The sequence below is a fragment of the Dendrobates tinctorius genome, unplaced genomic scaffold (assembly GCF_039654945.1).
Source record: "Dendrobates tinctorius isolate UK_male_01 unplaced genomic scaffold, ASM3965494v1 ptg000117l, whole genome shotgun sequence".
Lineage (NCBI taxonomy): Eukaryota > Metazoa > Chordata > Amphibia > Anura > Dendrobatidae > Dendrobates > Dendrobates tinctorius.
In genome coordinates this window covers 5,247,696-5,391,874 of record NW_027361785.1, presented here as the reverse complement: position 1 = coordinate 5,391,874, position 144,179 = coordinate 5,247,696, and positions in this window count along the sequence as shown.

Sequence of the window (144,179 nt, the reverse complement as noted above, 5' to 3'; positions counted from 1 at the left end):
CTTCCACGGGGAGTAAAGGGGGCACTCAGATTCTTCCCGAAAAGACATCTTTATGGGGGTGTGATCCGACCAAGTTATTATACCTATTTCTGATGAGTTGACAATATTAAGGAGAGACCTGCTAACCAAGAATTGGTCTATCCGGGAGTATGAGTGATGTACCTGTGAAAAGTAGGTGTGGTGCCCCTGAGGGTTCAGTCGCCACAGAGGTTCTGCACCTCCTCCTGAGGTGTGGTAACCCACCATCCAGGTAAGGTGGAGACACCTGACCACACTCTAACACCTACATCCCACACAACATAGTAGTGTAGCAAAGCACCCTTTCGAGGCTCCCTGCTTGGAACACGAATCGTGCTGGGAGGCAGGTGGAGTTTAGTTGGCACCAAAAGAGCGGGAAGAGTTTAGGATTTAGTCAGTCTGACAGAGTCAGAGGAGGATAGAAGATCCCCTGAGTGGGATGGATGAAGGAAGTGCTGCAGCTGACCTCAGTGACCTGGGTCCACTGGCACAGGAAAGAGACATCGATGGAAAGCCTGACTCTCTCCATAAGAAAGAAGGATTAGTACGGAACATAAGGAGAGGAGGACTAAGGATTAGGGTTAGAGCAGAACCGTTCACAAGTTCACAGCGCAAGGCCGGGGTCCGGTCCCCGAGGTTGTACGGATACTAATGGTCCTGCAGCAGACACCGGAGGAATAGAAGTCACCACTTTATTCCCACACACGACTTGGGGGAACAACAGCAACGAGAGTGAGCTGGGACTTAGTAGCAAGGAGTCTGTCTACTATACAAGTAGAGTTCTTAGGAACATCTGACAGGAGGAACTCCAGTATAACTCAGTACTGGGAGTACTTCACTATAGGCGCAAAAAACGAGACGTTCAGAAAAGGCATATGTTGGCGGAGTGTTGGAACGGAGTACTTCATCTTGCCTGGAAGTTGGCTGAGCTCCTGACCTGGAGGACACGGCAAGGATTCGGGCACCTGCACGCACAGCAGACTGTGAGTAAAGCTTTGGAACTACATGCCCTGGTGTCCTCCACTTATTCCTGCGCCAACACACTCAGCACTGCTACATCTTTGTGCCTAACACTGCACCATCCACGTCTCCCCTCACATCTCTTCATCTACACTGCCCTGGGACTACTGCCCTACCTGTGGAGGGCCACAACATCATTGCTGCACCACACCATCTGTCCCAGAGGATCTGTCTGCAGCGTCGGCTTAACATCTTCATTGCCGAACACCACAGGTGGCGTCACGAATCATTCACTCATAAACTTTAATCATCACCCACAAGCTCGACATTTCCCTTTTACAATGGACACCCAGGGCCATGGACCGGGTCACTGCCACTGTGACAACTCCCATTGAAACCAACGGGCCCGGCTCCGAGTACCCCACCAGCCCTGGCATGGGGTGCTCCAAACTTGGCGTCACGAACAGGATGACGAAGCCCGGTGTCACCGGGTTCTGTGTGCCTGAGATTTATTGGACTTGACCATTGCTGAGAATGTGCAGAATAACCAAATTAATAGACTGTAAAATGGACTCTCAAAATGGCCGCCGGCACGGTGAAGAAGGGCGTGACAACATGGGTGGTCCTAAGAAAAGACAGCGAACTGTCCTGGGCCTCCCCTGCCTGAACTTTAATGCAACTGCAACATGGCCCACCCCCTGAGGGGTTCGGATACTGGCTTGGTATGGAGGAGTAGGAAGAAGACGCTGCCCACAGAAGGAGGAGCGAGAGCCGGTGGCGGGAAAAGAGGCCAGGAAGGAGGAAGAACACCAGAACGCCATGATGGAAGAAGGAAGGAGGCCCGAAGAGCGCAAGGAGGCTGAGCTGAACCTCCCCGGCGCATTGGCTGAAGGCTCCGATCCGACTTCCAAAATGGACTGCCAGCAGCTGGAGGACGAGATTGTTCAGCTGACCCACCATTTACGGTTGAGACAGGAGGCGCTCTGGATGACGAACTGGCAGCACGCCCGGGAGGGGCCTACACCATCGTTACCTCCAGAACCGGTACCCTCGCCATTGGTACCCACCGCTGCTGCTATATCACCGGTACCTTCACCCGCGGTACCCGTCATTGCTGCACAAGATCTCCCCCAGGCAGCACCTGTGGAATCTACGGCCGCTGCCCTGTCACCGGCGGCACCTGTCTCCACCTCCACGCTGCAATCACTGCTGAGCGCGGCCTGTCATGAGGAGTTCCCTGGGGGCCTGGAGGCCGAAGCGGAGGAAGTTGAACTCCTGCCTGGACCTGACGCCGCTGCGCAGGTCCCACCGGAGACCCCTGCGGACCCAGAGCCGCCATCTGCTCCACCGCCACCTCCGACAGCTGACTGGACTATTCTGGTGGACGTTCCCGCTATTGACCACCGTCCCAAACCTGCACCGGAGCTGGAGCATCGCCAGAAGGCCCCAGGTTTGTCTGCTGCCTCTGCACCTGGGAAGGCCTCGGGGTATACAGCTGCTGTAGCGTCCGGACAGGTCATGTTAGACCTAGTCTGGGACCGGGATTCTAAACCCTGGGGGGAAACATCTGAGCCCCTAGCGGTTGTGCCCCTGTCCACGGTGGGTAGAGGTCGGCCCCAAGAGGTGGAGTTGGAAGAGGAGTCCTATTGCGAGCAGACCCTCCGCCAGCTTGCAGCCGAGCAGAGGGAACGGGAACAGTGGAGACTGGCAGTGCTAGGCCCTGATCTGGACCGGAAGGAAAAGGTCCCCGGGACTCAGCAGGATGGGGTCAGGTCCTGAATGTTAACCACGAGCGGGGGTTTGGCTTCTTCGCAGACCCCAAGTGGATCTCTGACCTCTTCTTTAGCAGGAGGGATGTTGAATCTCACCTCCGGAGGGGACACCCTGCCCGTGACTTGCACCCGGGAGATTATGCTACTTTCACCCAGAATGAGGGGCTACGTGGCTGGTATGCCATGAATGTGCGCCGCATACCAGAAGATTTTATTGCGGCCTACGAAAAGGAACATTCCTATGTTCCCCCGGCAGGAATACCTCCCACAGTAGTGATTACCTCTGCCAAGGCCAGGCAGACAACATCTACGCCAATCCCACACCCTATGGTACAAGTTGCTAGACCTGCTGTACCTCATGCAGCAATTCCACCAACTGCCACCACCTCTTATGTCAATCCACAAGCAGGAAGAAGATGTCCTTCAGTTCTCCCCTGGAAGCAGCCCAAGCAACCTGCTTCCACCACCCCAGGAGGGGACCATCACTAAGCAGTAATATTATTTTGGAATTAACTGTTACCCAGGAGGGTATAGGCACCGTTATGCCTTTTTAATTTTTCATTTTTGTTGTTCATCATGTTGTTTTTTCTTTTGATTCAAGTTTGCCCAGTTCATTTGGCAGCCCTTGATATTTGAACTGTGGAGATCATGGACAATGAATGATCCAGAACTGTCCTGTAAATAGTTGCACCTCTTAAGGTGCTTTCTATTGGTTTTACATAGACCTGCTTTAATAGGGACATTTCAAGACATCTTGGCTGGATCAGTGTCTACTAGTGTTGAGCATTCCGATACCGCAAGTATCGGGTATCGGCCGATATTAGCTGTATCGGAATTCCGATACTTAGTTCCGATACTTTTTTCATATCGAATACCGGAATCGGAAGTTCCCATAATGCTAGGAGCCCGCTCGATTTGATTCAGCCAATGGGGATCCTCAGAAGTGTGGGCATATCCTGTTAGGCATGTAGGCATGTTAACTACTGGCATGGCTGTGATTGGCTGCTGAAATGATGTCATGATGCACTATAAAAAGCGCTGAAGTCGCCATTTCTGGTCACTCTGCTGTGAATTCAGTTAGGGACAGGCTGCTGTTGAAGACTGTGAGGGACAGTTAGAAATAGCGATTCCACAAAACATATAGTGCTTAACCCAGGCTACATAAACCACCACTGTAGCTTGCTTTTCCCTAGCAGCGCTGTTTTCACAGCTGTCTGCAAGGGCTGTGTGAGTGCAGACCCACGCTGTGTAGTGTGTCCTGCAGGCACGTCTGCTTGTAGGCCGGCCAGCGTGTGTCTCTTCCTCATACACATTTTTCTTTTATTGCTGCTTTTTTTTCTCCTGTATAGTGTGCTTCCATACGTATCCATATACGTTGGTTGCAAACACTAAAGGAGTGGACAGCGGAGCCTTTCAGCAGCCTTTCAGTGCTATAGCCCATTTCTCTGCACTGTTTTTGACTGTCTGATAGGTCTCTTTGTGTGTGAGTGCAGCTCACGTTGCAGTGTGTTCTACAGCCACCGCTAGCTGTAGTCCGCTCAGCGTGCGTCACTGCCTCATACATAGTCCTTTTTTTGCAGCTAATTTAGCCAGATTTTTGCTCCTATATTAGTGTGCTTCCAACCGCATCCATTGTCATTGGTTGGTTGCAAACACTATATAGGATTAGATAGAGGAGCCATTTTGCTGGCTTGTGCCCTTCAGGGCCAGCCAGGCTAGTATCACCCTATTTTTTGGAGCCTCATCAATTGCATTGTAGGTTAGCTTCCTGCATTGTAATCGCTCCAAAAAGTTTGTGATACCATAGCTTTCAAACTTTGGTCACATCCTTTCCTTTCCCCCCACCCAAAAAAAAGGAAATAAAGTTCACCAAACACTCCACTTTACAGTTGTCTAGGACACATTAGATCATATTAAAGTGTAGTACACACACTCTTAGCCAAATTAGTGTTTCTTATACTGGTTAGCAGGTGTTCAGGAATAAGAACACTAAGCCACCCCTTTTTTACTTTTCTGCCTATCTTTATCAGTCTACCAAGATGAAGAAGGCAGGGAGTAAGGCACGTGGTCGTGGCCGTGGAGTTTCAGCAGGGAGAGGACGGGGGGATTCAGCAGGGAGAGGACGTGGGGATTCGGTGTCTGCTGCGGCCACCAGTGACCTGGCATCCCCCACTTTTACCAGGCAACAGTCCTTCATGCGCAGCTTTGTAGGACCTCGCCATACCCCACTGCTGCGTGACGAACAAATTGAAGCCGTTGTCGGATGGATGGCAGCTAACGCATCCACTTCAATGACTTTCGCATCCTCCCAAGGCCAGAGCACTGAAGAGCAACCATCTGTCTCTTCACCACCTGCCAAATTGCCCAGGCAGTCTGAGAGCCCTGGACAGGAGCCATCTCAATCTTTACTTCTGTTCTCAGAATCTGTTGGCTTGGAAAGAGGTGGCCAGCCAAGCAGCATTCTAGAGCGTGAAGAAGAGGGAGTATGCAGTGATGCACAACTGCTTTGTCCCTCTGAATCTGAAGAGGCGGGTGGGCCAGTGCCTATGGTCAGCACACCTCAGTATGCATCAGATGATGATGAGACTCAGTAGCCAATTTCTGGTGCGTACGGTGCTGGCGAGACAACCCAGGACCAGCCGGTGCTTGAAGAGGGGAGTGGAGATGATGAGGTCCTTGACCCATCATGGCGTCAGCCACAGGAAGGTGGTGGGAGCAGCTCTGAGGAAGAGATTCCCCGAACGGCCAAAAAAGGAGGGAGAGGGCGGGGGCAGACTTGGTTGCCTGTAGCCTCCACTTTGGAACCCGTGAGGAGCAATCCTCTTCCAAAACACAAAACGGGCGCTCCCAGGACTTGCAGTGAGTGGTCTTTTTTTGACACAGTTGCAGATGACATTTGCTTTGTCAAATGCAAGCTGTGTCATCAGAAAGTGAAACGAGGGAAAAATGTGACCAACCTCAATACCACAAATATGTGGAAACATGTGCGTACCAAGCACGAGGTGGAGTTACACAGACACACTGAAGATGTAGGCCAACCTTCAGCAGCACCTACCACCTCTTCAGCTAGTGTTGGGGCCTCTTCCTCCAGCTCACATACAGCTGGTTCGGCTTCCTCACTGGAACGCCATGGAAGAACCACTGCCACTGTTGTCCAGAGACCCAGTGAAATTCCACCCACTGAACCACGTTCGCAGTCATCAGCACACTCCCAGGCCACTCACCAGTGGTAGCACAGGCATGGGAGAAAAAGCGGCCATACTCGGCAAACCATCCCCGAGCACTGGCTCTGAATGCCGGCATTGCCAAACTACTGGCCCTTGAGATGCTGTCATTCAGGCTGGTGGAGACTGACACCTTCCGGAACTTTATGTCATTGGCAGTTCCAAAATACAATGTGCCCAGCCGCTTTTATTTCAGCAGGCAAGCTGTCCCTGCCCTGCAAAAGCATGTGGAGGGAAAAATTAAAAATGCGCTACTAAATGCCGTCAGTAGCAAGGTCCACCTGACCACCGATGCGTGGACCAGTAGCCATGGACAGGGGCGATACCTTTCCCTCACTGCCCATTGGGTCAATGTTGTGGAGCCAGGTACAGATCTGGAGAGTGGCTCTGTACGTATTCTGCCAACTCCAAGGATTGCAGGAATGCAGTCTGTACATATTGAGTCCTCCTCCTACTCTAGTTCCTCGGAATCAGCACTGCGTGAGCCTGTTAGGCCAGATATGAGCACAGGTGTGGCCAAACGTCAACAGGCCGTCCTTAAATTAATTTCTTTGGGGAATCGGAGCCACACAGCACAGGAGCTCTGGAATGCCATCAAGCAGGAGAGCGATGTGTGGTTTGTGCCAGCGAATCTCCAGCCAGGTTTGGTAGTGAGTGACAATGGCCGAAATCTAGTGGCAGCTCTGGGCCTAGGCAACCTCACTCACATACCATGTCTGGCACACGTGCTCAATTTGGTCGTGCAGAGCTTTCTGAGGGACTATCCGGATCTTGATGCACTGCTGCACAAGGTTCGCCTAGAGTGTGCTCACTTGCAGCATTCCAGCATGGCAAGATCGCGCATTGCATCTCTGCAACGCCGATTCCGCCTGCCAGAACATCGCATCATATGTGACCTCCCCACCAGGTGGAATTCAACGTTACATATGTTGGAGCGGTTGTGTGAGCAGCAGGCAGCAGTAATGGAGTACCAGCTGCATCAGGCGCAAACAAGTCGCACTGTGCGCCGGACACACTTCACCACCACTGAGTGGGCCACTATGAGGGACATCTGCCAAGTTTTGCGTGCCTTCGATGACTCCACGCGGATGGCCAGTGCAGATGATGCACTAATCAGCATGACTGTCCCCCTCATCTGTCTGCTTCAAAAAACCTTACAAGCACTAAGTGAGGAGGTTTTTGAAGAGGTCGAGGATGAGCAGTCAGAAATGCAATCTGCTTCTGGCAAGTCTGCGCAACGTGCTTCCACACAAAGGCCCAGGCAGGGGACACTTAGTGAGGAGGATGACGAGGAGTCAATGGAGGAGGAGGAACACATCTCTCCAGAGGAGGGAGGTACACAAGGCTCTAGTAGTCAGTGTGTACAGCGAGGGTGGGGTGATGCTGAGCAGGCAGAGATGCTGCCTCAAGCTGGGGACAGCGTTTCTGGTCCAGTTGGCAGTCTGCAGCACATGGTTGATTTCATGCTGCAGTGCTTGTTAAATGACCGCCGCATCGCCAACATTCTCCACACGGCTGATTATTGGGTGTACACCCTCCTAGATCCTCGCTACCGGGACAACTTACAAAGCCTCATACCACAGTTGAACCGGGAGCGAAAAATGCGGGAGTACCAAGAAACACTTGTGCAGGCCATCATGTTCTCCATTCCCCCCACAAGTGTTGCTGGTAGTGCTTTTCAAAGCAGCCACGTGGGTAGAGGCAGTGGAGGAAGCTCTGCACAAAGAGGTAGCAGAGGCAGTGCCGCAGGACAAGGCAAGGCCAGTATGGCCCAAATGTGGAAAAGTTTTGTGGGACCGCCACAAATGGCTACACCATCACAGACGGCTCCAGTCAGCAGGAGGCAACGTTTCCGTCAGATGGTGACAGACTACTTGTCGTGCCCTGTTAGTGTTCTCCCAGACGGCTCTTCCCCGTTCAAGTATTGGGTCTCTAAGCTGGATACATGGTCAGAGCTTAGCCAGTATGCATTGGAGGTGCTGGCTTGCCCTGCTGCCAGTGTATTATCGGAACGTGTCTTTAGTGCTGCAGGTGGTGTGGTAACAGACCGTCGCACGCGACTATCCGCCGATAATGTTGACCGGCTTACTTTTGTGAAAATGAACAAGGCCTGGATCTCACCTGAATTTGCCAGTCCTCTTCCAGAATAAATAATTGGCTTGCAACAGGATCCAGGTCTCCTGTTGTGTTCATGTTTCTATGACCTGAACTTTATTTCCTGGGCTACAGCAACGCCCGTTGTTGCTCAGAAGTGCTGTCCGCACAGACAAAACACTCGCTCATGTGTAAGTGGGGTTCGGTAATGTCAGCTGATCCCCTGCTGTGTGTACGGCAAACTCTCCTGCTGCCTACAACTTCTGACTACCTCTGATTTAATATGTTCTCTGATTTGCCCTCTGTCTCCACTCTGTTTTGAGTATTTCCTCTGGCCTACAACACCGCCTGTTTCTGCTCTCAAGTGCCGTCTGCACAATCCACACTTGTTCCTGTGGTACCTGGGTCCTGTAACATCTGCTCATCTCCAGAGTTGAGCATGGCAATGTCTCCTGCTTTGTCTACATTTCCACTACTTGTAGTGGAAATGTGGACAGAGCAGGAAACATTGCCTGACTCACCTCTAGGGAGAAGCTGCTGTTACAGAACCCCAGTAACACAGGAACAAGTGTGGGTTGTGCAGACGGCATTTCAGAGCAGCAACTGGCGTGGTTGGAAGCCAGAGGAAATACTCGAAACAGAGTGAAGACAGAGGCCTAATTGTAGTACGTTGACAGTTAGTAGTAGTCTAGAAACAATCGCAAACTGCCACCAAGTAGGCCTCGGCCTACTACCTGATTTTCCCTGGGCTCCGACACCGCCAGTTGGTGCTCAGAAGTGCTGTCCGCACAGACAAAACACTCGCTCATGTGTAAGTGGGGTTCGGTAACGTCAGCTGATCCCCTGCTGTGTGTATGGCAAAGTGTCCTGCTCCCTCCACAGTCAAACAACCTCAGATTTACACCTGGCTCCAAGTAGGCCTCGGCCTACTACCTCATTTTCCCTGGGCTCCGACAACGCCAGTTGGTGCTCAGAAGTGCTGTCCGCACAGACAAAACACTCGCTCATGTGTAAGTGGGGTTCGGTAATGTCAGCTGATCCCCTGCTGTGTGTACGGAAAACTCTCCTGCTGCCTACAACTTCTGACTACCTCTGATTTAATATGTTCTCTGATTTGCCCTCTGTCTCCACTCTGTTTTGAGTATTTCCTCCGGCCTACAACACCGCCTGTTTCTGCTCTCAAGTGTCGTCTGCACAATCCACAGTTGTTCCTGTGGTACCTGGGTCCTGTAACATCTGCTCATCTCCAGAGTTGAGCACGGCAATGTCTCCTGCTTTGTCTACATTCCCACTACTTGTAGTGGAAATGTGGACAGAGCAGGAGACATTGCCTGACTCACCTCTAGGGAGAAGCTGCTGTTACAGAACCCCAGTAACACAGGAACAAGTGTGGGTTGTGCAGACGACATTTCAGAGCAGCAACTGGCGTGGTTGGAAGCCAGAGGAAATACTCGAAACAGAGTGAAGACAGAGGCCTAATTGGAGTACGTTGACAGTTAGTAGTAGTCTAGAAACAATCGCAAACTGCCACCAAGTAGGCCTCGGCCTACTATCTGATTTTCCCTGGGCTCCGACACCGCCAGTTGGTGCTCAGAAGTGCTGTCCGCACAGACAAAACACTCGCTCATGTGTAAGTGGGGTTCGGTAACGTCAGCTGATCCCCTGCTGTGTGTATGGCAAAGTGTCCTGCTCCCTCCACAGTCAAACAACCTCAGATTTACACCTGGCTCCAAGTAGGCCTTGGCCTACTACCTCATTTTCCCTGGGCTCCGACAACGCCAGTTGGTGCTCGGAAGTGCTGTCCACACAGAAAAACACACTCGTTCATGTGAAAGTGGGGTTCGGTAACGTCAGCTGATCCCCTGCTGTGTGGAGGGCAAACTGCTGCTGCCTCCAAATTCAAACAGCGTCTTATCTTAAACTACCTCCAAGTAGGCCTCAGCCTACAAAATGACTATCCCTGGGCTCCAACATCGTCAGTTGTTGCTCGGAAGTGCCGTCCACACAGAAAAACACACTCGTTCATGTGAAAGTGGGGTTCGGTAACGTCGGCTGATCCCCTCCTGTGTGGAGGGCAAAGTGTCCTGCTCCCTCCAAAGTCAAAATACCTCAGCTTTACACCTGGCTCCTAGTAGGCCTCGGCCTGCACCATGATTGTCCCTGGGCTCCAACACCGCCAGTTGGTGCTCGGAAGTGCTGTCCACACAGAAAAACACACTCGTTCATGTGAAAGTGGGGTTCAGTAACGTCAGCTGATCCCCTGCTGTGTGGAGGGCAAACTGCTGCTGCCTCCAAATTGTAACTACTTCAGATTTAAACATTCTCTGATTTGACCTCTGTCTCCACTCTGTCTTTAGTATTTCCCCTGACCTCCAACACCGCCAGTTCCTGCTCACAGTTGCCGTCCACGCATTCCACACTTGTTCCTGTGTTCCTGGTGTTCTGTAACGTGAGCTGATCCCGCAATGTGTGTCCGGCACTGTCTCCCGCGCTGTCCACCTTCCCACTGCAAGTGGTGGGAATGTGGACAGAGCAGGAGACATTGGCAGGCAAACATCAGGGGATCTGCTGACATTACAGAACACCAGTAACACAGGAACACGTGAGGATTGGGCAGACGGCTACTGTACGCATAAACTGGCGGTGTTGGTAGTCACGTGAAATCCTGGAAACAGAGTGGAGACAGATGCCTAATTGGAGCACGTTGACAGTCTGTTGTAGCCTACAAACAATCTAAAACTGCCACCAAGTAGGCCTCGGCCTGCACCCTGGTTCTCCCTGGACTCCAACAATGCTAGTTGGTGCTCGGAAGTGCTGTCCACACAGAAAAACACACTTGTTCATGTGAAAGTGGGGGTCAGTAATGTCAGCTGATCCCCTGCTGTGTGGAGGGCAAACTGCTGCTGCCTCCAAATTCAAACAACGTCTTATCTTAAACTGCCTCCAAGTAGGCCTCAGCCTACAAAACGACTATCCCTGGGCTCCAACATCGTCAGTTGTTGCTCGGAAGTGACGTCCACACAGAAAAACACACTCGTTCATGTGAAAGTGGGGTTCGGTAACGTCGGCTGATCCCCTGCTGTGTGGAGGGCAAAGTGTCCTGCTCCCTCCAAAGTCAAAATACCTCAGCTTTACACCTGGCTCCTAGTAGGCCTCGGCCTGCACCATGATTGTCCCTGGGTTCCAACAACGCTAGTTGGTGCTCGGAAGTGCTGTCCACACAGAAAAACACACTCGTTCATGTGAAAGTGGGGTTCGGTAATGTCAGCTGATCCCCTGCTGTGTGGAGGGCAAAGTGTCCTGCTCCCTCCAAAGTCAAAATACCTCAGCTTTACACCTGGCTCCTAGTAGGCCTCGGCCTGCACCATGATTGTCCCTGGGCTCCAACACCGCCAGTTGGTGCTCAGAAGTGCTGTCCACACAGAAAAACACACTCGTTCATGTGAAAGTGGGGTTCAGTAACGTCAGCTGATCCCCTGCTGTGTGAAGGGCAAACTGCTGCTGCCTCCAAATTGTAACTACTTCAGATTTAAACATTCTCTGATTTGGCCTCTGTCTCCACTCTGTCTCTAGTATTTCCCCTGACCTCCAACACCGCCAGTTCCTGCTCACAGTTGCCGTCCACGCATTCCACACTTGTTCCTGTGTTGCTGGTGTTCTGTAACGTGAGCTGATCCCCCAATGTGTGTCCGGCACTGTCTCCTGCGCTGTCCACCTTCCCACTGCAAGTGGGGGGAATGTGGACAGAGCAGGAGACATTGGCAGACAAACATCAGGGGATCTGCTGACATTACAGAACACCAGTAACACAGGAACACGTGTGGATTAGGCAGACGGCTACTGTACGCATAAACTGGCGGTGTTGGTAGTCACGTGAAATCCTGGAAACAGAGTGGAGACAGATGCCTAATTGGAGCACGTTGACAGTCTGTTGTAGCCTACAAACAATCTAAAACTGCCACCAAGTAGGCCTCGGCCTGCACCCTGGTTCTCCCTGGGCTCCAACAACGCTAGTTGGTGCTCAGAAGTGCTGTCCACACAGAAAAACACACTCGTTCATGTGAAAGTGCGGGTCAGTAACGTCAGCTGATCCCCTGCTGTGTGGAGGGCAAAGTGTCCTGCTCCCTCCAAAGTCAAAATACCTCAGCTTTACACCTGGCTCCTAGTAGGCCTCGGCCTGCACCATGATTGTCCCTGGGTTCCAACAACGCTAGTTGGTGCTCGGAAGTGCTGTCCACACAGAAAAACACACTCGTTCATGTGAAAGTGGGGTTCGGTAACGTCAGCTGATCCCCTGCTGTGTGGAGGGCAAAGTGTCCTGCTCCCTCCAAAGTCAAAATACCTCAGCTTTACACCTGGCTCCTAGTAGGCCTCGGCCTGCACCATGATTGTCCCTGGGTTCCAACAACGCTAGTTGGTGCTCAGAAGTGCTGTCCACACAGAAAAACACACTCGTTCATGTGAAAGTGGGGGTCGGTAACGTCGGCTGATCCCCTGCTGTGTGGAGGGCAAAGTGTCCTGCTCCCTCCAAAGTCAAAATACCTCAGCTTTACACCTGGCTCCTAGTAGGCCTCGGCCTGCACCATGATTGTCCCTGGGTTCCAACAACGCTAGTTGGTGCTCGGAAGTGCTGTCCACACAGAAAAACACACTCGTTCATGTGAAAGTGGGGTTCGGTAACGTCAGCTGATCCCCTGCTGTGTGGAGGGCAAAGTGTCCTGCTCCCGCCAAAGTCAAAATACCTCAGCTTTACACCTGGCTCCTAGTAGGCCTCGGCCTGCACCATGATTGTCCCTGGGTTCCAACAACGCTAGTTGGTGCTCGGAAGTGCTGTCCACACAGAAAAACACACTCGTTCATGTGAAAGTGGGGGTCGGTAACGTCGGCTGATCCCCTGCTGTGTGGAGGGCAAAGTGTCCTGCTTCCTCCAAAGTCAAAATACCTCAGCTTTACACCTGGCTCCTAATGGGCCTCGGCCTGCACCATGATTGTCCCTGGGCTCCAACAACGCCAGTTGGTGCTCGGAAGTGCTGTCCACACAGAAAAACACACTCGTTCATGTGAAAGTGGGGTTCGGTAACGTCAGCTGATTCCCTGCTGTGTGGAGGGCAAACTGCTGCTGCCTCCAAATTGTAACTACTTCAGATTTAAACATTCTCTGATTTGGCCTCTGTCTCCACTCTGTCTCTAGTATTTCCCCTGACCTCCAACACCGCCAGTTCCTGCTCACAGTTGCCGTCCACGCATTCCACACGTGTTCCTGTGTTACTGGGGTTCTGTAACGTCAGCAGATCCCCCAATATGTGTCCACCACTGTCTCCTGCGCTGTCCACCTTCCCACTGCAAGCGGTGGGAATGTGGACAGAGCAGGAGACAGTGGCAGACACACATCAGGGGATCTGCTGACATTACAGAATCCCAGTAACACAGCAACACGTGTGGATTTGGCAGACGGCTGCTGTACGCATAAACTGGCGGTGTTGGTGGTCACGTGAAATCCTGGAAACAGAGTGGAGACCGATGCCTAATTGGAGCACGTTTACAGTCTGTTGTAGCCTACAAACAATCTAAAACTACCACCAAGTAGGCCTCGGCCTACACCATGATTGTCCCTGGGCTCCAACAACGCCAGTTGGTGCTCGGCAGTGTCTTTGGCACGGGGACTCCCTGTTGCCCAGCCTGGTTCCAGCACGCCTGCTGTTTCCGGGTAGTGTAAAGGTCACTATGCCACCAATCCGTTGTCCTGTCGTCTTGCGGCCGGGTTAGCCGACTCTACGGTGCCTGCAGTTTAGGTGACTCCTATGTGGGCTGCGGGAACTGGCACTGAAGGCTGGATCCGTAGTGCCAATGGGACATGGACCCCCTGTAGGACCGTGGGTTCCGGTAACTGCGGCCGGCTTGCGGCCTGGCTACTTTGCTTTCAATGGGTACCTTCTGCTACCCACCCGGGTTCCAGCACTGTCTGCTGATTCTCGCCAGAGCCTTTGGCCTAGGTGCCTCCATCTCGGTATCCGAGGTCCAGCACCGTCAGCTGGTCCTTGGTAGTGCTTTCTAGCACAGGTACCTCCTGCCTAGTAACCGTGGTCCAGCACCGTCAGCTGTGCCTCGGTAGTGCCATTGGCTCTTGTAGCTTTTGCTACCCATCTGGGTTCCAGCACCGTCACCTGGTTCTCGGCAGTGTCTTTGGCACGGGGACTCCCTGTTGCCCAGCCTGGTTCCAGCACGCCTGCTGTTTCCGGGTAGTGTCAAGGTCACTATGCCACCAATCCGTTGTCCTGTCGTCTTGCGGCCGGGTTAGCCGACTCTACGGTGCCTGCAGCTTAGGTGACTTAGGTGACTATGTGGGCTGCGGGAACTGGCACTGAAGGCTGGATCCGTAGTGCCAATGGGACATGGACCCCCTGTAGGACTGTGGGTTTCGGTAACTGCGGCCGGCTTGCGGCCTGGATACTTTGCTTTGAATGGGTACCTTCTGCTACCCACCCGGGTTCCAGCACTGTCTGCTGGTTCTCGCCAGAGCCTTTGGCCTAGGTGCCTCCATCTCGGTATCCGAAGTCCAGCACCGTCAGCTGGTCCTTGGTAGTGCTTTTTAGCACAGGTACCTTCTGCTTAGTAACCGTGGTCCAGCACCGTCAGTTGGTCCTTGGTAGTGCCATTGGCTCTTGTTCCTTCTGCTACCCATCCGGGTGCCAGCACTGTCTGCTGGTTCTCGCCACAGCCTTTGGCCTAGGTGCCTCCATCTCGGTATCCGAGGTCCAGCACGTCAGCTGGTCCTTGGTAGTGCTTTTTAGCACAGGTACCTTCTGCTTAGTAACCATGGTCCAGCACCGTCAGTTCGTCCTCGGTAGTGCCATTGGCTCTTGTTCCTTCTGCTACCCATCTGGGTGCCAGCACTGTCTGCTGGTTCTCGCCACAGCCTTTGGCCTAGGAGCCTCCATCTCGGTATCCGAAGTCCAGCACCGTCAGCTGGTCCTTGGTAGTGCTTTTTAGCACAGGTACCTTCTGCTTAGTAACCGTGGTCCAGCACCGTCAGTTGGTCCTCGATAGTGCCATTGGCTCTTGTTCCTTCTGCTACCCATCCGGGTGCCAGCACTGTCTGCTGGTTCTCGCCAGTTTCTCAGCCTTCTTGTACCTTCTGCTACATTTCCAAGATCAAGCTTTTTGAAATTGTCTTTGGTAATCCTTATTGATCTCCATGACGATGACCCTGATGATGACGACCCTGAAGACCACACCAAAGAAGACCAGAAATATGACCCTAAATAATAAGACCAAGAGGACAAAGAACATGAAGACAACCACCAAGATACAGAACAAAAGACAGAAGAACAAGAAGCAGAAGAAGCAAAAGCAGAAGAACAGAAAGCAGAAGAACATTAAGCATAAGACAAAAAATCAGCATAGAAGAAATCAAAATTATAAGCAGAAGAAGACTAAGCAGTAAATGGGGGTGAGTCCGTTCCTCCTCGTGGTGCCCCTGGAAAATGCCTGCTGCTGCAGGCCAAACTGAACGCGGACAAATCCTGTTGTAAATCTTTTGTGACAGGCAGAACGTAAGGTGTAATCTTATAACTTTTATAGATAAGTACTACAGGAATGCCTGTCACCATAAGAAAATGAAGAAAAAGAAGAATAGGAAGAAGATGAAGAAATAGCATATGAAAATTAATAATAGCTGAATAAGAAGAATATGAAGAATGGAAAAAAAAATTAATGGGAAGAAGGTGAAGAAGAAGAAGATGAATAAGGTGAAGAAAAAGTTGATGAAAAAAATGCTACTGCTGCGGATCATGAAGGAGAAAGTGTGGGAGAAGTACAAAAGAAGGTGAAGAGCATGGAAGTTGCGAAACATACATATCTGACTAAATATAAAAAAGTTAACATAGTCAATATCTTTTTAACTCCGAACGTCTTGAAAAAAAAATTGGAATTAATGCTATGCCATGTGATTTGAATAAACCACTATGCTTTTAATGTCTCCTCCACCTCCCACAATACATTCTACATGATTCTTATTTGTTTTCAATTATGTAGAATTAGCCAACAAGGAAATAAAGGCCTTTTTTTAATTCCGATACCGGAAGTCTCATTGACTTGAATGGGACTTCCGGTATCGGAATCGGCGATACCCGATATTTTTTTCGTATCGGGCGATACCATCCGATACGATATTTTTGGGTATCGAACGGTATCGCTCAACACTAGTGTCTACCTTACATAATTGCACTTAATAATAATGTTTAGCCTTTTCATAGAAAAAGTAAATAGTGATAGTGTTTAATAAAGACATTAATGGTAATAGAACAGATTTTATATAGGATATAGATAGTAGTCAGATCTAGGAATCGAACTAATAGTGAATGTTTTACAGAGCTTAGACTCATGCTAATGTTTGAATAAAGATGAAAAATTTGAATAAAGATTTGAAAATGCAGGTGACGAACCATGCATCGGTGGTTGTCACCTAGGGTCTAGAAGTAATAGTAAAAGGTGAAAGAAATGTGTCAATGATAATACTTCAACTGGTAGTGAGTTTACTGCCAATAGCACTTTAAATTAGGTACTATATCTCGACATAGATAGTTAATTAAATTGTTTGCAACGTTCAAGAGTGAGTGCCTCCCATATTGGGAAGCTTAGGTTAAGAATTGTTCATTAAGCATTCAAAATTTTTTTATGTTCCTTATGTCTTGTCTAACTTTGTTTCACTTGCAACCCACGAACGTGCTGTGTTTAATGGGGGGTATGTGGCGCCCCTGAGGGTTCAGTCGCCACAGAGGTACTGCACCTCCTCCTGAGGTTTGGTACCCCACCATCCAGGTAAGGTTGAGACACCTGACCACACTCCAACACCTGCATCCCACACAACATAGTAGTGTAGCAAAGCACCCTTTGGTGGCTCCCTGCTTGGAACACGAATCGTGCTGGGAGGCGGGTGGAGTTTAGTTGGCACCAAAAGAGCGGGAAGAGTTTAGGATTTAGTCAGTCTGACAGAGTCAGAGGAGGAGAGAAGATCCCCTGAGTGGGATGGATGAAGGAAGTGCTGCAGCCGACCTCAGTGACCTGGGTCCGCTGGCACAGGAAAGAGACATCGATGGAAAGCCTGACTCTCTCCATAAGAAAGAAAGATTAGTACGGAACATAAGGAGAGGAGGACTAAGGATTAGGGTTAGAGCAGAACCCTTCCCAAGTTCACAGTGCAAGGCCGGGGTCCGGTCCCCGAGGTTGTACGGATACTAATGGTCCTGCAGCAGACACCGGAGGAATAGAAGTTGTCACCACTTTAATCCCACACAAGACTTGGGGGCACAACAGCAACGAGAGTGAGCCGGGACATAGTAGCTAGGAGTCCCCGAAGCAGGCTACAGCTGTCTGCCGTACAAGTAGAGTTCTTAGGAACATCTGACAGGAGGAACTCCAGTGTAACTCAGTACTGGGAGTACTTCACTATAGGCACAAACAGGGAGACGTTCAGAAAAGGCATATGTTGGCGGAGTGTTGGAACGGAGTACTTCATCTTGCCTGGAAGTTGGCTGAGCTCCTGACCTGGAGGACTGACTGTGAGTAAAGCTTTGGAATTACATGCCCTGGTGTCCTCCACTTATTCCTGCGCCAACACACTCAGCATTGCTACATCTTTGTGCCTAACTCTGCACCATCCACGTCTCCCTTCACCGTCTCTTCATCTTCACTGCCCCGGGACTACTGCCCTACCTGTGGAGGGCCACAACATCATTGCTGCACCACACCATCTGTCCCAGAGGATCTGTCTGCAGCGTCGGCTTAACATCTTCATTGCTGAACACCACAGGTGGAGTCACGAATCATTCACTCATAAACTTTAATCATCACCCACAAGCTCGACATTTCCCTTTTACAATGGACGCCCAGGGCCACGGACCGGGTCACTGCCACTGTGACAACTCCCATTGAAACCAACGGGCCCGGCTCCGAGTACCCAACCAGCCCTGGCATGGGGCGCTCCATAGGTATAGCCCTTCTCACATGCATGAAGAACCCTCCATATGTCATATAGGTCCTCCCGAATGGCTAAGGGGGGAGAACAGGCGGCCCCCTGGAGGTTGGGGTGGAAGAGTCCAGAGAATTATCAAAAACACAATTAAAATCCCCACATATGATTACGTGGCACTGTTTAACCTTATTGATTCTAGTTAATAATTTTTTGTTAAATCTAGTCTGTGATTGGTTTGGAGCATAAATGACGGCTATAGTATATAAAACATTATTTATGGTGCCCACTTGTATGAGGTATCGACCTGCAGGGTCAAGTTCTAGATAAGTCAAGGAGAAAGCAACAGACCCCTTGATAGCTAACATCACCCCTCTTTTTTTTTTTGAGAAATTAGATTGGACCACATATCAAAAGAGCTGATGAGACAGTCTGTGGGAGTCTTTCTCCACTAAGTGCATCTCCTGGGCACAAAACACCTCACATTTAGCTGCGACCGCCTCTTTCCACATATAAGATCTTTTATGAGGGCTGTTTAGGCCTCTAACATTAAGTGAGGATATTGTAAACATACAGATGCTAGTATGACTAATGGGTTGCCCATTACACCTGTCAGAATTCCCTGCAAAGCGGGAAAATGCTGGACCCGAATAAACCACAGGTATGCAAAAGGATAGAAAAAAACAAAAAACAAACACAATGCAAGCTAATAAAATCAGAAGTAAAGTCATGAAAAAGACCGAGGACTGCACTTCGGTCCACAAAACACGGGAGTTGGAAATCCGCGGGGGGGGGGGGGGTATATCACTGTCCGCACCAACCAGTCAGGATGCCACCCTTGTTAAAAGATAGTAAAATATAGATATGATTATATCTTCAGCGCCTGTTTCTTTTTGGGAGGACTTTCTAACATGTCTCCTCTGCCCTTACAGGCGGCTCTCTTTGTTTCTGAGGTTGTTCCTGCACTTGTATATCCCAGGTACGAAGCAAATCTCTTCCTCTTTCATATGAAGAGACAGTATGCCACGATCCTTTGTTGTTAATGAGCAATTTCTTGGGGTACCCCCACCTGTACGCCACCTGAGATTCTCTGAGGGCTGCAGTGATGGGATTCATTAGTCTGCGGAAGCGCAATGTCTCTGCCGAGAGATCAGCATAAATTTTGATTTGGTGGCAAGGTGAAGGTAGAGATCCTTTCTTTCTGGAATAAGACAGAAGTTCCTCTTTAATATGATAGCAATTAATGCGTGCAACAATATCCCTCGGAACAGTGTCTGGCAAGTGGCTTGGGTGAGATACTCTGTGCGCTCGATCAATAATTAATTCATATGGTGAACAGGACGGGACCACCGCTTGGATTAAATCTTGCACATAACCCCTCAGCTCAGAGGGTGTGGTGGTTTCTGGTACACCCCTTAATTTCAGGTTGTTCCTGTGGTTACGATCCTCCAAGTCCACAAGTTTATTATATATGGCTTCTATGTCTTCTGCCATGTCATTGTGAGAGTCAATAAGATTGTTATGGGAAGATGCAAATTCTCCCATTTTGTCCTCCACATGGGACACTCTCTCCTCCACCTCCTGAATGTGAGATGTAACAGGTTTTAACATTAAAGAAAAGTCCTTTAGCATTGCGGTGCTAAAAGCCATCAGCAAATCTTTAATTAAAGTTCCTGAAGCAGGGAGATCTGTTGTAGGAAGTTGCTGTAATACTGCAAGAGATTTACAATTGTCCCCTCCAGAATCCCCTTTCTCTGCAACATCTCTCTTGTTATTCTGGGAGTGCAGGGGAGGTGTGCATTGCTGCATATCCATCCGCCGGCCTGCTGGAACTACATTTACCTCGTGTCCCTCCGCAAGTGGGGAAAATCTAGATCCTGGTGATGGACCCGGACCCCGGAGATAAGGTGAGGTGGGTGTTGCCTCATCCTGCACCGCAGCGGTGGTCTTTGCTGGGCTCAGGGGCAGTGGAGAGGGGGACTCTCCCGAGGAGCAGGAGACTCTGCTTACTGAGGGGCCATCTTGCCTGGTATCCCTGTTGAAGAAAATCTCCAGTTTGCTTTGGTTTTTGAGATTTCTCTTACCCCTTGTCATCTTGCCAGTGATCAGTGAGGATTCGGGTAGCCGGGTGGGTTGATTAATATGCAGGAAAGGTGCTGAAATTGTCGCTTTGTGGGGTCTCAGGGAAGGAGCATTCAGCTCATGCAACTGGCATCCTAGGCATCCAGGCCACACCCCCATCTGATTGTTTTTTAAAGACTCTGCCGATAACACCAAAAAAGCCATTTGCACCACCTGACAGGCCAGCATCAGCAGGGGTAGTAAAACTACCAGCCTGACCACCATCAGCATGATCAGGCACATGGCAGCAAAACACCCGACTTCGTGGGCTGAACCCAGGGTCCAGGAACAGTGTCTGTGGGTGACACCACTACATCTTCCGCTGTTGTGCATGCAAGCAAATTCCCTGTCCATAGTGCAAATCAAGATGCCTCCTGCCCTACACCTTTCATTGCACACACTCAACTAGCACCATCATCAAGCACGTCCACATCCTTATCCCAGAGCAGTGTTTAGTTAGCCATTCTCCAGTCCTTGGAACACAAGTGCAAATACGTAGCCAGTGTCCCAAAGGCCACACTACTAAATTCACACATTTCGCTTCTGCTTGCACTCAAAATGTTGCCTTTTAGGCTTGTGGTGACGGAAGCTTTCCGCAACCATATGGCAGCAGCTGTCCCAAGGTACTCGGTCCCCAGCCACCACTATTTCTCCCAGTGTGCCATCCCCACATTACACAAGCATGTGTCCCACAACATTAGCCGTGCCCTCAACATTTCAGTTACTGGGAAAGTCCACCTAACCATGGACACGTGGACAAGTGCTTGTGGGCAGGGATGGTACACCTCGCTGACGGCACACTAGATTAACATAGTGTAAGCCGAAACCCAGTCAGGCCTTGGGATGGAACATGTCCTCCTGACGACCAGAATTGCGGGCCCTACGTCAATCAGGGTTGCCCCCACAGTCTACAGCTCCTGCATCTCCTGCTCCTCCTCGTCAGCTTCTATCTCCAAAATAACCACATCAGCCACAAGCTGGAAGCACTGCAACACTGCCTCAGCCAAGCGGCAACAGGCTGTGCTGAAGCTAATATGCTTAGGTGACAAACCGCACAATGCTGAAGATTTGTGGACAGCTCTGAAAGAGCAGACAGATCTGTGGCTGACACCGCTGAACCTACAGCCAGGCATGGTCGTGTGTGACAATGGCTGGAACCTGGTGGTGGCTCTGAGGTGAGCTCACACACGTACCATCAGGGCTGCCACTAAGAATTTCGGGGCCCCATACTGGCAAAATTTATGGGGCCCCCCTTGAGATTCCGCCCAGGCTCCACGCCCAGTTCTGCCTCCACCCTAGCTCCCCCACCATGCGAACCTTCCAAAATCCCTCTGCCCTTTCTTGGAAAAACTTCACTTCTGCACCCTGCCCTCACCAATCACACATTAACACCATATCTCATACATAGCCATCAGCTTTTGTTTTGATCAAAAGCCCCTATATACATTGCTATTGGGGAGTCGAATTGGAGGGGGAAGGAATAATTATACAATCATTCTTTCCCTTTCCCCCAAGGCTGCCACTAAGAACTTTGGGGCCCCATACTGGCAAAATTTATGGGGCCCCCCTTGAGACTCTGCCCAGGCTCCACCCCCATTTCCGCCTCCACCACGTGAACCTTCCAAAATCCCTCCGCCCTTTCTTGGAAAAACTTCACTTCTGCACCACGCCCTCACCAATCACACATTAACACCATATCACATACATAGCCATCAGCTTTTGTTTTGACCAAAAACTTATATATACATCGCTATTGGGGATTCTAAGGGGGAAGGGGAAGGAATAATTATACTAATAATAATATGATAGTAAGGTGCGTTCGCAACCGGGGTTCCACCGTGCAGAGATGGTAACTGCTGCTCGGTAATGGCGGACGCTATATGGCGGTATAAAGGAAGAACACACACGGGTTAATGTCACCCGGTGTGTACAGGGCGAACTCTGTTAACTCACAGGGCCGGATTACCGCAGAACATAAATGCCGGAGCCTGTTTAGCTCACAGAGCTCGGCAACGGAGCGCACAGAATGCGGTCACAGAACTCTGCCCCAAGGACATGGGGCAGAGTCCCTCTAGACCTTCCGAGCACGTGGCGTCGCACCTGCAGACGCCACTATAGACGCTGACTATGGTGGAGTGTCGAGCACGTGCACCGTGGCGTGCAGAGCCACCGGTGGACACTGATGCCAGTCTCAGACTCTGCCTCTACCAACACCTAAGCCTGGGTGCTTAACAGACTAGGCTGCACAACACATGCATACCAAGGGTAGGGGTTTCTTAATGAGTCATTCACCAGAGACATTCATACATGCATACAACACTCACTCCTCATAGTCTGGTAATGCAGTCTATACTAGCGCATGGCCGGGCGGCAATGCGAACCTTTTATAGCCGAGTCCTTCCGGGACCTTCCTGACCTTCCAGATGGTCCAATCTGAGCTGGAGAAGGACCTGAGCATGTGACCTCCAATCTCCAATGAGAGATCGTCCCACAGGCATGCTCAGTGGACCGAAGGGACTTAGTCCCTGGATTAGCTCGCTGCTGACCAGCATGCATTGCTATAGCTGGACCAGAGGTGACAGCAGCAACCAAACCTCCAGAGCTGGTCTTAGCAGAGCACCTGGATCGATGAGTCTGCTGAGCAGCCTCCTCTGCGGCCAGAGAAGAATGGGAGACCGCTGAATGCAAGGCTCGGGATTCCTGCTGTGCAGCGACAGGAACCTTACGCCTAACACAAAGTGCTCACCACCCATCTAGATGAGTTCCTTGGGGGGTCTAGTTTCCAAAATGGGGTCACTTGTGGGGAGTTTCCACAGTTTAGGCACATAAGGGGGTCGTCAAATGCAACATGACACCTGCAGACCATTCCATCAAAGTCTGCATTCCAAAACGTCACTACTTCCCTTCCGAGCCCTGACGTGTGCCCATACAGTAGTTTTCTCCCACATATGGGATATCAGCGTACTCAGGACAAATTGGACAACAACTTTTGGGTCCAATTTCTCCTGTTACCCTTGAGAAAATAAAAAAATTGGGGACTGAAAGATCATGTTTGTGGAAAAAATATGATTTTTTTATTTTCATGCCCGGACGTTATAAACTTCTATGAAGCACCTGGGGGTTCAAAGTGCTCACCACACATCTAGATAAGTTCCTGGGGGGGTCTAGTTTCTAAAATGGTGTAATTTGTTGGGGGTTTCCACTGTTTAGGCACATCAGGGGCTTTCCAAACGTGACATGGCATCCGATCTCAATTCCAGCCAAAAAAGTCAAATGGTGCTGCTTCCCTTCTAAGCTCTTCCATGCACCCAAATAGTGGTTTACCCCCACATGTGGGGTATCAGCGTACTCAGGACAAATTGCACAATAACTTTTGGGGTCCTGTTACCCTTGGGAAAATAACAATTGGGGTGAAAAAATCATTTTTTGGAAAAAATATGATTTTTTAATTTTACGGCTGTACGTCATAAGCTTCTTTGAAACCCTTTGGGGTTCAAAGTTCTCACTACACATCTAGATAAGTTCCCTGGGGGGTCTAGTTTCCAAAATGGTGTCATCTGTGGGGGGTTTCCACTGTTTAGGCACATCAGGGGCTTTCCAAACGCAACATGGCGTCCGATCTCAATTTCAGCCAAAAAAGTCAAATGGCGCTGCTTCCCTTCTGAGTTCTGCCATGCGCCCAAATAGTTATTTACCCCCACATATGGGGATTCACCATACCCAGGAAAAATTGCACAATAACTTTTGGGGTCCTGTTACCCTTGGGAGAGTAAAAATTGGGGGTGAAAAGATAATTTTTGTGGAAAAAAATATGATTTTTTAATTGTACGGCTGTACATTTTAAACTTCTGTGAAGCCCTTGGGGGTTCAAAGTTCTCACTACATATCTAGACAAGTTCCTTGTGGGTCTAGTCACTTGTGGGGTGTTTCCACTGTTTAGGCACTTCAGGGGCTCGCCAAACATGACATGGTGTCCGATCTGAATTCCAGCCAATTTTGCATTGAAATAGTCAAACGGTGCTCCTTCCCTTCTGAGCTCTGCCATGTGTAGAAACAGTGGTTCCCCCCACATGTCAGGTATCAGCATACTCAGGACCAATTGCACAATAACTTTTGCAATCCAAAGTCTCCTGTTACCCTTGGTAAAATAAAAAAAATTGGACCTGAAGTAGTATTTTTGTGAAAATAGTTAAATGTTCGCCAAATTTCCATTTTTTTCACAAATAAACGCAAGTTATATGAATGAAATTTTACCACTAACATGAAGTACAATATGTCACGAGAAAACAATATCAGACTCATCGGGATCTATGGAAGCGTTCCAGAGTTATTACCTCATAAAGGGACAGTGGTCAGAATTGTAAAAATTGGCCCGGTCATGAACATGCAAACCACCCTTGGGGGTAAATGTAATATTTGCAACTATTTTTCATGATACGTTGGTTGTAAATTTTATATTATTTTCATACTCTCCTTTTATTTTTTGGCGATATTGACAGGACAGTAAAGGAAATGTGTATCTTTCACATTTTTCTAATATTTTTTTATAATAGTGGACCATTGAAATACATTTTAAAATTTGCTCCCCTTTCCATAACAATTATTTTATATATATGACATGATTATTTATTTTTACCCTACTTGTTATTTATTTATTTTCATTTATTTTACATAATGTACCTACCTTAAGATCATAGAAGACCTCTTGGGGGCTTTTCAATATTTAAATACTTTAATTTTCATCTGATTTCCCCTGTAACTAGGGCTGGTTTATTATCCCCAGTTGCCCGAATAATTCAGTCTCCTGAAATATTAGAGCTGACTGAGTCTCCTAAGACCCAGCAGCTCCTTCTCCCTCCATACACCCAGCAATCACATGACCAATGGGTCCAGGGGAGAAAGCAGAGTTAGCAATTCCTATTACTGTATACACAGCGCTTGTTTAGAATTTCAAGGATTCTGCTAAGGATTCTGCTGAGATTTGATCTATTTTGTTTTCTCCCATTAACATATTTAATAGACTGTATGCATATGCGGATATTTGTTTTTTATTTCTCAAGGGAAATAATCAGTTTCATCAATGTGTTTGTTTGGCTGGTTCTTCCAATGCATGGTACATTTTGAGGATTGCTGATTGAGTATATCTTTTAATGGGTATTCACGTGCGATATTTTATATATTTATGCTACATTTTGAAAAATTGTGGATAAATGTCATCTTGTCAATTTTGTTACATTTAAAATCACATGCTAATTTGAATTGATTGAAATGAGTTTGTTCTCTAGCATTAGATAAGCCAAACATTGATGTCACAGGACATCAATTTGTAATCAGTAGCGTAGCTAACGGGGTAGGCAGAGGGTGCAGTCATCATTGGCTGTTAAATATTATTAGTTATGGATTTATATATATTAGTTATGGAGTTGTATTCTTATTACACTGAGTTCTGTACTGGACATTGCCTTCCACTGACACTGCATGTGCTATTTTAGCAAGTGGTAAATGTCAGCTCCACTACATATTTAAGTTTAGCTCATGGTAAAAGTTCGACTCCATATATACACAGATCATGTGCTTTAAGAGATGTATATAATTCATGGCTAACTCTAGAGGGCACTTGCTCCCTCACCATCATGAGACACAGACACAAGGATGTCATCTCTGCATGGACATAGCTGAACAGCTGGTATGTAACTTTACTATGTAAGAAGCCTAAGAGAGACAGACGCCTTTTGCCATGTGAGATTCCAGAGAAAGAAGGATACAAACTTTGCTATGAACAAATGGACATCTCTTTATAATCATGCACCTATTTTTATGTTTTTCTGTAAGAATCTTTTCTTTGATGGAAGAATCCAAATAAACCACTACAATTTTATTTGGTAACTAGTCCTGAGTATTTTACAAGAATACGCATTATTTTACATTGGAGAGCCAGCCAGATCTGAATTTTTGTACTTTTTTGCGGATTTCCCATAACTTGCCCAAAAGGGGGATTGAACTTTGCTAATGTCAGTCATATGTGCAAGTTATCAGGAACTCCACTACTCACAAGAATCAGACAGAACCTAGAAGTGAGGACTAAGAATTGCCAGATGGATTGAGAAGTACTACAAGTGCCAGACATGCTGAAGCCAGACGTGTGAAGACAAGAGCCCAGCGTTGTCCATCAAAGGAACAAGCTGAGACATTTCAAGGTAAGAGAAATGGATGTCATTAATTGTTTTTCTAAGCAGAGTAAACTGAAATTTAAGTCTGTAGACGAGTCTAATTTAGAAGTATTATGGCTCAGTTTATATGCAGAATGTGAAATGGAAAATCAGAAGTTAGATTCTAAGCTTTTCAATAGAGAAAGAGATAAATTAAAAAATATTCTACAGATGGTGGATATATTCCATAGATCTGTGTCAGAGAAATCCAAAAATGATTGTAGTGATGTTCTCGAGATTGGCTGTAAAGTTAGAGAAATTGACTGTAATCAAGTGTCTGTAGCAGCCATTGAAGGTGACCTTGCAGACGTGGAACAAGATGGAGAAGTAGGAGGAGACTTCAGAACTGACGTAGATGCCATACAAGGGAAAGACGTACCACTAAAAATAGACGACTCACAGGCCCAAATCCGAAATAAAGTAAGAAAAAATTTGCTAAAAATCTGAAAAATCATTCCTGCATATGATAACAAAATCCATGTTTGTAGAAACTCTGAGGTTTTTGAAAGCTGTGTTGACAAATTTGATTTATCTAACGAGGAGAAGAATCAGCTGTTCAAAATGTGGATCCCTGTAAACTTTGCTAGGAGATTATCTTTAAAGATATCTGGTGAAACACATGAGAACTTAAATGATAAAGACAGATTAAAAATTCTGATTTTTTGTGCATCAAATGAAAATTATCCAGATATTGATATTCTTCAAAAATTAAGGATTGGTCGGAAGGAATGCACTTATACATTTATGTCCATATTTGACCGCTTGTACAGAATGCTCATTGAAAATGTCAAAACACAGTCCCTGATAAAGACTTTTGTAAGCAAATTTGGGTTTCTAAATCCTGCATCTCGTGTTATTGCGTCACAAAAAGATTCTTTATTTGAATGTGCGCAATCCCTTGATTTTGCCAAAAAACACGAGAATCGTGAATGGAAAGTAAATCGTGCTAATTTTGTGAAGACAGGCAGAGTAAAATCTTATCAGAAGCCTGTATTAGCAAAGCCTTCTAAAATGAGTTTTCCCCAAAATCAAATCTATAAAGAACAAAGAAAATCACATATTTGTTATAAGCCATATGGAATGATGCAAAGGACCACTGAAAAGACACAGATTGAGTTAAGGAAAATTCAGGGTTCTGATCTTCCTTCTGTAAAAAAGATGGCCGAATTTGACAGACAGAAGCAGGTGGTGAGTGACATCATGGCCTGTAAACTTAATACTCTGCTCCAAGAATCTATCAGCTTCAAAGTCGCAAGAACTTTTCAGGATATTTTTTGCAGAGAAATAAGTATGGGTTTAGGAATTGGCTAAAAAAGGAATTTTATGTAGTGTAAAAGTGTTATACTATGTATTAGTCAGTTATATGTAATTATTTTATAGAGTATAATTCTGTAGTTCTATAGTTTTGTAGATATACATATTCATACAGTATATATAGAGTGTTTGTAGAAGTAGAGATTGTAGAACTGTATTTTTTAATGAAAATTAAAATCTACTCCAGTAATAATATTTAGAATTATGAATATAATATTAACCTTCTCTTTTATTTTTCCTTAGAATTTTCATTTTAAAGCAGGACTTAATCGGGAAAAATTCTCTTACAAGGATTTATGCCTTTATTTACACAGGAAGTTGCAACAATTGTATGATTTTATATATTTAACACTTAAATAATATGCATATAGCTAACAATTTAAAATCTGTGTGGATGCCTTTACTGCATGGCATGAATGACAACCACAGCATGTAAAATTTGAACCTTGTTCTAATAATAAGTATGCCAGTATACTATGTCCCTGTTCTTTAGGAAAATAATTTTCAAGGAGTCTCAACTTTTGCAAATCAAAGGAATTTTTTCCAGGCCTAAAGTTTCAAGTATAGCTATACATATACATATATATATATATTTATGTCATGTGTATTTGGGGAATATTCAAAGAAATATTAAGATACTAAACTTAATAGTTTACAATGTGCATTGATTGATAATTGATAATTAGGATAATTTGGGTTAAAATAGGTGTATTCATCACACCTTCGTATGTGGGGTAATTTGGTTTAAACTTATATGTGACACAGTCTGAGTGACAGATGACAGATGTGTGTATGAGCAGCTGCTTAGGAGTAATGTGATACGTTTGTTGTATGTGAGGCCTCAGGATTCTGAATGCAAGAGAGGAAAAAAAAAAAAAACCCTTTATCTTTAGGAGAAATATGCAGATCAGCTAAATTATTAGAATATTAAGATATAATGAAATATCTACACAACATATATTTCTATATTTCTATAGTTCTTTAGTAATTTCTTGATTTAGTTAATTGTGGATAAGTGCAATCGCACATCAAAATGGTTTATGAAAAAAATCTACATTTAAATTAATTTTCCAAAGGATAATTTTATGATATTCAAATTAATGTTAATGGTCACACATCTTCAGACAAATAATGGTATAAGCAAGTATAATATTTATACAATTTATAAATTAATTATTTTTAATTTTGGTTTTGATAAATGAATTATTTCATGAAACAATATTTTTTGGTATTAAGGGGGAAAATATGTTTTTGATCCTGACTACATCATCACATTTGATTAATACCTCTTCTTTACACATTTTAATAAAGAAGAAATATTAATAAGGTACAATGGTATAAGTATTGGGTATAATAACATTAAGTATTATAAAGAGTCATTTCTTTACACTAAGAAGAATATTACATGCAAAGTTGCATAATTTGAAAGTTTTGGTAACACAAGTTTATGACAATTATGAAATAATTCAGATCATGTAAATATTAACACTAGGACTACTGGACTCGTGACCCCGCCTAGAACTACTGAAAGGAGTCATTTTGACTCCTTGCTTGTTTTTGTTTATTTTTAGAGTTTCATTTGTGGTTATTTATTAATAATTATATTTTTTGTAATGTATTATTATTGTGAGATCCAACAGTAATGCTTTTGATTGTTTTTTTTCTGCTTTTCTTATTTTTCTACAGAAAATAACAATAATTATAATAGACGTTTTTCAAACATTTTTTTTTATTCAAGTGCACACATATAAACAACAACTGAAGAACAAAAAGCAGAGAAAATGTAGGTGGAGGAGCATAAAAATGAAAATATGGCGCAGAATTCACCTTCTAAACATTTGGTGTTTCGCATTTTAGGCATTGCCTTTGATTTATGGCAGTACATTGCCCACACAAAGACTTACCACAAGTCTTACAATTGCCGACAGATCTATTTTTCTTGCACTTTTCTTTGATCTGGCAAAATTTTGTTTGAACCATCACTTCTGAGCATGTAGAAACTTGGGACGTGGAACCCTTTTCCCTATCTGTGACATAAGGACCACTCAACTCTCTCACAAGCGTTTGCAAAAATGCCTTGCGTGACATTTTTTGGTGGGTAATCTCCTTGAATATTATCCATGCATTTATACCCGCAAAGTCTAAGGCATTTTCAAATGCATGAACAGGCCATCTCCTTGTGCATGTTCGTGTGGTATATTTTCGTGCCATCTGATCCACTACATCTACTCCATATTTTATTTCATTGTAAAACTTTACCGTTTCTGGAGTTTTTTTTAGCGGAATCAGACGCAACAACAACATCTGGATGGACGGAACTCAAAATGACAACATTTTTGTTGGGCTTTCCTTGATATACTGTAAGTGTAAAATTGTCTTCATTTCTAAACACTTTAGTGTTGTACAATTCCTCTTTCATGGATTTTATTTCTTTAGGCACTTCTCGCCTTATCTTGTTCAGTGTTCCCACGATGGTTGTACCTTTGCTTTTTAGCTGTTTAGCTAATTTTACTGAAGTAAAATAATTATCGGTTGTAACATTGCGACCTTTTTTCAAAAACGGGTCCAATAACTTCATTACCACATGGTCAGCTAAACGGTCCTCAGCACGGCGTGTGTCATCTTTTGCCTAGATAAGGGAAGCCATTTGCCAGATATTTGCTCTCCTTATCAACAGCTAGCCAATATTTGTGGCCATATTTATCTGGTTTGGAAGGCATGTACTGCGTGAATGGACACCTAGTTTTGCTTGGGAAAAGTTGCTCATCCACCGTTATGTATGGGCCAGGTTTGTAACACGCAATACAATTTTCAATAAACCTGTCCCACACAGTAGAAAATAGAGCAAACTTGTCCGTTTGCAGTCTCTCCGATCGAGTAGATTTCTCATCAAATCTGATAAGATAAGAGCCTAGAGTAAACAAGCTATTTTGTTCAGTATTACACAGTAATACAAGCAGGTAAAACACAAGGAAAATGTGAAAAGTTGACATGTAAATTGAACTACATCTATATGAACATCAGGGTAAATAAGACAGAGTGAAAAAATTATGCACAAAACTTTATAGCAACATTTAGTGACAAAAGGACCTCAAAATATAGTAGGGAGTCAAAATGACTCCCTTCAGTAGTTCTTGGTAAATTTTGAAAAAAACACGCAAATTTTTCACCAAAATTATTTATTCTCACAAAATCTTTTTTCACATCATATTTGAGGAAAAGTCACTGAGTTTCAAGCCGGAATTCTGAAAAATGTAGTCACAGAAGAGAAATAAAAAATGAAAGGAGTCAAAATGACTCCATCAGTAGTTCTAGTGTTAAGGGTATATGTTACTGAAGACATAACTACTATGCATCAACATAAAAGCCTTATTTTTATTCTTAATTTTAATTTTCAATTCTTTAATCTATTTTTATTTTAATTCTTAAATTTTTATTTTTTCTGTCAATCAATATTTAATAAAGTAATATCTACTATAACTATAGAATATTGCTTCATTAAATATAGTGATGATATGGTTCTACTACAAAGGAAAATGTTTCACTTCTGAGTTATATGCAACAATTATTTTATTCATTCATTCGCTCACTCATATATTCTTATTTTGGTTCATGGCTATACATTCCTACATATTATTAGTATAATAAATATATTCCTTATTAATAAAGATGAAAACACTTGTTACATAAAACACATTGACACCTATGGGTTGAAAAAGGTAATTACACCTATGACATAAAAAATGTTCTATCACATGAAGAATATGGTTAATAATGTATTATCACTTATTATTGGTTTATTATTTCAAACATTGAAATCCATATATGGTACAAATTCTGATAATAATTATATGGATATTACTGATTGCTATGGTACGCTGTGATATAGGTTAGGAAAATTACCAGATTTGGTATAGAATAGGGAATGAAGACTTCAAGCAAGATACTGAAATCACGTTAATAAAGACTTTTTATATTTCTAAATTGATTCTTACCAGTTACAAGAAGAAGAATGCCGCTATCCAGAAGTCCCAGAAGGTAACAAAGCTATGATTACTGAGTAAGACTGTGTTACTTACAAATGCAGAATTCACCACTGTCAATTACAAGTGCAGTATCTACCACTGACAGTCACAATTAAAGTGTCTAACCTGACAACCAGAGGACGATGATCCTATGATACTGAGATGAACTGTGTTTTCACGTTCTTACCAAGTTCCAGAGATTTCCAATCACCTGAAAAGCTGGTGAACAATAAGGTAATTGTCAGGAAGCTACAACCCTGACATGTGTCCTGTGCATTAGGACTACAGACTGGTTATGGTGCCATAACCAGAAGAGCCATTTTAACCCTTGCTTTGCTGACCAAAGATGTCACACCTGTTCAAAGACCAGTACCGATGGAGGATTCCAGAATATCCAAGGCGAGCCAATGTAAGTCCAGGTTTTTAAAGGTGACACTGCACAGATATTAAAGCTGCATTTCATCTATAGACTTTGTTTTCTTATCAACATTTGAATTTATGGACTTTGATTTTATAGACAACATGATTTCTACAACATCTATATGCTATACAAAAACTGTGTTTTTAAAAGAACCAAGAAGAAGACAGAAGACATCAAAATGAAGACCAGATGACATCAGATGATGATGACTGGACCTGAGATGCTTCAATTTAGACTTAGGGAAGTATAATTATACATATTGTATATGAATATTGTTCACGGCTTACCATAACATGAATTCACATCAATTATGTCATTGAGTACTTATAACAATAATCTGATATTATTATTGATATTAAATTATTTTGTCAAAGAAGAAGAAAAGAAGAAAGAAGATCTTGTTATATTTTGAGGGTTCCAATTAATGTCTGTCTCCCTCAAAAGGGGGAATTGTTAAATATTATTAGTTATGGATTTATATATATTAGTTATGGAGATGTATTGTTATTACACTGAGTTCTGTACTGGACATTGCCTTCCACTGACACTGCATGTGCTATTTTAGCAAGTGGTAAATGTCAGCTCCACTACATATTTAAGTTTAGCTCATGGTAAAAGTTCGACTCATATATACACAGATCACGTGCTTTAAGAGACGTATATAATTCATGGCTAACTCTAGAGGGCACTTGCTCCCTCACCATCATGAGACACAGACGCAAGGATGTCATCTCTGCACGGACATAGCTGAACAGCTGGTATGTAACTTTACTATGTAAGAAGCCTAAGAGAGACAGATGCCTTTTGCCATGTGAGATTCCAGAGAAAGAAGGATACAAACTTTGCTATGAACAAATGGACATCTCTTTATAATCATGCACCTATTTTATGTTTTTCTGTAAGAATCTTTTCTTTGATGGAAGAATCCAAATAAACCACTACAATTTTATCTGGTAACTAGTCCTGAGTATTTTACAAGAATACGCATTATTTTGCATTGGCCCGTCGCTCAAAGGGGTCCACCCATAGCTACCACTACCATTAACTACATCGGCATAGTTAACCCCTCCCCGACCCATGAGCCTATGTAGGCATCATGAAAAGCTGTGCCAATATGACCCATGATGCCTACGTAGGTGTCATGGTATAAATCACCCTCCTGCGGGTCGGGTGACCAGGGTCACTGAAAGGTCACCCGACCCGCACACACAGGAGACTTTATGCTTCACCACAGGGGGGTGGCTTAGCCCCAATGTGGCTGTGATCGCTCTGATTGGCTGTTAAAAATGAAACAGCCAATCAGAGCGATCGTAATATTTCATCAATGAAATTTGGTGAAATATTACAATCCAGCCATGGCCGATGCTGCAGCAGCATCGGCCATGGCTGGAGACACTAATCTGACCCCCCACACCGGCTGGTGGGGGCGATCGGCCCCCGCCATGGACTGACAGCAGCGATCGGCCGCCGTCTTGATCTGCTACCCCCCTCCCCTTCCCTCCACTCCCCCCTGCAGTTCAATCACCTCCCCTCCCCCTGGTACCCTCCGAGTCCCACTCTGGCTCCCGTTGTCCCGCCGTCCCGGATCATGGGCGCTGCTATCTTGGAAAATGGAGGGCGCATGCGCAGTGCACCCACCAGAATCTGCAACACTACAGATTCATTCATTTATTTTGATCACTGTGATAAACTCTCACAGTGATCAAAATAAAAAAGTAAATAACCCCCCCCACCTTTATCACCCCCATAGGTAGGGACAAAAAATAAATTAAAGAAAATTATTTTTATTTTTTCATTATGGTTAGAATTAGGGTTAGGGTTGGAATTAGAGTTAAAGTTAGAAATAGGGATTAGGGTTAGAAATAGGGTTAGAGTTGGAATTAGGGTTAGGGTTGGAATTAGGGTTAGGGTTGGAATTAGGGTTGGGATTAGGGTTAGGGTTGGAATTAGGGTTAGGGTTTGAATTATGGTTAAGATTAGAGTTAGGGGTTCACATGCTGTACACTTCCTTGTGATCCTCCTTGAGATGGTTCTACTCCTTCATTGGAGTCTAGCTGTGTTTAATTAATCTGATAGGACTTGATTTGGAAAAGCACACACCTGTCTATATAAGACCTCACAGCTCACAGTGCATGTCAGACCAAATGAGAATCATGAGGTCAAAGGAACTAGCCAAGGGGCTCAGAGACAGAATTGTGGCAAGGCACAGATCTTTCCAAGGTTACAAAAGAATTTCTGCAGCACTCAAGGTTCCTAAGAGCACAGAGGCCTCCATAGTCCTTAAATGGAAGAAGTTTGGGACCACCAGTCCTTTATGGCAGAGTGGCTATGGGGATGTTTTTTAGCTGCAAGGACAGGACGACTGGTTGCAATTGAAGGAAACATGAATGTAACCAAGTACAGAGATATCCTGGATGAAAACATCTACCAGATTGCTCTGGACCTCAGACTTGGCCAAAGGTTCACCTTCTAACAAGACAATGACCCTAAGCACTCGGCTAAAATAACAAAGGAGTGGCTTCAGAACACCTCTGTGACCATTCTCGACTGGCTCAGCCAGAGCCCTGACCTAAACCCAATGAGCTGGAGAAACCTGAAAATGGCTATCCACCAACATTCACTATCCAACCTAATGGAACTGGAGAGGATCTGCAAGGAAGACTGGTTGCAATTGAAGGAAACATGAATGCGGCAAAGTACAGAGATATCCTGGATGAAAACCTCTTCCAGAGTGCTCTGGAACTCTGACTTGGCCGAAGGTTCACATTCCAACAAGACAATGACACTAACCACACAGCTAAAATAACAAAGTAGTGGCTTCAGAACAACTCTGTGACCATTCTTGACTGGCCCAGCCAGAACCCTGACCTAAATCCAATTAAGCATCTCTGGAGAGACCTGAAAATGGCTGCCCACCAATGTTCACTATCCAACCTGACGGACTGGAGAGGATTTGCAAGGAAGAATGGCAGAGGATCCCCAAATCAAGGTGAGAAAACCTGTTCCATCATTTCCAAGAAAGCTCATGGCTGTACTAGCTCAAAAGGGTGCTTGTACTCAATACTGAGCAAAGGGTCTGAATAGTTACGACCATGTGGTATTTCAGTTTTTATTTTTTAATAAATTTGCAAAAATTTCTACATTTATGTTTTTTTCAGTCAAGATGGGGTGCAGAGTGTACATTAATGAGAAAAAAATGATTTTTTTTGAATTTACCAAATGTCTGCAATGAAACAAAGAGTGAAAATTTAAAGGGGGTCTGAATACTTCCTGTACCCACTGTATATAGGTGAGCTGTGGTCCGTCATATTGTAAAAAAGGGCTGTGGGGACATCATACTGTATATAGGAGAATATGTGGAATATGATAGCGCTTTATAAACAATGCATAATAAATAAATAATAAATAGGGGAGTGAAGGGCCCATCATACTGTTTATAGGGGAGTTGTAGGGACATCATATTGTGCATAGGGGAGCAGTTGGTTCAATATACAGTACTGTGCATAGAGAACTGTTGATCCATCATAGCTGTGGTCCATCATTTCATTTATAAAGGACAGTGGGGACATCATACTGTATATAGGAGAGTTGTGGGCCCATCACACTATTTGTAGGGGAGATATGGGGGCATTATCCTGTGTATAGGGGAGCTATTGGTCCAATACACTGTGTATAGAGGAGGTTTTGGCTCACTGTGCTGTATATAGGGCAGCTGTGGACCCATTAAACTGTGTATGGGGTACCTGTGGACCCATCATACTGTGTATAGGGGAGTTGGGGCTCATCACACAAAGGGGAGCAGCTGGCTCAATATACAGTTTATAGAGAGCTGTTGATCCATCACACTGTGACCATACTGTGTATCGAGGAACTGTACACTGGATGTCTCAGGGGACATTATTAAATGTTAAGTGGGCTTTTAAGAAGCATGATTGTTATAGATGCACACACTCAGTGTATTGTGACTGAGAAAGGTGCACAGGGAGCATTATTAATTTCTAGGGGCAAAATGTAAACACTATTTTCTAGGTCATTTGCATAGGGCATTAATATTTTCTAGGGGGCAATGACAATTTTACTGTTTAGTGGTCACAAATTAAGCATTTTTACTGTGTAAGGGTGTAATATCACAAGGATCAGAAAATCAATTATATTTAAATTAGTCATCCAATGGCTCCTACAGAAAAAACTAATTCTTTTAAAACATAATTTATTAACAAATCATTAAAAATGAGACATAATCTCAAGGCACAAAAAACACACACTGATTGATTATCAAAAAATCCAGCTTCTTCAAGCATATAACATCACCTCAGGCAGGTATATGTACTCTATTTAACCCTATAGGGCCCTTAATTCTTCCCTGCATGGCAGCGGAGGTTGGTACCCTCTTGGAGCGCAAATGGCGACCCCGCTCCACGGTGGCTATCCCTACTTGCCCTGTTAAATTCTATATTAGATATACCAGATTACAGAGCAACCGAATGGCTGAGTTCAACAAATCACAACAATCAAAGAAACTCATGCCAAAAACCACCACAAACGACTAGGAAAGGGGGTGAAAACAGTAGCTGGAACAAACTTTACTTTATTTTATGGGAGCATAGTGCACAGGGAACAAACTATACTACCGGTCCCTATTTAGGGTTTCCCTGCCTAACAGCAGAGCTGTTTCACCCTAAGTTACTCTGGTGCCCCCGCTCCACGTAGGCTATCCCTTACTGACCCTTCACAGTAGCAGCAATATCTATAGGGGTATATATGAGACCGAAAAAATAGCCATTATAAGCAATCTATTATGAAGTTGCTGTCACAAAAAGTCTCTCACACAATTCTCAAAATACTGAGGGTGGGTTACCAACATGACAATCAATATCTTTCATGGGTGATCCTATAAAATCTCTTTCAATACAGATCTCAACCATTTCACAGATCATAAGAGCATTTTTCCCCCATATGATGATAGTCGTTAACAATGTAACCCATACCACTCATATTCAAAATATTGCACTATGCCCAAAATAGAAATCAGAACAAATCCATATAAATATCACTTAGCTCATCGCTGTTAGATTCTCGCCTCAACGTGTTTCCCTCCCCCTCAGGGAGTTCATCAGGAGGCTAATGATGCTATTAAATGCTCCCTCAGAGCATCAGATGTTGCACCTGGTTGCAGGTGTAAGGGATAGCCTACGTGGAGCGGGGGCACTAGAGTAACTTAGGGTGAAACAGCTCCACTGTGATGCAGGGAAACCCTAAATAGGGACCGGTAGTATAGTTTGTTCCCTGTGCACTATGTTCCCATAAAATAAAGTAAAGTTTGTTCCAGCTACTGTTTTCACCCCCTTTCCTAGTCGTTTGTGGTGATTTTTGGCATGAGTTTCTTTGATTGCTATTGTGATTTGTTGAACTCAGCCTCAGCCATTCGGTTGCTCTGTAATCTGGTATATCTAATATAGAATTTAACAGGGCAAGCAGGGATAGCCACCGTGGAGCGGGGGCGCCATTTGCATTCCAAGAGGGTGCCAACCTCCGCTGCCAGGCAGGGAAGAATTAAGGGCCCTATAGGGTTAAATAGAGTACATATACCTGTCTGAGGTGATGTTATATGCTTGAAGAAGCTGGATTTTTTGATAATCGATCAGTGTGTGTTTTTTGTGCCTTGAGATTATTTCTCATTTTTAATGATTTGTTAATAAATTACCTTTTAAAAGAATTATTTTTTTTCTGTAAGGGTGTAACATGCAGGTGTTGGAATGCAGTAACACAAATGCTGCAGAGCAGGAGTTAACTATATTTACCGTATATACTCGTGTATAAGCCGAGACTTTCAGCCCATTTTTGGGGCTGAAAGTGCCCCTCTCGGCTTATACGCAAGTCATATACCGGGAGTCGGCGGGGGAGGGGGAGCGGGGGTGTCAGAGATCATACTCAACCCCCCAGCATGTCTCTGCACCCCCTGCTTCCCCCATGGTCTCAGCGCCCCAGCTGTTCCTGCATTCAGCGGTCACGTGGTACGGCACATTAAAGTCATGAATATGCACATATTCATGACTTTAATGAGCGGTACTAAGTGACCGTTAAATGCAGGAACAGCTGGGGCGCCGAGACCATGGGGGAAGCAGGGACTGTAGAGACCGTGCGCCAGGAGGGGGTGAGTATGATGAGGAGGATGGGGAGCAGAGCAATATTCACCTGTCCCCATTCCACCGCTGTGCATCACTCTGTCCTCCGCGTCCTCTGACTGTGACATTCAGGTCAGAGGGTGCGATGACGTAGTCAGTGTGTGCCCTCTGTTGAACTTCACTGCAGAGACCCTGAGACAAAGCGGTGTGCAGCGATGGAGTGGGAACCGGTAAATATCGCCAGTACTGGGGGCCTGAGCCAGCGGCGACACCGGCACCTGGCCCCCAGGGACGGAGAGGTGAGTATGTCTATTTTTTTTTAATTGCAGCAGCGGCAGCAGCATATGGGGGTATTTATTTATGGAGCATCTTGTTGGGCCACCATTAACCCTTGTGCAGCATTTTATTGGGGGTATTTATCTATGGAGCATCTTCTTGGGCCACAATTAACCCTTGTGTAGCAACATATGGGCCGTATTTATCTATGGAGCATCTTCTTGGGCCACCATTAACCCTTGTGCAGGATTTTATGGGGGGTATTTATCAATGGAGCATCTTCTTGGGCCACCATTAACCCTTGTGCAGCAATATATGGGTGTATGTATCTATGGAGCAATTCCTTGGGCTACCATTAACCCTTGTGCAGCATTTTATGTGGGTATTTATCTACGGAGCATCTTGTTGGGCCACCATTAATCCTTGTGCAGTATTTTATGGGGGGTATTTCTCTATGGAGCATCTTTTTGGACCACCATTAACCCTTGTGCAGCACCACCCTCGGCTTATACATGAGTCAATAAGTTTTCCAAGTTTTTTGTGGCAAAATTAGGGGGTCGGCTTATTAGCGGGTTGGCTTATACACAAGTATATATGGTAATTAATCAACAGTAGGGAACTCCACGCAGGGGGATACAGGGTAAAAGGGTACAAAACTAAACTGAATAAACGGTTGTTTAACTAAGTCTCTGGTTAACAGTTCACTTATTACGGCTCCATAGCCTGTCACTCGCTGAAGGTCCTGTGGGTAGCAGGATGCTGGCATTGGTCGGTGTGGTGTCTGATGGCATCCTCGCCCAGCACACAGTGCTAATTCTGGCAGCAGCGGGTGGTCTCCGGTATTGCCCGCTGAGCCCCTAGTCCATATATCTACAGAGCAAAAGAATAGAGCTCTCCGCAGGATTCGGCGCATATCTCCTTTGAGCAGCCGCCGTCACCCGAAGGGTTGCGCTGCAATGCTCTGCCTGACATGCGCCTCTCTGGATGTCAGAGCTGCGATGCTCCATCGGTCGCATGCTCCCCTGCGCACCTGCCAGTTTTGGTGAGTCCTTCACCTTGCCGCCCTTTCTCTTCACACCGCGGCCTGTCGCTCCCCTCTCAGCATTTGTGGCCTGTACCTCATCAGTGTTCTGGCAGGAAGACCACTTTTGTTGCCACGCAAACCATTTTACCTCACACTGACTGGCCACACCCCTTTCACCCTGGTTACTGGCTCACTATGGCTGCAATCTTGTTTCCCCCAGGAACAGGAGGTTCGGCCCCAGCAGTAACGGACCCAGCGCTTTAGCAGCTCTGGCAGCCCGGTCTTCCCTTTTACATCCCTGCCTTCCTTTAGCTTGCCATTCCATAGGCAAGAGCTCCTTCACCATTTGTTTGCACTTCTCAACTTCTTGGATAATTTTTGGCCAGATAAATTGATTTTGCTCGTAACGGATGGGAGGCACTCCAGCTACGGTTCTCTCTAACTGATGTAGTTGGGGCTGACTTGTGGGTGGTAAAGAAATGCTCTGACCCGGTTGGTCTGCTGTGTTAGCGATTTCCAGCATGGGCGACTCGGTGTTCATCTCCTCAGGGAGGGGTAGGTGGCACATCATTGAGGCTTGAGCACAAAGCTAACACTACCTCTTCTTCATCGAAGTCGGGAACCAGAGCTGGGAGCACCTCCCTGGCTTTTGAAAACTCTCCTCCATTTTTGGGTTCTTTGGACAAGCAGGGCTGCAACGTATTACAATGGACTATTCTAGTTGGTGCTCCTTTCTCCACTTCAGGCTGAACTTCGTACACGTACCATCAGGACCCACCCGTTGTGTAACTTGGTGTGGAGTCCACTCCCACCGGCTTTCCAATTTTCCCCGGGGCCGCTTATTCCAGACCAAGACTCGGTCCCTGCATCTTAGAGCTGTCCCGCGAATAGGTGGTGCTTCATGGTGCTTAAGTACCTGAAACTTCGTCTGCACCAGTCGACGGAGAGTCTGCAATCGGTGCCGATGTTCCTTAACCCAATAGTACTCCCCCATCTGTGGGTAGTCCTCCTCCAAGTCCAGTTCCACCTCTATAATCTCTCATCCTTTTTGCCTGAACAACAAGGTGTATGGCATAAACCCTGTCATGCTGTGCACTCGGTTGTTGTAACAAAAACCAGCTCTGTCACAAACTCAGGCCACCGTATCTTATGGTCTTCTTCCAAAATGCATAACATCAGGATTAATGTTCGATTGAAGCGCTCACAGGCCCCATTCCCTTGAGGGTGATACGGAGTAGTTTGGGACTTCCCAATTCGGTACAAATGGTGTAGTTCTTCCATAACTTGCCCCTGGAAGCAGACGAATTGATCGGAGTGGATTCTTTTTGGCAGCTGTACATGCAGATTAAATCTCGACAGATAGCCTGTGCAGCTGATTCGTCAGTCTGATCTCTACTTAGAGTTACCACAGCAAATTTGGTGAAGTGATCGGTCATCACCAGACAATGTTCATAGCCAAGATGCGCTGGTTCTACGTTCAGGTAGTCAATCATCAAGACTTCCAAAGGGGCAGAGGTCACAATGGTCTGTGTTGTGGCCCACTGTTTTGGGGGTTTAGCCAGCTCACAGCTTCTGCACTGTTGGCACGCATGTTCCACCACATTCCTCAGTCGTGGGTGATACACCAATCTCTGTAGCCACAGGAACGTTTTCTCTGAACCGAAGTCAGCCCCTTGCTCATGAGCCTCGGTAGCCACTATCTTGATCGACTTCTCCAGGAGCACTACTTGCCAAACGACTCCCTCTTCTTGCAACAGTTGCACCTTCCGATATAACAGTCCATTTCTCAAGTAGAGTCGTTCCATTTGTCCTAGAATCCGCAGGGCGCCTGAGGACAGCACATTCCTCTCCCTCTGACTAGAAAGTTGTTTCAATGCCACCCACTGTTGTAGTTGAGCAGTCTCCTTGCCAATCTGTTAGAGTTGGATCCAGTCATCTCGGGACTGCCCCAGTATCTGATCTTCAGACTCTTCCTCGATCTATTCCTGCGTCGCCATCCATGAGGTGAACAGGTCTTGGAATCCAGGACTCTCCTCTGCCTCAAGCTCCTCATCTTGGTCATAGCCAGGATATTCATGAGTCACTCTGGAGAGGGTGTCGGCATGAGTATTCTCGGCCTTGGCCCGGTAGACAATCTTGTACCGATACTTCGCCATGCGAGCCACCCATCGTTGCTCCAGGGTCCCTAGCTTTGCATTCTCGAGGTGGGCAAAGGGGTTGTTGTCCGTTCTCACCAGAACCTCTGATTCGGATAAGCAGTCTGTGAACTTCTTAGTCATGACCTATACCAGGGCCAGCAGCTCCAACTTGAAGGAGCTATAATTGTCTGGATTTCGCTCTGAATCATGTAGGGACTGGCTCGCGTAGGCTATCACCTGTTCTTTTTCTCCTTGTACCTGAGACAGGACTGCTCCCAGGCCATGTAGACTCCCATCAGTGTGAAGGAAGAATGGCTGTGAAAAATCAGCATAAGTAAATATGGGGGCTTCGGTGTGGGCCATTTTAAAGGCTCAAAAGGCTTCTTCTGCCAGTCTCCCCACTGGATTTTACTGTACTTTGATCCCTTCAGCAGTTCCAGCAAGGGGTTCGCTATACAGTCGAAGTTTTACACAAATCGCCGGTAATAGCCAGTAAGCCCTAGGAAAGCCTGTACATATTTCACCGTCTTAGAAGTGGGTCATTCTTACACCGCCGCAGGTCTTACTCCTTCACTTGACACAATATGCCCCAAATACTCAATTTGCTTATGGAAAAATTGACATTTCTGGGGCTTCACTTTCAGGCCATGATTCTGTAACTGGCTCAACACTTGTTCTAGCTGCTGTAGGTGGGCGTGTAGATGATGATGTCATCAAGGTAGATCAAGGTAGCCTCAAAATTTAAATCTCCCAAAAATCGCTATATTAAGCGCTGGAACATCACTGGAGCAATAGTCAGACCAAAAGGCATGCGATTGAACTCGAACAGTCCCATGGGCAGTACAAATGCTGTCAAGTTCTGCCATTGCCACCTGCCAGTACCCGCTGGCCAGATCAAGGGTGTAAAATACTTCACCTGTCCCAGGGCAGAGAGGGATTCCTCAATTCAAGGTATCAAATAAGAGTCCTGCACAGTGCAGGAGTTCCGCCGCCTATAATCGACACAGAACCGCAGAGTCCCATCTTTTTTTCAGACTAGCACAATGGGAGCCACCCACAGACTCTGACTCTGTCGTATTACTCCACTTTGAAGTATATGAGCCAGCATCTCCTTTACCTCCTTGTACCTGGGGGAGTATTTGACAATATCTCTCTCTGATTGGTGCGGCACTCCGGGTAGGAATTTCGTGAGTGACGGTCTGAGTGCAACTGAAGTCATCTTGAAGGCGGGCAAAAACTTCCTGATAGGGCTCCAATGCATCCTCTACTTTCTGCACTTGTTGAGGTGACAGTCCCATCAATTCTGAACACATCCACTCTAAAATTATACGATCTTTCTGGCTCCCAAGCGGAGACTCCGATTTGGCTGTAACTGCCAGAGTCCAGGGATCCTCGCACAACAGCCAGTTGTACTACTTCAGATGGCATTAGCTTCTCCGGTATGCCCAGGATCTGGGCCATCTCACTCTTGGGATAAAAGAGTGATACTTTCAGTCCCCAGGTTGATACACTGCACTACAACATTGCAGTCTTGAATTGTGGCTAGTGTACTAGCGACGAGCAATCCAGGGGATATTTGGTCCATTGCTGCTGGCTTGATCTGCACCTCCACTCCCTCCAGAGGAGTACAAGCTCACACTGGCAAGCTGAGCACTGTTTGGCCAGGCAGTAAAGCAATTTTTGTAGCCACCGGCACCATCACCTTTCCCAAGACTCTTCCATCTTCCGATGTTTGCTGGGCTTGAGCTGCATCCTTTCTATTCATGACGTGGCCTGTCGCTCCCCTCTCAGTGTTTGCGGTCTGTACCTCATTAACGTTCTGGTGGGAAGACCGTTTCCGTAGCCACGCAAACAATTTTAACTCACACTGACTGGCCATGCCGCTTTCACCCTGGTTATAGGCTCGCTCCCGCTGCAATATCGTTCCCCCCAGGAACAAGAGGTTCGGTACCAGCAGTTCCGAACCCAGCACTTCAGCAGCTCTGGCAGCCGAGTCTTCCCTTCTACAAGGGCACAGATGCTAATATTACTATGTGGAGCAGTAAGAGGAGCAAGGTTATTTTTCCAAACAGCAGGTGCAGTAATACGGACACATACGGCAGCAGCGACTCAGCAATGGGTTGAGTAGTTTGTTCAGTTTGGGAATAGACCGAGACAGTGCAAGAAATGTGGCTTTGTTGTAATCTCTGTAGAAGAGTAGTGCCTGGAAGAAATTCTTAAATCAGTCTGGACCAGATGGAAAAGAAAGGAAAAGTGAACAACTCCATCAGAACGAACATCAGCTGTAAGTCATCATCTGTAACTGTACTGTAATCTCTTGTATGTTCTGTAGGACTGGTATTTACCACTATATGGTCTCCGTATGGTGGTGATAGCAGTCTTGGTCTTAGTTTAGAGATTTATTTTCTGTAACAGCACGGTCATCTGCTGAACTTCCCTTATATTCACGATTAGAGTGCACCACCATAGTTGTAATCAGGGTTACTGGTTAGGAGCCCACTCAGATATTTTGCTCCCCCAAAGTTGAACCCTTAGCTATGCCTCTGATTGCTATAATCTAGTACAATTATAGCATATTCAAAGGTCATGCCACAAATATGCTACAGATCTATCTTGAGAATGTGGCATCAATGAGCACTGATACCACAGGAGAGATGGCTTGGCAATTTTTGGAACTTCAAAAGATGTAAATGAAGAGAGCTACACATGCACATCCAATTCTTCTCTTATACTGGCATGAAGAAAAGCATGAGGAGTTAGGAGTGATTGTAAAAGGATTAGTTTATAAGCACAGACACTACATCTTTAAATAGCTTATTCTCAGACAGAAAATTGCTGGAATCTCAAGTGGAATATTGGAGGAGAGAGAAAAGGTTTCATGTTATTGGCGCATGACCTGGGGCAACCTGGTGGAGTGGATTGATTGCTGCAGCAGCCTGTTGTAGAGTAGTTGAAGAGAAAAGTATAAGAAGGAAAAGAGACAGGGTGAGTCAAGGAATGTAATTGTGACCACATGTATGTGTAGAGGGTTCGGCTGAACACAATGCAGCTATAATAAGATCTTGCCTATAGTTCATAGAAACAACCAAGAAAAGTGTTGCATTGTCCTTCTTATGTCAAAATATTTTTAAATAACATTACACTAGCTTGGCCCGTGCAAAATTTTCACACATTGGTAGTCGGGTTCACAGGCAATTTCAGCAAAAGCAAGCTGGTCAAATGTAAATGTGTTTCATGAGCTGATGAACACAGACAGGTATTTATATATGTAGATTGATAACAGGGCCACATTTAGAGTTTATGCTGAGCTAGGCACTTTTAGTGCTGCCTCCCCCATTGGTGAGTATGACTAATGCAGACACTTTGGCAAAAATCGCTGATGTGAAAGTAGCCTTTCTCCCCAGTGCAGCCGTCTCCCCAGTTCAGCCTTCTCCCCAGTGCAGCCGTCTCCCCAGTGCAGCCGTCTCCCCAGTGCAGCCATCTCCCCAGTGCAGCCGTCTCCTCAGTGCACCCGTCTCCCCAGTGCAGCCGTCTCCTCAGTGCAGCCGTCTCCTCAGTGCAGCCGTCTCCTCAGTGCAGCCATCTACCCAGTGCACCCATCTACCCAGTGCACCCATCTCCCCAGTGCAGCCATCTCCCCAGTGCAGCCATCTCCTCAGTGTACCCATCTCCTCAGTGTACCCATCTCCCCAGCGCACCCATCTCTCCAGTGCACCCATCTCCTCAGTGCACCCATTTCCTCAGTGCAGCCATCTCCCCAGTGGAGCCATCTCCTCAGTGCACCCATTTCCTCAGTGCACCCATCTCCCCAGTGCACCCTTCTCCCCATTGCACCCATCTCCTCAGTGCAGCCATCTCCCCAGTGCACCTGTCTCCCCAGTGCACCCATCTCCCTAGTGCAGCCATCTCCTCTGTGCACCTGTCTCCCTAGTGCAGCCATTTCCCCAGTGCAGCCATCTCCTCAGTGCACCCATCTCCCTAGTGCACCCATCTCCCCAGTGCACCCATCTCCTCAGTGCACCCGTCTCCCCAGTGCAGCCATCTCCTCAGTGCACCCATCTCCCCATTGCAGTGCAGCCTCCGCTCATTTTCCACCCGATTCACTCTTCTCCCACGCTGCTCACTCTCCCCCCCAGCCGCTCACTCTTTCCCCCCAGCCGCTCACTCTTCCCCCCAGCCGCTCACTCTTCCCCACCCCCAGCCGCTCACTCTTCCCCCCATGCCGCTCACTTTTCCCCACCCCCAGCTGCTCTCTCTTCCCCCCACGCCGCTCAGTCTTCCTCCCAAACCACTCACTCTTCCCTCCCCCCATGCTGCCCACTCTCCCCCCCACGCCGCTCACTCTCCCCCCCACGCTGCTCACTCTCCCCCCACGTCGCTCACTCTTCCCCCCACGCCGCTCACTCTCCCCCCCACGCCGCTCTCTCTTCCCCCCCACGCCGCTCACTCTTCCACCCACACGCCGCTCACTCTCCCCCATGCTGCTCACTCTCCCCCCCACGCAGTTCACTCTTCCCCCAATGCCGCTCACTCTTCATCCGGCTCACCTGGCTGCTGCTGCATGTCTCCTATAGCCAGGCGCCGGTATCTGTTCTTCCTGTTTGTGTGAGTGCACGGTCACGTGGTACCGCTCATTAAGCTCATGAATATGAGTGCCACGCCTATAAGAGTGGAGTGGCATCCATATTCATTACTGTAATGAGCGGTACCACGTGACCGCGCACACAGTCAGGAAGCATCGGGCGCCAGAGATCATCGGAGCTGCAGGAACCTCTGGAGGAGCCAGGAGGTGAGTATGATGTCATCGAGGGAGGGGGGAGGAGGTGGAGGAGGAGGGGTGGACTGACCGGAGGGGAAAAAAAAACATTGCTGAGGTGCCGCCCCTCCGCAGAGTCCCGCCCCAGGCACAGGCCCACGAGTGCCTAATGGGAAATACTGCCCTGATTGGTAATACAATAAATTGATTTGATAAGTAGAGGCCAAAAAATGTTTTCCGGTTGAGGTGCCACCTGCAGGTCATTGTGTCTTTCTGCAGGTACTGTATATGAAAATGAATGTTTAAACTGTATTTAGTGATAAAATCGTGAATGTGCGGTTTGTTTGGCTCTTTTCTTGCTGAAGGGAGCAAGTTTACCTTTCAAATGGTGTATCATGTGTGTGTGGGGGACGAAGAAATGAGCAAAAAAGCAGTGCATGTTTACAAATGTGTTGGTAGTGTGCTTTAGGGTACTGTGGTGCCACCTGCAGGTACTGTATATGAAAATTAATGTTTAAACTGTATTTTGTGATCAAATCGTGGATGTGTGGTTTGTTTGGCTATTTTCTTGCTGAAGGGGGCAAGTTTACCTTTCAAATGGTGTATCATTTGTGTGTGTGGGTGCAGTATGAACGGGGATACAAAGTAATCACCGAAAAACAGTGTTTAGAAATAATAGAATAGATAGCAGAGTTGAGCAAAAAAATTTTCATTGCACTGCTCCAGCATTCAGTTCAGGCCTTCATGGCTGCCGGACGACAACAGTCTTCAATTCTGCAGTTCACATCCTCAGCCTCACATTCTAAGCTTCTCTGATGTTTACTAAGCCCACAGTGTTATGACATTGTGGTGCAATGCATGCCCTGATGTTTTTTTTCAGACCTAGTGATTAGGCCTCCCATGATGTCATCATGTTGTGAACCATAGTAATTACAAATGGGTGTTGGTCACAGGCGTGAAGACTGGACAGAATGTCAGGCAAGGGCATCACAATTCATTTCACTCATTACTTTTATATAGTATTATACAGAATGATGGATACACATGTTAACTAAGAATTTAATTGTAACCTCTTTAATTATCAAACAAATTCCTATACAAGACAAAAGTATGTATGGGACATTCTCAATGATGAAATACTCAACTCAAAAACAACATAAGCAAAAAGAAGCCCACATAAAATATAAAAACCTTTCTTTAATTAATCAAAAGCACAACATAGACAAAATGAAACATAATAAAAAAGTATGTGACATGAAGATCGATCGCACCCAAAAATCCCATAAACAATTAGATATGTATACGCCTTCAATAAACAAATTATATAAATCTATATACATAAAAATGGATGTATGTATGTATTTGTGTATCAGCCACGCCCACTTCACATAGCCCCACCCAATCACAAAGCATCTTTCATTTCACCAGAGCTGTTTAAAAGAAGCTGAGCAGTGACTGGTTGCTATGAGCAACAGTTTTCCCACTCCACAACACCTCAACAGACACTGACCTGGTGGGAGAAATCTAGTATCCCCGGGAACATAAACTTCCAGCCATTGTCTGCCCCCCAGAAAGAAGCAGAGAGCACATGACAGAAATGAATCATCCCCTCCCTGCCCATATACCCATCACACATTATTCATCCCCTAGTCCCATAGGCACATCTTCCCTCTTAAAGGGATCCCAGGTATGGAAGTTAGGGCAAATCCCTCAGCGCTCTGATTCTGAACCCAGACTCCTATTAATCTGATCATTGGTATAGAAGTCAGGGCAAATCCACTCTGTGCTCTGGTTCTGACCCCAGGCCCCTCTTAAAGGGATCCCCGTTATGGTAGTGAGGGCAAATTCATTCAGCGGTCTGGTTCTGACGCCAGGCCTCTCTTAGACAGATCTCCAGTATGGAAGCAAGGACCGTTTCACTCAGCCCTCTGGTTCTGACCCAAGACCTCTCTTAAAGGGATCCCAGGTATGGAAGTGAGGGCAAATCCACTCAGCGCTCTGGTTCTGACCCCAGGCTCTCTTAAAGGGTTCCTTGGTATGGAAGTTAGGGCAATTCAACTCAGCACTCTAGTTCTGACCCCAGGCTCCTCTTAAAGGGATCTCCGGTATGGAAGTGAGGGTAAATCCACTCTGCGCTCTAGCTCTGACCCCAGGCCCCTCCTAAATGGATCCCCGGTATGGAAGTGAGGGCAAATCCACTCTGCGCTCTGGTTCTGACCCCAGGACCCTCTTAAAGGGATCCCCAGTATGGAAATGAGGGCAAATCCAATCTGCGCTTTGGTACTGACCCCAGGCCTCTCTTAAAGGGATATCCGGTATGGATGTTTGGATGTTAGGTCAAATCACTCAGCACTGTGATTCTGACCCTAGGCTTCTATTAAAGGGATCATTGGTATGGAAGTCAGGGCAAATCCACTAAGCACTCTGGTTCTGACCCCATGCCTCTCTTAAAAGGATCCCCAGTATGGAAGCAAGGACCGTTCCACTCAGCGCTCTGGTTCTGACCCGAGGCTGATGGGATGATGTGGCATATTAGGGGTAGCAGTCCAGTGGCTCTGACAGGATGATGTGGAATATTAGTTGTAGTAGTCCAGTAGCTCTGGCTGACAGGATGATGTGGGATATTAGTGGTAGTAGTCTGGTGGCTCTGGCTGAGGGGATGATGTGGGATATTAGGGGTAGTAATCTAGTGGCTCTGGCTGATGGAATGATGTAGGATATTAGGGGTAGTAGTCCGGTGGCTCTGGCTGACGGGATGATGTGGGATATTAGTGGTAGCAGTCCGGTGGCTCTGACTGGAGATATGGGATATTAGTGGTAGTTGTCCGGTGGCTCTGGCTGATGGGATGATGTGGGATATTAGGGGTAGTAGTCCGGTGGCTCTGGCTGACGGGATGATGTGGGATATTAGGGGTAATAGTCCGGTGGCTCTGGCTGAGGGGATAATGTGTGATATTAGTGGTAGTCCGGTGGCTCTGATGGGATGATGTTGGATATTAGGGGTAGTAGTCCGGTGGCTCTGGATGATGGGATGATCTGGGATATTAGGGGTCATAGTCAGGTGTCTCTGACTGATGGGATGATGTGGGATATTAGGGGTAGTAGTTCGGTGGCACTGACAGGATGATGTGGGATATTAGGGGAAGTAGTCCGTGGCTCTGGCTGACGGGATGATGTGGGATATTAGGACTAGTAGTATGGTGGCTGTGATGGGATGATTTGGGGTATTAGTGGTAGTAGTCCAGTGGCTCTGGCTGACGGGATGATGTGGGATATTAGGGGTAGTAATCTGGTGGCTCTGGCTGATGGGATGATGTAGGATATTAGGGGTTGTAGTCAGGTGGCTCTGACGGGATAATGTGGGATATTAGGGGTAGTAGTCCGGTGGCTCTGACGGGATGATGTGGGGTATTAGTGGTAGTAGTCCGGTGGCTCTGACGGGATGATGTGGGATATTAGTGTTAGTAGTCCGGTGGCTCTGACGGGATGATGTGGGATATTAGTGGTAGTAGTCCGGTGGCTCTGACAGGATGATGTGGGATATTAGTGGTAGTATCCCGGTGGCTCTGGCTGATGGGATGACGTGGAATATTAGGGGTAGTAGTCCAGTCGCTTTGGCTGACGGGATGATGTGGGATATTAGGGGTAATAGTCCGATGGCTCTGGCTGACGGGATGATGTGGGATATTAGGGGTAGTAGTCCAGTGGCTCTGGCTGACAGAATGATGTGGGATATTAGGGATAGTAGTCAGGTGGCTCTGAGGGGATGATGTGAGATATTAGTGGTAGTAGTCCGGTGGCTCTGACTGACGGGATGATGTGGGATATTAGGGGTAGTAGTCCGGTGGCTCTGGCTGATGGGATGATGTGTGATATTAGTGGTAATAGTCCGGTGGCTCTGACTGGAGATGTGGGATATTAGGGGTAGTAGTCCAGTGGCTCTGGCTGACGGGATGATGAGGGATATTTGGGGTAATAGTCCGGTGGCTCTGGCTGAGGGGATGATGTGGGATATTAGTGGTAGTAGTCCAGTGGCTCTGGCTGACGGGATGATGTGGGATATTAGGGGTGGTAGTCCGATGGCTCTGATGGGATGATGGTGGATATTAGGGGTGGTAGTCCGGTGGCTCTGGCTGATGGGATGATGTAAGATATTAGGTGTAGTAGTCAGGTGGCTCTGACTGATGGGATGATGTGGAATATTAGGGGTGGTAGTCCGATGGCTCTGATGGGATGATGTTGGATATTAGGGGTGGTAGTCCGGTGGCACTGACAGGATGATGTGGGATATTAGCGGAAGTAGTCCGGTGGCTCTGGCTGACGGGATGATGTGGGATATTAGGGGTAGTAGTATGGTGTCTGTGATGGGATGATTTGGGGTATTAGTGGTAGTAGTCCAGTGGCTCGGGCTGACGGGATGATGTGGGATATTAGGGGTAGTAATCTGGTGGCTCTGGCTGATGGGATGATGTAGGATAATAGGGGTTGTAGTCCGGTGGCTCTGACGGGATAATGTGGGATATTAGGGGTAGTAGTCCGGTGGCTCTGACGGGATGATGTGGGGTATTAGTGGTAGTAGTCCGGTGGCTCTGATGGGATGATGTGGGATATTAGTGTTAGTAGTCCGGTGGCTCTGACAGGATGATGTGGGATATTAGTGGTAGTAGTCGGTGGCTCTGACAGGATGATGTGGGATATTAGTGGTAGTATCCCGGTGGCTCTGGCTGATGGGATGACGTGGAATATTAGGGGTAGTAGTCCAGTCGCTCTGGCTGACGGGATGATGTGGGATATTAGGGGTAATAGTCCGATGGCTCTGGCTGACGAGATGATGTGGGATATTAGGGGTAGTAGTCCAGTGGCTCTGGCTGACAGAATGATGTGGGATATTAGGGATAGTAGTCAGGTGTCTCTGACTGATGGGATGATGTGGGATATTAGGGGTAGTAGTTCGGTGGCACTGACAGGATGATGTGGGATATTAGGGGAAGTAGTCCGGTGGCTCTGGCTGACGGGATGATGTGGGATATTATGGGTATTAGTATGGTGGCTGTGATGGGATGATTTGGGGTATTAGTGGTAGTAGTCCAGTGGCTCTGGCTGACGGGATGATGTGGGATATTAGGGGTAGTAATCTGGTGGCTCTGGCTGATGGGATGATGTAGGATATTAGGGGTTGTAGTCCGGTGGCTCTGACGGGATAATGTGGGATATTAGGGGTAGTAGTCCGGTGGTTCTGACGGGATGATGTGGGGTATTAGTGGTAGTAGTCCGGTGGCTCTGACGGGATGATGTGGGATATTAGTGTTAGTAGTCCGGTGGCTCTGACAGGATGATGTGGGATATTAGTGGTAGTAGTCCGGTGGCTCTGACAGGATGATGTGGGATATTAGTGGTAGTATCCCGGTGGCTCTGGCTGATGGGATGACGTGGAATATAAGGGGTAGTAGTCCAGTCGCTCTGGCTGACGGGATGATGTGGGATATTAGGGGTAATAGTCCGATGGCTCTGGCTGACGGGATGATGTGGGATATTAGGGGTAGTAGTCCAGTGGCTCTGGCTGACAGAATGATGTTGGATATTAGGGATAGTAGTCAGGTAGCTCTGAGGGGATGATGTGAGATATTAGTGGTAGTAGTCCGGTGGCTCTGACTGACGGGATGATGTGGGATATTAGGGGTAGTAGTCCGGTGGCTCTGGCTGATGGGATGATGTGTGATATTAGTGGTAATAGTCCGGTGGCTCTGACTGGAGATGTGGGATATTAGGGGTAGTAGTCCAGTGGCTCTGGCTGACGGGATGATGAGGGATATTTGGGGTAATAGTCCGGTGGCTCTGGCTGAGGGGATGATGTGGGATATTAGTGTTAGTAGTCCAGTGGCTCTGGCTGACGGGATGATGTGGGATATTAGGGGTGGTAGTCCGATGGCTCTGATGGGATGATGGTGGATATTAGGGGTGGTAGTCCGGTGGCTCTGGCTGATGGGATGATGTAAGATATTAGGTGTAGTAGTCAGGTGGCTCTGACTGACGGGATGATGTGGGATATTAGGGGTGGTAGTCCGATGGCTCTGATGGGATGATGTTGGATATTAGGGGTGGTAGTCCGGTGGCTCTGGCTGATGGGATGATGTAGGATATTAGGGGTTGTATTCCGGTGGCTCTGACGGGATAATGTGGGATATTAGGGGTAGTAGTCCGGTGGCTCTGACGGGATGATGTGGGATATTAGTGGTAGTAGTCCGGTGGCTCTGACGGGATGATGTGGGATATTAGTGGTAGTAGTCCGGTGGCTCTGACAGGATGATGTGGGATATTAATGGTAGTAGTCCGGTGGCTCTGACAGGATGATGTGGGATATTAGTGGAAGTAGCCCGGTGGCTCTGGCTGATAGGATGACGTGGAATATTAGGGGTAGTAGTCCAGTCACTCTGGCTGACGGGATGATGTGGGATATTAGGGGTAATAGTCCGATGGCTCTGGCTGACGGGATGATGTGGGATATTAGGGGTAGTAGTCCAGTGGCTCTGGCTGACAGAATGATGTGGGATATTAGGGATAGTAGTCAGGTGGCTCTGAGGGGATGATGTGAGATATTAGTGGTAGTAGTCCGGTGGCTCTGACTGACGGGATGATGTGGGATATTAGGGGTAGTAGTCCGGTGGCTCTGGCTGATGGGATGATGTGTGATATTAGTGGTAATAGTCCGGTGGCTCTGACTGGAGATGTGGGATATTAGGGGTAGTAGTCCAGTGGCTCTGGCTGACGGGATGATGAGGGATATTTGGGGTAATAGTCCGGTGGCTCTGGCTGAGGGGATGATGTGGGATATTAGTGGTAGTAGTCCAGTGGCTCTGGCTGACGGGATGATGTGGGATATTAGGGGTGGTAGTCCGATGGCTCTGATGGGATGATGGTGGATATTAGGGGTGGTAGTCCGGTGGCTCTGGCTGATGGGATGATGTAAGATATTAGGTGTAGTAGTCAGGTGGCTCTGACTGACGGGATGATGTGGGATATTAGGGGTGGTAGTCCGATGGCTCTGATGGGATGATGTTGGATATTAGGGGTGGTAGTCCGGTGGCACTGACAGGATGATGTGGGATATTAGCGGAAGTAGTCTGGTGGCTCTGGCTGACGGGATGATGTGGGATATTAGGGGTAGTAGTATGGTGGCTGTGATGGGATGATTTGGGGTATTAGTGGTAGTAGTCCAGTGGCTCGGGCTGACGGGATGATGTGGGATATTAGGGGTAGTAATCTGGTGGCTCTGGCTGATGGGATGATGTAGGATAATAGGGGTTGTAGTCCGGTGGCTCTGACGGGATAATGTGGGATATTAGGGGTAGTAGTCCGGTGGCTCTGACGGGATGATGTGGGGTATTAGTGGTAGTAGTCCGGTGGCTCTGACGGGATGATGTGGGATATTAGTGGTAATAGTCGGTGGCTCTGACAGGATGATGTGGGATATTAGTGGTAGTATCCCGGTGGCTCTGGCTGATGGGATGACGTGGAATATTAGGGGTAGTAGTCCAGTCGCTCTGGCTGACGGGATGATGTGGGATATTAGGGGTAATAGTCCGATGGCTCTGGCTGACGAGATGATGTGGGATATTAGGGGTAGTAGTCCAGTGGCTCTGGCTGACAGAATGATATGGGATATTAGGGATAGTAGTCAGGTGTCTCTGACTGATGGGATGATGTGGGATATTAGGGGTAGTAGTTCGGTGGCACTGACAGGATGATGTGGGATATTAGGGGAAGTAGTCCGGTGGCTCTGGCTGACGGGATGATGTGGGATATTATGGGTATTAGTATGGTGGCTGTGATGGGATGATTTGGGGTATTAGTGGTAGTAGTCCAGTGGCTCTGGCTGACGGGATGATGTGGGATATTAGGGGTAGTAATCTGGTGGCTCTGGCTGATGGGATGATGTAGGATATTAGGGGTTGTAGTCCGGTGGCTCTGACGGGATAATGTGGGATATTAGGGGTAGTAGTCCGGTGGCTCTGACGGGATGATGTGGGGTATTAGTGGTAGTAGTCCGGTGGCTCTGACGGGATGATGTGGGATATTAGTGTTAGTAGTCCGGTGGCTCTGACAGGATGATGTGGGATATTAGTGGTAGTAGTCCGGTGGCTCTGACAGGATGATGTGGGATATTAGTGGTAGTATCCCGGTGGCTCTGGCTGATGGGATGACGTGGAATATAAGGGGTAGTAGTCCAGTCGCTCTGGCTGACGGGATGATGTGGGATATTAGGGGTAATAGTCCGATGGCTCTGGCTGACGGGATGATGTGGGATATTAGGGGTAGTAGTCCAGTGGCTCTGGCTGACAGAATGATGTGGGATATTAGGGATAGTAGTCAGGTAGCTCTGAGGGGATGATGTGAGATATTAGTGGTAGTAGTCCGGTGGCTCTGACTGACGGGATGATGTGGGATATTAGGGGTAGTAGTCCGGTGGCTCTGGCTGATGGGATGATGTGTGATATTAGTGGTAATAGTCCGGTGGCTCTGACTGGAGATGTGGGATATTAGGGGTAGTAGTCCAGTGGCTCTGGCTGACGGGATGATGAGGGATATTTGGGGTAATAGTCCGGTGGCTCTGGCTGAGGGGATGATGTGGGATATTAGTGGTAGTAGTCCAGTGGCTCTGGCTGACGGGATGATGTGGGATATTAGGGGTGGTAGTCCGATGGCTCTGATGGGATGATGGTGGATATTAGGGGTGGTAGTCCGGTGGCTCTGGCTGATGGGATGATGTAAGATATTAGGTGTAGTAGTCAGGTTGCTCTGACTGACGGGATGATGTGGGATATTAGGGGTGGTAGTCCGATGGCTCTGATGGGATGATGTTGGATATTAGGGGTGGTAGTCCGGTGGCTCTGGCTGATGGGATGATGTAGGATATTAGGGGTTGTAGTCCGGTGGCTCTGACGGGATAATGTGGGATATTAGGGGTAGTAGTCCGGTGGCTCTGACGGGATGATGTGGGATATTAGTGGTAGTAGTCCGGTGGCTCTGACGGGATGATGTGGGATATTAGTGGTAGTAGTCCGGTGGCTCTGACAGGATGATGTGGGATATTAGTGGTAGTAGTCCGGTGGCTCTGACAGGATGATGTGGGATATTAGTGGAAGTAGCCCGGTGGCTCTGGCTGATAGGATGACGTGGAATATTAGGGGTAGTAGTCCAGTCACTCTGGCTGACGGGATGATGTGGGATATTAGGGGTAATAGTCCGATGGCTCTGGCTGACGGGATGATGTGGGATATTAGGGGTAGTAGTCCAGTGGCTCTGGCTGACAGAATGATGTGGGATATTAGGGATAGTAGTCAGGTGGCTCTGAGGGGATGATGTGAGATATTAGTGGTAGTAGTCCGGTGGCTCTGACTGACGGGATGATGTGGGATATTAGGGGTAGTAGTCCGGTGGCTCTGGCTGATGGGATGATGTGTGATATTAGTGGTAATAGTCCGGTGGCTCTGACTGGAGATGTGGGATATTAGGGGTAGTAGTCCAGTGGATCTGGCTGACGGGATGATGAGGGATATTTGGGGTAATAGTCCGGTGGCTCTGGCTGAGGGGATGATGTGGGATATTAGTGGTAGTAGTCCAGTGGCTCTGGCTGACGGGATGATGTGGGATATTAGGGGTGGTAGTCCGATGGCTCTGATGGGATGATGGTGGATATTAGGGGTGGTAGTCCGGTGGCTCTGGCTGATGGGATGATGTAAGATATTAGGTGTAGTAGTCAGGTGGCTCTGACTGACGGGATGATGTGGGATATTAGGGGTGGTAGTCCGATGGCTCTGATGGGATGATGTTGGATATTAGGGGTGGTAGTCCGGTGGCACTGACAGGATGATGTGGGATATTAGCGGAAGTAGTCTGGTGGCTCTGGCTGACGGGATGATGTGGGATATTAGGGGTAGTAGTATGGTGGCTGTGATGGGATGATTTGGGGTATTAGTGGTAGTAGTCCAGTGGCTCGGGCTGACGGGATGATGTGGGATATTAGGGGTAGTAATCTGGTGGCTCTGGCTGATGGGATGATGTAGGATAATAGGGGTTGTAGTCCGGTGGCTCTGACGGGATAATGTGGGATATTAGGGGTAGTAGTCCGGTGGCTCTGACGGGATGATGTGGGGTATTAGTGGTAGTAGTCCGGTGGCTCTGACGGGATGATGTGGGATATTAGTGGTAGTAGTCGGTGGCTCTGACAGGATGATGTGGGATATTAGTGGTAGTATCCCGGTGGCTCTGGCTGATGGGATGACGTGGAATATTAGGGGTAGTAGTCCAGTCGCTCTGGCTGACGGGATGATGTGGGATATTAGGGGTAATAGTCCGATGGCTCTGGCTGACGAGATGATGTGGGATATTAGGGGTAGTAGTCCAGTGGCTCTGGCTGACAGAATGATATGGGATATTAGGGATAGTAGTCAGGTGTCTCTGACTGATGGGATGATGTGGGATATTAGGGGTAGTAGTTCGGTGGCACTGACAGGATGATGTGGGATATTAGGGGAAGTAGTCCGGTGGCTCTGGCTGACGGGATGATGTGGGATATTATGGGTATTAGTATGGTGGCTGTGATGGGATGATTTGGGGTATTAGTGGTAGTAGTCCAGTGGCTCTGGCTGACGGGATGATGTGGGATATTAGGGGTAGTAATCTGGTGGCTCTGGCTGATGGGATGATGTAGGATATTAGGGGTTGTAGTCCGGTGGCTCTGACGGGATAATGTGGGATATTAGGGGTAGTAGTCCGGTGGCTCTGACGGGATGATGTGGGGTATTAGTGGTAGTAGTCCGGTGGCTCTGACGGGATGATGTGGGATATTAGTGTTAGTAGTCCGGTGGCTCTGACAGGATGATGTGGGATATTAGTGGTAGTAGTCCGGTGGCTCTGACAGGATGATGTGGGATATTAGTGGTAGTATCCCGGTGGCTCTGGCTGATGGGATGACGTGGAATATAAGGGGTAGTAGTCCAGTCGCTCTGGCTGACGGGATGATGTGGGATATTAGGGGTAATAGTCCGATGGCTCTGGCTGACGGGATGATGTGGGATATTAGGGGTAGTAGTCCAGTGGCTCTGGCTGACAGAATGATGTGGGATATTAGGGATAGTAGTCAGGTAGCTCTGAGGGGATGATGTGAGATATTAGTGGTAGTAGTCCGGTGGCTCTGACTGACGGGATGATGTGGGATATTAGGGGTAGTAGTCCGGTGGCTCTGGCTGATGGGATGATGTGTGATATTAGTGGTAATAGTCCGGTGGCTCTGACTGGAGATGTGGGATATTAGGGGTAGTAGTCCAGTGGCTCTGGCTGACGGGATGATGAGGGATATTTGGGGTAATAGTCCGGTGGCTCTGGCTGAGGGGATGATGTGGGATATTAGTGGTAGTAGTCCAGTGGCTCTGGCTGACGGGATGATGTGGGATATTAGGGGTGGTAGTCCGATGGCTCTGATGGGATGATGGTGGATATTAGGGGTGGTAGTCCGGTGGCTCTGGCTGATGGGATGATGTAAGATATTAGGTGTAGTAGTCAGGTTGCTCTGACTGACGGGATGATGTGGGATATTAGGGGTGGTAGTCCGATGGCTCTGATGGGATGATGTTGGATATTAGGGGTGGTAGTCCGGTGGCTCTGGCTGATGGGATGATGTAGGATATTAGGGGTTGTAGTCCGGTGGCTCTGACGGGATAATGTGGGATATTAGGGGTAGTAGTCCGGTGGCTCTGACGGGATGATGTGGGATATTAGTGGTAGTAGTCCGGTGGCTCTGACGGGATGATGTGGGATATTAGTGGTAGTAGTCCGGTGGCTCTGACAGGATGATGTGGGATATTAGTGGTAGTAGTCCGGTGGCTCTGACAGGATGATGTGGGATATTAGTGGAAGTAGCCCGGTGGCTCTGGCTGATAGGATGACGTGGAATATTAGGGGTAGTAGTCCAGTCACTCTGGCTGACGGGATGATGTGGGATATTAGGGGTAATAGTCCAATGGCTCTGGCTGACGGGATGATGTGGGATATTAGGGGTAGTAGTCCAGTGGCTCTGGCTGACAGAATGATGTGGGATATTAGGGATAGTAGTCAGGTGGCTCTGAGGGGATGATGTGAGATATTAGTGGTAGTAGTCCGGTGGCTCTGACTGACGGGATGATGTGGGATATTAGGGGTAGTAGTCCGGTGGCTCTGGCTGATGGGATGATGTGTGATATTAGTGGTAATAGTCCGGTGGCTCTGACTGGAGATGTGGGATATTAGGGGTAGTAGTCCAGTGGATCTGGCTGACGGGATGATGAGGGATATTTGGGGTAATAGTCCGGTGGCTCTGGCTGAGGGGATGATGTGGGATATTAGTGGTAGTAGTCCAGTGGCTCTGGCTGACGGGATGATGTGGGATATTAGGGGTGGTAGTCCGATGGCTCTGATGAAATGATGTGGGATATTAGGGATAGTAGTCAGGTGGTTCTGACGGGATGATGTGAGATATTAGTGGTAGTAGTCCGGTGACTCTGGCTGATGGGATGATGTGGGATATTAGAAGTAGTAGTCTGGGGGCTCTGACTGACAGGTTGATGTGGGATATTAGGGGTAGTTGTCTGGTGGCTCTGGCTAACAGGATGATTTGGGATATTAGGGGTAGTTGTCCGGAGGCTCTGGCTGATGGGATGATGTGGGATATTATAGTGAATGTGGCTATGCGGAGTGGGTGGGGCTATACACTCAGCTTTATATATATATATATTTATATATAAATCAAGAAAAAAGGGCAGCACTACCAAAATAATACAGCAGGTGCAAAACCTATTCAGCAGTGTCCAAACAGCCAAAATGACAAAAGGAAAAAAAATAGGCAGCACTCAAATTAAATGTGAAAAAAGTGGATACTTTACTGATCCTCAGATGGCAACGTTTCAACCGTGACCCGTCTTTGTCATGCCTATATATATATAGATATATAGATATAAGCATTATAATTTGTTACAACTAACCGTAGTTAGTTACTATGCCCGGGCAACACCTGGCTCTTCAGCTAGTATATATATATATATATATATATATATATATACAGAAGTAAATAACCTTATGTTGTGAGGTCAAGAAACTTTTCAAAGTGCTTTATGATCCATGTAGTGCTGGACATGTGTTTATTTGACCACATTTTATTGGGTCCTGGTGTCTCAATTTAGTGTGATTGGTTAACGAGAAGAGAGAGAGAGCAAAAAAAAAAAAAAAAATCTTAGCCTTAACCTCCTATATATTCATACATAGCTAGGGGGAGCATTTATGCAGGGGGCATTTACGCACATGTAATCAAAGTACATGTATCAAAGTACTACTGGCAGTTATAACATGGCAGTTAGACAGGGCAGGAGACAGGTAAGACATTTATATACATCTACTCCCTGTACATTTGGAGTGCAACAAATATATACCATATGCATTTGTGTAATTTATATCCTGGCCGCTGCATTCACACACATCCACCGCCCTGGCATTAACTCTCTACACTCCATCCATATCGACCCCTCGCTCCTTTCCTCTCCTATGTATAGCACTCACGCTCTTTTCACATTGTTAAATTGCACAGATCCAGTCAGTCCCACCGTTCAACATAAGAGACGCTCTCACAAATCACTTAACCATCTGCTCACTCTTTCTATCCTCCTTCTCCTAGTTGCAGGAGACATTGCTCCAAACCCTGGTCCCCCATGTTATAGAAAGTCAAACCCCCCAACTGCTACACTCAGAAACCGCTCTAATCTTATTAATATTCCCTGCATGCCATCTGTCTCTCTTAATTGTGCACTTTGGAATTCTCGCTCTGTGTGTAACAAACTCTCCTTCATCCATGACTTTTTCCTTTATAATTCTCTTAACCTCCTGGCTCTTACTGAAACCTGGATCCAGCAGTCAGACACTACCGCTGCTGCTGCTCTTTCATACGGGGAACTACACTTCTCTCATACCCCAAGATCAGACAATAGAGCAGGTGGAGGCGTTGGTCTGCTCCTATCACTAAAATGTACATTTCAGTTCATCCCTCAACTACCCTCACTAGTCTTCCCTTCTTTTGAGGTCCATGCCGTCAGACTCTACACCCCCTTCTCTATGCGAGTGGCGGTGGTGTATCGTCCTCCCGGCTCTTGTCAACAGTTCCTGGATCATTTTGCCACTTGGCTTCCACATTTTCTCTCCTGTGACATCCCTACCCTCATCATGGGAGATTTCAACATCCCCATTGCTCTTCCCCTCTCACCATCTGCTACTCACCTTTTATCTCTAACCTCCTCATTTGGCCTTTCGCAGCTTACTAATCCTCCAACGCATGAAGACAGAAACTCCCTTGACTTGGTCTTCTCTCGGCTTTGTGCAGTGGATGATTTTGAAAACTCCCCTCTCCCGCTCTCTGACCACAATCTTCTTTCATTCTCTATCAAGAACTGCCAGGCTGCTCAGGTCACCCGCACTGTCCATACTTATAGAAACATACAGGCCATTAACACCCAGAAACTTATGAAGAACTTGCAGTCTTCATTGGCCCCTATCTCCTACCTCTCATGTCCTGATTCTGTATTGAAGCATTACAATGAAACACTTCAAAGTGCCCTGGATGAATTTGCACCCCCTATAAATAGAACACCACAACGCAGACGGCGACAACCCTGGCACACGGTGCAAACACGTTTTCTGCAGCAGTGCTCCAGGTGCGCCGAACGTCTGTGGAGAAAATCCAATCTACACGAAGATTTCATCCATTTTAAGTTTATGCTTAGAACATACAACACTGCCCTTCACCTCTCCAAACAAGCCTATTTCAACACCCTCATCTCCTCAATGTCCAATAACCCGAAACGTCTCTTTGACACTTTTCATTCTCTACTCAACCCAAAAGTACAGGCCCCAACCACGGAGCTCCGAGCTGACGATCTGGCCAATTACTTCAAACAAAAAAATTGACGAGATTTGACAGGAAATTATCTCCCAATCACCTCATACCATGCACTGTCCTCCCTCCCCCACTGCATCTAGCTCACTCTCTGATTTTGAACCAGTCACAGAAGAAGAAGTAAGCAGGCTCTTCTCGACCCTCTCCAATCTGGTTTCCGCTCTTTTCATTCCACTGAAACTGCCTTCACTAAAGTCTCTAATGATCTGCTAATAGCTAAATCAAATGGTCATCACTCCATGCTAATTCTCTTGGATCTCTCTGCAGCATTTGACACTGTGGATCATCAGCTCCTCCTCACTATGCTCCGTTCCATTGGCCTCAAGGACACCGTTCTCTCATGGTTCTCCTCCTATCTCTCCGACCGCTCCTTTACTGTATCTTTTGACGGTTCCTCCTCCTCTCACCTTCCCCTTACTGTTGGGGTCCCTCAAGGATCGGTTCTAGGCCCCCTGCTCTTCTCCTTGTACACTGCCCCTATTGGTCAAATAATCAGTAGATTTGGTTTCCAGTACCATCTCTATGCTGATGACACCAAATTATACTCTTCTTCTCCTGACATCACGCCAGCCTTTCTAGAAAACACCGGCGATTGTCTAAATGCTGTGTCTAATATCATGTCCTCACTATACGTGAAACTGAACCTGTCAAAGACTGAACTCCTGGTGTTTCCTCCCTCTACTAATGTACCTATACCCGACATTGCCATTTCTGTGTGTGGTTCCACTATTACTCCCCAGCAACAGGCCCGCTGTCTTGGGGTCATACTTGATTCCGAGCTTTCCTTTGCCCCCCACATTCGATCACTGGCTCGCTCTTGTCATCTGCACCTCAAAAACATTTCTAGAATTCGACCTTTTCTTACTTTTGACTCCGCAAAAACTCTTACTGTTTCTCTTATTCATTCTCGTCTCGACTACTGTAACTCTCTTGTAATCGGTCTCCCTCTTACCACACTCTCCCCTCTCCAATCTGTCTTGAATGCTGCAGCCAGGATCATATTCCTCATCAATCATTACACCGATGCCTCTACCTTGTGCCAGTCATTACACTGGCTACCCATCCACTCCAGAATTCAGTATAAACTTATTACCCTCACCCACAAAGCCCTCCATAGCTCAGCACCACCTTACATCTCCTCCCTTGTTTCAGTATACCACCCTACCCGCGCCCTCCGTTCTGCTGATGACCTGAGGTTAGCATCCTCAATAGTCAGAACCTCCCACTCCCGTCTCCAAGACTTTACACGTGCTGCGCCAATTCTTTGGAATGCACTTCCCAGGTCAATACGATTAGTCCCCAATCCCCACAATTTTAAGCGTGCCCTGAAAATGCATTTATTCAGACTGGCCTATTGCCTCAACACATTAACCTAATCTATCCCTGTGTGGCACAGCCAAAAGTTTTACCATAACCAGATTTCCCGCATCATGTTCCCACATGCTTTATGCATCCATTAGCCCTCTGTGTTTGTACTGTTACACACTTAACATTATGGCTGGTCCATACAATCAGGGCAACTGTTACCACCCACCTTTCGTGTCTACCTCTTCCCTCATAGACTGTAAGCTTGCGAGCAGGGCCCTCTTTCCTCTTGGTATTTGTTATAATCTACTGTATGTGATTATTGTTATGCTGTAATGTCTATTGTCTGTACAAATCTCCTCTGAAATGTAAAGTGCTGCGGAATATGTCGGCGCTATAAAAATAAAATTTATTATTATTATAACCTTTGAATTGACTGCATATAGAAATGTACAGTGCCTTGCGAAAGTATTCGGCCCTCTGAAACTTTTCAACCTTTTCCCACATATCATGCTTCAAATATAAAGATACCAAATGTACATTTTTGGTGAAGAATCAACAACAAGTGGATCACAATTGTGAAGTTGAACGAAATTTATTGTTTATTTAAAATTTTTCTGGAAAGTCAAAAACTGAAAAGTGGGGCATGCAATATTATTCGACCCCTTTAATTTCAGTGCAGAAAACTCACTCCAGAAGTTCATTGTGGATCACTAAAAGATCCAATGTTGTCCTAAATGACTAATGATGATAAATGGAGAGATACAGGGCGCATCCACTGTGTGAAATCCGTATAAAACAATTAAAATTGTGGAACAGTAGGGAAGGTGCTCACCTATTGGGGTTGTGAGGAAGTCACAACACCCATGAACGCTTAAGAAGCAGCAGCAAGTCTGCACAGGGTCCTAGGACAGAATTGCAGAAATGACGTGGAAGTGCAATAAGGACTGCGCTTGCTTCTGGTAGAGTAAAGGGTTCTTTATTCAGCCAACGCGTTTCCTGAGCCTGCTGGCTCACTTCATCAGAACTGCCCTGATGAAGTGAGCCAGCAGGCTCAGGAAACGCGTTGGCTGAATAAAGAACCCTTTACTCTACCAGAAGCAAGCGCAGTCCTTATTGCACTTCCACGTCATTTCTGTAATGATGATAAATAAAATCCACCTGTGGGTAATCAAGACTCTGTATAAATGCACCTGCTCTGTGATAATCTCAGGGTTCTGTTTGAAGCACAGAGAGCATCATGAAGACCAAGGAACACAACAGGCAGGTCCGTGATACTGTTGTGGAGAAGTTTAAAGCCGGATGTGGATACAAAATTATTTCCAAAACTTTAAACATCCCAAGGAGCACTGTGCAAGCGATCATATTGAAATTGAAGGAGTATCATACCACTGCAAGACTGGCAAGAAGAAAGCCATTTCTCAAAGATATCCATAAAAAGTGTTGTTTAAAGTTTGCAACAAGCCACCTGGGAGACACACCAAACATGTAGAAGAAGGTGCTCTGGTCAGATGAAACCAAAATCGAACTTTTTGGCAACAATGCCAAACGATATGTTTGGCATAAAGGCAACACAGCTCATCACCCTGAATAGACCATCCCCACTGTCAAACATGGTGGTGGCAGCATCATGGTTTGGGCCTGCTTTTCTTCAGCAGGGACAGGGAAGATAGTTAATATTTATGGGAAGATGGATGGAGCCAAATACAGGACCATTCTTGAAGAAAACCTGTTGGAGTCTGCAAAAGACCTGAGACTGGAACGGAGATTTTGTTTCTTCAAGGCATAGCCATATGTGATTGTTTATGGGATCCCAGGTTGCGATGGATCTTTGTGCCATATACATTTTATAATGTTTTATTTTGTCTGTTTTGTTTCTGATTAATTAAATATACGCTCTTATACTTTATGTGAGCCTCATTAATTACCAGCCTTACGGTATAAATAACTTAAAAAAACCTTTTTTGATGCATCATATTAAAGTGTTTTTTTACTTTAGATATTTTGTTTCTGCTTTAATGTTTTACCAAGTACTTATGTTTAATATGACTTATGTTCAATTCTGAGATTTCTTATTTTTGCAGATATGGTGGTAATAAAGTCATGTAGATATTTGTGTTTTATATGGCACGTAAAATATTATTAACATTCAGTTATATCTTTCCAGCTTACATTAGCTAATATTGTAGGTAATTTGGGAAGAACTGGCTTTATTTATCAGTATCAGTAATAGTAGAATCAATAAATTTTGCCCTAAAGCCTGACACCACAAAGCACAACTGATTGAATCCAGAAATTTTTGCATGAAATGCATTTTCCTTTGGAGAAGAAACAGGAATTGAGCAGAATAGTAATTGGATACACAGCATGCTTCTTTCTGTGCCTCATATTTTTTTGTTCTTTTCTTACCTCTTAAAAATAGAGCACATGCCACAATGTAATGGATTTGTACAAAAAATGAAATTGGCTAAATGTTTACCACCTGATTTTATATGGAAGCACATAGCAGTTTTCACTAACTCATACCACATTATATAAGTACAATACAGTTTCCTACAGTCATAGACTCTAGGAGGAAATATAATGCCTCAATCAAGCGCCAAACAGCAAAACACGGAAACAATGGAACTTATCTGGGGATTGCCGTACAGAGTGTGTTCATGGGCCAAAAAAGTATGCCTAAGGGGTTTTCACACACATATATTTCAACATTTTATAAAAAGAAATCAAATCCACTAAGTATACAGTCAAATTAAGAATTTGGCAACCCCAACATGGAACCAGCCTCTCTAGCATTTATACAGTGGGTACGGCAAGTATTCAGACCCCTTAAATTTTTCACTCTTTGTTTCATTGCAGCCATTTGGTAAATTCAAAAAAATTCATTTTTTTATCATTAATGGTACACTTTGCACCCCATCTTGACTAAAAAAAACTGAAATGTAGAAATTTTTGCAAATTTATTAAAAAAGAAAAACTGAAATATCACAAGGTCATAAGTATTCAGACTCTTTGCTCAGTATTGAGTAGAAGCATCCTTTTGAGCTAGTACAGCCATGAGTCTTCTTGGGAATGATGCAACAAGTTTTTCACACCTGGATTTGGGGATCCTCTGCCATTCTTCCTTGCAGATCCTCTCCAGTTCCGTCAGGTTGGATGGTGAACGTTGGTGGACAACCATTTTCAGGTCTCTCCAGAGATGCTCAATTGGCTTTAGCTCAGGGCTCTGGCTGGGCCAGTCAAGAATGGTCACAGAGTTGTTCTGAAGCCACTCCTTTGTTATTTTAGCTGTGTGCTTAGGGTCATTGTCTTGTTGGAAAGTGAACCTTCGGCCAAGTCTGAGGTCCAGAGCAATCTGGAAGAGGTTTTCATCCAGGATATCCCTGTACTTGGCCGCATTCATGTTTCCTTCAACTGAAATCAGTCATCCTGTCCATGCAGCTGAAAAAACCCACCATAGCATGATGCTGCCACAACCATGTTTTACTGTTGGGATTGTATTGTTCAGGTCATGAGCACTGCCTGATTTTCTCCACACATAACGCTTAGAACTATCACCAAAAAGTTCTATCTTCGTCTCATCATACCAGAGAATCTTATTTCTCATTCTGGGAGTCCTTAATGCATTTTTTAGCAAACTTTATGCGGGCTTTCAAATGTCTGACACTGAGGAGAGGCTTCCATCGGGCCACTATGCCATAAAGGCCAGACTAGTGGAGCGCTGCAGTGATAGTTCACTTTGTGGAACTTTCTCCCATCTCCCTACTGCACCTGTGAAGCTCAGCAACTGTGATCTTGGGGTTCTTCTTTACCTCTCTCACCAAGGCTCTTCTTCTATGATTGCTCAGTTTGGCTGGATGGCCAGGTCTAGGAAGACTTCTGGTGGTCCCAAAACTCTTCCATTTAAGGATTATGGAGGTCATTGTGCTCTTAGGAACCTTGAGTACTGCAGAAATTCTTTTGTAACCTTAACCAGATCTGTGCCTTGCCACAATTCTGTCTCTGAGCTCCTTGGTCAGCTCCTTTGACCTCATGATTCTCATTTGGTCTGACATGCACTGTAAGCTGTGAGGTCTTATATAAACAGGTGTGTACCTTTCCAATTCAAGTCCTATCAGTTTAATTAAGCACAGCTGGACTCCAATGATGGAGGGACCATCTCAAGGAGGATCACAAGGAAATGGACAGCATGTGACTTACTGTATTTATCGGACTATAAGATTCACTTTTTCCAAAAAATTTTTGGGGAAAATGGGGGTGCATCTTATAGTCGGAATATTTTTTACAAACTACTGTGGCAGCATTCCTAGTCCAATGCTGCAGGGCAATGCAGCCTCCCTTCCCAGGTTTGTGCAGCAGTCGTGCTCTGTAGTGCAGCAGTAATGCTCTGTGGTGCGGAGATGGTGCTCTGTGGTGCGGTGGTGATTCTCTGTGGTGCGGAGATGATGTTCTGTTTTGCATGGGGCTCCACCGGCATTTGGTGAAAGCCTGGAGGCCCCCGCTGCGATGTGGTGGTCTCCAAAAAAATGGCCGCCGGGGGCAGTGCATGTTCAGATTCAGATCTAGGCACCGAAATCTCATCTCGAGATCTTGGGAGGCAAGATCTTTGGATGAGCTCTTGCTGCCTAGATCTGAATCTGAGCATGCAACACCCCCGGCGGCCATTTTCCCAGAGGCCACCGCATCACAGCAGATTGAGATCTTGGCAACGATATCTCGTCCCGAGATCTTGGGAGACAAGATCTCGGGACAAGATCTCGTTGCAGAGATCTCTTTCTGTGCATTCGACGCCCCCTGCGGCCATTTTCACGGAGGCCACCGCATTGCAGCAATGCATCTGCGGGTCTCCCGGTCTTCCATAGAAATAAATGAATTTCCCACTGACTTCTATTATACTCGTTACTTGAGTGAAGCCCATCAGAGCGTCTTGCCTGCTACATTTAAGTGCCAAGCGCTCGAGCATTTTACTGCTTGATCATCACTAATAGTTATACTGCACAAAATAGTTAACAAATAACATTTCCCATATATTTACTTTATATTAGTATCATTTTTTAAAAAAAAAAACATAATTTTTCTTTGTTGGGATGGGTTTTAAGCATTAAAAGTTTATTAGCAATTTTTTTTATTTTTCCAACTAAATTTACAAAACTAGTTTTGTAAACAATTGATCACAGAACATTTGAAGTGACTTTGAGGGGCTATGTGAAAGAAAATACCCAAAAGTGATACCATTTTAATAATTGCACCCCTAAAGGTGGTCAAAACCACATTCAATAAGTATATTAACCATTTAAATGCATAACAGGAATTAAAACAATATGGAAGGAAACAATGAAAATTTAGCTATAGTCCAAAATATTGCATATCCACAAGAGTAATGTTATGAGTACTCATAACTGAGTGTCTGGACACAATAAATTACATTTCTGAATTCCAATCTAGGAATGGGCCATGGGTCAGTATGGTGTTGGACAGTTCAGCCATCCACTTGGATGCTGGGGGGTGCTGAGATGTCAGAGTCTGGAGTGACAGCTAATCTGTCCAATCAGTACCAGGGTGTGCCAGGTGGGACTTTATCCAAGTGTCTTTTCTCTAGAGTAATTAGCTGACTTTTAACCTTCTCACTGCTTTTGCTGACAATTTTGCTTTGCTCATGAGGTGTGTGATTACTCTGTTCTCCTTGTCTGGTATACTGATCTTTGCTGCTTGACCTAGGGATTTGTCTTGACCATCTGTTTGCCTAGCCCTTTTGATGTGATCTGCTACCTTCTTGGAATATTTACCTCAACTGTTTCCTGACTATGCTTCCATCTCACTCCTGTGTCTATGACGTCCTCTCTTGGCTTTTGACCTCGGACCTCAACTTCCCCACCTCACCATTTGCTCATGATTAATGACTAGCATCACAGGTAACAGGAGAAAATGAACCATACAATTTGTTTTGTAATTTCTCCTGAGTACATTGATATGTGGTGAAAAACTACTGTTTGGGCGCACAATAGGGCTAGGAAGGTAAGGAACATTAGTCGATTTTTGGAATGCAAACTTGGCTGTGAAATACAGCTAATGTTTAGTCATGTTTTCAGAGCTCCTGATGTGCATAATCAGTGGAAAATTGACCCCATTTTAGAAGCTACACCCCTCAAGGAATTTATACAGAGGTGTTGCGAGCTTGAACACACAATTGTTTCACGGAATTTTAAAAAATTGGACCATGAAGAGTTAAAATTATACTTTTTCCCTAAATATGTTGTTTAAGCCCAAAATTTTTCAATTTCACAAGGGTAACAGGAGAAAATGAACCACATAATTTATTGTACAATTTCTCCTGAGTGCAGAGATACCCCATATGTGGTCAGAGATAGAGTTGAGCGAAACAGGCCGGCCAGATTCATAAGTTGCCGACTTATGCCAAAGTCGGGTTTCGCCGACTGAAGCCCGACCATAGCGTGAAGTCGGCCATGCGGTCGGCAAAACGAGTGCCAAAGTCAGATTTCCCAGAATGCTTGCAGGTGCCTTTTTTACAGCCAATGAGCAAGGACGTACACTGTTTGCAACGAGATGACATGTGCAGCGTCCACCACCATCGTAGAGAAGGGCATTGCAGTGATTGGCTTGCTTTGGGGGGCGTCATAGTGTCTATAAAAGCCCTGACCGCCGACCTCCATTTTACTTCTGCCGATCTTAACAGTAGGGAGAGGTTGCTGTTTATCAGTAGGGAGTTAGGGCTGTAAAGATATAAGAAGTTCTTATGTGATTGTGCTGATAGCAATTGTGCTGTACAGTTAGTGTGCAGTGACAGGGGAGGATTTTCTTGTGTGCAGCAGCGCTGGTTATTAGGCTGTCTGATAGCTGTATTGCTGTGTGTACACTGCTGTGCAGACTGCTTTTTACACAGCACTAATACTTTTATTCTTTTTTTCTGCACAGTTACCGACTGTTCATTTTTTCCCACGCCGTATAGAGCTGTACGCTCCTCACACACTACCGTGTACCAGCTGGTATCACGGACAAATACATGCTGACTATCTGTGTGTGACTCCGGAAATAAATACGGAGATTTAAATTTTCCCCTACACCATATACAGCTGTACGCTCCTCATACAGTACTGTATATCTGCTGCTTGTATTACAGTCAAATTCATACTTAGTGAGCGTCTGTATGTGACTCCGGAAATATATACAGAGATTTAAATTTTTCCCTACACCGTATACAGCTGTACGCTCCTCATACAGTACCATATATCTGCTGGTATTTTTGGCACATTTTCCCAAACATGAGTAAGTATGGTGGAAGAGACCACGGACGTGGGCGGGGGGGCAGCTGGTACTGATGGTGGTGGTGGTGCATCTGCTGGTAGTGCCAAAAGCACAATAGCACCTAAGGCAGGAGGTGTTGAGCCTGTGTCATCGTCTGGCTCCAGAAGGCCTGGAATGCTCCCTTTTCTGGGAGTAGGTCAACCGCTTTTAAAGCTGGAGCATCAGGAACAGGTTTTGGCTTACATACATAAAACAGCCTCCAGCTCTATTGACTCCTCTTCTGAAGTTTCAAAAACTGCAAGCACTGAGTTGTCAGTGCAGGCTTCTCTCAGGAACACCTTTCCTTGTGTCCTTCACCCCCACCAAAATTGAAGGATGCCGCAGGCCACACATCAGATTACTCCCTGGAGCTCTTTTCACATACCATGCCTAAGTTGTCAAGTGAAATCCTGAATTCCCCAGTCCAAGATGAATATGACATGATGTTCACTGATGCCCAGCCAGTGCTATATGATTCTGCTGGTACATTCACCCAGAGCACTGCATTGCCCTCACAGTCTACTGAGCAAGATTCTGACCCTGATGAAACTCAGGTGCCCCTTCCCGCATACTATACCACCTTACACATTGACACAGAGGAAGGTGCAGATGAAATTGAAGAGGAGGTGATGGATGACCCAGTTGTTGACCCGGATTGGCATCCATTGGGAGAAGAGGGTGCCACTGGCAATAGCTCAGAAGAAGAGGAGGATCCGCAGCAGGCATCAACATCACAGCTGCAGTTATCTGGCACGCCCGTAGCAGTCCAAAAACGTATTAAAAAAAACAAAAAGGGTTGCAGGACTGCTTGGCCAGATGGTCAAATTAGCACAGCGTGCAAGCCCTGAAAATTTTTCCCATAGTAGGAAGAGTGCAGTGTGGCACTTTTTTGACCAAAATCCTATTGATGAGTCAAAGGTTATCTGTAAGAAGTGCGAAAGTACCTTTAGCCGAGGGAAAAATCTCCGAAATTTGAATACCGGTTGCATGCTTAGACATGTAAACACCATGCACTTGCAAGCGTGGACGGACTACAAAACCTCAGGTAGCACACGTGCACCTGCTCTGACTGAAGGTAGCCAGCAACACTAAATCGCTTCCTCCACTGTAAGCCCACTGGTTAGCACACCACCAGCAAGAAATGTTGAGGTGTCGTTGCAAGGCCAAAGCAGTCAGGGAATCACAATGTTTTTCCAAAAAAAGACTGCATCTAGGCCATCACCACCTCCATCACCATCACCAACCCCCTCTCAGTCCGCCATGTCCACCGCTAGTTCCACCATATGCAGCTCTCAAGTCCAGCTCACCCTAGCAGAAACTCTGAGTAGGACAAGAAAGTACTCATCCTCTCATCCACATACACTGGCTTTGAACGCCTACATTGCCAAACTGATCTCATTAGAGATGATGCCCTTCCGTTTGGTTGAAAGAGCAGGTTTCCAAGAGCTCAAGGCCTACGCTGTCCCACGCTACGACCTACCCAGTCAGCACTTCTTTTCTAGAAAAGCCATCCCTGCCCTCCACCTGCATGTGAAAGACCGCATTGTCCATGCACTCAAGCAATCAGTGAGTGGAAAGGTGCACCTCACAACAGATGCATGGGCCAGTAGGCATGGCCAGGGCCATTACGGGGCCATCACTGCGCACTGGGTGAATGTTGTGGATGCAGGGTCCACAGGGGACAGCAGTGGTGGTTCAGTGCTGCCTATCCCACGGTATAGGCAACAGATGGCTGTAGGCGTTCGACCCTCCACCTCCTCCTCCTCCAGAAGCGAAAGCTCGTCGACAGAGCGCAGTCGCATGAGCACTCCATCTGCAGCTTCCAGTGTTGCACACGAGGTGTCCCACTGTCGAACAGCTAGTGGGAAGCGTCAGCAGGTTGTTTTAAAGATGATGTCTTTGGGTGACAACAGACACACCGCGGAGGTACTGGCCGACTACTTGCAGCAAGAAACTGAGTCATGGCTGGGCAGTCTACATCTTGACCAAGGCAAGGTAGTCAGTGATAACGGACATAATTTTGTGGCGGGCATAGCCCTGCCAAAACTCAGACACATACCTTGCATGGCTCACACCTTGAACCTGGTGGTGCAGTGCTTCATACATAATTATCTGGAGTTACCAGCCCTGCTACATAAGGTGCGAAGACTGTGCTCGCACACCCATCGCTCACCCGTAGACTCCAGTCGTATGCAGAGGCTGCAGCCATCGCTCCACCTTCCAAAGCACCGCCTAATCATAGACGTTTCAACAAGGTGGAACTCCACCATGCACATGGTTGAGAGGCTGTGTGAACAGAGGCAGGCTGTAATGCATTTGTGGGAGGATACACGGACAGTCAGTTTGAGGGCAGACATCGAGTTGTCGGGTGTGCAGTGGTCAAAGCTGAAAGACCTCTGTAAAGTCCTTCAGTGTTTTGAGGAATGCACACAGCTGCTAAGTGCAGACGACGCCATAATAAGCATGAGCATCCCACTTATGCGTCTTCTCATACAAACTTTGATGCATATTAAGGATCAGGCGTCTTCAGCGGAGGAGGATTAGGAGGAGGGAAGCCTTGATGACAGTCAGGCATTGTCTGCTCAGGGAACTGTCCTGATTGAGGTGGAGGAAGAAGAGGAAGAGGAGGAGGATGAGGGGGATGATTATTTTGGGGAGGAGGATGCTTCTCAGGGGGCAAAAGAAAATGTTGGCTTGCCAAGGTCAGGTACAGGGTTTGTGCGTGACTGGAGGGATGTGGATTTGGCAGAAAGTGCTCCTCCACCCACCACTGGCAGTGCATCATTGACACCTGGAACATTGGCCCAAATGTGTGATTATCTCTTGCGGATCCTAAAAAGGGACCCCCGCATTGCCAAAATTATGAAGGATGACGACTACTGGTTGGCCAGCATCCTTGATCCACGCTATAAAGGCAAATTACAGAACATCATGCCATAGGAGAACCTAGAGCTAATATTGGCGAACAAACAAGCAACTCTGGTAAACCGTTTGTTAGAGGCATTCCCAGCACACAGCAGCGGTGCAGGTTCTACCATGAGCCATACTGGGCAACATGGAATAGGTGTTCATGGTGCACGCAGCCGAAGTGGCGTTGGAGACGGGTTTCATGACCATGACCATGATTTCTCGAGTACTGCTCACACAACTGGTAATACTGAATCGATTGCAACAGACAGGAGACAGCAGTTGTCAACTATGGTTCAAAATTACCTCTCCTCCCCTATCGATATTCTCCCTCACAGTTCATTCCCCTTTGACTACTGGGCCTGTAAACTGGACACCTGGCCTGAATTGGCACAATATGAATTACAGGAGCTTGCTTGCCCTGCTGGTAGTGTGCTATCAGAAAGAGTCTTCAGTGCTGCTGGATCAATCCTGACAGAAAGAAGGACCCGGCTGTCGACCCAAAATGTAGGTGATCTCACCTTCATTAAAATGAACCATGCTTGGGTTTCAAAGGATTTTGTACCACCTTCCCCTGATGACACATAGGTTGCCAGCAAAATGGCTAGCCTTGTCCTCCTCTTCCTCTGACTTCTCCAATTCCTCCATTTGCAGCTGCTGAATGTCCAGCCTACACCTCAACATACGCCATTTTTTCCACCTCCCTAACTGGGCTGTTCCCCCCCACAACTTTAGCCAAATAACCTCCAGTTTTCAATGCGTTACTATTATTATAAAGTAAATTAAGGTTGACAAGGTTAAGTAATAAGAATTGATGTTGTTGCCATTGAAATGGGCACTGTAGGTGTGTTTACTGTCCTCCACTCACTGCCGACTTTTATTCTCCATTGACTTGCATTGGTGTCGGGTTTCGGTCAGAACTCCGACTTTTGCCGATAGTCGGCCCATTTCGTTTGACTCGACTTTTGGTGGTCTGAAACCTGACTCCACCCTCCTGGAGGCAAAGTCGCTCATCTTTAGTCAGAAACTCTTGTTTGGACACACGGCAGGACTTGAAAGGGAAGGAGCATTATTTGATCTTTGGAGTGCAAAATTGTTTGGAATAGATTGCAGACACCATATCGCATTTGGAGCACTACCAAGGTTCCAAAACAGCTGAAACCCCCCCCAAGCGTCAGCTCTTAAAAAATTCCTCTAGGTGGCATTTTAAACCCACATATATTTCACAGAATTTTATGACATTGGGCTGTGAAAAAGAAAAGTAAATTTTTCCACTAAAATCTTATTTTAGCCCCAAATTTTTAATTCTTAATAGAACTAATATTTGAAAATGGACCACAAAATTTGCTATGCAATGTCTCCTGAGTATGGCAATACCATATATTTGGTAAAAAACTACTTTTTCGGCACAGGGAAAAGCTCAAAAAGGAAATAGGTTGATATTAGAGTTCAGATTCGCATGGATTGGTTGTGTGGTGCAATGTCACACTGGCAGAGCCTCTGATGTGTCAGTACAGCAGGAGCCCCCATAAGTAACCTAATTTTTACAAACTAGCTCTCTTAATGAAATCATCTAGTGGTGCAGTGACCATATTGATGCCACATGTGTTTCACAAAATCTTATACCACTGAGCTGTGAACAGAAAAAAATTGCATTTCTAGTACTATAATGTGATTTTTTAGCCCCAGATTTTACATTTTTTCAAAGGAAAATATGGTGGCATGAAAAAGTTTGAACACCCCTGATCAAAAGTACTGTTACCTTGAACAGTTAAACAAGTTGAAGATGACATGATCTCTAAAAGGCCTAAAATTAAAGATGACCCATATCCTTTGTATTTGAGGTGGAAAAAAATATTTTTTTCATCTTTTACTTTTTAAAACTTACAAAAACGAAATTGAGCAGAGGCAGAAGTTTGGGCACCCTGCATGATTAGTACCTAGTAGCAACACTGTTATGAATGGGTCACCGAGGAGAAAAAAGCAAAACAAGCTAAGTCACAGAAAACCAGAGAGGTTGGTAACTATGCAGATTGCAGAGTCCCTGATCCTACCACACAACAAGCAGCAGCCGTGGAGCGTGCCTACGATGAACTTAGACGCCTCGTCATGGCCGGAGGACTAAATAAGCCTAAAGCAAGAAAAGGGAAAACTAACTGCCCCAGAGCAGACCCCAAAGGAATAGATAGCCCCCACACATGTATTGACGGAGAAACAATATGAAGGCACAAACACAGGCAGGAAAATAGGCTGAGCAAATGATGGGGTCCAAACTAACTAGACAGGAAAGGAAAGGAAAAACACTGTCTGGAACCTGCAAAAAACCCTACAAAAATAATGTCCAACACTTCTGATAGCAAAATTAACCCTGAAGTCACTACACTTCTCCCACTCTATCAGCACTCTGAAATATTCTGAGACAGAGCAAAAAGAGACCAAACTAGTAAGGGACCACAAACCAATTGGCAAAATACTGATAAATAAGAGTGGAAATTCAGCACAGCCCCCAGCCGGGGCTGGCTGACCACGCAAAAAACTGGAACAGAGCTGAAAACCAAGAGCTGACAAGCGAAAAGGAATCAGCAGCAACTGAATAGGGCGTCGGCTGTCTTAAATCCAATCTGACAATCCTGAGGCCCAATTGTCATCCTCATTCTCAGGTGGCACACCTCCACCGATCAAATCAGCCTCACTATCTCCTGTTACCACCAGAGGGAGTCTGGAAGGAGAACTCTCGACTGGTGATCCAGAGAATGAACTCACAACAGTACCCCCCCTTGAGGAGGGGTCACCAGAACCCTCATCCACGCCACCGGGCCGATCAAGATGGGCCCGGTGAAAAGCACGAACCAATCTATTGGCATGAATATCGAAGGCAGAGACCCAAGAATTACCCTCCTGACCATAACCCTTCCATTTGACCAAATACTGGAGTCTCCATCTAACCAAACGATAATCCAATATTTTCTCTACCTCATATTCCACATTGCCTTCAACCAACACAGGGTCAGGAGGTGCTGCCATAGGAACCACTGGCTCAACAAACCTCTGCAACAGAGATTTGTGAAATACATTATGGATCTTGAACATAACTGGAAGAGCCAATCGAAACGAAACAGGATTAAGAATTTCCAAAATCTTATAAGGACCAATAAATATTGGCTTAAATTTAGGAGATGCAACCTTCATAAGAATATTCTTAGATGACAACCAAACCATATCACCCACCTTAAACCGGGGACCAATGGTCCTATGCCGGTTGGAAAATCGCTGGGCCTTTTTCTGAGAGAGTGACAACTTGTCCACCACTTGTCCCATATCTGCTGCATTCTCTTAACCACAGTGTCCACACCTGGGCAGGACGAAGATTCCACTTGCCCTGAAGAGAATCAAGGATGAAACCCAAAATTACAGAAAAAGGGTGACATCAAAGTGGCAGAACTAGCTCTATTGTTCAGTACGAATTCGGCCAAGGGCAAAAATGAGACCCAATCATCCTGATCAGCAGATATAAAACATCTCAAATTAGACTCCAAGGTCTGGTTTGTTCTCTCAGTCTGTCCATAGGTCTGGGGATGAAACGCGGAGGAGAAGGATAACTGAATTCCCAGATTGGAACAAAAGGCTTTCCAGAATCTGGAAACAAACTGGACTCCTCTGTCGGACACAATGTTCTCAGGAATCCCATGTAACCGAACCACCTGTTGTAAAAACAAGGGCACCAACTCAGCGGAAGATGGCAACTTTGGGAGTGGTACAAGATGGACCATCTTCTAAAATCTATCACAAACCACCCAGATAACAGTCATTCTCTGACAGACAGGAAGATCATAAATAAAATCCATTGAGATATGGGTCCATGGCCTCTTGGGCACCGGCAAGGGCATCAGCAACCCATTAGAACAAGAACAGGGTTTAGACCGAGAACAAGTCCCACAGGACTGTACAAAATTCCTGACGTCACGAGATAAGGCAGGCCACCAAAAGGACCGACTCACCAAATCTCTGGTTCCAAAAATACCTGGATGACCAGCCAATGCGGAGCAATGAATTTCAAACATCACTCTCTTTCTCCACTGGTCAGGAACATACAATTTTCCCATAGGGCAACGCTCAGGCTTATCCTCCTGAAATTCCTCCAGGGCGCGTCTCAAATCGGGCAAAATGGCAGAAAGAACTACCCCCTCACCTAGGATGGTAGTAGGCTCGGTCACACTAAGAGAATTGGCAAAGAAACTCCTAGAAAGGGTGTCCGCCTTAACATTCTTAGTGCCCGGAAGAAAAGAGACCACAAAATTAAAACGCGTGAAAAACAAGGCCCATCTAGCCTGTCTAGGATTCAAGCGTTTGGCCGACTCCAGATAAATCAAATTGTTGTGATCCGTGAGGACCACAACTTGATGTCTAGCTCCCTCCAACCAATGTCTCCACTCCTCAAATGCCCACTTTATGGCCAACAATTCCCGATTCCCCACATCATAGTTGCGTTCAGATGGGGAGAACTTTCGAGAAAAGAAGGCACAGGGATTCATCTTAGAAGTCACAGGGTCTTTTGGGACAAAACAGCTCCTGCACCAATCTCAGAAGCATCTACATCCACCTGAAATGGAAGTGAGACATCAGGTTGCCGTAAAACTGGAGCTGAAGTAAATCTCTGCTTAAGCTCCTGAAATGCTGAGATAGCCTCAGGAGACCAATTCAGCACATCAGCGCCCTTCTTGGTCAGATCAGTCAGTGGTTTGAGAATACCAGAAAAATTACCTATAAATTTACGATAGAAATTAGCAAAACCCAAAAACTTCTGGAGGGCCTTCAGCGAAGTAGGCTGAACCCAATCATAAATGGCCTGTACCGTGGCCGGGTCCATTTCAATAGTCGATGGAGATAATATAAATCCCAAAAATGAAATCCTCTGTACACCAAAGAGGCATTTCAATCCCTTAACAAACAGGGAATTCTCCCTCAAAATCCGGAACACAGTCTGGACGTGTTCCACATGAGAATCCTAATCACTAGAAAAGATCAAAATATCATCCAAATAGATGATCAAAACTTATCCACAAAGTCACAGAAAATATCATTCATAAAGGACTGGAAGACAGAAGGGGCATTAGTGAGCCCAAAAGGCATCACCATTCAGTCAAAATGTCCCTCCGGAGTATTAAACGGCGTCATCCATTCATCCCCGTGCTTGATGCAAATAAGATTTTACGCCCCCCTGAGGTCAAGCTTAGTAAACCAGCAGGCACTCTTAACTCTGGAGAATAAATCAGACATCAGAGGTAACGGGTACTGATATTTAACCGTCATCTTGTTAAGGGAACGATAATGCACGGTCTTAATGAACCATCTTTCTTGGCCACAAAAAAAACCCCAGCACCTAAAGGTGACTAGGATGGTCTAATATGACCCTTCTCCAATGACTCCTTAATATAGGATCGCATAGCATCATGTTCGGGTACTGATAAGTTGAAAAGCCGACCCTTGGGAAATTTACACCCAGGCATCAACTCAATTGCACAGTCATAACTCCTATGAGGAGGCAAAGACGCAGACTTGCTCTCACTAAATACATCAGAAAAATCGGCTAGATAATCAGGAATATTATGAGACTGAGGAGAGGTGGAGAAAACAGGAGCGTCCCTAAGAACACACTGACAACCCCAACTCACCACAGACCCAGATTTCCAATCCAAAACTGGATTATGAGTTTGCAACCAAGGAAAACCCAGAACAATAGTATCATGCAAATTATGCAGCACCAAAAATTTACAACTCTCTTGGTGGTCTGGGGCAACTCGCATTGTCACCTGGGTTCAAAACTGAGGTTTATTCTCCGCCAAAGGAGTAGTTTCAATACCCCTCAAAGGAATAGGCGTTCGCAGAGGCGTCATGGAAAAACCGCAATGCTTAGCAAAGTCCAAATCCATCAGATTCAACGCTGCTCCTGACTCCACAAAAGCCTTAGTGGAAAACGTGGATAAGGAGCAGATCAGAGTAATTGCCAAAAGAAACTTAGGTTGTGCACTGCCCACAGCAAATGTGTGTACAAAACGTTTCTCTCGTTTAGGGCAGACAGAAATAGTATGAGAGGCGTCTCCACAGAAAAAACACAGCTTATTACGCCTTCTAAACTCCTGATGTTGCGCCCTAGACAAAACCCCATCACATTGCATAGGTTCAGACGTTTGTTCAAAAGGTGGCAGCTCCTCCCATGTAGTTTTACGTTCATGTAAATGCCGATCAACTTGAATGGCTAATGACTTAGAATCATCCAGACCAGAGGGAACAGGAAATCCCACCATAACATCTTTTACGGTCTCTGATAAACCCTTCCGAAAGAGAGCTGCCAAGGCACCATCATTCCATGTAGTAAGGACCGCCCACTTTTGGAATTTTTGACAGTATAACTCTGCAGAATCCTGACCCTGGTTTAATGCCAACAGGGTTCTCTCAGCTTGATCAACAGCATTAGGTTCATCATACAACAACCCCAAGGTTTAAAAAAATGCATCCACATTAGTCAGAATAGGATTTACAGGTGTCAGAGAAAAAGCCCAATCCTGGGGATTGCCGCGCAGCTAGGAGATGACAATTTTAACCTGCTGCACAGAGCTCCCCGATGAGTTAGGCTTCAAGGCCAGAAATAATTTACAATTATTCTTAAAATTCTGAAATTTAGACCGATCCCCTGAAAACACATCAGGAGTAGGGATCTTAGGTTCAGCAGCATGTTACTGAATGAGGTAGGTGGAAATTCCCTACACTTCAGCAGCCAGCTGCTCCACACGATCAGACAATTGCTTAATCTCCATTAGGAAAAAGAAAAAAAAAATCCTCCTATGGCCCCAGAGAAAAAAGAGGAAAAAATATAAAAAAAAAAAAAAAAAAATTCTGACACTTTTTTTTTCTATTTTTTTTCCAACAACTTTTTCCTGCTTTTGAGTACCCTAGAATCTGTGGTATGGCTGGTGATTCTGTTATGAATGGGTCACCGAGGAGAAAAAAGCAAAACAAGCTAAGTCACAGAAAACCAGAGAGGTTGGTAACTATGCAGATTGCAGAGTCCCTGATCCTACCACACAACTAGCAGCAGCCGTGGAGCGTGCCTACGATGAACCTAGATGCCTCTTCACGGCCGGAGGACTAAATAAGCCTAAAGCAAGAAAAGGGAAAACTAACTGCCCCAGAGCAGACCCCAAAGGAATAGATATCCCCCACACATGTATTGACGGTGAAACAAGATGAAGGCACAAACACAGGCAGGAAAATAGGCTGAGCAAATGATGGGGTCCAAACTAACTAGACAGGAAAGGAAAGGAAAGACACTGTCTGCAACCTGCAAAAAACCCTACCAAAATAATGTCCAACACTTCTGATAGCAAATTAACCCTGAAGTCACTAGACTTCTCCCACTATATCAGCACTCTGAAATATTCTGAGACAGAGCAAAAAGAGACCAAACTAGTAAGGGACAAAAAGCCAATTGGCAAAATACTGATAACTAAGAGTGGAAATTCAGCACAGCCCCCAGCCGGGGCTGGCTGACCACGCAAAAAACTGAATAGTCCAACAAAATATGTGTGAACATTAGCAGAAAAACTTAGCTTTAGATGACTGGAACAGAGCTGAAAACCCAAGAGCTGACAAGCGAGAAGGAATCGCCAGCAACTGAATATGGCGTCGGCTGTCTTAAATCCAATCTGAGAATCCTGAGGTCCAATCGTCATCCTCATTCTCAGGTGGCAGACCTTCACCGATCAAATCAGCCTCACTACCTCCTGTTACCACCAGAGGGAGTCTGGAAGGAGAACTCACGACTGGTGAAACAGAGAATGAACTCACAACACAACACCTTTAGAAAGTATAACAGCTTATAAACATTATTTGTAGCCAGACAAGAGTCTTTCAATTCTTATTTGAGTGATTTTCATCCATTCTTCCTTGGAAAATTGTTCCAGTTCTGTGATATTCCTGGATCATATTTCATGTACTGCTATTTTGAGGTCTAACTACAGATTTTCAATGATGTTCAAATCAAGGGACTGTGAGGGTCACTGTAAATTCTGAAGCTTGCACCTTTTGAGCTAGTCTATTGTGGATTTTCATGTGTGTTTAGGATCATTATCAATTTGTAGAAGCCATCCTCTTTTCAACTTCAGCTTTTTTACAGTTGGTGTTATAGTTCCATCAAGAAATTGTTGAAATTTAATTGAATCCATTCTTTCCTCTACCCGTGAAATGATCTCTGTGCCATTGGCTGCAACAAAACCCCAAAGCATGATTGATCCACCCCTGTGCTTCATGGTTGGTGAGATGTTCTTTTCCTGAAATTCCGTGCCCTTTTTTCTCCAAACATACCTTTGATCATTGCAGCCAAAGAGTTCTATTTCAACCTCATCTATCCACATGACTTGTATCCAAAATGAATCAGGCTTGTTTAGATATTCTTTTGCAGACTTCTGAAGCTGAATTTTACATTGAGGATGCAGGAGAGGTTTTCTTCTGTTAACTCTTCCATGAAGGCCATATCCAGAGTCTGCTAAATCTTTCTGAAGGTCTTTTGCAGCCAAGTGGGGTTTTGATTTGCCTCTCTATCAATCTTATGAGCTGCTCTCACTGAAATTTTGCTTTGTTTTCCAGACCTTATCTTGACCTTCACTACTCCTGTTAACTGTCATTTCTTAACTACATTTCAAACTCAGAAAATGGCAACTTAAAAATGCTTTGCTATCTCCTTATAGCCTTTTACTGCTTTGTGGGCCTCCATCATTTCATTTTCAGAATGCTAGGCAGCGGCTTAGAAGAACTCATGGCTGCTATTTTTTAGTACGAGGTTACAGGAGGCTGGGTTTTTATAAAGCTAGGAAATTTGCATCACCTGGCTTTTTGTAAAGATTATAGTCAAGAAGTCATAACCCTAGCAATCTAATCAAGGTCTGAAACATTGGTCAAAATTATCTGAGCACACAAATCTCCAAAAGTACCCAAATTTTTCCATTGGCTCTTTTTCCTATTAGTTATTTTTAAAATGTAAAAAAATGAAAAAAAAAAAAAATATAGTTTGCCTAAAATGCAAAGCAAATGTGACATCTTTAACTTTAAGCTTTCTAGAGAACATTTTACCTTCAACTTGATTAACTGTTCACAATAGCAGTAATTTTGAAAAGGGATGCCCAAACTTTTACATGCCAGTGCAGATAAAAATGACAGCATAATTTGTTACACAATTTCTTGTGAACATGACAATATACCCTAAGTGATACAGTACTGCTTGACCACATGGCGAGACGTGGCAGGGAAGGAACGCTATTTGACTCTCGGAGAACAAATCTTCAAAGAATAGTTTGCCGCTCCACAAACATAGCCCCTAAGTGCCAAAAGAGCAGAAACCTCTCTTAATTAACTCAAATTTAGAAAATACACCCCTCTGGGAATTCATTTATGGGTATAGTGATTATTTTGACTTCATGGGTGTTTTCCAGGAAAAACAGCAATGGACGTTGCATAGTGAAAATGAAAATATGCCATTGTATGGTCCGTACTTTGCATTGCTCATATATTGTAGTGCCCATTTATTGCAGTGCCCATACATTGTGCCCAGATCATGCTTCTGGAGACACGCACCGCATAATTTAAGTGGACTCTCCTGCAATAGTAATAACAAACAGGTGGATGCTAACTGCAGTTCAAGAACACTGTGAGGCTCAGGAGGAGGGGAGCCACGTCACTTTTTCAGAGCCTTTATACTATCAGTAATGTGGACACCACCTACATTTCTGTTAACAAATGATGGACTTGAGTGGAGACTTGTTTTTTGTTGGTTGAGTAGAAGGTTTTATTGGTAGCATTTTGGATCAGATCACATTTGTCCTGTGCCCTGCACTGAGCAATTACATCGGGTTTCCCATATAAATCTTAAAAATTGGATGAAACTCTGAAGGTTTCATTCACTTATGAGGAAGCAGAGAAACTCTGGACTTCGTGTGGCTTCTATAAAGCAGTATCCAGCTTTGAAGAGGTGCAGAACATTTTGTCAACCATGCTTTTATGCATGCCTAAAAAATTGGCACTGCCAGGCTAGAGGTCAGACAGAGTCCACAGTGTCTCCATCTGTATCATTATAGGGAATCTTCTACCAGAGGTTCCATCTGAATCATGTATTTCAGAGATTTACACTTTAACCCTAGTGTATTTTCTCAGCGTAAAGTGCAGGATTAGTGATGGATGGATTCATAGATGTTCTGGTCCATCAGGTTTGGCCAAACATTAAAAAGTTTGGTTTGGGTACCAGATGGGAACCCATTCAAATGAATGGGGGGCCCGAACATCCAGCTTTTCCCACGCTGTCATCTCTGTAACAGCACGAGAAACACCGACTCTGATTGGTGCTAAGTTCAGAGCGCTGTGATTCCCATAATGTTACACAGATAACAGCATGATAGCCAACAGCTGTGACCAACAGTAAAAAGGTTACTGTCAGTGACATTTGTCAGCTGATGAGATTATTACTCTCCACATCATACGCTTGGTCTCGCTGATAACCTGTGCAGTAAATAAATTAATAAAAGTAAAAAATAGTGTTGGGACCCCTCTATTTTTGATTACCAGCATAGGTAAAGCTGACAGCTGCAGACTGTAGCCCCAAGCTGTCACCTTTATATTGGCCAAGTATCAAAAACAGAGGGGTCCCACATCGTTTTTTAAAATTATTTAAATAAAAATTACAAAAAACAGCGTGGGGTCCCACCCATTTTTGACAACCAGCCAATGTAAATCAGGCAGCTTGGGGCTGATTTTTCTCAGACTGGGAAGGGGCCATAGATATTGGCCCTTCCCAACCTAAACATAACAGCCCCCAGCTGCCCAAGAAAAATATGCATCTATTATATGGGCCAATTCTGGCACTTTGCCCGGCTCTTCCCAGTTGCCCTGGTGTGGTGGCAAGTGGGGTAGTATTTGTGGGTTTGATGTCAGCTTTGTAATGCCAGTTGACACCAAGTCCACAGGTTAGCAATAGAGAGGTGTCTATAAGACACCCCTATTACTAACCCCATAGTCTAGATTTAATAAAAACATTCACAGAGTAAAGTCCTTTAGTTGAAATAAAAACACAGACTTCTTTATTTGAAAGAAACACTCCCCACCCTCTTTTACCTATTTATTACTGTAAAATTAAAAATAAAAGAACATGTTTTTCATCACGATAATCCATTTGTCCAATGACGTGCTCCAACTCTGCTACATCTGGACTGCATGGCTGAGCGGTGGCATGATGCTACCGCTCAGTCGTGAATCAATCTCTACGATATCGGGTTTACAAGCTCAATGGTGTCATGATGCGACCATCCAGGCAGAATGCCATAAGACAATGAGGTGATGCGTGCGGTGACGTAATAGAGCTTACCACCCGTCCTTGAAGCTGCCTTCCCACAGTTCACTGTGAGCAGCCCAATGAACTGTGGTGACCTCACGGTGCTCGCAGTGATCTCATTGATACCAAACACATACACAAAATATACATATAAAACATTTAAAAAAAGGGCAAACAAATAGTGAAAGATTACCCTTATACAACAAAGCACATTTACCATGTCATAATAGCCAAGGCTAAAGGAGCAAGACTAATTTGCACCGGGATAGTAAATACACACTTTATGATATAGATTAAGTAGTGGTTGTACATGGCGCCATAAATCAATTTTTTTACATAAGTATTCAATCCGTCACAACAAAAAGAGTTACTTACTATAAATCATATAAGTCAAGATAGCTATGTGAGTATAATACTCAAAAAACAGTGGCATGCTTGAAAGAAAGAGTTATGACATTGGTAACTAAGTGGAGATATGTAAATAGTAATAAAACATCCATACAGACCTCTGATATGCAACCCACAATATATACACCTGCAGAAGGGCAAGAGTCGGGTCTCAACTGGCTTCTCTGCAACATCTGGCGCTTCCCCTTCCGGGGCTGTTCACATGTTTACCATCTCTCATTTAATGTGTAATGTGCATCCACAGGTAAATATGTGTTTGTTTTTATACTTTACATTTATTATGCCTTGCGGTCTGGAGCATAGTAAAGGACATTATAATAATAATAATAATACATTTTATTTTTATAGCGCCGACATATTCCGCAGCACTTTACATTTCAGAGGGGATTTGTACAGACAATAGACATTACAGCATAACAATAATCACATACAGTAGATTATAACAAATACCAAGAGGAGTGAGGGCCCTGCTCGCAAGCTTACAGTCTATGAGGAAAGAGGTAGACACGAAAGGTGGGTGGTAACAGTTGCCCTGATTGTATGGACCAGCCATAATGTTAAGTGTGTAACAGTACAGACACAGAGGGCTAATGGATGCATAAAGCATGTGGGAACATGATGCTGGGAACCTGGTTATGGTAAAACTTTTGGCTCTGCCACACAGGGACAGGTTAGGTTAATGTGTTGAGGCGATAGGCCAGTCTGAATAAATGCGTTTTCAGGACACGCTTAAAATTGTGGGGATTGGGGACTAATCGTATTGACCTGGGAAGTGCATTCCAAAGAATTGGCGCGGCACGTGTAAAGTCTTGGAGACGGGAGTGGGAGGTTCTGACTATTGAGGATACTAACCTCAGGTCATCAGCAGAACGGAGGGCGCGGGTAGGGTGGTATACTGAAACAAGGGAGGAGATGTAGGGTGGTGCTGAGCCATGGAGGGCTTTGTGGGTGAGGGTAATAAGTTTATACTGAATTCTGGAGTGGATGGGTAGCCAGTGTAATGACTGGCACAAGGTAGAGGCATCGGTGTAACGATTGGTGAGGAATATGATCCTGGCTGCAGCATTCAAGACAGATTGGAGAGGGGAGAGTTTTGTAAGAGGGAGACCGATTAGAAGAGAGTTACAATAGTCGAGACGAGAATGAATAAGAGAAACAGTAAGAGTTTTTGCAGAGTCAAAAGTAAGAAAAGGTCGAATTCTAGAAATGTTTTTGAGGTGCAGATGACAAGAGCGAGACAGTGATCGAATGTGGGGGGCAAAGGAAAGCTCGGAATCAAGTATGACCCCAAGACAGCGGGCATGTTGCTGGGGAGTAATAGTGGAACCACAGACGGAAATGGCAATGTCGGGTGTAGGTACATTAGTAGCGGGAGGAAACACAAGGAGTTCAGTCTTTGACAGGTTCAGTTTCAGATATAGTGAGGACATGATATTAGACACAGCGTTTAGACAATCGCCAGTGTTTTCTAGAAAGGCTGGCGTGATGTCAGGAGAAGAAGCGTATAATTGGGTGTCATCAGCATAGAGATGGTAATGGAAACCAAATCTACTGATTGTTTGACCAATAGGGGCAGTGTACAAGGAGAAGAGGAGGGGGCCTAGAACCGATCCTTGAGGAACCCCAACAGTAAGGGGAAGGTGAGAGGAGGAGGAACCGGCAAAAGAAACAGTAAAGGAGCGGTCGGAGAGATAGGAGGAGAACCAGGAGAGAACGGTGTCCTTGAGGCCAATGGAATGGAGCATAGTGAGGAGGAGCTGATGATCCACAGTGTCGAATGCTGCAGAGAGATCCAAGAGAATTAGCATGGAGTAATGACCATTTGATTTAGCTGTTAGCAGATCATTAGAGACTTTAGTGAGGGCAGTTTCAGTGGAGTGTAAAGAGCGGAAACCGGATTGGAGAGGGTCGAGAACAGAGTTTTCTGAGAGATAGCGGATAAGACGGGAGTGGACCAGACGTTCCAGGAGTTTAGAGATGAAGGGAAGATTAGAGACAGGTCTATAGTTAGCGGCACAGTTTTGGTCGAGGGATGGTTTTTTAAGTAGTGGATGTATGATGGCATGCTTAAATGAGGAGGGAAAAATACCAGAAGAGAGAGAGAGGTTAAATATTTTAGTTAGGTGAGGGGTGACAGCAGGGGAAAGGGACTGGAGGAGATGTGACGGAAATGGGTCACAGGTGCAAGTAGTTGGGCGAGAAGATGCAAGGAGCCTGCTTACTTCTTCTTCTGTGACTGGTTCAAAATCAGAGAGTGAGTTAGATGCAGTGGGGGAGGGAGGACAGTGCATGGTATGAGGGGATTTGGAGATAATTTCCTGTCGGATCTGGTCAATTTTTTCTTTGAAGTAATTGGCCAGATCGTCAGCTCGGAGCTCCGTGGTTGGGGCCTGTACTCTTGGATTGAGTAGAGAATGAAAAGTGTCAAAGAGACGTTTCGGGTTATTGGACAGTGAGATGATGAGGGTGTTGAAATAGGTTTGTTTGGAGAGGTGAAGGGCAGTGTTGTATGTTCTAAGCATAAACTTAAAATGGATGAAATCTTCGTGTAGATTGGATTTTCTCCACAGACGTTCGGCGCACCTGGAGCACCGCTGCAGGAAACGTGTTTGCACCATGTGCCAGGGTTGTCGCCGTCTGCGTTGTGGTGTTCTATTTATAGGGGGTGCAAATTCATCCAGGGCACTTTGAAGTGTTTCATTGTAATGCTTCAATGCAGAATCAGGACATGAGAGGGAGGAGATAGGGGCCAATGAAGACTGCAAGTTCTTCAGAAGTTTCTGGGTGTTAATGGCCTGTATGTTTCTATAAGTCTGGACAGTGGGGGTGACCTGAGCAGCCTGGCAGTTCTTTAAAGAGAATGAAAGAAGATTGTGGTCAGAGAGCGGGAGAGGGGAGTTTGCAAAATCATCCACTGCACAAAGCCGAGAGAAGACCAAGTCGAGGGAGTTTCCGTCTTCATGCGTTGGAGAATTAGTAAGCTGCGAAAGGCCAAATGAGGAGGTTAGAGATAAAAGGTGAGTAGCAGATGGGGAGAGGGGAAGAGCAATGGGGATGTTGAAATCTCCCATGATGAGGGTAGGGATGTCACAGGAGAGAAAATGTGGAAGCCAAGTGGCAAAATGATCCAGGAACTGATGGGAGGGGCCGGGAGGACGATACACCACCGCCACTCGCATGGAGAAGGGGGTGTAGAGTCTGACGGCATGGACCTCAAAAGAAGGGAAGACAAGTGAGGGTACTTGAGGGATAACCTGAAAGGTACATTTTGGTGATAGGAGCAGACCAACGCCTCCACCAGCTCTATTGTCTGATCTTGGGGTATGAGAGAAGTGTAGCCCCCCGTATGAAAGAGCAGCAGCAGCGGTAGTATCTGACTGCTGGATCCAGGTTTCAGTAAGAGCCAGAAGGTTAAGAGAATTAGAAAGGAAGAAGTCATGAATGAAGGAGAGTTTGTTACACACTGAGCGAGAATTCCAAAGTGCACAATTAAGAGAGACAGATGGCATGCAGGGAATATTAATAAGATTAGAGGGGTTTCTGAGTGTAGCAGTGGGGGGGTTTGACTTTCTATAACATGGGGGACCAGGGTTGGGAGCAATGTCTCCTGACTAGTGTTGAGCATTCCGATACCGCAAGTATCGGGTATCGGCCGATACTTGCTGTATCGGAATTCCGATACCGACTTCCGATATTTTTTCAATATCGGAATTCGGCATCGGAATCGGAAGTTCAAAGTTGATTGACGGCCTGACGTCATCATGATGCGCGGTGTGTGCGCATCATGATGCGCCGTCATTTTGGGCCTTCCGGGGGTCTCTGCCGGCCTGCCGGGGGCTGTGTGGACTGCCCGGGGTCGGTACCGGCCTGCCGGGGGGCTGTGCCGGCCTGCCGGTGGTCTGTGCACCCTGTGGGGGTCTGTACCGGCCTGCCGGGGGGCTGTGCCGGCCTGCCGGTGGTCTGTGCACCCTGTGGGGGTCTGTACCGGCCTGCCGGGGGGCTGTGCCGGCCTGCCGGTGGTCTGTGCACCCTGTGGGGGTCTGTACCGGCCTGCCGGGGGGCTGTGCCGGCCTGCCGGGGGGCTGTGCTGATGTCCGGGGGTCTGTGCAAGCATCGTCCGATGGGACTACAAGTCCCATCTGGCGATGCCTGCTACCATGACAGTGATTGACACATTAGCCAATGATGGGACAGTAGTAGTCCCATCATCCGGCTAATGTGTTAAATGTTAAAAAAAAAAAAAAAATACTACATACATACTACATGCATGCTACATACATACTACATGCTACATACATACTACATGCTACATACATACTACATATATACTACATGCATGCTACATACATACTACATGCTACATACATACTACATGCTACATACATACTACATATATACTACATACATACTACATACATACTGCATGCTACATACATACTACAATACTACATACATACTACATACATACTACATGCATGCTACATGCATGCTACATACATACTGCATGCTACATACATACTACATACATACTACATACATACTACATGCATGCTACATGCATGCTACATACATACTACATGCTACATACATACCACATACATACTACATACATACTACATACATACTACATGCTACATACATACTACATATATACTACATGCATGCTACATACATACTACATGCTACATACATACTACATATATACTACATGCATGCTACATACATGCTACATACATACCACATACATACTACATACATGCTACATGCTACATACATACTACATACATACTACATACATACTACATGCATGCTACATACATACTACATACATACTACATACATACTACATGCATGCTACATGCATGCTACATACATACTACATGCTACATACATACCACATACATACTACATGCTACATACATACTACATACCACATACATACTACATACATACTACATACATACTACATGCTACATACATACTACATATATACTACATGCATGCTACATACATACTACATGCTACATACATACTACATATATACTACATGCATGCTACATACATACTACATGCTACATACATACCACATACATACTACATACATGCTACATGCTACATACATACTACATACATACTACACACATACTACATGCATGCTACATACATACTACATACATACTACATACATACTACATGCATGCTACATACATACTACATACATACTACATACATACTACATGCATGCTACATACTACATGCATGCTACATACATACTACATGCATGCTACATGCATGCTACATACATACTACATGCTACATACATACCACATACATACTACATACATACTACATACATACTACATATATACTACATGCATGCTACATACATACTACATATATACTACATGCATGCTACATACATACTGCATGCTACATGCATGCTACATACATACTACATACATACTACATGCTACATACATACCACATATATACTACATACATACAATACATTCATACAATACATACATAGACATACAGTACATATAACATAGAGTAACATACTTACCAATACTTGTCACATTGTTCCCTGAAGCCATTGTCTTTTCCGGAATAAATATTAACATAACAAACCACAAAAATACTCACCCACGATCCGAAGCAGTCCACGAGTGTGTCCCACGACGATCTTGGGTAGAGAACTGCAGCATCAGATGATGCTGCCGTTCTCTACGGGCTGCAGGAATCCAATGACGGAAGGTAGGTATCCTTCCGCACTGTATTCCTCCGCCACTTAAAAAAAAAAAGTCCCTAGTCTCACTTTATGCCATTGCTGCGTGGGAAATTCCCACACAGCAATGGCATAAAGTGAGACTAGGGACTTTTTTTTTTTTAAGTGGCGGAGGAATACAGTGCGGAAGGATACCTACCTTCCGTCATTGGATTCCTGCAGCCCGTAGAGAACGGCAGCATCATCTGATGCTGCAGTTCTCTACCCAAGATCGTCGTGGGACACACTCGTGGACTGCTTCGGATCGTGGGTGAGTATTTTTGTGGTTTGTTATGTTAATATTTATTCCGGAAAAGACAATGGCTTCGGGGAACAATGTGACAAGTATTGGTAAGTATGTTACTCTATGTTATATGTACTGTATGTCTATGTATGTATTGTATGAATGTATTGTATGTATGTAGTATATATGTGGTATGTATGTAGCATGTAGTATGTATGTAGTATGTATGTAGCATGCATGTAGCATGCAGTATGTATGTAGCATGCATGTAGTATATATGTAGTATGTATGTAGCATGCATGTAGTATATATGTAGTATGTATGTAGCATGTAGTATGTATGTAGCATGCATGTAGTATATATGTAGTATGTATGTAGCATGTAGTATGTATGTAGTATGTATGTAGTATGTATGTGGTATGTATGTAGCATGTAGTATGTATGTAGCATGCATGTAGCATGTATGTAGTATGTATGTAGTATGTATGTAGTATGTATGTAGCATGCAGTATGTATGTAGCATGCATGTAGCATGCATGTAGTATGTATGTAGTATGTATGTAGTATGTATGTAGCATGCAGTATGTATGTAGTATGTATGTAGTATATATGTAGTATGTATGTAGCATGTAGTATGTATGTAGCATGTAGTATGTATGTAGCATGTAGTATGTATGTAGCATGCATGTAGTATGTATGTAGTATTTTTTTTTTTTTTTTTTTTTAACATTTAACACATTAGCCGGATGATGGGACTACTACTGTCCCATCATTGGCTAATGTGTCAATCACTGTCATGGTAGCAGGCATCGCCCGATGGGACTTGTAGTCCCATCGGACGATGCCTGCACAGACCCCCGAAGCCTGCACAGACCACCGGCAGGCCGGCACAGCCCCCCGGCAGGCCGGCACAGCCCACCGGAGCCTGCACAGACCACCGGCAGGCCGGCACAGCCCACCGGAGCCTGCACAGACCACCGGCAGGCCGGCACAGCCCCCCGGCAGGCCGGCACAGACCACCGGAGCCTGCACAGACCCCCTGGCAGGCCGGCACAGCCCCCCGAAAGGCCCGTACAGACCCCAGAGAGGCTGTACAAGGCAAAAACAGGGTTTTTCTTATTCCGATACCGGAAGTCCCATAGACTTGAATGGGACTTCCGGTATCGGAATCGGCGATACCGATACTTTTTTTAAAGATCGGCCGATCCATTCCGATCCGATACTTTGAAGTGTCGGACGGTATCGCTCAACTCTACTCCTGACATTAAACTTGTGGAGAATAAGGGTATGTTTCCACTGTCAGGATTGGCTCAGTATTTGCTCAGGATTTGACGCAGGTGATATCTGCATCTGAGGTCACTGGCAGGTCACCTGCGTTTTTTATGCTTTTTTTACATGCGTTTTTTCGGCATGCGTTTTTGATGCGTTTTTCATTGCAGGCGTTTTTTTTGTCATTTGAAACCAAGCTTATTGAAAGTTGGCTACTGGGAAGGAAAAAAAAAGTGATTCCTTGTTTGCAGATAGGGTATGTTTCCACGGTCAGTAAAAGCTGCTGGTTTGACGCTGCATACTTCTGCAGCGTCCAACCCGCAGCGTCCAGATGTTACAGCATAGTGGATGGGATTTCAAGAAACCCCATGTCCACTATGCGTTCAAAGACGCAGATGCCAGACCTGCGTAAACGGACATGCGGCGCATCTTTCTAGACCACAGCATGTCTATTTACGATGCGGTAAAACTCAGTCAGAGCAAAAGACTTTGTTTCCTTTGCTGTGGCATGGAATAAATTGTCACTTTTGTTGGTATATTGAGTACAGTCTTCAGTTAATGGCGCAATCTCCCTTATGGAGGTAGCCATGAAACTCTTCTCTTTGGATACATAACAATGCAATAATAGAGGCACTAATCAAGTGGACCAATTGGTAAAATTGGAGTTTCATTCACCCATGTAGATGCAGCGCTGAAACATAGCATCTAGATAACTGAATAAAACTTCACGTAGTTTTCAATTTTTCACTTCCTCCATTTTTTGTTATATACTATATATATGCTCAATTTTATAAAGTGCATGGTTGCATCTCATTGACTGCAAGAAAGATTTTTTCCCCTCACTGTAGATAAAGAAATAATACAATTCTTTTGCATTTTTGGCAGTGTCCCCAGACCCTTTTTATTCAAAACACTGCTGCAAATGACTCACTGTTAGCTACACCGATGTCATCATCGCGACAGATGTGACAGCACTTCTGCATTTTGGCTGAAAAATAGCTATCGTTTCATTTGTTTCTGAAATAAATTAGAATGCTTTCATATTTAATGAATTTTAGCAAGTTTCATAAAATATGAATCAGTACCCCGGGTCCTCTTGTGTACAAGGCCCAGTTTGTTGTGGTGAATGATTTATTTAGGTTGTTTCTCTCGAGAAATGCAGTATTATGCTTAGTTTTTGGGATGTCAACAATCGGCATGGAAAAGAAATGGTAAAATAATAAAGTGCTAGGATGGTGCACTATATTTTGCTCTAGGCTTCAAATGTTTTATTAAAGTCAGAGTAAAAAAGCGAAGGTTGGCAATTCCAGAGACTGTGGAGGTGAAACTGGTATCTAACATGATGGATTTTTCCTGTGCATGCACTTTTATTTCTTGCATCAATTTTTAATAACAGTAGATATTTCTTTAAAGGCTCTCAGATACCTTTAGGCCAGATTGATTCCGCCATTAAGTAAGATCTTTACTTTTAATACGTAAGATTTCAGAATATTTGCTTACTGTAAAAAGAAATCAGATGTTCCCTAGCCTTCAATATAATTACCTACGCTATCCTAAGTGAGTTCTTTACACAGCAGCGATTCATTTGTGCTATTACTGACATACTATGCAGTTAGTCTAGAACATGACATATTTCAGAAGACATTGCATCCTGTCTTTGGAACAATGTGTGGCAACTACTGATTAGAGATGAGCAGATCGATTCACAAGACTTTGGTCCGGAATCAATCCTCTCATCTCTACTACTGATCAATTCCAGGTCTATGCCTTCATTTTTCTTACACCTGCAAAAGTACTGCTGACGTTAGAAGAATTGGTATGACTGCTTGTAAATTTATGCTTGATATAAATTTTACATAGATTGACTTTTCTGAGGATCTAGGTCATCAATGTCTGATCGTGGGGGTGCAACTCCCGGTTTTCCCACCAATCAGATAATATTGGCGTTTTTACTTCACATTCTCCCCCTATTCAAACCAATATGTACAGTACCCAGCAGTGCCCCCTATCAGTAGACAGAGCAACACCGTAACTGAGCACTTTCGTTCGCTGCCAGACCCTAGAACAGCTGATCAGCAGGGGTGCTGATTGTTGCACCCAGGGTCGGACCGGCGATCTGGCAATTCTGGGAAGTGCCAGAAGGGCCTGTCTGGTCGTGGGCTGTCTTGTCTCCTACATTGTTAACTGAACCAGTGATCTCAAGATACCCATACTGTTAACAGTTGTGACGGAACACAAAGTCGCTGGCTCCATCTCTTACCCCAGCAGGCCACGGGTATTATTAGAAATATTGGTCTTTTAGTAAATCTTGCTTTCTCCATCCAGAGTAATATTAGTAATATATCCCATCTGGTGCTTAGAGATGGGGACAACATGGGCCTGTGTGATTGCAAATGCCAGGGCTGAATTTTAGTCCCAGTCCGTAACTGATTGCACCCAAACCGATCAGACATTGTTGATTTATAAGGCTAGGTCATCAATGTTAACATAATGGACAACCTTTTTTAAAAAAAGACTAGTATTGTAATAAGCCCAGTGACATTGATTTATGTCCAGTCTACAAAGATGGCTTTAGTCTTGAATGACCAGGAGATTTAGATGGAGAACGTATCCTAGATTTGTTATTTCGGCAACAGGGAAACCAAACCACAATGAGCTGACTAATTGTATAACATTTGGATTGCCTCTGGTATATGATGAAACATTATGGAAAATGAATTCATTGTACAGTAAATGAGTAAATGAGTAATATTACTTAAAATAGAACATAAATAAAGCTAAATACTAACATATGGTGCATTACATCCCAAAATCTTTACTGAGCGAAGTAGCTAACCAAATCCAACATGCTGCACAAATACTTGTTAGGCTTCAGGTTCCTGCAGCTGCACAGTGGGAATCCAGAGCCTAGCATCCGGTGGTCTCCCATTCTCCACCAACCGCTCAGGAGCCTGCACAGCAATCTCGGCATCCCAGATGCTCTGCTCAGACCAGCTCTGTAGGACTGGTTGTTGCTGCCACCTCTGGGTCAGCAATAGCAGCGCAGGCTGTCCTGCAGCAAGCCACTCCTGAGGCTAAGTCCTCTCGTCCCCCTACTGGGCATGCTCACGAGACGATCTCCCATTGGAGATCGGGAGTCACGTGCTCAGGTACTTCTCCTGATCTGATTGGTTCATCTCAGAGATCTGGAAGGTCCCGGCAGCGCACGGCTATAAAAGGCCCGCATGGCCTCTCGGCCATGCGCTAGTATAGACTCTTCTTGCTGGATGTGTGAATGGTGATGGATGTATCATTCTGGTGACTGACTTATTAAGATTCCCCTCCCTCTCATATTAACGCATGTGGATAGAGAACTAGAGAAAGAGTCAGCGCCAGTCAGTGGCAAACCTTAGGCCACTGTGCACACCGCACCTCTACACTAGCGTCCGGTGGTGTCATGTCTCTCACGGCACTATCGCATAGCGGCTGTGTCTGCTGCAGCGCTGCATTCAGCAACACTTGCCGGCATCCGCAGTAGCGACGCCGCATGCATGGTAGGTCTAGACGGACACCATCCCCTGTCTTGGACCCGTGTCCTGTGACCAGATACCATGCGTGTAATTTCGCTGAGACCTGTGAGTCTAACAGGCTCGGTGTTTATGTTTATGTTACAGCGCCTCTGTGAGTTAACAGAGTCCGCTCTGCACACATCGGGTGACGTTGAACCAGTGCGCACTATATCGCCATATAGCGCATCTGCCATTGTCTAGCAACGGTTTTAACACCTACTGCACGGTGGACCCCGGGCGGCGAACGCACTTTCTATTATTTAATATTTAGTGCGTTCCGCCGTCCCTAACATTATACTAGCGCCAGGGTCTGGCTAGTAATGGTGGACCAACAGCAGCTGTGGCAGTATATTCGGCAGCTGGAGGGCAGGTTGGCGGCTCTCGAAAGTCCCACCTCAGCTGCGAATGCTACTGCAGCCGCTGTTCAGGCAGTCGCAGAGGCTGTCTCACGTAAGCCCATGCTCACACTGGCACTGACATTATCCCGCCTCCCGCTGCTCGTCAAGTTTTCCGGTGACAGCGCCACCTGTTGGGGATTCGTGAGCCAGTGCTCTATTCAGCTTGAGCTACTGGCCGCACGGTTCCCTACAGAGCGGGCTAAGGTGGGGTTTATTGTCTTCCTCCTGTCGGGCAGGGCGATAGAGTGGGCTACGCCATTGTGGGAACGTGATGACCCCGTGGTTCTGAGCACCGCTCAGTTTCTCACATCCATTAAGCAGGTCTTTTTTGGACCACAGGTCACTCACGACACCTTTCTCCAACTATTAGCCCTAACACAGGGGTCCCTCTCGGTCAGCCATTACGCCGTCCGATTCCGGACATTGGCTTCCGAGCTGGAGTGGCCTGATAAGACACTCGTCCCTGTGTTTTAGAGAGGGTTAGCGGAGCATGTCAAGGATGCTCTAGCAACCAGAGAGGTCCCCACAACTCTGGAGGAGTTGATTGCCATTTCCACCCGCATTGATCTCCGGTTTACGGAGCATGGGCTGGAGCGTGCGCAATCCAGGCGAAGGGTTATGTTGGCTCCCACCTTCTCCGAGCCGATAAAATTTACCGCTCAGGAGCTGATACCTTCTGAACCTATGGAGGTGTCTCGCGCCGGTCCTAAGCCGTGTCCGGTGCGAAGCTCCGCATGTTGCTACCAGTGCCGGCAGTTTAGTTACTCGGCTAACACGTGTTCACTGCAGTTGAAAAAACGATCACGTCCAGAGGTCATAGGTGGGGGTCTATCAGATATGAAACCTTTCTCTCCCAAACCGGTATTCTGTGGGACCTTAGATAGCGGAGCTTCCACCTGGGAGGCAGAGGTCACCGTGGATTCCGGGGCAGAAGGGAACTTTATGCCCTTGTCCTTTGCCCAAATGCACGCTATTCCGCTGGTGTTACTGCCCCAACCCTTGACCATCAGGGTGGTTAATGGTGCACCTTTACCTTCTCAGGTTACCCACCAGACAGCACCTGTGAGATTTTGTCCCTGTTCATTTTGCCAGATGGCATCGACCAGGTGCTTCTCGGAGTTTCCTGACTCCGTTGCCATTCCCCTCATATTGATTGGGATTCGGGGAATATACTGGGTTGGAGCAAGGACTGTGAGGGAAGGTGCCTGAGGGGCACTGTTCAGGTAGCCTCCACTAAAGTGCCTGCGGATCTCTCCGCACTTCCCAAACCATACCACCAGTATGTGGACGTCTTCTCTAAAAAATCTGCGGAGACGCTTCTGCCGCACCATCCTTACGATTGTCCGATAGATCTATTGCCAGGCACGGAACCTCCTAGAGGCTGCGTGTATCCGTTATCACTCCCCGAGACGGAGGCTATGTGTCAATATATCCAGGAGAACCTGGCAAGAGGTTTTATCAGAAAGTCCGTGTCGCCGGCTGGTGCAGGGATCTTCTTTGTGCAGAAGAAGAGTGGAGAGTTACGTCCCTGCTTTGACTACAGAGGTCTCAACGCCATAACAGTTAAAAACAAGTACCCTCTTCCGCTGATCTCTCAGTTATTTGACAGGTTGCGAGGGGCCCATATCTTTACAAAATTAGATCTACGGGGGGCGTACACCCTGATCCGCATTCGCGAAGAAGACGAGTGGAAGACGGCCTTTAAAACCAGGGATGGCCACTATGAATATCTGGTCATGCCCTTCGGCCTCTGTAATGCGCCTGCTGTCTTCCAGGATTTTGTTAATGACATCTTCCGCGATATGCTCTCTACCTCGGTGGTGGTCTATCTGGATGACATCCTCATCTTTTCGCCAGATTTGACCTGCCACCGGAGAGACGTCTGCAGGGTCTTCGACCGTCTGCGGGCGAACTCTCTCTTCGCCAAGCTGGAGAAGTGCCAATTTGAGCAGGAGTCCTTGCCACTCCTGGGCTACATCATCTCGGCCCAGGGGTTGGCCATGGATCCTGCCAAATTGCAAGCGGTAATGGACTGGCAGGAGCCCCTTTCACTCAAAGCGGTGCAGCGCTTTATGGGGTTCGTCAACTATTACCGCCAGTTCATTCTCCACTTCTCCACACTGGTAGCTCCTCTGGTTGCCCTCACTAAGAAAGGAGCTAATCCCAAGGCTTGGTCAGAACACTTCTCCAAGGCTTTCTCGTCTCTGAAGACCTATTTTGCCGGCGCTCCCATCTTACACCGTCCCAATGTGGATAAACCTTTTATCCTAGAGTTGGATGCTTCTTCCATCGGTGCAGGAGCAGTCCTTTATCAGAAGGATGCTCAAGGTCGGAAGCATCCCTGCTTCTTCTTCTCAAAGACCTTCTCACCGGTGGAGAAGAACTACTCCATCGGGGACAGGGAGCTGCTGGCAATGAAGTTGGCCTTTTCCGAATGGAGACATCTCCTGGAGGGAGCCCGGTTTCCCTTCCAGGTGTATATGGACCATAAAAACCTGGTCTATTTACAAATGGCTCAGCGCTTGAACTCTCATCAAGCTAGGTGGTCGCTCTTCTTCTCCCGCTTCCGCTTCTCCTTGCACTATCTGTCTGGAGAGAACGTCCGTGCGGATGCTCCCTCCCACTCGGTGGTTTCAGCGGAGGAAGAGGAGGCTGAGCCTCGGCTAATTCTCCCTACTGAGAGTTTCAGGACCGTGGCCCCAGTTGCTCTCGAATCAGTGCCGCCGGGCAAGACCTTTGTCCCTCCTCAGCTACGGCCAGAGGTTCTTGCGTGGGCACACGCGTCCAGGGTGGGTGGTCTCTTCGGCAATAAGCGTACCACAGAACTCCTGGAAAGGTCTTATTGGTGGCCGCACATGGCCCGGGACATGAAGGAATACATACAGGCATGCGTCTCGTGTGCGCGGAACAGGTCTTCTAGACAGAGGCCGACTGGGCTACTGTATCCTCTGCCGGTGGCAGACAGACCTTGGGAGATAGTTGGCATGGATTTTGTGGTTGGCCTGCCCAAGTCTGGTGGCAGTATGGTCATCTGGGTGGTCACCGACCATTTTTCTAAAATGGTGCATCTGGTGCCACTTGCGTGGCTGCCTTCCGCTCGTGGTCTAGCCACACTGTTCATAAAACATATATTCCGTTTGCATGGCATGCGGGACAAAATTGTTAGTGACCGAGGTCCCCAATTCGCGTCTCGGTTTTGGAGGGAGCTCTGCAGTCTACTCAATATTGAGCTAAATCTGTCCTCCGCTTATCATCCTGAGACGAACGGGTTGGTTGAGAGAGCCAACCAAACTCTGGTCACGTACCTGCGACATTTTGTCTCTACCAGGCAGGATGACTGGGCATCCTTACTACCATGTGCTGAATTTGCCCTGAATAATGCAGTGGCTGATTACACTGGTCAGACATCGTTCCTTCTTAACTACGGCCAGCATCCGTGCGTCCCTGTCCCAATGCCAGTGTCCTCCACTGATTCCAGGGTGGCAGACTGGGCAGTGGAGGCTCGCGACATTTGGAATTGCACCCAGGATGCTATTCGAGCCTCTAAAGAAAGAATGAGGGCGTCCGCCGACACACATCGGCGCCCCACTCCAACCTTTTCCCCCGGCGACTTGGTGTGGCTCTCTGCTCGAAATATCAAGCTGCGGGCCGTGTCCACCAAGTTCGCGCCGTGATATATTGGACCTTTTAAGGTTCTCGAGCGAATCAGCTCGGTGGTCTACCACCTGGCTCTTCAACCACATTTAGCCATCTCTAACGTCTTCCACGTGTGCCTTCTCAAACCTGTTCACATGGCCCGGCTCTCCGAGTCATCTGCCGGGTCATCAGACTTGTCTTCAGATGAGTTTGAGGTTAACGCCATTGTGGGACGCAGGATTGTGAGTGACAAAAAAATTTATTTGGTGGACTGGAAGGGTCATGGTCCAGAGGCCTGGACCTGGGAGCCAGTGGAGAACATCCAAGTTCCGCTCCTGATCGTGGCCTTTGAGCATATCGAGGCTCGGGGGGGCCCTAGGAGGGGGAGTAATGTTGGGCGTCGGGTTCCTGCAGTTGCACAGCGGGAATCCAGAGCCTTGCATCCCATTCTCCACCGACCGCTCTGAAGCCTGCACAGCAATCTCGGCGTCCCAGATGCTCTGCTCAGGCCAGTTCTGTAGGACTGTTTGCTGCTGTCACCTCTGGGTCAGCAATAGCAGCGCAGGCTGTCCTGCAGCAAGAGACTCCAGAGGCTAAGTCCTCTCGTCCCGCTACTGGGCATGCTCACGAGACGATCTCCCATTGGAGATCGGGAGTCACATGCTCAGGTCCTTCTCCTGATCTGATTGGTCCATCTCAGAGATCTGGAAGGTCCCGGCTGTGCACGGCTATAAAAGGCCCGCATGGCCGCTCGGCCATGCACTAGTATAGACTCTTCTTGCTGGATGTGTGAATGGTGATGGATGTATGATTCTGGTGACTGACTTATTAAGATTCCCCTCCATCTGATAGGTCAGTGGCAAACCTTAGGCCACTGTGCACACCACACCTCTACACTAGCGTCCGGTGGTGTCACGTCTCTCACGGCACTATCGCATAGGGCTGTGTCTGCTGCTGTGCTGCATTCAGCAGCACTTGCCGGCGTCTGCAGTAGCGATGCCGCACGTGCAATTTTGCTGAGACCTGTGAGTCTAACAGGCTCGGTGTTTATGTTACAGCGCCTCTGTGAGTTAACAGAGTCCGCTCTGTGCACATCGGGTGACGTTGAACCCGTGCGCGCTATACCGCCATATAGCGCATCTGCCATTGTCTAGCAGCGGTTTTAACACCTACTGCACGGTGGACCCCGGGCGGCGAACGCACTTTCTATTATTTAATATTTAGTGCATTCCGCCGTCCCTAACACCTACTACCAGACTAAATATATTACCCAGGTGCAGACACTAGACTAAGTTCAGCAGTGTAAGCAAATCACCATACATGATCAGTGAATGAATAAAAGGAGGTATGCAGCTGGTTTATTCAATCAGTGTATATTGTGTCAAAGTATTATATTATAGACTTTTTTCAGGAGCACATCAGGTAGCTGCAATGTTTTGGCATAATGCCTACCTGATAGAGCTTAATCTTACACCATTCAGTTTATTTAGCACCATTTTGTAGATATATATATATATATATATATATATATAAAATCTAATATATAAAGCTCAAAGTGTATGTACAGTATGTATGTGTGTATGTCCGGGATAGGCATCCGCACCGTCGCAGCTACAGCCACAAAATTTGGCATAGTCACACGTCTGGACCCCGAGAGCATCCTAAGCTATGTTGTGAGGCGAAATTTTAACCCCGCGCGTTCCAATTCACCAAACAATTTTGCCCCTATCTATATACTGGGGAAACAGTGTGTGCGTATCAAGCCCCACCCTCATTATGATGTCACAATGGTTGCCATGGCGACGCTGATGTCATCATAAGTTGCAAGCCCCGCCGCTCATTATGATGTCATAATGGTTGACTATGGGATGGAGGATGTGTGATGGGTATATATATGGGCACTGGACTATGGGATGGAGGATATGTATGAAGGGTATATGGGCACGGGACTATGGGATGGAGGATGTGTGATGGGCATATGGGCACTGGACTATGGGATGGAGGATATGTATGACGGGTATATGGGCACGGGACTATGGGATGGAGGATATGTATGATGGGTATATGGGCATGGGACTATGAGATGAAGGATGTGTGATGGGTATATGGGCACTCGACTATGGGATGGCGAATATGTATGATGGATATATGGGCATGGGCCTATGGGATGGAGGATATGTATGATGGGTATATGTTTAAATGCAGATTGCACATTTTCTGTTAGTACAATAAACCTCATTTGAATCCAGAAATATAACTGAGTCCATCAGTTATTAGCTATATGAAACTGAAATAGCTGTTGCAAAAACCAAAATTGTTATAAAGAAAAAAAGAAAAAAGGTTAACTTTAATAGGGGTGCCCAAACTTTAACATATGACTGTATATATATATATATATATATATATATATATATTATACAGGGTGGGCCATTATATGGATACACCTACATAAAATGGAAATGGTTGGTGATATCAACTTCCTGTTTGTGGCACATTAGTATATGGGAGGAGGGGAACTTTTTAAGATGGGTGGAGACTATGGCAGCCATTTTGAAGTCAGCCATTTTGGATCCAACTTTATTTTTTTAATGGGAAGAGGGTCATGTGATACAAAACTTATTGAGAATTTCACAAGAAAAACAATTGTGTGATTGGTTTTAACATACTTTATTCCTTCATGAGTTATTTACAAGTTTATAACCACTTATAAAAATGTATTCAAAGTGCTGCCCGTTGTGTTGGATTGTCAATGCAACCCTCTTCTCCCACTCTTGACACACTGATAGCAACACCACAGAAGAAATGCTAGCACAGGCTTCTAGTATCTGTTGTTTCAGATGCTGCACATCTCGTATCTTCACAGCATAGACAATTGCCTTCAGATGACCCTGAAAGATAAAAGTCTTAGGGGGTCCGATCGGGAGTCCTTGGTGGCAATTCAACTGGCCCACCCCGACCAATACAGTTTCCAGGAAACTGTTCATGTAGGAATGCTCAGACCTGACACCCATAATTGATGGTATGGTGTGGTATATGGGGTACAAAGATAGTGGGGCCATTCTTCTTCAAAGGAAACCTCAATGCTACTGGATATCTGAAATTGCTACATGATGATGTGTTGCCCTCTTTATGCATTGAAGATGGCACGTTCCCTGAGTTTTTCCAGCAAGATTGTGCACCACCACATTATGGGGGATGGGGGTCAGGTCCGAGCATTCCTTCACGGAATCTTACCCCTTAGACTAACATTTCTTCTGTGGTGTTGCTATCAGTCTGTCAAGAGGGGGATGTTGCATGTTTTCAACTTTGTGGATTGCAATTTTCTGTTCCAGTATGACTGTGCTCCAGTGCACAAGTTCTGGTCTATAAAGGCATGGTTGGGTAAGTTTGGTATGGAAAAACTTGACTGGTCCTCACAGAACCCCATCCTCTCAATCATTGGGATATCAAATAGATGTAATATGTAGCTGGATAAATAATTTTGTCTGTATAGTGCATCGACATAACATGCTATTATTCCCTCAGTATCATGGATTATAGAAAAGCATAAGAGATATTTTAATAGACAAGATACTGTTAGACAAATGTATTTGCTAAACTGCCATTGTAAGGTGCCTGAAACAAATATACAGTGCATAGATACAGTACATCATGAGCTTTTCAATAGGTTTTTATGATGCATCCATAAAACAAATACATTTAGAGCCTATAGGTAATGGATGCAGTTTTGCTTTTTCTTTTGTGTCCCTATGTTTCAAAGTTATGTCCCCTAATAACAAAGATCCAAACTTTTCCTTTAATCATTTGGGTAGATACCATAGAACTTCTCTGTGGGCATTTGCTTTTTCTCCTCTATGACACAGATGGTCACAGCTGACACCTGGCTCAGCGTGTACTCACTCTGCATTCCCCTTTTGCTATTGGAGTGCTTTAGCACAGGAGAGCCAATGCATAGGAGAAAAGAAGAATAGTGCATTGCCTGTCACCGAATCAGATCTAGCACTCTGGATCTCTCGTGGAATTGGAGGAAGTTCTCAGTTCAAATTAAAAAATAAATTGAACTGTCTCTTTAAATCGAATTTATCAGCAGGTTTTTGCTACCTTATCGGAGAACAGCATGTTATAAACCCCGATTCCAGCGAAGTCTCCTGGGCTGTTTGTGAAGTTTCAATAAAATCAGTGTTTTATCTGCAGATTTTAACTAGAGGACTAATTGTTTCAATAGTTTGTCCTCCTGCTCTATGCATCCCTGGCCTCACCACTAATTAACAGTTCGCTGCCAATGTCCAGTGTACACAGAAAAGAAAGCTGACAGTCTAACAGGATTACTCAGAACTCAGCATTCAAATAACGGATAGATCTGTCGCAGATAAGTGATTTTATCAAAATAACAACATGCAGCCTAGTAAGGCCTCTTTCACACTTCAGTTTTTTACAAACAGTCACAATCCGCCAGGTTTTGAAAAAAACGGATCCTCAATTTTTTTTTGAGGATCCGTTTTTTTTCTCCATTGACTTTCATTAATGGCGGATTGTGATGGATTGTTGTCCGTTGTATCCGGTTTTTTTGAGGATCCGCCAAAAGTTGCTGTCCGTCACCATCCTCAAAGATTTCAAAACGGAGCTTGCAACTTTTTTTTTCTGGCGGATCCTCCAGACACTCATTTAACCCGAAATTCTTTCTGGGTGCCAGACAAAAAAAAATTTTTCTCTCTCTCTCTCTCTCTCCCTCTCTCTCTCCCCCTCTCTCTCCCTCTCTCTCTCTCTCTCCTTTTCCAGGCTGCGATTCCTTTAAAATTCTTCATTTTGCGGATCCGTCAAAAAAACGATCCGTTGTCATCAGTTCTAAAACGGATCCAGCATCCGTCCTTTTGGCGGATTTTGACTGATGCAAAAAACTGAAGTGTGAAAGAGGCCTTAGTGAAGTAAGTGATATCCTTTAATCAGAGTCTTTGTATCTACACTATTCTGCTCTCAGATTTCCTTAATGATTTGAATGCCCTTTATAGACATTTGAGTGAGTGATTTGATAATTCTGCCTGCCTATTCCTCCACTTACCCTCAGGGTCGGACTGGGAAGCCTAGGGCCCACCAGGGGAATTGACTCTAGGGGCCCACCCTATGGCTACCAAAAACGGTTTTATTACGTGTTCATTTTCTAGCCTCTCCCACTAAAACGTGTGTCTTTCAGCAAGCTGTACAGTGTGCAAAAGAGAACGCTCTCAGCCTCCTATATATTGTACAGATCACACTCTCAGCCTCCTATATATCATACAGATCATACTCTCAGCCTCCTATATATCGTACAGACCGCACTCTCAGCCTCCTATATATCGTACAGACCACACTCTCAGCCTCCTATATATCGTACAGACCTCACTCTCAGCCTCCTATATATCATACAGACGGCACTCTCAGCCTCATATATCGTACAGACTGCACTCTCAGCCTCATATATCGTACAGACCGCACTCTCAGCCTCCTATATATCATACAGACCGCACTCTCAGCCTCCTATATATCGTACAGACTGCACTCTCAGCCTCCTATATATCGTACATGTGGCGCCCCTGAGACTTCAGTCGCCACAGAGGTACTGCACCTTCTCCTAAGGTGTAGTGCCCCACCATCCAGGTTGGGTGGGAGCTCCTGACCAGACTCCACACCTGCAGTCCACACACAGGATAGTTCAGTGGGGCCACCTAACAGCTTCAGGCTGGGGGTTAGCAGAGCACCCCTCGTGGAACCCTACTTCGTAACACGAGATGTGCTGGGAGGCGGGTGGAGAGAGATGATACAAAAGAGTGGGAAGAGTGAAAGTTAGTAGTCAGTTGGTTGGAGGAGAGAGAAGAGAGAAGATGGGTGTCTGAGGGACGTGCTGCAGCAGGTCCCAGTGATCTGGGCTGCTGGCACGAGAAAGACCAGAGAAAGAGACTGATAAGATTGATAACCTAACCTTCCATAAGAGAGAGAGAGAACAGATCGGAACGAATAGAAGGATGGTGGAAAGCTGGTTAAAGAAAGATAGAGAACCCTTCCAGTCCAGAGAGCGCAAAGGCCGGGGCCCGGTCCCCGAGGTTGATTGGATCTTTATGTCCGGGAACAGACACCGGAGGAGTAGTGAGCCGCTAACGCCTTGCTCCTATCATAGACTTGGGACACAACAGCAACTGAATAGAGAGCCGGGACGCAGTGAAGAGTCCCCGAAGCAGGCTACAGCTGTCTGTCATACAAGTAAAGACTAGAAACACCTAGAGAGAGACATTCCAGGGTAACTAAGTACTGGAGTGCTTCGCACCTAAAGGCGCATTGGAGGAGTCGTTCAGTAAGGTACATGTTGGCGGAGTGTGGAAGGGAGAATCCTATCCTGCCTGGAGGTTGGCTGGGGCCCTGACCTGGAGAACACAGTACGGAGGCAGGCAGTTGAGTGAACTGCAAACAGTGAGTAAAGCTTTGGAACTGCATACTCGGGTGTCCTCCAGTTATTCCCGCACCACTACACCTGGGCACCAGCCTCCATACCATTCTGCGACTCTCCTCAACCATTGCACCTACACTGCCCTGGGACTACAGCTCCACCTGTGGGGAGCTATACCATCTCTGCTGCACCACACCATCAGTCCCAGCGGATCTGCATGCTGCGTTGGCCTAACATCTTACTTGCCAAACACCACGGGTGGCGTCACAAACTATTCTAATAAACTTTAACACCATTACCATCACCGCCATTGATATTGGGCGCCCAGGGCCACAGACCGGGTCACCGCTGCTGTGACACATTCCCACCTTGACACCGGCCCGGTACCGAGTACCCCTCTGCCCTGGGTGTGCGAGGGCGACCAAGTACAGACTGCACTCTCAGCCTCCTATATATTGTACAGACTGCACTCTCAGCCTCCTATATATCATACAGACCACACTCTCAGCCTCCTATATATTGTACAGACCGCACTCTCAGCCTCCTATATATCGTACAGACCGCACTCTCAGCCTCCTATATATCGTACAGACCGCACTCTCAGCCTCCTATATATCGTACAGACCGCACTCTCAGCCTCCTATATATCGTACAGACCGCACTCTCAGCCTCCTATATATCGTACAGACCGCACGCTCAGCCTCCTATATATCGTACAGACCGCACTCTCAGCCTCATATATCGTACAGACCGCACTCTCAGCCTCCTATATATTGTACAGATCGCACTCTCAGCCTCCTATATATCGTACAGATCGCACTCTCAGCCTCCTATAAATCGTACAGACCGCACTCTCAGCCTCCTATATATCGTACAGACGGCACTCTCAGCCACCTATATATCGTACAGACGGCACTCTCAGCCTCCTATATACCGTACAGACGGCACTCTCAGCCTCCTATATATCGTACAGACTGCACTCTCAGCCTCCTATATATCGTACAGACTGCTCTCTCAGCCTCTTATATATCGTACAGACTGCACTCTCAGCCTCCTATATATCGTACAGACGGCACTCTCAGCCTCCTATATATCCTACAGACCGCACTCTCAGCCTCCTATATATCATACAGACCGCACACTCAGCCTCCTATATATCGTACAGATTGCACTCTCAGCCTCCTATATACCGTACAGACGGCACTCTCAGCCTCATATATCGTACAGACTGCACTCTCAGCCTCCTATATATCGTCAGACCGCACTCTCAGCCTCCTATATATCGTACAGACCGCACTCTCAGCCTCCTATATATCGTACATACTGCACTCTCAGCCTCCTATATATCGTACAGACGGCACTCTCAGCCTCATATATCGTACAGACTGCACTCTCAGCCTCATATATCGTACAGACCGCACTCTCAGCCTCCTATATATCATACAGACCGCACTCTCAGCCTCCTATATATCGTACAGACTGCACTCTCAGCCTCCTATATATCGTACATGTGGCGCCCCTGAGACTTCAGTCGCCACAGAGGTACTGCACCTTCTCCTAAGGTGTAGTGCCCCACCATCCAGGTTGGGTGGGAGCTCCTGACCAGACTCCACACCTGCAGTCCACACACAGGATAGTTCAGTGGGGCCACCTAACAGCTTCAGGCTGGGGGTTAGCAGAGCACCCCTCGTGGAACCCTACTTCGTAACACGAGATGTGCTGGGAGGCGGGTGGAGAGAGATGATACAAAAGAGTGGGAAGAGTGAAAGTTAGTAGTCAGTTGGTTGGAGGAGAGAGAAGAGAGAAGATGGGTGTCTGAGGGACGTGCTGCAGCAGGTCCCAGTGATCTGGGCTGCTGGCACGAGAAAGACCAGAGAAAGAGACTGATAAGATTGATAACCTAACCTTCCATAAGAGAGAGAGAGAACAGATCGGAACGAATAGAAGGATGGTGGAAAGCTGGTTAAAGAAAGATAGAGAACCCTTCCAGTCCAGAGAGCGCAAAGGCCGGGGCCCGGTCCCCGAGGTTGATTGGATCTTTATGTCCGGGAACAGACACCGGAGGAGAAGTGAGCCGCTAACGCCTTGCTCCTATCATAGACTTGGGACACAACAGCAACTGAATAGAGAGCCGGGACGCAGTGAAGAGTCCCCGAAGCAGGCTACAGCTGTCTGTCATACAAGTAAAGACTAGAAACACCTAGAGAGAGACATTCCAGGGTAACTAAGTACTGGAGTGCTTCGCACCTAAAGGCGCATTGGAGGAGTCGTTCAGTAAGGTACATGTTGGCGGAGTGTGGAAGGGAGAATCCTATCCTGCCTGGAGGTTGGCTGGGGCCCTGACCTGGAGAACACAGTACGGAGGCAGGCAGTTGAGTGAACTGCAAACAGTGAGTAAAGCTTTGGAACTGCATACTCGGGTGTCCTCCAGTTATTCCCGCACCACTACACCTGGGCACCAGCCTCCATACCATTCTGCGACTCTCCTCAACCATTGCACCTACACTGCCCTGGGACTACAGCTCCACCTGTGGGGAGCTATACCATCTCTGCTGCACCACACCATCAGTCCCAGCGGATCTGCATGCTGCGTTGGCCTAACATCTTACTTGCCAAACACCACGGGTGGCGTCACAAACTATTCTAATAAACTTTAACACCATTACCATCACCGCCATTGATATTGGGCGCCCAGGGCCACAGACCGGGTCACCGCTGCTGTGACACATTCCCACCTTGACACCGGCCCGGTACCGAGTACCCCTCTGCCCTGGGTGTGCGAGGGCGACCAAGTACAGACTGCACTCTCAGCCTCCTATATATCGTACAGACTGCACTCTCAGCCTCCTATATATCATACAGACCACACTCTCAGCCTCCTATATATTGTACAGACCGCACTCTCAGCCTCCTATATATCGTACAGACCGCACTCTCAGCCTCCTATATATCGTACAGACCGCACTCTCAGCCTCCTATATATCGTACAGACCGCACTCTCAGCCTCCTATATATCGTACAGACCGCACTCTCAGCCTCCTATATATCGTACAGACCGCACGCTCAGCCTCCTATATATCGTACAGACCGCACTCTCAGCCTCATATATCGTACAGACCGCACTCTCAGCCTCCTATATATTGTACAGATCGCACTCTCAGCCTCCTATATATCGTACAGATCGCACTCTCAGCCTCCTATAAATCATACAGACCGCACTCTCAGCCTCCTATATATCGTACAGACGGCACTCTCAGCCACCTATATATCGTACAGACGGCACTCTCAGCCTCCTATATACCGTACAGACGGCACTCTCAGCCTCCTATATATCGTACAGACTGCACTCTCAGCCTCCTATATATCGTACAGACTGCTCTCTCAGCCTCTTATATATCGTACAGACTGCACTCTCAGCCTCCTATATATCGTACAGACGGCACTCTCAGCCTCCTATATATCCTACAGACCGCACTCTCAGCCTCCTATATATCATACAGACCGCACACTCAGCCTCCTATATATCGTACAGATTGCACTCTCAGCCTCCTATATACCGTACAGACGGCACTCTCAGCCTCATATATCGTACAGACTGCACTCTCAGCCTCATATATCGTACAGACCGCACTCTCAGCCTCCTATATATCATACAGACCGCACTCTCAGCCTCCTATGTATCGTACAGACTCCACTCTCAGCCTCCTATATATCATACAGACCGCACTCGCAGCCTCCTATGTATCGTACAGACGGCACTCTCAGCCTCTTATATATCGTACGGACGGCACTCTCAGCCTCCTATATATCGTACAGACTGCACTCTCAGCCTCCTATATATCGTACAGACCGCACTCTCAGCCTCCTATATATCATACAGACCGCACTCTCAGCCTCCTACATATCGTACAGACTCCACTCTCAGCCTCCTATATATCATACAGACCGCACTCGCAGCCTCCTATGTATCGTACAGACGGCACTCTCAGCCTCTTATATATCGTACAGACTGCACTCTCAGCCTCCTATATATCGTACATGTGGTGCCCCTGAGACTTCAGTCGCCACAGAGGTACTGCACCTTCTCCTAAGGTGTAGTGCCCCACCATCCAGGTAGGGTGGGAACTCCTGACCAGACTCCACACCTGCAGTCCACACACAGGATAGTTCAGTGGGGCCACCTAACAGCTTCAGGCTGGGGGTTAGCAGAGCACCCCTCGTGGAACCCTACTTCGTAACACGAGATGTGCTGGGAGGCGGGTGGAGAGAGATGATACAAAAGAGTGGGAAGAGTGAAAGTTAGTAGTCAGTTGGTTGGAGGAGAGAGAAGAGAGAAGATGGGTGTCTGAGGGACGTGCTGCAGCAGGTCCCAGTGATCTGGGCTGCTGGCATGAGAAAGACCAGAGAAAGAGACTGATAAGATTGATAACCTAACCTTCCATAAGAGAGAGAGAGAACAGATCGGAACGAATAGAAGGATGGTGGAAAGCTGGTTGAAGAAAGATAGAGAACCCTTCCAGTCCAGAGAGCGCAAAGGCCGGGGCCCGGTCCCCGAGGTTGATTGGATCTTTATGAAGTGAAGAGTCCCCGAAGCAGGCTACAGCTGTCTGTCATACAAGTAAAGACTAGAAACACCTAGAGAGAGACATTCCAGGTTAACTGAGTACTGGAGTGCTTCGCACCTAAAGGCGCATTGGAGGAGTCGTTCAGTAAGGTACATGTTGGCGGAGTGTGGAAGGGAGAATCCTATCAGCCTCCTATAAATCGTACAGACCGCACTCTCAGCCTCCTATATATCGTACAGACGGCACTCTCAGCCTCCTATATACCGTACAGACGGCACTCTCAGCCTCCTATATATCGTACAGACCGCATTCTCAGCCTCCTACATATCGTACAGACTGCACGCTCGGCCTCTTATATATCATACAGACCGCACTCTCAGCCTCCTATATATCATACAGACCGCACTCTCAGCCTCTTATATATCATACAAACCGCACTCTCAGCCTCCTATAACAGATACTTTCTATAAGAGGTTGAGAGTGGTGTGTACAGTATACAGGATGCCGTTATTGCGGTATGTACGGCATATTGGCCTTGTATATGACATACAGGCTGTCGGCCTCCTATTAGGCCTCCTATGAGATATACAGACTGTCGGCCTCCTATTAAGCCTCATATGAGACATACAGACTGTCGGTCTCCTATTAGGCCTCCTATAAGACATACAGACTGTCGGCCTCTTATTAGGCCTCCTATGAGACATGCAGACTGTCGGCCTCTTATTAGGCCTCCTATAAGACATACAAAGTGTCGGCCTCCTATGAGACATCAAATCAATCAAATCAAATTTATTATCGCCAAGTACATATTACATATATACAAGGAATTCTTTGTGGCAAAGAGGCAACATAATATATAACAACAGATACAACAAGTAACATCTAACAAGACAGATACAGTATATAGTCTACACATGACGATTTAATTGTTGAACAGAGAGTGGATAGAAGCTGTTCATATGGCGGTTGGTGCTGCATTTGGGGACTCTGAAGCGACGTCCTGAAGGGAGTAGTTGGAATGAGGAGTGTCCCGGGTGAGAGGGATCGGATGAAATTTTCAATGCGTGGGATCGAATACTCTTATCATAAAGATCCTGGATTTTAGGCAAGGGGGAACCTATAATTCTCTCTGCTGTTCTGAAAGTCCTTTGTAAGCGGAGTTTGTCATGCGCAGTGGCTCCCCCATACCAGACTATCAGAGAGGAACAAATCACAGATCTGATGACAGCATTAAAGAATAAGATCAGCAGATTCTTAGACAAACCATATCTTTTCAGCTGACGCAGGAAGAACATCCTCTGTTGTGCTTTTCTTATAACAGCATCCACGTTTTTCCCCCATTTAAGATCATGAGAGATGATAACACCAAGGAATTTGGTCTCTGTGACCCTAAGAACCACTTCGTCATGGATGTAGATTGGAAGTATCTCATGTTGATCTTTCCTAAAATCCACAACCATCTCAGCAGTTTTTTTAGTGTTGAGTACAAGATTATTGGCTTTACACCAGTCACATATTCTTTCCACCTCACTCCGATACAAGTCTTCAGCATTTCCCCTGATGAGACCAATCAGTGTCATATCATCGGCAAATTTCAAGATTTTTACTGAGTCTGCTGAAGAGATGCAATCATTCGTATAGAGAGAAAACAGTAACGGGGACAAAACACACCCCTGAGGTGCCCCGATGTTTGTGACCAAGGTGTCCGAAGTGAATGGTCCAACTTTTACACTCTGTATCCTGGCTGTCAGGAAGTTATAAATCCACAAGCATAAGTTGAGAGGGACTCCAAGAGCTACCATTTTCTTATGAAGTAAATTCGGATCAATGGTATTGAACGCTGAGCTAAAGTCCATGAAAAGAATCCGGACATATGAGTGCCGTTCATCTGTATGATCCAAAATGTACTTCAGTGCCAGATTGACAGTGTCGTTTGCCGAACGATTCTCCTTATAGGCAAACTGAAGCGGGTCCCATAGCTTCTGCGTGAATTTTATCAGGTGGGACATCATAATTCTTTCGAAGACTTTCATAGCTACAGATGTGAGTGCTACTGGTCTATAGTCGTTCAACTCAGAGGATCCCACTTTCTTGGGGACAGGGATAATTGTGGAATTTTTCCAACACTGAGGTACAACGCACTCTTTCAGTGACACATTGTATATATTTGTCAGTATAGGGGCAAGCTGGGTAGCACATACTTTCAGACACATTGGAGATACACCATCAGGGCCAGGTGCCTTTTTGACCTTAAGTCCCTTCAGGATGCGTATCACCTCTGCCTCGGAGATCACTACTTGGGTGTTGCACAATGAATGATCTTTATATGAACAGACTGAGGAGCTTAGAGATGAATAGCCACTGTGTGTAGAGCTTGCCTCAAATCTGCAGTAGAATTCATTTAACTCTGCTGCCAGACTTCTGCTGGGGTTCACTATAGTGGGGTGGATTTTATAATTGGTGACCTCTCTTAATCCTCTCCATGCAGATCTATTATCTTTTGATGAGAACCTTTCCTCCAGAATCTTTGCATACTCGTGTTTGGCTAACTTGATCTCTTTAGATAGCGAGTTCCTAAGTTTCTTGAATTCAGTAATATCGCCTGCTTTATAAGCCTCCTCTTTTCTCTTACGGATCAACCTGACTTTATTTGTAAACCACGGCTTGTTGTTTCCCCGAAAGTGGACAGATTTGGATGGAATAAACGTGTCTTCACAAAAACGGATATATGAGGACACTGCATCAACCCATTCATCCAGACCCGAGCATGTTTCCTGGAATACCTCCCAGTCCGTGCATTCAAAGCATGCTTGTAGTTGCAATTTTGCCTCCTCAGACCATGTCTTCTTTGTATAAACTGTAGGTTTGGATGTTTTCAACCTTTGCCTGTAGGCTGGAATTAAATGAATTAGACAATGATCTGAAAAGCCCACTGCTGCTCTCCTCACTGCCCTGTAGGCCCCTTTTATGTCTGTATAGCAGTGATCAAGCGTATTGTTCTCTCTCGTGAAGCAGTTTATATGTTGAGTAAATTTGGGGAGATCCAGGTTGAGTTTTCCTTTGTTAAAGTCCCCCATTACAATCACAAATGCTTCTGGAGATCCTTTCTCCCATTCTGATATTTTGCATGCTAATTCACCAATAGCAGCTTTAACAGACTGTCGTTCTACTATTAGGCCCCATATAAGACATACAGTCTGTCGGCCTACTATTAGGCCCCCTATAAGACATACAGACTGTCGGCCTACTATTAGGCCCCCTTTTAGACATACAGAGTGTCGGCCTACTATTAGGCCCCCTTTTAGACATACAGAGTGTCGGCCTACTATTAGGCCCCCTATGAGACATACAGAGTGCCGGCCTACTATTAGGCCCCCTATAAGACATACTAAGTGTCGGCTTCCTATTATGCCCCCTATAAGACATACAGACTGTCACCCTCTTAGATACTGTACTGACCGCACTCTCTGCCTATGTATGGCATACATGAGAATGATAGTGCGGTCTGTATGGTCAGTAAACAGGCCTCATATGACATATTAGGCCATATAAGAGTGTGGTGTGTGCATCTTACATAGGAGGCAAAAATGGGGCCCCAAATGCTAACATATTGCACATCACACATAAGCATTTCGATTGTAGTTACATGCGCTGAGTACAGGCGGCTAAATGACAATATTGAAGTCGTTCAACACTTGTTTCCCGGCCTCTTTCCACCATCTGAGAAAGAATGATGGGGACAGAACAATCACTAATGGCCCAAATCTGTCCCCATACAGTATCATGTTATCAGCAGCACATCTACAGTTTACACCCCATAGTCCTCCATATAATGTAATGTGCCCCATAGTTCTCCATATACTATAATACACTCTTCAGTCCTCCGTATAGTATAATACACTCACCATAGTCCTCCATATAGTATAATACACTCCTCATAGCCCTCCATATATTAAAATACATTCAGTCCTCCATATAATATAATACACTCCTCCAGATATTAAAATACACTGCTCAGTCCTCCATATAGTATAATACACTCCTCATAGTGCTCCATATAGTACAATACACCGCCAGTCATCCATGTAGTACAATTCACTTCCCATAGTATAATGCATCCCATAGTTCTTCATATAGTATAATGTATTCCCCATAGTCCTCAATACAGTATAATGCAGTCCACATATAGTATAATGCAGCCACCTCATAGAGCATAATGCAGCTACCTCAGAGTATAATGCAGCCCCGCCATACAATATAATGTAACCCCCATAGAATATAATGCAACCCCCCTCTTATAGTATAATGCAGCCACCCCTTAGAGCATAATATAGCCACCCCACAGAATATAATATAACCCCCCATAGAATATAATGCAGCCCCCTCATATAGTATAATGCAGCCCCTCCATAGAATACATGGCAGCCCTTTATATAGTATAATGTAGCCCCTCCATAGAATACAATGTAGCCCTCCTCATATAGTATAATGCAGCCTAAATAGAATATAATGTAGCCCCCTCATAAAGAATAATAAAGCCCCCATACAATATAACCTAGCCCCCCATAAAATATAATGCAGTCCCCCATAGAATACAAGGTAGCCTCCTCATATAGTATAATGTAGCCCCTTCATTGAGTATGATGCGATCACCTCCCATAGAATATAATAAAGATAATACAGTCCCCCCATAGAATTTAATGTAGCCACGAATAGAATATAATGCAGCCCACCTCCCCAAGAATATAATGTAGCCCCCCATATTACATAAAACAGCCTCCCCCATAGAATATAATGTATAATGTACCCCCCATGGTATATAACACAGCCACATAGTATATAGCACAGCCACAAAGTATATAACACAGCCAACATAGTATATGACACAGTCCCACATGGTATATAACACAACTCCACATGGTATATAGCACAGCACCACATGGTATGCAGCATAGCACCAAGGTATACAGCTCAGCCTCACATGGTATACAGCACAGACCCACATGATATATAGCACAGCCCCACATGGTATACAGCACCATGGTATACAGCACAGACCCACATGATATAGAGCACAAGCCCATGGTATACAGCATGGCCCCATATGGTATATAGCACAGCACCATGGAATATAGCACAGCCCCACATGTTATACAGCACAGCACCACAGGGTATACAGCACAGCCCCCCATTGGTATACAGCGCAGCCTCACATGGTATACAGCACAGCACCATGGTATACAGCAAAGTTTTGGGCCCCGGTGCAAACTTTCAAATGGGGCCCCTCCATGCCAAAATACATGCACATCTCTGCTCCTTACACCTTCTACACACGCGGTTCCGCTCCATACACCTTGTACACGTGCTGCTTCGCTCCGTACACGCGCAGCTCCGCTCCGTACACCTCGTACACACACGGCTTCACTCCGTACACCTCGTACACACGCGGCTCCACTCTGTATACTTCGTACACATGTGGCTCCGCTCCGTACACTTGCGGCTCCGCTCCGTACACTTCGTACACACGCGGCTCTGCTCCGTACACTTCGTACACACGCGGCTCTGCTCTGTACACTTCGTACACACGCGGCTCTGCTCTGTACACTTTGTACACACGCGGGTCTGCTCTGTACACTTTGTACACATGCGGGTCCGCTCCGTACACTTTGTACACACGCGGGTCCGCTCCGTACACTTCGTACACACGCGGCTCCACTCAGCTCGTACACACACGGCTCCGCTCTGTACACCTCGTACACACACGGCTCTGGGCTCTGCTCCGTACACACATGGCTCCGCTCTGTACACCTCTTACACACATGGCTCCGCTCCCATCACCTCCTCGTACACACACGGCTCCCCTCTGTACACCTCGTACACACATGGCTTCACTCCATACACCTCGTACACACACGGCTCCGCTCCGCACACCTCGAACACACACGGCTCCGCTCTGTACACCTCGCACACACACGGCTCCGGGCTCTGCTCCGTACACCTCGTACACACACGGCTCCACTCTGTATGCCCCATACACGCGCTGCTCCACTCCGTACACCTCATACACATGCGACTCCGCTCCATACACTTTGTACACACACGGCTCCACTCTGTAAGCCCCATACACGTGCTGCTCCGCTCCGTACTCCTCATACACACGCGACTCCGCTCCATACACCTCGTACACACACGGCTCCGCTCCGTACACACACAGCTCCGCTCCATACACACACAGCTCAGCTCCATACACACACAGCTCTGCTACATTCCCCCTGTAAATCCCCCTGACCCCACACATAAACTTCCCGGACCCTCATCCAGCACCAAGGGCCCACGTATTTAAAGGGGCAGCATTTTTAAAGGGCCCCAGCGACCCTCGGGGCCCACCGGGCATTTACCCGGTACCCCGCCAGGCCAGACCGATCCTGCTTATCCTAGTAGTGACTACAAACAGACACAATGTTAAGATCGAACTTTATTCACTTTTAGGGGATATGGAGCTTGGTATAAGAATTTTGACTACAATAACTATATGAAATGAACATTTGCTATAAGTAAAAGTACAAAAACATTCCCATATGTCTCAGTAAAATCATTTGAGCTATATTTCATTATTGTTCCTGAAGAAGCTGATTATATTAGATCAATAGAAAAGCTAAAGCGCTTTATAGTTAATAGGTACTTTACATATTCTATCGCTGAAGCAGAAAACAATCAAAATAATCATATTGCATGCAATCCTTATTATTGTATGCTTGTATGTCTTTGAATGCTATCTATACAATGTTCCTTCCTTCATTCTCTGCTTTCAACTTTCAACATAGTTGTAGCCTTTGGTCTAGATCTCCTGGTATGCTTGCAGTTAAAGAGAAGTAATATTAAGATTAGAAGAAACATAAAATTTTGCTGGCATTGTACATTTTTATTTGCAAGGAAATGGGATACCTGTGGCTTGATCTCATTTTGTGCTATAAAATAGAAATTTAATTTAAAACATACAATGCATCCACTGTATCAATAAAGAAGAGAAAAAAGCATTTTTACTAATTTCCTCTCCAAGATCCACATTTTGTTGTTAAAGGGAACCTGTCACCTGTTACGATCACTGTCCTCCTGCTTGCTTAGTGCGGATGAAGCGTCCTTGCATCATCCAAACTGTCTCCATGGGATCATGCTCCTGTGCAGGTGTACTTCTCTGTCCTGTTGAGGGCAGAGCAAAGTACTGCAGTGCACAGTTGCCCCGGCGCATGCGCACTGCAGTACTTTGCTCAGCCTTCAACAGGACAGAGAAGTATGCCTGCGCAGAAGCGCTATGCCAGAGAAGCGTAATCCACACGAGGCAAGCAGGAGGGCGGCATCGCATGAAGATGGGAGGTGCCGGACCAAGAAGAGCGACACCCATCGGACCGGACCATCCCGCAGGTGAGCATAATAAACGTTATTTTTCTTCTCTTACAGGACGGGTTGGGGGAAGATACACAGCATTATAGAATGCTGTATATCAGTGCTGAAAGGTGATGGCCTTATCTCATAACGGCCAAACCTGGTGATAGTTTCCCTTTAATATTTCTCTGTCTAGCTGCGAGGATAAGTTTTTTGCTATCTATCTATCTATCTATCTATCTATCTATCGTCCAAAAGAACGAAGGCAGCACTCCAATAGCAAAAACAAGTGTGATTTATTTGCCCATGTGCTTTAGTTTTGCACCCTTTGTTTTCGTTTGGTGCTGCTTTTTGTTTTCTTTTTCTGTATCTATCTATCTATCTATCTATCTATCTATCTATCTATCTATCTATCCATCCTTCTAGTTAGAAAAAAGATTGAACAGCACATGCAATCAAGTCATGCACAGGCCTCCCAGCAACTAATCCATATACTTGCCAAATATACAGGAATAAAAAATGGGAAGCAGCACTCCAGATTTAGTAAAAATATAAAAGTGGACTTTATTAGGCCAACATGGGGTGGAACAACGTTTCGGCTTCAAAAGCCTTTTTCAAGCACTGAAAAGTGAAAAGGCTTTTGAAGCCGAAACGTTGCACCACGCCATGTGGGCCTAATAAAGTCCACTCTTATATTTTTGCTAAATCAGGAGTGCTGCTTCCTATTTTTTATTCTTATCTATCTTTCTATCTATCGAAACATGGTTTACAATAGGCATGATAAGATTAGAAATATACCAGTACCACTAATTCTGGTAGTGCTCATAGCAACACTCATTCTTGACTAGTAGCTCATATAAACAGACCAGCAATATTCAAAATAGCAAAATGCTTTTTTGTCAGGTGCGATTATTTTTATCATCACAAAATTACCTACTTTGTAAAACAGGCTTTTATGGTAAATTCATTTAAAAATGGTAAAACCATTTTTTCAAATATTACAATCTGTATTAAAAATAAAATAAATCTCATGCAATGTACACACTGGCCACTGTGGCTTTTTATACGCTAACATCCTATTGTTGAAGGAAATAACACATGTACATAGCTGTTGTGAACTCTCTTAATCTGACTTTTGAGGCAAGGCTCCCTCTGGTGGATACTGCTGGTAGTGGAGCTGGTCAACATGATGTTAACCCAACAGCTGCTGAGGATAATTGGAGGAGTGGGGGTAGTGACTGGGACTACATAAGCGAGCAGACTTCTCTCAGTGGCTGCCGGTGATACTCCTTTCTTTGCTTATTGAGGATTTCTGTCTCCTGCGTGACCCTGCATTTTTCAGCTAAGTGTCATTTGCTAAACCCCTTGCATCTGATTTTGCCTTGCTGTCAGGGGTCAGCTTGCTCACCCTGGGGCTGCTGGCTCCTGCCCTGTATTTTTGTATCTTGTGTTTGTTTGCTCAGTCCCCTGCTGTATTAGCCTGTTGCTAGCCGCCAGTTCACACCTGAGTGCTGATATAGTGGGGGCGAGGTTGTGCAAACCTCAGTATTTTTGTACATCTGTCGTGTTGGAATTGTTAGGGTTTTTGCGTGATTCCAGACAGTGCCTTTTCTGTCCTGTCCTATCTAGTCAGTGTGGGCCCCATCATTTGCTCAGTCTATTTTCTGTCTGTGTTTTTGCTTCATCTTGTCTCACCGACAATATATGTTTGGGGGCTGTCTATTCCTTTGGGGATCTGCTCTGGGGCAGTTTAGATTTCACCTTTCTGCCTTTAGGCTAAAGGCCCCTTTACATTTAGCAATGCACCAGCGATCCCGACAACGATACGACCCGGTCAGGATCGCTGGTGCATCGCTAAATGGTCGCTAGTGAGCTGCCACACAGGCAGATCTCACAGCGATGTAGCGACGCAGCAGCGGTCGTTACTTACCTTTCAGACGCGGTGATCCTGATGTCCTCCCGCCGGCGTTCACGCATCGCTAGTCGGAGCCAGCAGGAAGCCCAGCAGGAAGCGCCCGACGAGAAGTGGACGTGGACGATCAGCGATAGCCAGCGGGGGAGCCGGTTGGAGGTAAGTATCACACATAGTGATATCGCTAGTGATATCGCTACTGCGTCACAAAATCAGTGACGCTTTAGCGATATCGCTATGTGTAAAACCCCCTTTAGTTAGTCCTCCGGCTGTGACGAAGCATCTAGGGCAACGTAGGAACGCTCCACGGCTACTGCTAGTTGTGTTGTTAAGATCAGGGGTCTGCAATCCGCTGAGCGACCAACCTCTCTGGTGTTCTGGTGGTATAGCCTATTGCGCTCTCCTCCTCGGTGACCCATTCATAACACATAGCCATAATGGTCAGATCCCAACCATATTTCTTTAAATGGAAGTATCTTATGAAACTGTGCAAAGGTCATTGTGAAAGGAGGAGCAGCAATATCAGCTATGACATCACCTATTGTAGTTGGTAAATCCTGTGCTATCAGCTGTGTATAGAGAATCATAGAATAATACAATCATAGAATATTAGTTGGAAGGGACTTCAAGGGTCATCTGGGACAAGCTCCTGCTCAATGCAGGATTCACTAAATCATCTCAGACAGATGTCTGTCCAGCCTCTGTTTGAAGACTTCCATTGAAAGAGAACTCACCACCTCTTATAGCAGCCTGTTCCACTCATTGACCCTGATAGTCAAAAAGTTTTTTCTAATATCTAATCTGTGTCTCCTCCCATTCAGTTACATTCTATTGCTTCTAGCCTTTCCTAGTGCAAATGAGAATAAAACTGATCCTTCAACAATATGAGAGCCCTTAAGATATTTGTAGACAGTTATTAAGTCTCCTCTCGTCTTCTGTTTTGCAAGCTAAACATTCCCAAATCTTCTAACCGTTGCTCATAGGATATTGTTTTCAAACAAGTCATCATTTTGGTCGCTCTTCTCTGAACTTACTCCAGTTTGTTCATGTCTATTTTTAAAATCTAGAGCCCAGAAAAGGATACAGTATTCCATATTTAGTCCCTCTATCAATGAGGAGTAGAGGGGGAGAATTACTTCACGTGATCTAGACTGTACGCTTCTGTTAATGCAACCCAGAATTGTTTGTCTTTTTTGCTGCTGCATCACACTGTTGACTCATGTGCAGTCAGTGATCTATTAGTATACCCAGGTGTTTTTAACATGTGTTGTTGCTTAGCCCTATTCCTTTTATTCTGTATATGCTTTTTTTCATTTTTTCTTGCCCAGATGTAGAACTTTCTCTCTGTTAACTGTTAGTTGCTGCCCACAGCTTCAGTTTGTTTAGATTTTTTTGAATCCTCTCTCTCTTCTCTAGCCCTCCTAGCTGGTAGAAAATTTGACCAGTTTACCCTCAATTCCTTCATCTAAATCATTAATAAAAAATACTGAACAACACAGAGCCCAGGGCAGAGCCTTACGTACCCTACTTGAGACATTCTTCCAACTGGAAATAAACTCTGTGATCCAAAAATCAAAATCCTTGCTGACAGCACCATCAACGTAACCAGTTGATTACCTGTAGAATCTTATTCTACCTCCTTGCTCCATGGCTATCCATAGGGAGGATGGATGAGAAGACCAACTACGCTCCTAGTTGTTTCACTTTCTTTACTAAGTCTTCAATGTCACTGCAGATGCTAACATAGTAACAGTTTTTAAGGTGGAAGGAAGACTTAGTCCATCTAGTTCAACCCATAGCCTAACATGTTGATCAAGAGGATGGCAAAAAAAACCCATGTGACAAACAATAAGTTCCACGTTGGGGAAAAAAATTCCACATATGGTAATCAGACTAGTTCCCTGCATCAATCAAGATTATCAAAGAATCTAGAATATATAACCTGTAATTTTATACTTTCCAAGAAAGGCATCCAGGCCCTACTTAAATTTTACAGTGAATCACTCATTATAGCACCAAATGGCAGAGAGTTCCATAGTCTCACTGCTCTTACAGTAAAGAATCTGCGTCTATGATTATGATTAAACCTTCTTTCCTCCAAACGTAAAGGATGCCTCCTTGTCCCCGTCTCAGGTCTAAGAGTAAAAAAATCATTAGAAAGGTTTTTGTACTGTCCCCGCATATATTTATACAATAAAATAAGATCACCCCTAAGCCTTCATTTTTCCAAACTAAATAACTCCAAGTGTAATAGTCTGTCTTTGTATTGCAGTGAAAAATGAGGATGAATGAACTCATGGAGGTCAACATCCAACACTGCGGAGACAGTCTCCAATGAAGGAAACCACCTATGCCAAAACATGGTATCCATCCACAGACAGCTGTTTCGGGGTATTGCCCCTCATCAGTGTGGAGTAGGAAACAGGCCAGTAGGAGCAATGCCTAGTAGAAGACTGTGAAAAATGAGGATGAATGAACACATGGAGATCAACATCCAACACTGCGGAGACACCATCACATGTTTCTCAACGCAGTGATTCTAGAGCAATGCCCCCATCCCTTATGGGAAATATGTAAAACATGCAAAACACAAGCCGCGGAGACACCATCACATGTTTCTCAACACAAGCAATGACTAGCCAGGTCTTTCCCCGGGAAGGAACAACCACGGGAAGGGCAGTCTCCAAATAAGGAAACCATCTATGCCAAAACATGGTATTCATCCACAGACAGCTGTTTCGGGGTATTGCCCCTCATCAGTGTGGAGTAGGAAACAGGCCAGTAGGAGCAATGCCTAGTAGAAGACTGTGAAAAATGAGGATGAATGAACTCATGGAGATCAACATTCAACACAGTGGAGACTGTTATGCATGGGTCACCGAGGAGAGAAAAAAAAACAAAACAAGCTAAGCCACAGAAAACCAGAGAAGTTGGCAACTATGCAGATTGCAGATCCCTGATCTTACCACACAACTAGCAGTAGCCGTGGAGCGTACCTACGATGTTCCTAGATGCCTCGTCACGGCCGGAGGACTACATAAGCCTAAAGCAAGAAAAGGGAAAACTAACTGTCCCAGAGCAGACCCCAAAGGAATAGATAGCCCCCACATATGTATTGACGGTGAAACAAGATGAAGGCACAAACACAGGCAGGAAAATAGGCTGAGCAAATGATGGGGCCCAAACTAACTAGACAGGAAAGGAAAGGCAAGTCACTGTCTGCAACCTGCAAAAACCCTACAAAAATAATGTCCAACACTTCTAATAGCAAAATTAAACCTGAAGTCACTAGACTTCTCCCACTATATCAGCACTCTGGAATATTCTGAGACAGAGCAAAAAGGGACCGAACTAGTAAGGGACAAAAAGCCAATTGGCAAAATACTGATAAATAAGAGTGGAAATTCAGCTCAGCCCCCAGCCGGGGCTGGCAGACGACACAAAAAAAAGGAATAGACCAACAAAATCAAGTGTGAACATTAGCAGAAAAACTTAGCTTTAGATGACTGGAACAGAGCTGAAAACCAAGAGCTGACAAGCCAGAAGGAATCACCATCAACTGAATAGGGCGTCGACTGTCTTAAATCCAATCTGAGAATCCCGAGATCCAATCATCATCCTCATCCTCAGGTGGCAGATCTCCACCGATCAAACCAGCCGCACCACCTCCCAACACCACCAGAGGGAGTTCAGAAGGGGAACCCGAGAATGAACTCACAACAGGAGACACCATCACATGTTTCTCAACGCAGTGATTCTGACATCAAGCAGAGTGGTGGTCGATGCTCCTTTGGCATTTCAGCTGCTGGGCCCAGCCGACAAGGATTTGGAGCTGGCTTCGGGCGTTCCCACGCCCAGGCAGAGTGGGGGTACAACAGCCCTCTGTAAAATTCCTCTGTGTTGCGCCTCCCAGCGGAGGCGGAATGGTGTTTGCCGGCGCCCGAGGCATGTAGGCTGCAACCAGAGGCTGTGGCCGGGCAGCGGCAGCCATGGGTGGCGGTGAACAAGCCGCAGCCGCAGTCTGGAATCGAACTGCAGAGGCCGCGGACGGCAACAGGTAGCCCGCAGCCGCGGGCTGGAGTTAAGCCACGGAGGCCGCGGGTGGCGGCGGACAGGCAGCAGCCATGGGCTGGAGTCGAGCCACGGTGGCCGCGGGCGGCAGCGGGTGGGCCGCAGCCACGAGCTGAAGTTGAGCCCCAGAGGCCGCGGGCGGCAGCGGAGAGGACGCAGCCTCGGGCTGGAGTTGAGCCATGGAGGCCATGGGTGGCAGCGGACAGGCCGCAGCCACGGGCTGAAGTCAAGCGGTGGAGGCCGCGGGCGGCAGCAAGTAGGCCACAGTCACGGGCTGGAATCGGGCTGTGGCGGCCACGGGGAGCACGGTCGTGCAGTCGGTGTCTCTCTGCTGTACGGTTCGGTGCCGTCCCTCTCCTGTCTGTGGTGAGTCTCTCTCCAGTCCCTCCAGTAGCTGCTCTCTTCTTCTAGCTCTTGCTCTGGCTCTCTGGCACCCTCTAGCCTTCCTGCTTCTCCTCTCCCGCTCTGTCGAGTGTCCCCTGCTGGCGTCCTCAGCTCCTTTTATACTTGCTCCGCCGCATCCCTTCTAGAAACCTCTCTGATCCGTCCTCCAATTATGTCCCCCGGAAACAGTCCCCCTAGGAACCTTTGTGACAGTCCCCTTGGTTCCAGTCTGGTTACACAGCGGGAACTCCCCCTCCTACACTGCATGGAAACTTGATGCTAAGATCAACCGATTGCTTGTTCTACACATAGCAGGGCTGCAGTCCTGCTAATGTGTAGCAAAAATCATCAACTGCTATGAAGGCTGGCCAAAGAGAGGGAAATGAATTATGATGTACCTATATGTCATAGTGTAAGGTTTCCAGATGTTCCATGGAGCCTGTTTTCCCCTCGTACAAGAGGAAGTCTGGTACTTCGCCCAGTCCTTGAACTTCCTGTCAGTCCAGTCATTTAAGTCCGGGACAGGAAAGACTTCTTGCCTGAGTATTTTGTTGCTGGTAGCTTCTGAGCTTCCTCCTGACTTGCTTATGGAGTTCCTACTTCTGCTCGTTTACTCTGTGCTCTGCCTCATAATTTACAGCTGCCTTCAGTCCCCTGTGCTGCTTCCTGATCCTGGCTGTGCTTAGCTACTGACTAGACTTCTAAAGAGTGGAGTTACACAACTCTGGAACTGCTGTGGTCCGTAAGACTTTTTGATATTATTTTCTGAACATTAAGTCCTGGACTGTGTCTGTGCGGCTGCGGTACTGGACTTTAGCGGGACTTTTTCAGCCCTAAAGGAAGTACACTGGAAAACCTTCTCTATGTGGTTCACTATCTTCATATTACTGGACTTCCACGAAAGGTGTCGGCTTCACTGTTTGCGTATTTCTGGACTAGAAAGTATAAGTGCAGGTCGCACTCTTACTGCATATAATTTCTGGACTTGCTTGCATTAGCGGTCTCGCTCCGCTAGCATAGCTGCTGAACATTTCTGTTTTGAGCTGTTTTGCACTTCACTGTAATTCCTCTGTTAGTTTGTGTTTATTTTTGCTTTGCTAATACAGTTTGTTTGTCTCAATTTTGGTCTCAGATTCATTTATACCACGCAATCAGATTCCATAGTACCTTCATATATATTACACATAGGTTGTGAAAGGAGTTTAATGAATTTTAATATTTTGTGGTTAATAGGATGTGACTGTTTAACAAGTAGGTCATGACTTTCTTCCCTCCTGAGTATTCCACAATCAACTGTGAGTGTAAGTGTATGGGATCCACAGCAACTCAGCCACAAAGTGGCAGACTTTATACGTTTACAGATTGGAGTCGCTAAATGCTAACATGTGTGGGGCATAACAAGTTGCCAATGCTAATTCAATAAGTGTAGAGAGCCAATCCTCCATTAGAACAAACTTTGAGCCAGAAACTTGATGGCGCGAGTTTCGTTGGCCGAGCAGCAGAATGTAAGCCATGCATCAACAAGCACAATGTCATGCATTGGATAAAATAGTGTAAAGCGTGCGCTCAGTAGATTCTAGATCAGTTGAAACATGAACTATTCTGTGTAGTGACAAATCTCGCTTCTCTATCTAACAGTTTAATAGAGGAGTTTAGCAACTGCTGGGCAAAATTTACCTGCCGGAATGCGTTGATCCAACTGTACATATTAGTGGCTGAAAAATAATTCTATGGAGATGTTTGTGTTGACCTAGTCCCTTTAGTTCAAGTGAAAGGAAACATAATGCTTCAGCATATAAATAAATTTTGGACAATTGCATGTTTTCAACTTTGTGGGAACAGTTTGTGAATTGCCCTTTTCTGTACCAGTATGACTGCACTCAAGTGTACAAGTTCTGGTCCGTAAAAGCTTGGTTAGGTATGGAAAACTTGACTGGCCCTCACAGAGCCCCAATATGCAGCCTAGTAAGTGAAGTAATTGACATCCTTTAACCCCTTTACCCCCGAGGGTGGTTTGCATGTTAATGACCGGAAGTCCAAGCCAAGTACTTCACAGAAGTTTATAACATAGAGCCGTGAAAAAAAAATCATATTTTATCCACAAAAATGACCTTTTTGCCCCAATTTCTTATTTTATCAATGATAACAGGAGAAATTGAACAATAAATGTTGTTGTGCAATTTGCTCTGAGTACGCTGATACCCCATATGTGGGGGTAAACCACTGTTTGGGTGCATGGCAGAGCTTGGAAGAGAAGGAACGCCATTTGGCTTTTTCAATGCAAAATTGTCTGGAATTGAGATCGGACACCATGTCGTGTTTGGAGAGCCCCTGATGTACCTAAACAGTAGAAATCCCCCACATGTGACACCATTTTAGAAACTAGACCCCCTGAGAACTTATCTAGATGTGTGGTGACTCTGAGCACTTTTAATCCTCAAGTGCTTCACAGAAGTTTATATCGTAGAGACGTAAAAATTAAACCATCATATTTTTTTCTACAAAAATTATTTTTTGCCCCAAATTTTTTATTTTACCAAGGGTAACAGGAGAAATTGGACCACAAAAGTTGCGCCATTTCTCTTGAGTAGGTTGATACTCCATATGTAGGGGAATACTACTTTTGAGGCACTGTGCACAGCTCAGAAGGGAAGAAGCGCAAAATTGGAGTCCAGATTTTGCTGGAATGATTTGAGGATGCCATGTCACATTGGCAGAGCCCCTGAGGTGCCAGAACCACAAAAAAACCCTATATGTGAACTCCTCTTTGAAACTACACTCCCCAATGAATTCATCTAGTGGTACAGTGATCATATTAACACCACATGTGCCTCACAGAATTTTATAACACTGAGTGGTGAAGAAAGAATTTAATTACATTTTTACCACTAAAATGTTGCTTTAGCCCCAAGTTTTTAATTTTTCTAAGGGCTAATAGGAAATTTTTTACAACAAACTGAGGTCCACTTTTCCTGAGTGTGCCGATACTCTACATGTAAATCGGGAAATTTTTTTCAGGTACAGTGCAAAGCTCAGAAGTCAAGAAGCGCCAGATTTTACTGTTATGGTTTGCAGGTGCTATGACCAACTGGGCGAGCCCATGAGGTGCCAGAACAGCAGAACCCACCATAAGTGACCCCAGTTTAAAAACTACACTTCTCAATGAATTCATCTAGGGGTGCAGTGATCATATTGATACCATGAGTGGATCACAGAATTTTATACCATTGGGCAATGAAGACCAAATAACAACATTTTTACCACCAAAGTTTTGTTTTAGCCAAGCATTTTACATTTTCACACAAGAAGTGGAGAAAAATGGCACCAAAATTTGCTCTACAATTTCTACTGAACGTGGCAATACCCCATATGTGGCTATAAACTACTACTTAGCCATACTGAGAGACTCTGGAGGAACGGAGCGCTATTTGCCTATTCAAGTGAATGGGTCTGTGCACATGTCAGTGTGTTTCCACGGACCGTGTATCTGTGGGCAAAACATGCTGACATGTCTCTTTTTAATGCAAGCACAGGCCACAAACCATCCCGCACACGTGCATATGCATAACACATATGGATGTCATCCATGTGACATGCATCAGCGCTGTGGAAGAAGTGTTACAGTAAGCACTGTTCCCCGGCGCCGGGTGCTGAACATGACTTTCATCATTCTCCCCTGCTCTGCTGGCAATCAGTGAGAGCAGGGGAGAATGATGAGTTACATTTAAGTGATAAAAGAGACAGCAGGAGGTGAAGGAAATCCTTGGTCCAGGATGATCCATAGAGTATATGAGGAAGAAAAAACTCTATAAAACCCTAGAGGGCTAAGGGCCCCGTCACACATAGCGACGCACCAGTGATCCCGACAGCGATATGACCTTGTCAGGATCGCTGGTGTGTCGCTACATGATCGCTGGTGATCTGCAAAACAGGCAGCTTCACCAGCGATCAGCACTAGCGACATGCGGCTAACAAGCGATGCACGTCGCTTAGTTACTCATTGTGTACCTTAGTTACCAGCGCTCTGGTGCAGGGAGCTGGTAACCAAGGTACACATCAGGTTTCTAAGCGGTGCACAGCACTTAGAAACCTGATGTGTACCTTTGTTACCAGCTCTCTGCACCAGCGCGCTGGTAACTAAGGTACACACATTGAGTTTCTAAGCGCTGTGCGCCGCTTAGAAACCCTCTGTTTACGTTAGTTACCAGCTCCTGCTCGCTGATCGCTGGTCTCCCACCTGCCACACACAGTGATGCATGCTGGCCAGCGGGAGACCAGTGATCAAAAAAATGTCCTGGCCATTCCAGGACGATCAGCGATACCCGGCAGGGGGGCCGGTCGCTAGTAAGTGTCACACACAGCGATCTCGCTGGTGAGACCGCTGTTGCGTCACAAAACTTGTGACTCAGCAGCGATCTCGCTAGCGAGATCGCTATGTGTGATGGGGCTTAACAATAGTCTATCTCCATGACTCCCACCCTGACAAGGGCAGTCCACAGCTACCCCTGCATTAAACAAGCCCTTCATCTCTCACACCTGATCATTGAACTGGTGAGACTGTTCCTTTTATTTTCACTTACTACTGCGACAATTTTTGTGGTAACTATTGTATTAATGTTACCTAATTTCTAGTAATTATCGCTATATGCAACCAAAATAGTTAAGTTGTTGTATGAGAGGTTATGATCAATTTTTCCCAGCTTTACAACGTGATATTTTGGTATCTTGTTGGTTTCACTTTAGCTATTGCAAGTAGAAAACATTCTGTCCTGAGAGGGCTAGTTCATGCCCTTCTAATGAGTTATTGATCTCTTGACTGTGACTTAACCTATTCATTTATATTCATTCACATTGGGTGACACTTTTTGTATTTTAATCTGATATTTAGTAAAGGTTATGTTTTAATTCTTGTCTATGCTGTTTTACATATTGAATTTTTGACGAGATTTGGATTGTATTCAATGCTGGTTTTTCCTATAATGCTTTGTTCCCTATAAGAATTTTGACTATTATAACATATGAAATCAACATTTTCTTTAAGAAAAAGTACAAAAACATTCCAGTATTTCTCAGTAAAATTGTTTGAGCTATATTTCATTATTGCTCTTGAAGAAGCTGATTATATTAGATCAATAGAAAAGTAAAAGCGCTTTATGGTTAATAGGTACTTTACATATTCTGTCACTGAAGCAGAAAACAATCAAAATAGTCATATTGCATGCAATCCTTATTATTGTATACTTGTAGGTCTTTGAATGCTATCTATACACTCCATTCAATGTCAGCAAGCAGTTAATCCTGAATGCTTTATATGTGTCTTCAACTATGCAAGCTTATATCTGGTAACCAGCTCTTTTAATCTCTGCTCTGAATCAACTCCTGTGTTTCTCCACTCCATTCAATGTCAGCAAGCAGTTAATCCTGAATGCTTTATATGTGTCTTCAACTATGCAAGCTTATATCTGGTATATAGTTATTTCAACTTACTCTGCTTGTCCCCTTATGTTGTGAGGTCAAGAAACTTTTCAAAGTGCTTTATGATCCATGTAGTGCTGGACATCTGTTTATCTGACCACAACATTTATTGGGTCCTGCTGTCTCAATTTAGTTTGATTGATTAACGAGAAGAGAGAGAGCAAAAAAAAAAAAAATCTAAGCCTTAGCCTCCTATATATTCATACATAGCTTGGGGAAGCATTTATGCAGGGGGCATTTATGCACATGTAATCGAAGTACATGTATCAAAATACGAGGCAGTTATAACATGGCAGTTGGGCAGGAGACAGGTAAGACATTTATATATATCTACTCCCTGTACATTTGAAGTGCAACAAATATACACCATATGCATTTGTGTAATTTATATCCTGGCGGCTGCATTCACACACATCCACCGCCCTGGCATTAACTCTCTACACTCCATCCATATCGGCCCCTTGCTCCTTTCCTCTCCTATATATAGCACTCACGCTCTTTTCACATTGTTAAATTGCACAGATCCAGTCAGTCCCACCGTTCAACATAAGAGACGCTCTCACAAATCACTTAACCATCTGCTCACTCTTTCTATCCTCCTCCTAGTTGCAGGAGACATTGCTCCCCACCCTGGTCCCCCATGTTACAGAAAGTCAAACCCCCCAACTGCTACACTCAAAAACCCCTCTGATCTTATTAATATTCCCTGCATGCCATCTGTCTCTCTTAATTGTGCATTTTGGAATTCTCGCTCAGTGTGTAACAAGCTCTACTTCATTCATGACTTTTTCCTTTCCAATTCTCTTAACCTCCTGGCTCTTACTGAAACCTGGATCCAGCAGTCAGACACTACTGCTGCTGCTGCTCTTTCATATGGGGGACTACACTTCTCTCATACCCCAAGATCAGACAATAGTGCAGGTGGATGCGTTGGTCTGCTCCTATCACCAAAATGTACCTTTCAGGTTATCCCGCAACTACCCTCACTGTTCTTCCCTTCTTTTGAGGTCCATGCCGTCAGACTCTACACCCCCTTCTCCATGCGAGTGGCGGTGGTGTATCGTCCTAACGGCCCTTGTCAACAGTTCCTGGATAAATTTGCCACTTGGCTTCCACATTTTCTCTCCTGTGACATCCCTACCCTCATCATGGGAGATTTCAACATCCCCATTGCTCTTCCCCTCTCCCCATCTGCTACTCACCTTTTATCTCTAACCTGCTCGTTTGGCCTTTCGCAGCTTAGTAATTCTCCAATGCATGAAGACGGAAACTCCCTCGACTTGGTCTTCTCTCGGCTTTGTGCAGTGGATGATTTTGCAAACTCCCCTCTCCTGCTCTCTGACCACAGTCTTCTTTCATTCTCTATCAAGAACTGCCAGGCTGCTCAGGTCACCCCCACTGTCCATACTTATAGAAACATACAGGCCATTAACACCCAGAAACTTATGAAGAACTTGCAGTCTTCATTGGCCCCTATCTCCTCCCTCTCATGTCCTGATTCTGCATTGAAGCATTACAATGAAACACTTCAAAGTGCCCTGGATGAATTTGCACCCCCTATAAATAGAACACCACAACACAGATGGCGACAACCCTGGCACACCCTGCAAACACGTTTCCTGCAGCGGTGCTCCAGGTGCGCCGAATGTCTGTGGAGAAAATCCAATCTACACGAAGATTTCATCCATTATAAGTTTATGCTTAGAACATACAACACTGCCCTTCACCTCTCCAATCAAACCTATTTCAACACCCTCATCACCTCACTGTCCAATAACCCTAAACGTCTCTTTGACACTTTTCATTCTCTACTCAACCCAAGAGTACAGGCCCCAACCACGGAGCTCCGAGCTGACTATCTGGCCAATTAATTCAAAGATAAAATTGACCAGATCAGACAGGAAATTATCTCCCAATCACCTCATACCATGCACTGTCCTCCCTCCCCCACTGCATCTAGCTCACTCTCTGATTTTGAACCAGTCACAGAAGAAGAAGTAAGCAGGCTCCTTGCATCTTCTCTCCCAACCACTTGCACCAATGACCCATGTTGTGAGTTCATTTTTCCCTTCACCAGTGAGGTCTGATTAACTCCCTCTTCTGGTGAAGGAAGGTAGTGAGGCTGATTACCAAACAGCTGAGCAGGTAGATGATGACTGGGTCACAGGTACTGATGACTGGATATAAGGCAGCCGACGCCCTGCTGCCTTGCCGGTGATTTTCCTGCTGGATTCTTGGAGACCAGTCTGATTTCTGCTTCTCAAAGCTAAGTTTTGCTCTGCCTTTTGTACACTTTAGTTCTGGTTTTGTTTGCCTTGTTTTTTGGAGTTCAGCCATCCCCGGCCGGGGGTGAGCTGAATTCCATTTTTGTCTCTGATCTGTTGATCTCTGGCTCTGTCTTCAGAATATACCTGAGTGCTGATATAGTCTTTTTGAAGCCAAGTGACTTCAGGGCCTGTTTTTCCTATCAGTCTGTTGGTTTATTTTTGGATAGGGTTTTTGCGGATTGCAGACAGCAACTTTTCTATCCTGTCCTATTTAGTTAGCTTGGGCCCCATCATTTGCTCAACCTATCTTTCTATCTGTGTTAGTGTTTTTCATCTTGCTTCACAGTCATTATATGTTGGGGGCTGCCTATTGCTTTGGGGTCTGCTCTGGGGCAGTTTAGATTTCCCCTTTCTGTCTTTAGGCTAATTTAGTTCTCCGGCTGTGATCGAGGGGTCTAGGGCACCGTAGGAACCCCCCACAGCTACTGCTAGTTGTTGTGGATAGGTTCAGGGGTCTGCAATCCGATAGCTTCCAACTTCTCTGGTTTTCTGGACTTAGCTATTATTTTTGTTTTTTCCTCCTTCGGTGACTCATCCATAACAGACCCATTTCCGTCATATCTCCTCCAGTCCGTTTCCCCTGCTGTCATCCATCACCTAACTAAAATATTTAACCTCACTCTCTCTTCTGGTATCTTTCCCTCCTCATTTAGGCATGCCATCATACATCCACTACTTAAAAAACCATCCCTTGACCAAAACTGTGCCACTAACTATAGACCTGTCTCTAATCTTCCCTTCATCTCTAAACTCCTGGAACGCCTGGTCCACTCCCATCTTATCCACTATCTCTTTGATAACTCTCTTCTCGACCCTCTCCAATCCGGTTTCTGCTATTTACACTCTACTGAAACTGCCCTCACTAAAGTCTCTAATGATCTACTAACCGCTAAATCAAATGGTCATTACTCCATGCTAATTCTCTTGGATCTCTCTGCAGCATTCGACACTGTGGATCATCAGCTCCTCCTCACTATGCTCCATTCCATTGGCCTCAAGGACACCGTTCTCTCCTGGTTCTCCTCCTATCTCTCTGACCGCTCCGTTACTGTATCTTTTGCCGGTTCCTCCTCCTCTCACCTTCCCCTTACTGTTGGGGTTCCTCAAGGATTAGTCCTAGGCCCCCTCCTCTTCTCTTTGCACACTGCCCCTATTGGTCAAACAATCAGTAGATTTGGTTTCCAGTACCATCTCTATGCTGATGACACCCAATTATACGCTTCTTCTCCTGACATCACGCCAGCCTTTCTAGAAAACACCAGTGATTGTCTAAATGCTGTGTCTAACATCATGTCCTCACTATATCTGAAACTGAACCTGTCAAAGACTGAACTCCTTGTGTTTCCTCCCTCTACTAATGTACCTATACCCGACATTGCCATTTCAGTGTGTGGTTCCACTATTACTCCTCAGCAACATACCTGCTGTCTTGGGGTCATACTTGACTCCGAGCTTTCCTTTGCCTCCCACATTCGACCACTGGCTCGCTCTTGTCATCTGCACCTCAAAAACATTTCTAGAATTCAACCTTTTCTTACTTTTGACTCCGCAAAAACTCTTACTGTTTCTCTTATTCATTTTCGTCTCGACTATTGTAACTCTCTTCTAATCGGTCTCCCTCTTACCAAACTCTCCCCTCTCCAATCTGTCTTGAATGCTGCAGCCAGGATCATATTCCTCACCAATCGTTACACCGATGCCTCTACCTTGTGCCAGTCATTACACTGGCTACCCATCCACTCCAGAATTCAGTATAAACTTATTACCCTCACCCACAAAGCCCTCCATGGCTCAGCACCACCCTACATCTCCTCCCTTGCTTCAGTATACCACCCTACCTGCGCCCTCCATTCTGCTGATGACCTGAGGTTAGCACCCTCAATAATTAGAACCTCCCACTTCCGTCTCCAAGACTTTACATGTGCTGCGCCAATTCTTTGGAATGCACTTCCCAGGTCAATACGATTAGTCCCCAGTCCCCACAATTTTAAGCGTGCCCTGAAAATGCATTTATTCAGACTGGCCTACTGCCTCAACACATTAACCTAATCTATCCCTGGGTGGCACAGTCAAAAGTTTTACCATAACCAGGTTCCCCGCATCATGTTCCCACATGCTTTATGCATCCATTAGCCCTTTGTGTCTGTACTGTTACACACTTAACATTATGGCTGGTCCAAACAATTGTTACCACCCACCTTTTGTGTCTACCTCTTTCCTCATAGACTGTAAGCTTGCAAGCAGGGCCCTCATTCCTCTTCGTATTTGTTATAATCTATGTGATTATTGTTATGCTGTAATGTCTATGGTCTGTACAAATCCCCTCTGAAATGTAAAGTGCTGCGGAATATGTCAGCGCTATAGAAATAAAATGTATTATTATTATTATCCCTTCCTTTGTTCTCTGCTTTCAACTTTCAACAAAGTTGTAGCCTTTGGTCTAGATCTCCTGGTATGCTTGCAGTTAAAGAAAAGTAATATTAAGATTATAAGAAATATCAAATTTTGCAAGCATTGTACATTATTATTTGCAAGGAAATGGAATACCTGTGGCTTGATCTCATTTTGTGCTATAAAATATAAAACTAATTTAAAATTTACATTGCCTCTACTGTATCAATAAAGACGAGAAAAAAGCACGTTTACTAATGTCCTTTCCAAGATCCACATTTTGCTGTTAATATTTCTCTGTAGCCCCAGGGATTAGTTTTGTTTTGTCAAAATGTAATAAATTGACCGATTCTATAAAGATTAAAAGAAAGTCAAAATGATTAAGATCATATGCTGGCAATAGAATCCAACCTTCCACATAATATATGTACTTGGAGATAAAGAAGTTGTTCTCCTAATGGACATATAAATAAACTGTTTTCCTGTTCAGTGCAATCTGAAGGTTGATAGCATTAACTATTATTGCCACATGCCAGACAAAAATGGCACTCATGTACAGATTATCTATCTATCTATCTATCTATCTATCTATCTATCGAAACATGGTTTATAATAGCCATGTCTGAGGCAGTGACCGGAGTCATATGTGAGGGTCGCTATGTGTCTCCCAGGATGCGCTCAGAAGCATATTAAATCCACTGGAGTGCCTTGTGGAGTGTGCCTGTGAGTCACAAGGCAGAATAAAAGTAAGTTTGAACCTGGTCAAGTTATTTTTGACCAAGGAGCTTGTTCCGAAAAAACCCGGTATGGGTTTTTATTTTTCAAACGGACTGCAGGAAGGTAGTGGGTCCCGGTCCGTTTCCTCCAGCCTAGATCTTATAAGTGGCCCATGGCCACAGAGTGGAGTGAAGGGGAAAAAAACCCTGCAGGAAGAGTTTGGGTGTGTCAGTTTTGGTCTAGCAAGGAGACAGAGCAGTTTGTCTGCAGAGCACTCTCTGTGTGAGGCAGCACAGGGCCAAGTGGAACCAAAAGGTCGGGCACCCCCTGCGTACATGGCTGTGCGTTTGCTCACGGCAACTGGTCCTGGACTGTCTTTTGTTTTCCCTGCTGCGATCTGGAGGATACAGCGTACTGTGGACTGTGTGAGTTTTTGGATATTAAACACATTTTGCTTTGAACTTGCTTGGGTCATTGCCTCATCACTGCACAGCGTGGAGACACCGCTGCATTACACATGATAAGATTAGAAAATTGCAAGTACCACTAATTCTGGTAGTACTCATAGCAACACTCATTCCTGACTAGTAGTTCATATAAACAGACCTGCGGTCTACCCTCGAAATAGCAAATCGCTTTTTTGTCAGGTGCGATTATTTCTAAGCTGGTTTAAAAGGAAGCTATCATCAGAAAATTGCCTTACCTACTTTGTAAATCAGGCTTTTGTGATAAATACATTTAGAAATAGTAATAGCATTTTTTTCACACATCACAATCTATATTAAAAATAAAAAATAAATAAATCTCTTGCAATGTTCACACTGGCCACTGCGGCTTTTTTATATTCTAACTTTCTATTGTTTCAGGAAATAAGGCTGGATTCACATTTGCGTATCTGTGAGCAGCGTTTGATCCGCATGCGTCATGCGTACATATCTTTAATATGGTGTACGCAGGAACATGCGCTTGCATGCGTTCACTTGCGGATGCATACGCATTGCGTCATTTCACGGTGTGCAGCAAACCCAACATGTTGCATTTTTTGAGGTGTCAAATATACGCAGCCATACGAATGCGCATGAGTGCGGATGAAGTGCGTCAAAACAATGCATTACTGTCTATGGGAACGCATTGGTACGCAAGGACATGCGCTTGCATGCATTCGATACACATGCATACTTTCAGAATGAAAGTCCAGGAACTGGTTTCAGCCACCCCTAAAACAAAGCTTTATAATAAGAGGGTGTGGACACTGGAAGTCCAGTACTCTCAAGCCTCAAGCCACCATCATGCCAAGTCCTGCAGCACGCCAACCTCAAACCACTACCATGCCGAGTCCTGCAGCATGCCAGCCTCAAGCCACCACTCCCACACACCCAAGGAAAAAAAAGCAGGAAACAAATGCCCAGAACCAGCTCTGCTCAGCACCGCCAGAAGAGGAAGACTAGGAGTACCAAACGTCGCCTGAAAACTGTCCAACCAACTCCACCCTCACCTATCAATGTGTCTCTGTTTTCTAATTTGTCTCTCCCTTCCAATGTGTCTCTCCGTTCCCACAATTCCACTCCTAATGTGTCTACTCGCATCCATGACCTCCCAGACCCCATGCATTTTATAGGCCCTTCCCCTGGAACCCTTTCGTCATCCACTCATGGTAGCCACTCATCCCATCTCCACACCCCCCACATCCACAATATCTCACCCCAAAGCTAATTACTGATTTTACTGTTCAATAAAAATTTGCTTTTGTTTGCACAATCACTGTGTTTTCTTTGTCTCGTTATGCGCCATAAACACACACATGTGTGTATATTGTTGAGGTAACTTGTAACGGGTGTTTCACTAGAGGTATTTTATCATTAAAGTCAGCAAACATTACAGGTAAATAACATTACAGGTAAATAACATCACAGGTACATTTTAGCGGCTTAATAAACCTTTTCGTCTTGCCATGCCACACGTCCAATATCTGAAACAAAGTAGGCAGCAAATGTATCCCTCTTTTGGGCAACTTCCACTGTAGTCCTCAGTGGGTGATCTTGGTAATCTTGCAATGTGGTAGCAACAGGTTCATCAAGTTCTAAGTGGTGTCGCTCTTTTGCCAGGATGTAATTGTGCATAACAACACACGCTTTCACAACCTCGTAAACTGTCTCAGTTTTTAGATTGATGAGTGTTCCCAAAATGCGCCATTTAGATGCCAGCACACCAAAGGCACACGCCACAGTTCTTCGTGCCCTTGTCAGTCGGTAGTTGTAAACCCGTTTGGTGTTATTCAAGTCCCGACTTGAGTATGGTTTTATGAGGTTGGCACACATTTGAAACGCCTCATTCCCAATCACAACAAATGGCATTGGCGGTCCTTCAGTGTTCGGAAGAGGTCGTGGCTGTGGAAAATTGAAATTATTCCCATGACTGAGATTTGAAAGTCTGTGAGTCATTTCCTCATCCAAATGAGCCAATGTCCACAGTGACAAATCAACAGTCAGCATCTGCAATCGCCATGAGAACAATAGAAAAATATTTTTTGTAGTTGAAATACTCAGATCCACTTCCAGCAGGTTTCCTTATCCCATTGTGTTTGCCATCCACAGACCCCAAACAGTTAGGAAAATTACAAATGTCCTGGAATTTTGCAGCATTTTCCAGCCAAAGTTCAGTTGTGTGTTGGGGGAGGAATTACTCACACAGAATGTCACATAAAGCACAGCAAGTGTCTCCAACAATCCCAGAAAGGGTGGAAATTCCAATGCGGAATTGAAAATGTAGAGATGATTAGGTCTCTCCGGTAGACAGAAATCTGCGGAACAGAAAATGAGAAAAAAAAAAAATCAGTGCATGGCTTTTATAACAATAATATTAATGACCGGTGTTTCTTTTTCAAAATTGCGTACTTTAGGGTCACCAACTGACATTCCTCAGCAGGAATTGCTCTACGTAGTTGTGTGTCCTGCCTGGTGATGGATCCTCGGACACATAGCAGCAAGTCATCAAAGCTCTGTTCCGACATTTTTGTGTAGTCAAAAAACTTCTGAGGGTTTGCATGCAGCTCATTGTTCAACGAGTGGTAGGCTCCACAGCTCTCTCAGACTTCAACGATGGGGTGTTGCCAGTCGCAATGATGACGTCTTCTCTGTCTTTCTCTTCTTTTTTCTACACAAGCCACAGCAAAGGCAAAAGCCAATTTCAAGTCTGAATCCAGATTACGATAGAAGCTTTCCATGACAAGATCCATCCTGCAGCTGGATACAGCAGCAAAAGTTGAGGATTTCATCTGTGCAAGGGTCTATATATAGAATTTCCATGAGACACACCCATTTGACGTAGCTTGTGTCAAGGAAATTCTCCTGGAAAAGCATTGTCCTATTGAACGCACGAGCATAAATAACACAAACGCATGCCAAAATGCATGCAAACGCATGCACACTGAGCGTTTTTTTTGTGTCATGCGTGAGCTGATGCGGATAAAAAAATGCTGCATTAGCATATGATACGCTGCACACATATACGCACGCAAATGTGAACTTAGCCTAACACATGTACATAGCCATAATGGTCAGATCCCAACCATATCTTTTGAAATGAAGTCTTGTTAGGAACACCGCACTGCACTTGCTCATTGAGCCAGTGTGCGTGTCCAGAGTACAAAAACTGTGCTCAAAGATACCTGTGGAACGGGGCAGCAGCGGTGAAGATGCGTGCTTCAGACTAACAGGACCTGAAGCACGTGACTGCTTGGGGCATGGCCTAAGCTCCACAGAGCTAGGAGCTGAAGGAAAACTCCTAGAAAGGTAACTACGGGACAAGTTACCAAGGGGCATAGACAGAGACGTAAACCAGATTAAGCCGGGGTCAAAGCACGAGATAGCACGACAGTACCAAAGGGTTAGACAGAATGGATAGTCAGGACGTAGCAATAGATCAGAAAACCAGAACGGGCAATAGACGGTACTATAGGGACAAACTGTAACGGAGTAACAATAGCCAAGTCAGGAGGTCAGAACCGGAGAAGACAATAGTACCAAAACGTGAGACAGAGAACAGAGTGAGGGGACAGACTGGGTCATACATAGGAGGCAAACAAGCAATGCAATAAACAAGCACACCAGGGGGTCAGACACACAGTCAGAACAACAGTATAGCTGACAGGGAATCCTAGTCTGGAGTGAGTTTAAATACCCCTCCCAGATCCAAAGGGAGGCCAGCAAAAGTTAACCCTGACAGAACAGGACATTAACTATGTCCTATACCATGACAAGTGTCTTATGAAACTGTGCAAATGTCACTGTGAAAGGAGGAGCAGCAATGTCAGGTATGACATCACCTATTGTAGTTGGTAAATCCTGTGCTAGCAGTGTATAGAGAATTATAGAATCATAGAATCATAGAATGTTAGAGTTGGAAGGGACCTCAAGGGTCATCTGGGTCAAGCCCTTGCTCAATGCAGGATTCACTAAATCATCTCAGACAGATGTCTGTCCAGCCTCTGTTTCAAGACTTTCATTGAAAGAAAACTCACCACCTGTACTACTCATTGATCACCCTCACTGTGAAAAAGTTTTTTCTCATATCTAATCTGTCTCCTCCCATTCAGTTCATCCCATTGCTTCTTTTCTTTCCTTGTGCAAAAGAGAATAAAGGTGATCCCTCTACATTGTTACAGCCATTGAGATATTTGTAGACATCTATTAAGTTACCTCTCAGTCTTCTCTTTTGCAAGCTAAACATTCCCAAATCTCCTAACCATTGCTCATAGGATATTGTTTGCAAACCGGTCACCATTCTCGTCGCTCTTTTCTGAACTTGCTCCTGTTTGCTCATGTCTTGTTTAAAATGTGATGCCCATAACTGGACACTGTATTCCAGATGAGGTCTGACAAAAGAGGATTAGAGGGGGATAATTACTTCACATGATCTAGACTGGATGCTTCCTTTAATGCAACCCAGAATTGTGTTTGTCTTTTTTTGCTGCTGCATCACACTGTTCAGTCTGTGATCTATTAATACACCCAAGTCTTTTTGACATGTGCTGTTGCTTAGCCCTATTTTACGCATTCTGTTTATGCTTTTTTTCATTTTTCTTGCCCAGATGTAGTACTTTCTCTCTGTTAAGAACCATTCTGTTAGTTGATACCCACAGGTCCAGTTTTTTTTAGATCTTTTTGAATCTTCTCTCTTCTCTATCCCTGGGGATTCCGCGTTGTCCCGGCAACTGGAGGTCAGCAGCTGAGTCTAACAAATGATCTGCCTGTGTAACACTGACAGGTTTCATGCAATGCAATGCATGTGTATTGCATTGTATAAGACCAGTGATCAGACAAAAAAATTTGAAATCCCATACAGGGACTAAGCAAAAAAATGTTTTAAACCTATTAAAAAATCACAAATTAAACAAAAAAATAAGAAAAAATATTAACCCAACAAATACATATGTATATGTAAAAACAAAAAAAGTACACATATTTGGAATGAAGCAACCTATAAAACGGTCACACTTGTAAACTCCTACAGTGCACACCGTAATAAAAAAAAAAAAATGGAGCAAAAACCTTTGCTTTTTCATCATGCTGCCAAACAAAAAGTAGAATGAAATGCGATCAAAGAATCAAATCAAAATTAAAATGTTAGCGATGAAAACGTCATCTTGTCCCGCAAAAAACAAGCTGCTATTCAGCTCCAACAGCGGAAAAATAAAAAAGTTATATCTTTCAGAATAAAGCAATGCAAAAACAATTGTTTTTTCAATAAAATAGTTTTCATTGTGAAAAAGCGGCAAAACATAAAAAAATATAAAAGTGGTATCACTGTAATCGTACTGACCCAAAGAATAAAGCTAACTTACCAATTTTACCACACGCGGAATGGTATTAAAAAAAAAAAATCCTGAATTCCTGGTTTTGATCATTCGGTCTCCCAAAAATCAGAATAGAAAGCGATCAAAAAATGTCATGTGCCTGAAAATGGAACCAATAAAAACATCAGCTCGACCCACAAAAACCAAGCCTGCACATGACTCTGTTGGACGAAATATGGAAAAATTATAGCTCTCAAAATATGGTGATGCAAAAAAAGTGTCTTTTAGTGTGTGACACCAGCCAAATATAACCCATCACACCCCTCGCACAGACCCCCACATAGTCTCAGATCCACTTCCAGCAGGTTTCATAATCCGAATGTGTTTGCCGTTCACAGCCGTTCACAGCCCCCACACAGTTTGGAAAATTACAAATGTCCTGGAACTTTGCAGCATTTTCCAGCCGCAGTTCAGTTATTGTTTGGGGGAGGAAATCTTTACAAAGAACGTCACATAAAGCATGGCAGGTGTCTTCAACAATCCCAGAAAGGGTGGACACTCCAATCCAGAATTGAAAATGTAGAGATGATAAGGTCTCTCCGGTAGCCAGGAATCTGCTGAACAGAAATATGGGAAAAAAGTAGGTTCCTGGCTTTTCAAACAATAATACTAATAACATGTTTGTTTTTCAAAATTACGTACCTCAGGGTCACCAATAGACATTCCTCCTCAGGAATTGCTCGACGTAGTTGTGTGTCCTGCCTGTTGATGGATCCTCGAACACGTTGCAGCAAGTCATTGAAGCTCTGTTCCGACATCCTCTTGTAGTTGAAAAACTTTTGCGGGTTTTCACGCAGCTCTGCGTACAACGAGTGGTAGGCTTCACGTCTCTCTCGGACTTCAACAATGGGGTGTTGCCAATAACGACGATAACGTCTTCTCTGTCAGTCGCTTCTTCTTTCTTTGTCACAAGCCACAGCAAAGGCAACAGCCATTTTCAATTGCAAATCAAGATTAATAATGAAGCTCTCCACGCTAAGATCCATCATGTAGCTGGATACAGCAGCAAAAGACAAGGATTTTGTCAGTGCAGTGTGACTATGTATAGAAATCCCATGAGATGCCCATTGGATGTCTGGTGTCAAGGAAACTCTACTGGAAAAGCATAGACATTCATACATTCTCTTATTCTATTTTACAGCTGTCCTCCATATCTTTTCTCCACAGACAGAGCTTTATTTTCTACAATGCTACACTTCCATCAACTATTAACTTTGTCATCCCTCTCGTGCATCACAGAGGGTGATAAATCAATAGCTAACCCTGGCATAAGAAACACACCACAAAGCTTTGGCAAGAGTCCAAGGTTGCGGAGCAGAGCTGGAAAAAAACACACTCGATAGACGACATCACCATTTTTGAACATGCAACTTACACATTCAAGTCGGCCCTCATCTCTGCTAAAAGGACTACTTCATAACCCTTATATCTTCCTTCCACTGCCCCCTCCGACCTCCATAATTTATGCAGAAGACTTTGCCACACATTTCACAGGATGGAGGCCTGTGCATGCCAAGGGGCATGCCAGGGACAGGTACAGGGATGGTGGCCTGCGCGTGCAAAGAGACACGCCAGGGAGAGATACAGGACGGAGGCCTGCGCGTGCAGAGGACGCGCCAGGGACCAAGATAGGGTACGGTGGCATCGGAATCCGGGGTGCTGGCATCGACCGACAGGGTCCAGGAATCAGACTGTGGAAATCAGCTCCGGACATCAGGCTGCAGTCATCTAGGTCCGGACCTCTGACAGCGGTCGGCAGGTTACGGAATCCGGCAGGCAAGACAGGGTTCAGAGCAGAGCAATGTAAGCAAAAGACTTTGTGCAAGAGTAGCACGAAAAAGCACATTGCGAAAACCAGCGTGCGTGCAAGGGAGCACGGAAACCACGGCTGGGGCACTGGCAGGTGGTACCGACGGTGGCATAAGCAGGCGGGCATGACTTAGAGGCGGCACACCTGCGGCTCACACAGCCGGTAACCACTATAGCACTGGACGGCGGGCACGGCTGAGGCACACAGGCGAGAACTAGAGGCGGCACGGCTGAGGCACAACAGGCAGGCACAGGGTGACCAGGCGCGTGCAAGAGGGCACGGAGCCACAAGGCAGGGCTAGGCAAAGGTACAGGACAGAGATGCGTGCAAAACAGCACGGCAAAGCCCAGTACGAAAAGTGCAAGTGCGCACGAAACATCAAAGACAAGGCATAGGGTAAGAGGCAGAGTCCTGCGCATGCAGAGGGCATGCCAGGGGCAAAGTACAAGACGAGGCCTGCGCATGTGGAGAGACACGCCAGGGACAGGGACAGCGTCAAGCAGCAGAGCGTAGGCCGAAGCCCAGAGTCGGGCCAAGGGAGAGCCTTGGAACTAGACAGAGTACAGAGTGGAGGCCTGCACGTGTAGAGAGGCACGCAAGGGACAGGGTACAGAACGGAGGCCTGCACGTGTAGAGAGACACGTTAGGGACAGGGCACGGAGCGGAGGCCTGCACAGGTAGAGAGACACATCAGGGACAGGGCACAGAGCGGAGGCCTGCACGTGTAGAGAGACACGTCAGGGACAGGGCACAGAGCGGTGGCCTGCATGTGTAGAAAGACACGTCAGGGACAGGGTACAGAACATAGCATAACAAGGAAGCATAGCGAGGACAAACAAAGCACGAAGGACAACACAAGGCAAAGCACGAGACAAGAGACGGAATACGAGCACGGAGCGTGTGCAGAGATGCACGACAGCGCAAAGTGCAAGGGCACAGAATAGAGGGAGCAACCCAGCAGACCAAGCAGCCATGCAGGGAAGCAACACAATACTCAGGCCCTGAGCATAGGAAGGGGTGGTCTGATATAGGGCATAGCACCTCCACTTCCGGGTCAGGACCAGGGAAGAACTTCCAGTTCAGATCCTCCAGGATCACAGGGAGCAGTCACATGATCAGGATTCCAGACATGCAGGGATGATTGCAGAACCAGTGCTGAAACCTAGGCAGGTCACATGATCAGAATTCCAGACATGCAGAGATGATAGCAGAACCAGTGCTGAAACCTAGGCAGGTCACATGATCAGAGTTCCAGACATGCAGAGATGAATGCAGAACCAGCCTCTGCTGGAA